This window comes from Carassius gibelio, chromosome B5 (genome assembly GCF_023724105.1).
Source record: "Carassius gibelio isolate Cgi1373 ecotype wild population from Czech Republic chromosome B5, carGib1.2-hapl.c, whole genome shotgun sequence".
NCBI lineage: Eukaryota > Metazoa > Chordata > Actinopteri > Cypriniformes > Cyprinidae > Carassius > Carassius gibelio.
This window is the reverse complement of record NC_068400.1, coordinates 41,647,371-41,791,549: the sequence shown is the minus strand read 5'-3', so window position 1 is coordinate 41,791,549 and position 144,179 is coordinate 41,647,371. Positions and strand designations below refer to the sequence as shown.

The 144,179-nt window shown below is 36.4% G+C and overlaps 1 protein-coding gene across 1 annotated transcript; it reads right to left on the bottom strand.

Annotated features, from left to right (window-relative positions):
* Window positions 1-32,036: 32,036 nt before the first annotated feature.
* On the bottom strand, window positions 32,037-108,662 carry LOC127958838 (polypeptide N-acetylgalactosaminyltransferase 9-like). The gene is made up of 11 exons (XM_052557849.1): window positions 107,847-108,662; window positions 97,240-97,420; window positions 88,139-88,305; window positions 82,158-82,332; window positions 58,695-58,892; window positions 53,990-54,107; window positions 40,486-40,671; window positions 37,840-37,977; window positions 36,716-36,811; window positions 33,775-33,942; window positions 32,037-32,955 (listed from the first exon to the last, which is right to left on the bottom strand). The coding sequence occupies exons 1-11, from the start codon at window positions 108,085-108,087 to the stop codon at window positions 32,809-32,811; spliced, it is 1,815 nt and encodes a 604-aa protein (XP_052413809.1). The 5' UTR covers window positions 108,088-108,662; the 3' UTR covers window positions 32,037-32,808.
* Between the last annotated feature and the right edge of the window lie 35,517 nt (window positions 108,663-144,179).

Below are 144,179 nucleotides of genomic sequence, written 5' to 3'. Positions count from 1 at the left end.
TTTTAAGGTGTCATTGTTACAGTGTACTTAAACTTTTAAGTACTGAGTAACTTTAATTAAAAACATGTATTAAGGATAGGATTAGAATTAGAAAACTTGCATGTAATTATGCATAATTTATTGTTTTTATAATAGTAAGTGCAACATGTAAAAAGAACAACAAAATAAAGTGTTACCCTTTTTTGTACACTTTTTTTATGAGGGTGTAATATTTATTTCACAGTGCATGCATTTTCTTGCATGCCGTTTGATTGCATGTGGTGAGATGACTTTTTTTCACTGGAGAAAGCAATATTATGTATAGAGGATTTTATTCTTCATTTATTTAACCTTGTGCTTCACATTAATTGATGAACTGGAGTAGTTTGGATTATTGTGATGTTTTTATCATCTGTTTGGACTCTCATTCCGACGGCACCCATTCACTGCATCTATTGATGAGTGAGTGATATAATGCTGCATCCGTTTAAATCTAAATTTCTAAATCACCTTGGATAGATTGAGGGTATTTTCTTCAAAATATATTTTTTAAGCAAACTATTCCTTTTAATGCTGTTTGCTGTGGGTGAGAAAAAAAAACCATGTGAAAAAGCACAAAATCCAGCTCCCATTCTCGATTTTTAATTACGACTTATATGTTTAGCCAGAAACTCTTGTCTTAGTTTTGCTGCTGGAATTTCTCCAGTGTGTCGACTCCAGTCACCTGCATTAATCAGACAATACTTGATATTCATAAGCAAGCCACTAGCCTCAACCTTTTTTAATGCAGATATCTTATGAAAACTCATTTCTGAATGATGAAGAGAAAGCATTGTCTATTAGTGCAACCGGAAACAAATTTGCTGAATAATGTTTTTGCCAGACCGATGTGCACATAGCAAACTAGTAAGTGAGCAGCCCAATCAAGAACATAATGGCGTAGCTGATTTGACTTCTCGTGCAAGAATCCGGTAATAAACATCAGATTTCCCACATGAGTTTCTATAGAGACTTATGGTAATGTCGGGAGAGGGTTATGGCTTTCATTGTGAGGGACATTTGGGTTTCGAGCGAATGTAGACCTTTTACTGAACAAATACATTCTGACTCTTTCCAGCATTTCCCCATTCGTCAGTGTGACAGTGCATGCGTGGTGGAAATGAATAGATAAATAGAGAGAACACATCTGGGTTGCAGATTATTCCTGGCACATGGAGACAACTCTGACACCCGGGTGACAGAACATGTTTGGCTGACTGTCTTTAGTAATGCATCAACTTGAACACATTAGAAAAAAAATAAATAAATAAATAAAACAAAAAAAAATTATACAAAATTATTATATATACATATATATATATATATATATATATGTAAACAAAACCAAAATAAAAAAGTTTTCAAGGACCCCCATAAATTCACCCTTGCAAGGACACCCTTCCTAAAATATGAATATTTTTTTTTCATAATTGAAAGTTAATTTAAAATTATTTTATTTATTTATTACTATCAAAATACATTAAAAAAATCAAAACTTTTGGAGAAAATCTGCGATTATTTTTGGAACTCTAAACAATACAAACTGTTTCCTAAGCACATCTTTCACAACAAACTTGAAATAATAAGAATAACATATTTTTTTATTTCCTGCTTTCCAAAAATACTTTTTCACACTGTGCCTGTTTGCCTCTTGAGCTCTGACCTGCATCTATTGCGTCATTGATTATTAAATCTCCCCTGTGCCACAACGTCAACGTTGTACATATTGATGAAAAATTAATCCGCTGAGTGTGGTGGTCTGATTTAAGGAGTCTACTCTGTGACTTCTGAAACTTCACATTCTGTTCTGTAAGACTGAAAAGCATTAAATGTGCTTGACGAACAGATGAGAACGGGGTTTCTAGGTGAAATGTATCTGCAAATTGATTCCTCACTTGAATTAATTTTCATGTCATGCTACATCTATTTCATTTCTGACTGTCCTCTTTTCCGTTCTACAAAAAGTTATTTTCATTATCTCACTGGATCCTTCATCCGAATGGCATCAATCTTGAAAAGACACTTCCATCATAAATTACATGCTTAGCATTCCCTGTCGACCGCTTTCCTCCCAGAATCCACCAGGTGGCTGAACTAACAGCAATAAGTATATCTCTCCTGCGAACAAGCAGCCATATTGATCACTGCTCATGTTTCTTCTGAATCAATCTCCATCACCCAGTGGCCATTTTCCACATCATATTTCTCTTTTCACGGGAGACTGATGTTTCTGAGGCTTTGAGAAGTGGGAAGGGTCTCAAAAAGCGAGATTCCATCAAAGTAAAGGTCCATAGTTCCCCCTCAAGGCACTACCGGCAATGCAACCCAACACATCACTGTCATACCTCCAGGTCTCTCGGGTCCAGAAAGACAACAATATCTGTAACAAATTTAAAAGATGTCAAAATAACTCAGATGCCTTTGGCAATATTCACTCTTTCATTCCTTAGAAAACTTTCCTACTTGTAGAAACTCTCAATAGACTACTTTCTATTAGTGGTGACTTACATGCATTTAGGTGTTGATATTTACAAAGCAGCTATACTTAGAAGAAAATAAAAACTCTTTCCACTGGTCAGCTGATGATATGGATAAATGTGCAGATTTAACATTGTGTGCTGAAATTTCACGGGTGAAGTCCAGTCATTACAATAGGAATCTGCACTATTGGGAGTTTTGTTTGGTTTGAAAGTAACTTAAGTGCTTCATACATCTCTACATTATTGACAATGGACATTTTTTGCCTAAGATATTTTGCATTGACACATTTTACGTATGTATGTATGGCCAAAAGAAATACTCGACTTGTAAGCTCCTACTCTAACATTTCAAGTAATGCTCTGATTTATTAATCAGTCTTTTGATTCACTAGAAAGAATTGTCTCATAAGAGTCAGTCACTCGGTATTCATACCGTCACCGGTTTTGTTGGTGTTCATGCCTATGTCCCAATATGCACACTATCCATGCAAAATTCTGTCATATTAGTCGATTTCAATACTATTTTGGGTGCACATTGGGACCCATGCATGTCTTGTGCCTTGTATTCATGCTCTTAGTTTGGTTTCCTGGTTTTTCGTGTGTTTCTTGCCCCTCATTTGGTCATGTCAGGTGCTACCCTTGTCTAAGTGTTATGTTCTGATTGGTCGTCTTAGTCATGTGTCTTGTTTCTCAGTGGTTGGATCTGTCATGTGATTTTCACTGTTTGGTATAAGTAGCTCTCATGTTCCCTTTATTGCTTGCTAAGAGTTCATAAGAAGTCCTGAGGTAATATTATGATTACTGGGCTAGAACGGTGTCTAAAATGTCATTGTAGAGAGACGTAGAGCTACATGGAGGAAAATTAAAGTGGCAGTGCAGATGCAATAAATAAACTTAAGAGCAGCACACATTCAGATGCATTCCTGATTCGAGCAATGTCCAAAAGTTTTTTTTTAGATGGAGGACAGCTGATTGTTAAGTAGTCTGATGGCTTGAAGACATAAGCTGTTCTTCAGTCTGGCTGTCTGTGATCGGATGGATCGGAAACGTCTGCCAGATGGCAGTGCGGCAAACAGGTGAAGAGCAGGGTGAGTGCGGTCCTTGATGACGCTGCGAGCCTTTCTCAAGCAGCGAGTTTGATAGATGTCCTGTAAGGCTGGGAGTTTATGTCCAATGATGAGCTCTGCTGTTCTCACCACTCGCTGAAGAGCTCTGCATTCCAAAGAAGAGCAGTTGCCGTACCATTCAGTGATCCAGCTGGTCAGAATGCTCTCAAAAGTGCAGCGATAGAAGTTTAACATGATGTTAGAGGAGATGCCAAACCTCTTCAGTCTCTCACTATGGTCTCTGAGTGTAGGCTCCAGGAAAGATCCTCAGAGATGTGAATGCAAAGGAACTTGTAGCTCTTAACATTGATGTGAATGGCAACGTGACCCTCTCTCTCAGACTTCCTGTAGTCCACAATCATCTCCTTGGTCTTGCTTACGTTTAGAGAGAGATTGTTATCAGCACACGATGCTGTGAGTGCATTAACCTCATCTCTGTAGGATGTCTCATCGCCATTAGTGATGAGTCCTAGGATAGTAGTATCGTCAGCAAATTTGATGATGATGTTGGAGATATGCTTAGCAGAGCAGTCATATGTGAACAGGGAGTACAAGAATGGACTGAGTACACATCTCTGTGGGGCACCAGTGCTGAGTGTAAGTGAGGAGGATGTGTGATTTCCAATTCTAACCACCTGGGGTCTGCCGGTCAGGAAGTCCAGGACCCCAGTTACTTAAGTAACTGTTACTTGGGTTCACTTCGCTCAATTGTTACACATACTACATTAGCCGCATTTTATGATTGACTAAGAAGAACCAACTCCTGTTTGGGAATGTAACTGCTTTACTGCTTGATTTTCATTCACTAAAAAGAACTGGCCAATTAGAGTCATTCATTCAGTTATCAGACTATACTGGTCGTGCTGTATGCTTCCCAGCATATGCTGGTTAGGTATGTTTTGATGCTGGGACGCTGGTTTATGCTGGTCCTTTGCTGGTTTGAGCTGGTTCTCTGGTGGTTTACACTGGTCCTTTTTATGCTGGTCTTTTGCTGGTTTACGCTGATCCTTTGCAGGTTTATGTTGGTCCTTTGCTAGTTTGAGCTGGTCCTTTGCTGGTATATGCTGGTCCTTTGCTGGTTTATGCTGGTCCTTTACAGGTTTATGCTGGTCCTTTGCAGGTTTATGCTGGTCCTTTGCTGGTTTACACTGGTCCTTTTTATGCTGGTCTTTTGCTGGTTTATGCTGGTCCTTTGCTGGTTTATGCTGGTCCTTTGCAGGTTTATGCTGGTCCTTTGCTGGTTTACGCTGGTCCTTTGCAGGTTTATGCTGGTCCTTTGCTGGTTTGAGCTGGTCCTTTGCTGGTTTACACTGGTCCTTTGCTGGTTTACGCTGGTCCTTTGCTGGTTTACGCTGGTCCTTTGCTGGTTTAATGCTGGTCCTTTGCAGGTTTACGCTGGTCCTTTGCTGGTTTATGCTGGTCCTTTGCTGGTTTATGCTGGTCCTTTACAGGTTTATGCTGGTCCTTTGCAGGTTTATGCTGGTCCTTTGCTGGTTTACGCTGGTCCTTTGCTGGTTTATGCTGGTCCTTTGCTGGTTTATGCTGGTCCTTTACAGGTTTATGCTGGTCCTTTGCAGGTTTATGCTGGTCCTTTGCTGGTTTACGCTGGTCCTTTTTATGCTGGTCTTTTGGTGGTTTATGCTGGTCCTTTGCAGGTTTATGCTGGTCCTTTGCTGGTTTGAGCTGGTCCTTTGCTGGTTTACGCTGGTCCTTTGCAGGTTTATGCTGGTCCTTTGCTGGTTTACGCTGGTCCTTTGCTGGTTTATGCTGGTCCTATGCAGGTTTATGCTGGTCCTTTGCTGGTTTACGCTGGTCCTTTGCTGGTTTACGCTGGTCCTTTGCAGGTTTATGCTGGTCCTTTGCTGGTTTACGCTGGTCCTTTGCTGGTTTATGCTGGTCCTATGCAGGTTTATGCTGGTCCTTTGCTGGTTTGAGCTGGTCCTTTGCTGGTTTACGCTGGTCCTTTGCTGGTTTACGCTGGTCCTTTGCTGGTTTATGTTGGTCCTTTGCTGGTTTACGTTGGTCCTTTGCTGGTTTACGCTGGTCCTTTGCAGGTTCACGCTGGTCCTTTGCTGGTTTATTCTGGTCCTTTGCTGGTTTGAGCTGGTCCTTTGCTGGTTTATGCTGGTCTTTTGCTGGTTTACGCTGGTCCTTTGCTGGTTTACGCTGGTCCTTTGCAGGTTTACGCTGGTCCTTTGCTGGTTTGAACTGGTCTTTTGGTGGTTTACGCTGGTCCTTTGCTGGTTTACGTTGGTCCTTTGCTGATTTACGCTGGTCCTTTGCTGATTTATGCTGGTCCTTTGCTGATTTGAGCTGGTCCTTTGCTGGTTTATGCTTGTCCTTTGCTGATTTATTCTGGTACTTTGCTGGTTTATGCTGGTCCTTTGCTGGTTTATGCTGGTCTTTTGCAGGTTTATGCTGGTCTTTTGCTGGTTTACGCTGGTCCTTAGCTGGTTTGGGCTGGTCCTTTGCTGATTTACGCTGGTCCTTTTGCTAGTTTACGCTGGTCATTTTGCTGGTTTACGCTGGTCCTTTGCCAGCACATGACCAGCATAAACCAGCAAAGGACCAGCATAAACCAGCATCCCAGCATCAAAACATACCTAACCATCATATGCTGGTTTTTTCAGCAGGGTTTTTTATTCACTAAAAATAACTGGCTCAAGAGTCAATCACTTGGCAATCACATGAGACTGGCCATTCTGCAGGATTCACTAAGAAAAACCAACTCACATTTGGGAATATCTGCACTGTATGTTTTTGATTCACTCAGTAATCAAACTTTATGTTTCGATTCACCAAAAATATCCCACTTATAAGAGTCAGTCATTTGGGAATGAGTTACCCGATGATCGCCAGTTCTGTTTTTTATTCACTCACAAGAACTGCCTCATAAGAGTCACTGAACTACACTGATCCTGCTGTGTAAAATAAACAGTTTATAGGGAAATCACACTAGACTGCTAGCAGCGCTGTATGTTTTAGTGTAATGCATGACCGAGAACTGGTACCAGAACCCAACTTCATGACTTTCATTTGGTTGCACTAAAAACAAAACTTAAAAATTGGAAATTTAAGAGGGTGATTTAGCCTAATCACTACTAATTACTGAAAAAAGAGTATAAGTGTTTTAGATAGCTTTACTCTAATGATCTTTAAATCTGGATAACTTGGTACCATTGCTTGCTAAAGTCCCCAGCAGGGTTGAGTTTCTATTACTTTTCTTATCTCCATTGGCCAGTCCCTCTCCAAAGCTCTTAAATGGGTTTTTGGCCCAGGGAAAATGAATATTGACTTTCTATTGACACCAGACCATTGCTGCAGGTCCTTGGTATTACACCCAAATGCATTGTTCATTTCCCAGCGAGGCTGATTCAGATGTGCAGTCCAGCTCTTCAGAGTGTGCACTGAACCAGTTACTGAACGCGATGATGAGAAATGTCTGTGCAGCTCATCTACAGATCATCGTATTCATTCAGATGGCTCCTTGACATTGAACTCTTTACTGACCATTTTAATTAAATTTTCACAGTATTATAATCTAGGCTAATTCAAGCCATTAAAAGGTCACTCAAGCTGTAAAGATTTATTGCACACGAATTGGTAGGTGATATTCAACATGAAAACGTAATTTCTCATTCTTGGCATGTTATTAGCTTTGAATGCATTTGCATTATAAGCGCACAAAGATATGTTAAATGTTTATTGACCAGTTCGTGTTGTGTCATGCTGTAAATAACATATTGTATTTGTATTTTACTAGCTGTCATTGTGAAGAAAGAAATAAAAAAATCCATGACATTATTTTGATAAGCCAGTAACTGAAAAACCTTGATTCTGCTTAATAAATATCACCGTCTCCCATTTTTGCTCTTTAAAAAAAATCTGTCAGAAAATGTCTTGCTTTTTTTCCCTCTTTTTTTTGCAGTATGTAGCCTACTCATCTTGTCTATAAAAATATCAATTTTCTATCCATTATAAAACATTGCTTGTCATCTTGAGTCAAATGGAGCTGTCAAGCAATGATTCCCTCATCTGAACAGTTTAACAGCGTGCAGTAGATGTTTGGATAAAAAGTCTTTTCATTGAACGGTGTGGCCTGAAGTGACACATTTTATCAAAGGTTTGCAAAAGCTATCTTTTTTCATAAAATAATACATATGTCTTTGGAGCCACAGGTGTAAAAACCAAAAAAAAAAAAAAAAAAATTCTGCATTACATGGAGCACAATGAGAAGTAAAAACAATTGGCTTTATGAAATGTGACTATATATTGCTGTGAGAAATGAAAGCCAGCGTTATGGTTGTGAGTTATGTTGGACAGGATAACAGGGCTCTAAATCATGCATGGGAATTCACTGACACAATTCTGCCATAGTATGACTGATATAGCCTCTGAATTCATTACATAGATTTGTCACTGACCTCACAAGAACAAAATGGATTATATACTGAATACTGTGACACCTTGGCTTGTTATATGCATTACCCAGTTTAGAACAAGTTTGAATTTAAACTATTCCAGTTAAACTATTCTGACGCTAAAATGTTAAGTATTCAGAACATTAAGGCAAGAATACTAAACATAGATGTGGCATAAATTGTGCACGTTTTAGGTTTTCCCAAACAAAGCTACCAGGTGAGACCTGGGCTAGTTGTCACTTTTTTACTGAAGTGAATATTCTAAAAGTTAATTCTTTTCTGTATAGGGACATACACTATTAAAATAAAATATATCTACTTTTACATAAAGAAAGATGCAGGTCATTTACCACATATTTACATTTCTTGACACCATGCCCCAACAAAAGCCAAACAATCACACAATAAAGTCACCTTTATTAATAAAGCAGTTGCTTCACAAGTAATAAACAAAAATAACAATCAGTGATGCAACCTTCATTAAATGTAAGACAGTTTAATACGAGATGATATTGCAAAATTTGTCAATTATAGAATGGGCTTGATTCAGCTATAAAGCATCTCAAAAGAAGACAATAGAGTAATTATTAAGTTAACTTCAGTTTGCGTTTTGTTCTCATTCGATACTGTTAGTGCACTTAAATCAATAATATTACTGAATATAAAGTCATTTATACAGAGAGTTGTCTAGATGGCTTTCGGAAAATGATTAACTGTAAAATGAATTGATTCACAAAATGTATAGATAACCTAAAGAAATAAAACTTTTTGACTCAAAAGCTTATACCGAGATCCAGCCCTTGTAACCACTAGCTTCTCTGTTTGCACTTTCAAAAGTAATACACAGGTCAGATCTAATGTAGTGTTTGACGGTCTGCTAATATGCCTCTTTGAATCAATTCCTATCACCATCTCTGTCTCACAATGAATGCACTAAAGGATCTGTAGGCCCATTCTGCTCTGATGCAAGACTTGCACATACCATAGAAATGATTCCTGCATCGTAGCTCAAAGAGATATTGTGAAGACATTTGCTGATATGAATGAGGAACTGGATGGACACCTTGCATGTCTTTCTCTCAACTTTTTCATCTCTCTTCGTCAGACTTTCACATTGCCCTATTTTTCCACTTCTCTCTCATCAAAAGCCTCTAGTCCCAGCTCTGACCCCTCTTCCTCTTTCTCAACCTCAGCCTCCTTTCTCTCCAGCTCCTGAATTCATTTTGTTACCCTTGTTCTTCCTGGACTTTTCAGAAACAGACAGCACAAAATAGTTTTTGGCTGAATTCATAATAATATACTGTAGCAATATTCTTAGTATTTCTGCCAAGTAAGGAATAATCATATAATCTAATATTGATGTAATCTGTGCATTAGTGATGATATTTTTTTTAACTAACTTGTTATGCAGGTTACATAAACACACCAGGTGTAGGTGGTCATTGACTCATTCATTCAATCAGTCCCTCCAGAAAAACGCAAATTTTTTTTGTGATTGTTGCGGGCAAAAATCCTTGATTTTGCGGCATGTTTTCTTAAAAAATGCGATGGAATATGCGGGATATTTTTGCAATTTTAATGCGTGAACTTGCAAAACCTGCGGTTTGATGAAAAAGAAAAAAAAAAGGTGATTCCCCTAACACCTTTTTCTCACTAGGCTACTACCTTAATGTAAAGAGTAATTTCTTATTACTTCCTATGATAAGCGAGCATACTAAATCACAGAATATTTAAGTTGCAATCTCTTACTGCAACGTAAATTATTTTACATACTACTAATATAATTACAACTGTAAGTTTTTGGTACTGTTCTGTAACAAAAAAGTGCAATCTTACAACTGTAAAGCTGCATCAACTTCTGAATGAAACTACAACAGTGTTAGTAGTCTAGTGAGAAAGGGGTGTTTGGGGAATAACCTTTGTTTCTCTATTTCATCAAACCGCAGTTTTCGTAAGTTCTCGCAATATAATTTGGCTCCACTGTCATGTAACAAATCGGGAAACTGCTTCGCGCATTCTTTTGCGCTTATTTTTGTTGGCAAATAAGAATGATTTGCGCGCTTCAAGTTTCACGTAATTGCGTCACTTCATGAGGTTCCCATGGCAATAGGGGGAAAATGGCTTACTTGCAAAAATACAAGGATTATGAAATCATGCTAGCCCCGCATATTTTGCTTTCTGAAATCGGCAATTTATGCAACAAAAGAGCAGCGTATTTGAAAAAATGCGACCCCGCATTAAATCAGGCGATCGCATAATCGCGTTTTTCTGGAGGGACTGATTCAATCACACTGATCCATTAAAGACATTAACAATACACCATAATCAGTTTAGACACCATATTAAATGTAACATTAATGGCACACGTTGTTTAAAGGTCCTAGATAAAAAAAAAAAAAAATGTTTTATGGAGTTTGTCTACATAATATTTTTTTTCATTTTCTTTTTAGAAAGACATTTAATCACCTGAACAATTGGTGTGTCGTTAAATAACAGTAGGTCTATTGACTGTCTAACTGATTTGTGCAAAAAATACTCAATAATGAGCGAAACGCGTGTGTTGCTCGGCTCTGCATCAGTTAGTTTGTCTGTGGCTTTATTTGGAGCTATTTTCACTGATAGAGAAAAAAAAAACGGAAAAAGCACTGGTAATTGTGTATCTAAAATAGAAGTTACTCAAAATTGACATCTCTTGTTGAACTGCTGTATAAAATCAATCGCATTTGCAATCATCTGTTTAACTCACACTGCTGTGATTACCTGTGCTGATTACAGGTTACACAATTATTTTCACGCAAAGCTGTTATTGAATTTTAATCTATGTCAGACAAACCAGCCCAGTGCACTTTAAATAAAATGAACTGTGATTTCCTGTTGATTGTGTGGCTACACCAAAACTGCATTCCCCTTTTTCATCATCTCCTCTACTCCAGTTTTCTTTCCTCTCAAACCATCTTTCGTCTTCCTTCCTGAATGCACCCTCTGATATTCTTCCTTTTGTCAGGAAAGAATGAGGTTTAGATACCCTTGCAATACTCCTTCGCACAAGGTTATGCAACCCCATAACGTCCCCACTCAGCGCTATAGTTCAGTGGGAGAATATCAGTATCAGACTGATGAATATTATATCCTGATTGCTGTCACATTTATGGGCTATGATGCACTACAAACACAGGGTTCATGGTGAGGCTAAGCAAGTTGCACAATGCGATAAACATAAATTGTCCTGCAACCTCGGACTGTAATCACGGACTATGATTCTATAGAAGTGGTTTTGATTGAGAACTTGAAGGCCTAAAACATGTCAGCAAGAGCTGATTTTTGGTACAAAATAAGTACATCCAAATCAACTAATCATTAAATATAAAGCAGTATATCTAAACGGCAATGCCAACATGAAAATGTGGGGATTTGAGATGTGATATTGTTTACTTTAGCCTTTTCCTCAAATGGTGGCTGGCGTTTTTAGCCTTAGTTCTCTCTCTCTCTCTCTCTCTCTCTCTCTCTCACACACACACACACACACGTTTGTTTTTGTGTAAAGTGTGTTCATCCCATAGGTGTAATGGTTTTTATTCTGTACAAACTGTATATTCTATGGCCCTACACCAACCCTACACCTAACCCTAACCCTCACAGGAAACTTTGTGCATTTTTACTTTCTCAAAAAAACTCATTCTGTATGATTTATAAGCATTTTGAAAAATGGGGACATGGGTTATGTGTCCTCATAAGTCACCCTCTCCTTGTAATACCTGTGTCATACCCATGTCATTATACAGAGTTGTGTCCTGATATGACACAAAAACAAGAGCACACACATACACACACACACACACACAAAACGGTATAAATACGATTACTAAAACTTCTTTTTTAGGATGTTTGGCATGTTATATCATCAGTAAAACAATGCCTTAAAATAACTAGGCATACTGGCTTATAAAAACAAAATGCAATACATATTTTAGTACAGTAAGAAGCAGATAATGAGTTGAAGAAATGCAAAGTAGTACAGTTGGAATGTTGCAGGAAAGATTAATGAGCGTATGTTGGCGTATCACTTTAAAAGTTGTGGTAGTACAAAATAATTTGACAAGCGGTAATTGATTACAAGCGTCTGGCGTCAGGTACAGAATACTGCTTTTATCTCTGAATGCAAATTGTGTGATTATGATTAATGGGCCCTGGCCTCAAGTGTTTTGACTTTTGCTTATTCTGCATCTTGGGGAAAAGCATGAAGTTGATGCTGCATTCGGAAACGGAGCGACTTAGAAAAACAAAATTGCCCTTGTGTCATTCAGCCGCCAGCGAAGCTGTCAATGCAACAGCGTTAAATTCTGCTTTTCTAAAATTAGGCTACAACAAAGGGTAGTTTAATAAAAATGCATCAGAAAGATTTAAAAGCTGAATTAATTCATCAGTATGAAGAAAAGACATGATGAAAGCTTATTCCATGAGATTAGAATGAAGTTAAAAAGGGTTAATATTTCTAAACAAACTGATTTCTCTTTACATTGTACAGCAGATCAGCAGAACTTTTGTACAGAACAAGGAGACAGCAAATGTGAGGTGAAATTTTATAAACTGAAACAAAAGAATAAAGCTACACTTTTATCTTCAGACAAAGGAAAAACAATAAATGTGAAGCAAAACCCCGAAGACAGTTCAGAGATTCTGATGTTCACTCAAAGCTGTTTTTCTAACAGAGGAAATATGACCTTATGAAGCTGGAGGGAGGGCCACTTTATCTGCATCATCAATCAAGCTCAGAAAACAATTTAATGCCTGTCAATAGAGAATGTTGCATAGCGTTCAGCACAGACGCCTCCAGAAGACATGACTAGTCAAGCAGACAACTGACGCTTTCTCCAAAAAAACCTTTTCAAGACAGAGGATCAAAATCGAGATTTTACCGCTTGTCATCCAGATACGTTTAATGTTCTGTTTGAGCTTGGCCTTCCATTTAAAATTAGCATGTACAAATAATTTCAGTTAAATGAACCAATTTATCTCCCTTCCCTTATGCATTTTCCAGACATTGGTAATGTCCAAAACAAACTGGTGGGACATACTGTAGGAAAGCATTGAAAATGTGAAAATGCATGGCTTTTAGTTCTCAAAGAGCTGGTCTACAATACATTTTCTTAGACGTTTCTACCTGACATTTCAATTTCCAGTAACAAAAGAGCGCAGGACACTAACTTGTTTGACAAATGGTTTTCAGAAGATATTCTAGGTTTTTGTTGAAAAGTCATTTCTGTATGATGGAAAAGAGCCCGTAACTCTTCCCTATTGATGTTTTCTAAGGACAAATGTGCCTTGATCTTTAGAGACAAGAGGGCTTTATGGGATAAATCGAAAAGAATGAATTCGCAGTGCTTTCCCTGGCAATAAAGCCTCACCATCAAAAGAAAACTGGCTTTGTTGAAGCCAGCACTTTTGGTTCAAGAGAATACAAATAATTTCAGCTCATTACTCCAGATGGACAGTAAATGTAGTTTTTCTCGCTTGCTTGTGTCTTTCTTTCTTATTTCTGTCTTTTACTATGGTATGCTACTATCAGTATTCCACTTTCCATTTTCAGTACCTCAGCTCTTTTTGGAAATATAACCCAATGCGACATTCGGCTATCCCATCTGCTCATATTTGACTAAAGCTATTTCTGGTAATCCAGTAGACCATGACTGATTTTATTGCATATTCTCTGTGAGTGCTTGACTATTTCTTGCCATATTAGCAAAAAATGAATTTGCCCACATTAGCCTGAAGTCCTTCTAGTGTTGAACCACTTTTTATATTGATGATAATCTTCTCCACCAAGTATTCTGGAAATGGCGATTAAATGTTGATTTTCCATCACTGGAGCGGCAGATGAGATTTTACATCGCTGTATCCCTGAAATCAGCCGAGGACTGATAAAACGAGCCATCTGAAAGCAATATCTTCCATGTTTCAAGGTTGATAAGGTCTGCATTCTGTGTAATAAATTATCTTATTGCTTTTTAACTGGATGACAAAATGGGAATTTGCGATTTTGCTTCAAGCCACATCTTCGTAATGGAGCGCTCTACTATCGCATCAGGTTTATAGTTAGTGCAGTTCTTCAGTTTCTGGAGGAGAACTGTTCTACTTATGTGCGTTCTTCAAGTCAGAAATATCATAATTATAAGTTCTGAGCACATTATTAACCAAACAACATCACATTCACAAGTGTGAAACTTGAAATTCTAGATGACACATGAGTTGCCAAATTGTAGAAAGTGCATGCTGATTAAAAACATGGCAGGTAAACATCTGCAATAATATTATATATCTATATATTTTTTATATCTTTATTTAGAGATAAGTGAGCCTGTGTGTAGGGAATAGTATTAGGCTGTTCACTTTCACTCAATGGATTGTTTTATGTAACAAAATCATTTAGCTTTGATACCATGCATTATTAAGTGATAGAAATTACTATTTTCATTATTTTGAATTCAGACGTAGTTATTATGTTGAAAAGAAATGCACGCTAGGGGGAAAAAATTTTTAAACCGAGAGTTTCCAAATTGTCTCATTGAGAAAATATGGAGGATGTGGCATCTGTATTTTTTTTTTTTTTTTTTTGTGGTCAAACTTTATTTTAAGGTCCAGTTCTCATTATTAATTAACCATTTACTATGACTTTTGCCTCAATTAACTCCTTATTTGCTGCTTATTAATAGTTTATAATGTAGTTGTTAAGTTTAGGGTATTGGGTAGGATAATGGATGTCATGCATTATATGTACTTTATAAGCACTAATAAACAGCCAATATGTTAATAATAGGCATGCTAATAAGCAACTAGTTATTAGTGAGAATTGGACCCCATATTTTTTTTTTTTTTTTACAATAATACTGTTTGCATGCACAAAATAAAATAGTATTTTACAATAATAATAACAAAAAAACTCACATATATTTAATATATTCACAGCACTTTCAGAAATTGAATTAAAACATTAAAACAAATCTGATTAGCATTTTATTATTTATATATTTTTTTATTTATTATTAATTTTGTAAAAGCATAGAGTTAAAAACCTTGTTGGATATTTGCCAAAAATGCTACATTACCATATCTTGTTCCAAACATAGTGACTTGAACAAACCTTACTGTAACACATTATTTTAAGGAGCAATTCTCACTATTAAGAAGTCACTTGCTAGCATGCAATAGCATATTGGCTGTTTATTAGTACAACACAAAGTCTAGATCCCTGCATACCTAAGCATAACAACTACCTTACTAACTATTAATCAGCAGCTAATAAGGAGTTTATTAAGGGAAAGCTCTTGGTTATTAGTGGATATGTGTTTAAAGTGTTACTGTACTTCCTCACTAGTAAATACAAACTTCCCAGAGGGGACCTGAATGCACAAGAAGGCTCGACTCAGCAGTAACAATTTTCCCAGGTGCACTGAAGACAGTAATAATGTTGAAAATACATCCTCTTTACATCCACTAATCAGAATTTACAGTTACCGTGGAATGAGGCAACATCACACTCCCATCACAGTATACTTACATATGTGTGATTTCATGCAAGAATAGGCCTACATAATGTTAAACAAGACTAAATCCTAAAAACGAATAACATTTATGCAATTGTCATGCAATATTTGCTTTGTTTGCCTTGGTACACAAAAGGCATTTTGTCCGACATGCTGTGACTAACAATAAAACCAAAAAATACACTCAACATAATTACAACAGGATCAATTTTATTTGTGCACTGTAATCCAAATATTCCAGTATCTCCATATTACAGTCTTTATTCAGCGATCTTCATCTCAATCCTGAGCAGAGACCATACTGTAAGTATCAATTCTTAATGAATTGCTTTTGGTACTGCTTTTCACATTTTTTTTTTTTCTGCAATAATTAAATGATTGTGATTGGCATTGCACTTATCTGTCTGTCATATTTTATACTGTACATACATAGAGTTAAAAGTGGAATCAGCGACAATAAAATATTTTTAATGCTACATTGTTACTAAAATGGTTACTGTATTTCCCTGCATATTTGGGTAAGTTTAGGTTTGGTTAAGGGGTATATAAAATTGCTTTTTGATGAATCTATAAAAATGCATATTCGCTATAAAATGGGTAAGTTTAGGTTTGACACTGCACAGCATTTTGTTGTGCTCAGAGCATCTTTATTGTTTAGTTTTTGTGTTGACCTGTGTGTTCATCTCTGTCATAAACAGTGGGCGGGGCTAAACAGGCAGTGCTGTAGAAGCAGGTGTTGATCTTCTTCTGTAGAGGAGTTTTGGAACATACAGTATTTATTTTAACTACAATTAACTCTTATATGCAAAAAATCAAGGGGATTTTGGTTTCTCAGTTCAGAAAACTTGATCCGCTACACATAAGATTGATAATTGTATCAGCCCACTTGTCCACTGGCCACTTTTGATAACAACTGTGCTACGGTTTCTGAACCATGAAAGTATTTTAGTGATGTCTTCTGCAGTGCCCGCTCCAAGTAGTTTCTATTCATTTATATTGTTTGATATACTTTCTGTCAATAATCCAGTATATTTATTTAGTCTTTAAGCTAAATCGTCCTCTCCAATTTCATACTTTTGTTTATTAGTCTATCATTGCGCGAGTGCCGGGTAATTTCAGACTCTGTCAGAAAAAAACATTTAATTCCACCGCTGATGTCAGGGAAGATGGAGCACTGCGCAATATATCATCGTAGAGCTTGGACGATGCCCAATGAGGGGATGCCAGCTCTGACAATTCAATTAAATCATCCAGCGGCCACACCGTGCCCAGCTGACCCGCGTGTCCGCACTGAGGCTGCAATAAAATGATGGTGTCATTTGCCGGAGTGTTAGAGAGTTAAAATCCATTTAGGCAGCTCGAGCAGCTATTCATCAGACTAACTAGAAAGGTACTAATAGAAGGCAGTGAGCTGAGAAGAAATCCATATGCACGATGCAATAAGATGCATGGTATGATGTACTCATTTAATTTTTACTAGAAATAACGGACTGTTCTTTTTTGGAAGTGCATTTTTTCGTGGCAGTGGAGCGTGTGCAGTACAGCTTGATTGTGAAATGAGGTGCCTTTCTGCTAATTGCCTCAAGTGCTACGTTAGCAGTGTATTTCTGACTTCATTAGCAAATTGTTCTACCGTTGCTGGAGGCAGGATCACCGTGCCTCTCTGCTTTTGTGTTTTGTTTTGTTTTTGTCGGCAGCTGTGCCCAGGTGCACTTCTCACCATTGTGAACGTCATTTGTTTTGCTTCCAGCATTTGTTTTGCTACAACAAATAACTTCAGATCAAGTATACAATAGCTGTTTATGTGCTTGTAAAATGTATGTGTGACTGTTGTTAATGAAGAACAAAATGTTTTCACACAAACTTTCCAGACAGTCATTAGTTGTATCTCTTTCTGCAGTTACATTTGATACACCAGTAGGTGGCAGCATGGGACTGAATTTTTTAATGAGTCCTTGAATTGTTCATTCAAATGATTAGTTCAAAATGCCAATACATTCAAGAAATAACTGTCTTGATGGCTTTATGACTGATTCATTGAAATATTTATTCAACAAATCATCCATTAGAATTATTTTAGTAAACAAACAATATAATAGGCAGTTGGCTCGGTGCACTCAACTGTTTACTTATTTTTGCTAAAATCTCAGTTATGCAAGTTTCCTATATTGCAAACTGAGGTTGCAACATCTACATTACACTATAATATAGCATTTATAAAATATAAATAAAAAAATATATACCAAAGCATAACATTTTAGTATATTAAACAATAATTTTTTAGTAATAAAGTCCAGACATTTCAAGTAGATATAGTGTGAAGGTAATTAATATTGTTTTGTCATATCATGTAATATAAGATTTAATTTTGATTTGGAGATTACGTTGCACTGAAAGTTATTTTAACCAAATGCAAAAAATGATTGTCTACGGGTTATTTTACAATGGAGGACTGTTTTATTCTATTTTATATAGAACTGTAACATTTTCCCAATTTGTAATGCATGTGTTATATTTAGTGATATTTTAATTCATATATATAGCATATGGTTTTAGATAACAGTATAATACATTTAAAATATATATTTTTCTACTTTTAGGCCAGTATGCATATCAAACATGGTCCAAAAAAGATATATCTTCCAGAGAAGGACCTCAAATGCACTTTCAAATGAAGTATGGGAAATCACATTCTCCAGGCTCACATCAGAAAGCTTTACTGTTTTTTTTTAGCCTTCTAAGAGGCTATCATTATAACTGTCACTTCTTATGATGCATAAAGGACTCTGAGCCGATTGGATGACCTTGGCAGAACTCATTTGCATAACCCTCAGCACCCCACCGCCGTGCCAGTGTGCCATTCTCAGTTAAAGCATGAAAATGCAGCTTGCTTTCTGAAAAACCCCACACCCTTTTCCCCTCTCAGACACACAAACTTTACAGACAGCATTAGCCAGTTGCTGGAGAGCTTCAGATATAATGAAATCTGTAAATAGTTCATTGTGAATAGAGTCTATACTCATGACTTTGCAGAGTGCTCGCTGATGCTGATCCCAAGCGATTAATTCATCCTTTATTGGTTTTTAAAAGTAGCAGAGATGGCGCAACGTCAGTGGCGTAGCCAGGGGAGGGGCCATGGGGGACTGGCCCCTCCTGAAAACTGATTGGCCCCCCAGTGTGCCCCCACCCTTCTACTTGTCTGTCACTCACAAATTCAAATTATAATCTTTCAGTTTAGTAAATAACTCATGATTGCGTAGCGATGCTTCTCAACGAAGACCAAGAATAGCGAGCTGCTGTTTTCCAACGAAAAAAGCACCTATTTTAAATAGCTTATGTTTTTCGATTAGCGAGTTGTTGCAGTGCAAGAAGTGTTCGGTACTAACGTTAACGTCTTTCGGTGTTAGACAGACCAGGTTCGATGACGATGTTATCTCCTAGAGCAGACCAAGATGCTATTCATTATATTTACTATGCTCCTCTGATGCTGAATGTAAAAGGGGTTTACTGCGTTACGATTTACTTATTTTTTCGGCCGAACGCGCCGACCACGCAATTTAAAGCAATGGTTTAAAAAAAAAACTATAATAGCAATTCTAATAAAGTCATTATTGAATCATGCAGTCGATTAGCGACTTTTTTCACTCAAGTGAGGTGACGAAACAAATCGTGTAATGTTTATCTAATGCTCCACACTTGACTTTTTTTTTAAAGTCTATGGGTGAGACACATGCAAAAACATCGTTTTTTTTTTACTGGTCAATTTTGAGATTTGGGGCTGTTTGTCTTCAGTAACATGTCTTCTTTCATACTTGTGGTGAAAAAAAAGTCCAAAATACACATATAGGTCTTTATTTTTCTACACCTTTAGTCTATTTGCGTCTGTAGATTCCTAATAAATTCAGTTGGCGTTCTATAATCACCATGGTGCTCCGCGATTGCTGTCTGCACCCTGGAAAGCTCTCTCTCTAGCTCTCTCTCCCTCCCTTCACAGAAGTTATTGACAAAACGTCATTTGATGACACCCAGAAACATTCTCAAAAAAATCATACATAATTATTTAATGCATGATTAAATAGCAAAATAAATAACTAATACTAAAATAACACTGGACTTATTAAGCTATTCTAAACTGTTTTATAGGATCCACATATTTTACATGTTAAATTAAAGCTACCTTTTTGAACAAGTAGCTTTCTAAAAAAGTATGGATATATGATATTTTTAAATCAATATGCTCAGGATTAATTAGCCTTGGCATAAGTTGATTTTGTTTATTCATCAATGCAAATTTACTGCAACTGCTGCTATGCAAATTGAATGGGATGTGGATAATAAACAAAAACATATAATGAAATTATATTAAATTTATATTAGTTATATTAATTAATTAATTTTGTATTTATTTCTATGAATTATTAATGTTATTATGCATTTATATAAATAAGGCTATTATATATATATATATATATATATATATATATATATATATATATATATATATATATATATATATATATATATATATATAAGGCTATTATAAATAAATTATATTATTATTATTATTTGTGAGTTGTACACTATTCATACATTGGATTATTTTATTTATTACAGTTTTTCTTTCACTTTTGTAAAGTGAAAAGTTAATACAAATTGTATTTGATTTTTTTTTTATTTAGAGCAGTGAATAACTGCTATTAAAATATAATAGGGTATCACGGTTTATTACTGATTTTAAAGGTTACTGAACTCTTGAAATGATTTGGATATACAGTTCAAACAACACAAGATTGGCCCCTCTGTATTAACCGTGGCCCCTCTTGTGCCCCCCAGTTGAAAAAATCCTAGAATCGCCCCTGCGCAACGTAATTATTTGGGTATTGTCTGCATAGCTTCATGCAAGCTAATTAATGTGTTTGTGACTGCAGACAGAGAAAGAGAGGACGACGGACAGATGATTGCATGCATTTAGATTTTTACCATGATTACTAAATAATTAAATCTGAGGCTTTTTGAAAACAGAAAAATGTAATTTACAAAATAATTGAAAATAATGATTGTGACTCAGATCTGTAGGCACACTGTGTCCTTTTTTTGTCACTGCTTGGATGAGTGTTAATATATCAAAACGTATAGGTCTGATAAATTACCAGTTTGTGATATATTCCTAGCATCAGCAAATAGTTTTGTTTTTATTCTTAACTTGCACATAAATCTCACATTCACAGAGGATCTCTAACTCTTTTTGTGATTTGGTGAAATAGTTCATTCTTTAAAGTAATTGCAGTGGCTGTTTAATTACGTTTTCAATCTTGGTCCAATCACGTCCTTTCATTCCTACAATAGAGATTTACATTTAAATTGACATTTTATCACGAGAGCCTGGGCAGAGGTGCTTTAGTACAACAGACGACGTTTCATTCTCTCAGGCCTTAAGTGAGAACTGTTCTCATGATTTTCAGTCACTGCATTTGAAGTCAATGCATCTGATATGTGAGCAGTTTAGGATATTTTTTAATTGGGCATCTAAATCTGCATTTTATGATGGCTTCTATAATTTACATTGTTTATTGAATTAAGCAAATCAGACAGGGTCAATCCGATCAAACAAACCAGTATTTACCATGCACAAAAGCTGAACAATGCAAAAGCATGAAGTAAAATGTGAGCATTTGTGAACAGAAATGTAAGTAGTATTAGAAAGTAGCTATTCAAGCTACTACCTTTCTTCTTTATTCCCTTTAAATGCTTCAATTTCTTGAGTGAATCCTTTACTTTCTTTAAATAAAAGGACCATTACATTTGTGATGGTCACCCTAACACACACACACACACAGCTTTGGCCTTGGATGTAATTGGTATTAAAAGTACACTAAACCTTTTAAAACCAACAAAACAATCTGGGCTAATTGGACTATGGAAAAAAAAAAAAAAACAGCAGACCAGCAGATATGGTTTAAAACAATATAGAACCAATTTTGAATTATTTTAAAATTGTTCCAATGACATACATTTAAGGCAGCTCTGTGTGGATCAATATAAATCAACGACAACGATTTGAAAGCCTGAAATAAAAATACAAGACCTTGCAAAGATCGTTTTAGAGAAGGAGTGCTACAGAATTATTGGAAAAATGAGGAGTGCAGAGTCTCAAAATCATATACAAGGGATCTTAAAAACACCGCAACCACTTAGAGATAACCCAGGCATGCTGCAATCCAGCTCCAATCTCTCAGTCAATAGCCGCATTTCCACTGTCGGGCCAGTGCGAGCCAGGGCTTAAAGCGGGCCGGGCGGGGCTCAGAGCCCCGGGCCAGTAGCACGAGGCCAGAATAGCGCAGGGTTTCCACAGTGGAGCTTGAAGCTCCGCTGCACGTCACTAAAACACGCCCTTTACACGCCTCTCAGAACAACGTCATGCAACCTCAAAATTTCAACATCAAAGAGAATTTATCAGAAAACTAAGAAATAAGTCACTGGAACATGTGCGATCACAAAACTAAGATGATAAAAGCGGCAGTTTGTTTGCATGCTTTGCTATATATTCAAATTCAAAAGCATCGATGTTTTAACTATAGAATACATGAAACATTGATCATATTGATTTAATTTATCAGGACTCAAAATTATTCACACATAAATACACTTATATCTATTTTATTTATTTATTTTAACGCTCATGAAAATAGCCTGCTTGTTCATTCAAGTCTGTTTCTGTTTATTAGCCACAGTAGCCGTCACATTTAGAATGAATGATAATATCTCTATTTTTGTAAGCTCCCGAACAAAAACATTATTATGCTATATTCTTTTATGATAGGCAACGTGAGAAAAACTCTCGAGACGAGGCTTGTGACAGAAAATATAAGTTACTTAATAAATACATGACTGTGATAGAGAATAAGAAGCTGATGTCTGATTTCTTCAAGCGGTCATATTTTACCATATTTACTATGGTAACATGTTTAGCGTGCATATCTTTTACATCGCTTATAAATATTTCAGCCTTGTTTAGTGATTATAATCCACATTGGATCAAGTTATTTCAAACACTCGCTACTGACTGAAAGAGAGTTTGGAGCTCGACTTATTTAAAAAAGTGTTTAATGCTGGTGTTAAAGCTGTTATCTTTCTGAAATGATCCGCAGCGCAGACTCTCTATTTTTATAAAAGCTCCCGAACAAAAATCATCATTATATTTTGATGATATGCAACGTGGAGCTAAACTCTTGAAACCAGACGACAGATAAAATGTTACTTAATAAATACACAATTGTGATAGAGAATAAGAAGCTGGCGTCTGATTTATCCAAGCAGTCATATTTACCATGTTTATATGGTAACGTTAATGTTTAGCGTGCATAGTCTTTTACATCGCTTATAAATATTTCTGCCTTGTTTAGTGATTATAATCCACATCGGATCAAGTTATTTCAAACACTTGCTGCTAACTAAGAGTGAGTTTTAAGCTCAACTTATTTTAAAACATATTTAATGCTGGTGTTAAAGCTGTTATCTTTCTGAAATGATCCGCGCTGACGCTCTCCAGACGCTGAGAAACTCCGCCTTTGTTCGTAACCCCTCCTCTAGCCCCAGCTGGCCCGCTTTGGCCCAAGGTTTTCGTCGGGCCGAAAAACCCTGGCCGTTGGCCCCGAGGAAGCCCCGGCGAGGCACGATCAAGCCCCGGAAGTGACAGTGGAAACGCGACTGGCCCTGGCACGCACTAGCACGCCCGGTCCTAGCTCGATAGTGGAAACACGGCTAATGACCTTGACATCTCAGCCAAAGAGAGTCCCTGAAAAAACAAACAGATGTGAAAGCAGTGGCCTGCTGTGACCGGCAGGAGGGAGGCAGCATCAGCCAATCAGATGTAAGGACACACTAAAACGAACACACAAGTGGTTGTGCTAATGAATATTTTGCACACTCTAAATCAAAAGCTGCAATAAGACCGGTCAGTTACAGTGCATTGCTGGAAGTCAACTGTAACATCATTCATTTAATTTATTCAGAAATCAATATGAGGGTGATGATATGTTAGCTTTTTCAGGCGTTAAAAATCAAACAATTATTAAACATGAGATGCATCCTCCATCCTCAGTGTAATACACCGCACACTGAAAGCTGTAGCTGTTAGTATAAGATAGCAAGTACCAAATACATGTGTTTCAAATAAATGAATTTAAAGGGTATACAGTAAATGAAATGCCACACAAACTTTCAATAATAAAGCTTTGTTTTAATCAAAAGTAAATCATGAAACTACATAAAAAGGTGTAACAATTTATCCAGTTTAATAACATAAATGAACACTAATAAAATAAAGTAACAAACATGAAAAAGATTTTCGGTCCACATTGTCTTTAAGGTGTCTAATATTAACGTATGAATTCACGATTATTAAGTTTTATTCAGTGTTGTCATATAGAAACGAGTAAACTTTAACAGTAAATTTAGGTATGCATATAAATCCAACTGCAGTTGTTAGTGAAGACTGCACTAAAATGTTGCAATGATACAATATTGCACTATATTAAAAGTTCAAATGTTACAAATAAGTTACATTACTAATATATTGGTAGTACTAATATAACGATTTTATGATACAGTATATGTTACAATAAAGTAACAATTGTGAAACAAATGAGTTATTAAGGGTTTTTTTTATGTGTAAAAGTAACCCAGAATGTGATCAAACAGTTTAAAATAAGGGACTGAGATAATATACACATTTTGATGACTGCAGAAATATGTTAATTCAGGATACACATTATCCCACTGGTTACAATCATGACACAATTGTTGAGCATAAAACATCAAAAAAATATTTAATGATTTAATATTTCAAAGGGTTATTAATGACACATCATCTGGATATTTTCATGTCTGGAATTTTTATTTTGGATCAAACAGGTTAATTTCTACATACAGTATATAGGTATCTGTGGTAGCTGAGGAGTGTTTTTCCACATCAACAGGTAAATGAGAAGTGAATGCTGGGTGACCGTTCACATCTGAGCAAAGGGAGTCCAGCTGATATGACCAGGTCAATCACCAAAGACCACAAAGTGTCTTGAAATGAATCCTGGCAGCTGCACGAAGCCATGCAGAGACTTGAGCAAAGATGTGATGTGTGGAAATACATCAGTGTTCAATGCACATCAAGCAGTTCTATTCTCAATGCTGATGCAGTCAAATCAAAAAGGAATAAGTTACAATAGTTTGATGCACTGTATAAACCTTACATTGTGAGAGCTGGTAGTGAAATGTGACCACTGAAGGTCAGTTGGTTGTCTTGACTCTTCAGCTTTGTACACTCCATGGTAAAGAATATTAGTCTTGAATAAACGGATATGTCACTGGGTGAAGTAGATAAAAGCAACCTCATTCTGTCACAGATTTTTTTTTTCTCCAAACATATGACTTTTAATCTGTACTTTAAATGCATGCAATTTCTTCTCCCCTGATGTCACCAAACACAACTGCCAAAATTATTATTATTATTATTTTTTTACTGAAGGGTTCCTACGCTGGCCAGTGAAACTGATAGCCACGCTTCAAATGCACAACATTGTTTGAGCCATTGATAGGAGAAACTGAACAAAATTAATATAATTTGTGTCAGTCAAAAATTAGGAGTAATTAAAATATTTTAATGCTTTATGAAAGTCTCTTATGCACACCTACAGGCAACTATGTTGCATGCTTTCAGATTAAAATACAGTAACTTTAATATTGTAAAATATTGTTGCAATTTTAAAGGATTCCAATTCATAAATGATGAATATATAATAATTTATTCCTGTGATGCAAAGCTGAATTTTCTGCAGTCATTACTCCAATCTTAAGTGTCGCATGACCCTACTATGCTGATTTGGCGCTTAAGAAACACTTTGTAACATTATTATTAATATTATAAACAGTTGTGCTGCTTACTATTTTTGTGAAAACTGTTAAACCCTAAATTTCAAAGGCTTATAGCTAAGTATTTAACAGGGAAATTGAAATAGTATTTGTGCCCCTGCAGCACAAAAGCAATCTTAAGTTGCTGGGATATATTTGTAGCAATAGCCAAAAAAGCGTTGTATGGGTCAAAATTATAGATTTTTCTTTTATGCCCAAAAACATTCGGATATTAAGCAAAGATCATGATCCATGAAGATATTTTGTAAATTTCCTACCATAAAAAAGGTATTTAGATTCCAGATATCCAAATATTGTCAGATCCTAATAAACCATCCATCAATGGAAAGATGATTTATCAGCTTAAACCTGGTTTTGAGGTCCTTGGTCACATTTTACTGTTTCTGGTTTTACTGTATATTTGATCAAATAAATGCAGCTCTGGGGAGCATAAGATACATGTTTCAATAACGTAATATACTTCAAACTCTCTGTCAGTAGTTTACAGTTTTAACCTCATTAATCTCTTGTATATGAGATTCTTAATACTTTGTAATATATCCAATGCAGTAAACAGCTTTAAAAACAAATGATTGCTGTCGCCACTTTTATTATAATTGTCAATGTTTTTTTAGGTGTATTTGCATACAAATCCAGTCATGCAGGGTCTGGTTTCAACAGTGTCTTGGAGCAGCGTCTTTCTCTCTCTCCTCTGGAGATCTCATTATGGTTTCTGCAAGCTGTTCGGCCTCAGCAGTTATCACACATGCTCATCATTATAACACGGCTTTGCTCACTGATCTGAGAACAGTTGTGGTGGACCACCTACAGTGTCTAAAATTATGTTGAAAGTCAAGATCAGTGCAGAGAGGCACATCTTCACATATATTGTTTAGATTACTCTTATTATAGTCACATCAAATGAGTGACAACTATGTAGCTACAGCCAGTAAAGTGTACTGATCTTGATCCACTTCCTATTTTGCCAACAATAGCATCATCTCACTTTTTATTTATTCCCAGCAGTTCCACAGGACTCTAAAGCCAACACTTACAAAAACGTATACAATGGTAATGTGATGTTCAAGATGATACTAACACAAAAGGTATAATCAAACACAGTGGTGCTAAATGATTACCATATTCATGTACTTTAGCATTTACATTCACAAGTACTTTAAAGGGGTCATATGATGCAATTTCAAATTTTCCTTTCTCTTTTGGAGAGTAACAAACTCTTGGTGCATAAAGAAGATCTGTAAAGTTGCGAAGACTAATATCTGAAAGCCAAAAGTCAACCACGTCCCCCTAAAATGCATCATTTAAACACGCCCCCACATGTCTACGTCACTCACAGTCTGTAAGTACGTTTTCATGTGTAAAGGATTTGCCACTGACGGTTCAAATGCGAGTGGTTTTATGTTTACGTAGCGCAATATGCAGCGCGATATGCAACACAACACGTAAAAAGTCTTTATAATCAGTAATTATGTCCCCACTGGATGCAACAAATACCTTGATTGTAATGGGTGTTATAGTTTTTGTCTGGTTGTGCCATGAGACGGGATTACTTTATGGTAAGGGGCGCAATATTTCCATCACGCGCTTGAGGCATTCGTCCAATCACAAAGCACTGGATAGCTGGCCAAACAGAGCACACCTTGCTTTTCAGAATGATGAGCTTTGTAAAAATCTAAACGTTTCAGAAAGGTGGGGAATAGAGGAGAAACAATAATGTACAGAATGTGGAAAATAATGTGTTCTTTGAACCTTAAACTGCATAAACAGATTGCATTACACCAAATACAAAAAATAATGTCCTTTTAAGCAACATCGTATGACCATTTCAAAGAATACCATAATAATAATATAGTGCAATATGTCGAAAAAGTGTAAATTTGTCGAAATTGAGATTCATACATCATCTGAAAGCTGAATAAATAATCTTTCCATTAATGTATGGTTTGTTAGGTGGACAATATTTGGCCGAGATAAAACTATTTGAAAATCTGGAATCTGAGGATGCAAAAAAAAAAATATTGAGAAAATCACGAAATATTGAGAAAATCACCTTTAAAGTTGTCCAAATTAAGTTCTTAGCAATGCATATTACAAATAAAAAAATAGGTTATGACATATTTACAGTAGAACATTTATAAAATATATTCATGGAACATGATCTTTACTTAAAATACAATGTTTTTTGGGAGACTATGAGATATACCCCAGCGACTTAAGTGTATGTAAACACACACACACACACACACACACACACAAAATAATTAATAGGTTAATTTAACAAGGATATATTTATTAAATTAATTCAAAAAAAAAATCATGGTTTCCACAAAAAATATAACATTTAAATAAAATATATTACAACCATAATTAATAATGTAGCACTAATAATATTCAAGCACCAAATCAGCATATTGGAATGATTTCTGAAGGATATATGTGACGCCATCACTATTCCTTATAACACACCACATATCGCTGCCCTAGCAACAACCGACTATAGAGAAAAACACATTGAAAAAAACAAAAAGCACATTCTTTCTATCTCGACCAGACTTTTTGCCGTCAGTAGCTCAATAAAAGTATTCTCTGGAAGGTGTCCTAGTGACCTGCTTCTCTCCTTCTTCTCATTCCCATCCTGCCTTTCCCTTCAAATCTCCCCATTACTCTGTCCTGCCATCCATCCTGAGCGTCGGAGGAAAGAATGGAAGGGATAATGTGAGTCATACATCAGTTTCCACTCTCCTGTTTCGTGAGGAGGGCTGCCCTTGTCAAAGGCGTGAACCTGTAACTGTCCTCTTTGGCTACATTGAAAGCTGTCTCTCTCCTCTTGTGTCCTCTGGGTGTTTAACAACTCTAGGAGTGAAAACATTAACATTTTACAACTTCTACTTTTATCTCGCAAGGCCAGACTAAACAACACAATTGTTTTTTTCTCGCTTTCATTTTAACATGAAAGAGATGTTGTTATGGAGACACTAGCTGTCTGAAGACATTCACAATCATACGGTACACATATCTCGTCTGACAGAGTCAAGATAAAAGCAGAGGCATTTATTTTGCTTTGTTTTAGACACAACAAGACATTTTTTTTTAATTTGATTAATGAAACATTGTTATCGCAATTTAGCAGACTTGTTGGTCCCTTGAGAGCTTATTATAAAGCATGGTCTTTCAGAGCAACCTTGGTTTAAAGTTGGCATTCACACTATGCATTAAATTATTTTTAAATAAATAAATAAATTAATGATTGATTAATTGTAACATGAATTATAAACAAACAAACAAACAAATAAAACACAAACCAAAAAACATTATATCTACTATTATATATTAATATTTGTGATTTATATATAAAAGTGCATTTTAGTCAGAATAAAAACTATAAATAGAACACATAATCCTGAATTATAATGAGTGGAGATGACGTTTTATTTTATTTAAATAGTTTTTTTAAAACATTTTGTTAATTATTTTTAACAAACAAATAAATGACTGATCATTGGTGAAACCTCTATTAAATCTTCTACAATATAATACAATTTTTGTAAATAAATAAATAAATATGTAGTATAGATAATAGGATGATTATTGGTAAAATGTCTATTATATCTACTACTATAACATTTATATAAAATAAATACATATTTTTAGAATAAATGATAAAATGTCTATTAACAAATCATTGATTATATCTACTTCAATAATAACAGATTTGTGACATCTAAATACTGTTCTAGACAGAATAAATGCATATTGCTAATAATAAGCATCTACAGTATGAAGAAATATGCTTTTTGAAGCCAAATGATGTAGTTACTCCCACCAACTAAACCCTGCTCTCTTTGTGGTTTGGAGCCAAACTCCTCATACAAACCTGAATGCAGAAATGGAAAAGAGTGTCTTCTGTTTTGCTGAGTTTTTAATTGGTGAGGTGAAAAAAGACCAACACTTTCTTTGTTGTTTACAGAGACTAAGGCTGTCACAGAGACTTGGGGGAATTCTCAAGACACCTATTTCAGTGACATCCGTCAGGTAGCAGGAAAATGTTATGCATGATATAAAAAAAAGCAGCTATTAAATAGCTTGTCCTATCAGAGTTTAAGTCTAAATAAGCCTTATTTCCCCAAAGACTGTGAACACTGTGACTGTGTGAACACATTACTGTGGAAAGGGCAGTAGGAATGTTTTGGAAACCTGTTTGAAAACAATAATTGATTCAGTGATAGAGGTATTCCATCAGTGAATTTATCAGTCTATGGATTCATAACTGAAATAACCAAATTTCATTGATATAGAATGACAAATAAAATCAACTTAACATGAAATAAAGCAAGGGTGTAACTTAAACCGCAAAATACTTAAAATACCTTCTGAATGTTTTATATTTACACTACCATTTAAAAAAAAAAAAAAACTACATCATTTTATTTGATCAAAAATAATGCAATTTAATTTTGAAAAAGATCGTAGAGCTTAATTTCGTGGTGATTCTTTTTTCAGGATTCTTTGATGAATGGAAAGTTCAAAAGAAAAAAAATAAATGTTATATATAAATGCAACATTGCAACAGTCAATAAAGCTTGCAAATTACAAAATTATATAAACCATATTCATTTGAAATGGTCAAATCTGTGAATAAATATGTAAATATTACAAGGTCTTTTGGACCAATACTTGATAAAATACAAAAAATAAATAAATAAATAAAACACACATCACCAGCTCTCCCACTACTGGTCTACTGAATTAGTTAGTTGTCTTGGAGGAAGCAGATTGTGATTCATAGATGCGTGCTCGCAGTGCATTTGCTTCTATGACTTTATCGCTGAACCACATCTTGGGTAAAAAGCATAAGCAAAAACAAAAGCACCACAGCCAGCTGATATATTTCTCCTATTTGTTTCATTGCACCACATGCCTGCTACGGGTGAATTTGCAGCGACAGCGCTTGTTGAGTCTCCAGTGTGGTTTTAAATAAGATCTTCCCCTTGTAGATGAGTGGAGGGAGAAGATGCTTGTTTATGAATCTATTGGAGCTGAACAGCTAAAGCCTGGCTGAGCAGGTTTCTGCAGTCTCTCTTAGTAAACACACTAGAAAACAAATTAAAAAATGCCTTGAGATCACACAGGTGGTCATTTAAGAAGTGCTTACAGTTGGATGACTTCTTACAAACGTTTCTGCCTCTGTCAGGCGTTGTGCTCTCTCTCTCTCTCTCTCTCTCTCTCTCTCTCTCTCAGGACTACATGAGCACTAAACACTTGAGAGGAAAGAAATGGAGTGGCTTTCACTGCAGTTGAGAGAGGAAAAAATGAGTGAATACATCAATGAAAAGCAGTAACATTTATTTTCAAGAGTTGTGAGCTTTTGAGTTTGCTTCAAAGAAGAAGAGGAGCAGCAAGCTGAGTTTGACCGCTGTGAGAAGCATTCAGTGCTCTAGTGCTGAGTTGTGTGTTTTGTATCTTGCGGCGACAGTATTTAGAAATGCAAAGCTTAACAAAGGTTGTCCTTTCTTTTTCTCAACTAGTTTCTCAAGACTCCAGACATAGAGCTTCAGACAATATCTAGTGGAGGTAAAAAGTTAACAGGAAATAAAACTTTTTTTTTTTTCAACACATTCATGGTCTTCATTTGAACAATTTATCGATGCAAAGCCCAATCTTTCATAAACTTAAATTATGTCATTCTTTTAGCTTAGTCACTCTCTTACACACCGATCTGTCAAACACTCTTAAAAATAAAAAGTTATTTATTGGAACTGATTTGGAGAAATATAGCATTGCATCACATGCTCACCTATGGATGCTCTGGAGTGAATGGGTGCCGTCAGAATGAGAGTCCAAACAGCTGATAAAAACATCACAATAATCCAGAAGTAATCCACACTACTCCAGTGAAAAAACAACAACTAGAAGATATTATATTTTAAATATGCACAGACCAAGCACCATTTATTAGCTATATCTATCCTGATTCAAATGAGATTACTTAATTTTTTTATTTTTGGGGAGATTGATATGTTATGGATAGAGGACTGCCAAATGAACAGTTTAAAATTAAAGACCTATTAATGTTAGATTTGTTTATTACAGACAACCATCTTTTCACTTTTCAAGATGTTAATTGATTCACTGGAATCATGTGAATCACATGTGGATTATTGTGATGTTTTTATCAGCTGTTTGTACTCTTGTTCTGACGGCACCCATTCACTGCAAAGCATCAGTTGGTAAATTTTTAGGCTGAACTATTCAAATAAAATAATCTTCACACTAAGAAAGTGGATATTTTAAGAACTGTGCATAGAAAGGCTCACAAAATTGTTACTCTGTGGCATTTCTACAAAACTCCTTTTGTAACCTTTGTTTTTTACAGTGAACTTTTTTCCTTTTCCAATGCATAATTTATAATGGGTTTCGAAAGTTGTCTCACCTCGACTTTGCTAAATAAATGTCACCTTTCATAATTATTGCTTGTGATGTCATCGATCCTACAACATAAATCAACACAGATACTGAGTTTCACATCAGTTAAATCATACAACACTGTACAAAAGAAAAGAAAACTTGTTTTTATTGTTTCGATCTTCCTGGATTATCATATTCTGAGTATTTTACAACGTGTTTCTACAACAAGACCTTAACATTATATCCATATCTTAATTTATTTAAAATCAAATATTTTGTACATGCTTAGGGAGGAACATTCCCTGGTCTGACGGCATAAGGATGGAGAAAGGCACATGAGTTCTTGAGTGAACACATGGTTTTGTTGTGCATTAGCAATTAAGTCTGTAAATCAAGAAAAGATAAAGAGCTGAAACTATTGTGTCAGATTAAAGTCTATACTACTTTTTGTAGCACTTGGGATACCCAAGTTTCAACATGGATCTTCAATTATCCAAAGCAATTCACAGCCTGAAGAAATAAGTGTTGAAATGGCAATTGATAAGAAGTAAAACTCAAGACATTGCTCAGAGGGGTTTGCAACTTTTCGCTTTCTCTCTTCTTTGTTTATCCGCAACTCTTTTGAATATTTCTCTTGATATTTCACCGAGACAGCTCATCCGAATTCCACTCGGGAACACAAGTACGCTGCAGTAAACCGCGAGTCTGTACAGTCCCGTGATGACGGCATTCAGCTTCATCCGCTCACTCAACAGTAAAAGCGTCCAAAGATAATATTTCACCTGTAGACGTCTATATCGAAAACTTTTCACCCTGAAAGAAGTTCTTCTGGTCTGTCTCAACCCCAGACTCTGGGTTTGTGTCTATGGCTGCTCTCCAGCTCAGGAAGGTTGTTTTTCGGGTTGGATGTTCCTCAGTGTCTGGGGTGTTTTATCCAGTTCCGAATCATCCATTTCTGTCCTGAGCAGCGCTGGACGACCAACCGCAGGCCAAAGTTGGCATCTTTTGACATTTCGACCTCCAAACAGCGCCCCGTGTCTCGACTTATGATGGGTCCATTCTAAGAAATAATTAAGATCAATTATAAATACACTTGGCATCACACACTACCTAGAAATGTTTGGGGCCTATAAGTACTGAGTAATATTAATTAAATGCATGTACTTACTTAGGGTTATGTTTAGGATGGGTGTTTGGTTTAGGGTTAGTTGCATGTAATTATGCATAAATTACTGTTATTATAATACTGAGTACATGGCAAGGCAAGGTAAGTTTATTTATATAGCACATTTCTTTCACAATGGTATTTCAAAGTGCTTTACATAAAAATCATGAAGAAAAATAATTTAAAAAAATAAAACAATATAAAAACTTTGAAAATGATTTAAAAAATGCTTATTTAAAATGAATTTAAAACATTTAAAAATATAAAATGACATTTAAAAATATAACGTTTTTTTTTACTAATTCAATTATTCAATATGTATTAGTTTATGCATTAAGTGATAGTAAAACATACAAAATTTTACAAAACATTTATATTTTCTATCAAATAAATCTGATTCTTGGAACTTTATATATAAGAATCTCCCAAAAATATGCATTGTATCACAGTATCTTTGTTTTGATCAAATAACAGTAGCCTTGCTAAGCAAAAAAAAAAAAAAAAAAAAAAAAATCACAAATCTTACAGACCCAAATACTGTTGTACATACATAAAATATATCTTAAGGGTGCTTTTTTTTAAAGAAAAGAATCCAATTGAAAATATCTGATGTTTATTTTAAAGTAATAGTATCTCAAGTGGAGGATCAAATATTAATATGAAGCATTTAGCGATCTAATAAATAAATTGTTTAGCTTGAGTACATTCACTTACCTGAGTAAAATCCCAGAGCCTCTGGGAGGACCTGGTGACAGCATCACATTTTTTCAAGCTTGGAGTCCTTCCTCTTCCATCATCCACCAGGCATTTTGTGTCAGGCAGAAACGTAGTCGACCCCAGGGGTCCTAACTGCAATAAGCCCTCAGTGGTGTACCTCGCCAGCTGAAATAAAACACCAAGTTACAATGTGAGAAAAAGAAATGTGTGATATATAAAATGAAATGGAAGGTCCTAGAAATGCAGCTTAAAGGCATAGTCCTGCCATAGATGAAAATGCCATTATGATTTTCACACCCTCATAATGTTGTTCCACCTTTATGACTTTCTTTCTTCTGTGGAACACAAAGAATGTATTTAGAAAAATGCTTTTAAAATACTTTGAAGAGTGTCTTTTCGTTCATATAATAAATGTCAGTGCATTCCAATGTTGTTTTGGATGCCAGTGGCTTTAATTAAATGGACAAAAACAGGCGTTTTTTTTTTTTTAAAGGGGTGCTTCTGAGCAAAATCCAGTTCATAATCCATAATAACAGTAAAATAAATAAATAAATAAATATTAATAATGCCCTATTGTCCTTTCATATCGCAATCCAACAACAACTTGGTTAAGAACTGTTCTGAATGGTTTTCACTTGTAAAAGTTCTTTGGTCTGTGCATATTTCTCTCCCGATTCAGACAACTTTTTCACTGGAGAAATCTTTATTATGGATATAGAGAAGTTGCCATTACTTAAACTATGAATTTGTATATTATACAATGTTAATTGATTGGGATAGGGGTGCTGTGGATTACTAGTGGAAGTTTTTATCAGCTGTTTATCAGCCTCATTCTGACGGCACCCATTCACTGCAGAGCATCCATTGCTGAGCGAGTGATGTAATGCTACATTTCTCCAAATCTGATGAAGAAACAAACTCATCCACATCTTTGATATCCTAAATTTCCAGTAAATTTTATTTGATAAAAAAAAAATGGTGAACTATTCCTTTAAGAACACTCCAACAGATAAAAGCAGTATTTAGCTGTATGATTAAGAGCACCACGACACTGTACATAAACTATCGAGAGAGATGCAAGTCTAGATAGCAGCTATCGATTACAGTAAGTACATGGCACTGAATAACACAGGTCAATAATTCAGCTGAAAGTCAATCTCTTAGATATCAGATCCCAAGGTCGGCACATCACAATGAAGTACAAGCTGACATTCAATGAAAATCCAGCTCTCTCTATTGAGTAAAGTTAATCTATAGAACAGAGGGTAATTGCCCAGGCACCAAGGTGAAAACAGCCGGAGGACAATAGCATGAGCTCATCTTCATGTGTACTGTAACGTGATTCCTGAGCTTTCATAGGACCATGCATTCAGTAAGATGACGTACCACACAGACACGCTCACAGAGGACAAAGAAAGGATTTTTCAGTAAAACAACGACAAGTAGGAACACTGTTTCAATGCATTGCAATCAAACGGAATAAAAACTGATTTTTTTTTAATATTCATGCATATTATAAGAGTTCTTCAACCTTGCACAGCAATTAACACAAAACACTGTGCATTGAATTTGCAAGGCTATAACCAGTTTTTGTAATATTAATTTAAATAAATAAATATATGAAAATAAATCAATGTAATGGAAATGACACAGTGGCCATGAATTATTCCTGTTTTAAATTTTTAGTTAAAATAAAAAAGCGGGGAAAAAATGAAGCTTAGCTGTATCATGTAAAACCAGCTTTTACTATAATTTGACGATACAGTGGGAATATACTTCAATTGCTTTATTTCCCTTAGGCCTGGATTATAGACTAAGACTGTCATTCCCCTACAAGATTTAGGAGGGAGGACGAGAGACTGTATTTTAAATTGTTCAAAGGATCATGCCTCTATTGTGTATGAATGACAAGGAAAAGGTCAAATCACGCTGTCAAAGGTCACAGGAGAACTGTTTGATAAATCCACATCCATTTAATCCGAAGGAATAAGAATGTCAGATGCCAAAGTCACATAAACTAATGACTAATAACAACTGTATTGCAAGGGAGACAGTTATGAAAGGACAGGACACAGAAACTTAGATACAATCTACAAGTAATTTCAACCAGAGCTGCTCTCTGTCTCCAGGCAATGATGCAATGCACCACCGATGTGAAATAAGTGTACACTGAGGTTGACAACATGTGCTTCAATAACAAATCTAATTTAATTCTCACAATTCACATCAATATGCACATGTGATTTTATTTTATTTTTTCCCCAGACCGCTGCATATGTCAATCTTGATAGGGTCATTTATCTTTGCGAACGTGGCATACTCCTGGCTCCCAGTCCTTGCATTTGCAAGTAACAAGATTTCTGCTGTCTGCTCGGGATACAAATTTAATGTAAATGCAATGATGTAACCACAAGAAGATTGAGAACAAGATTGAGGGGCGTTTTATCTATGTGTGTGTGTGTGTGTGTGTGTGTTTCTATTGAAATACTGAAATATATTTGTTTTTTCTTGTAATGCTGAAGTTTAATTTTCAGCATCATTACTCCATCCTTCAGGAATAACCCTTATCTATTGATTTGGTGATCATTAAATATGTATTATTATTAATATATTTGTAGATACAGTGGCACATTTTTTTCAATATTCTTTGGTAAATAGAAAGTTAAAATTTATGTATTATGTAAAATGTATTATTCTCGCTGTAGTATTGTTGTCGTGGAGATGCTCTGTGTTTCCAAATATGGTAAGGGGCGTAACCTTTCCATCACACACTTGAGGATTTCAGCCAATCAGAATGCACTGGATAGCTGGCCAATCAAAGCACTCCGTGCTTTTCAGAACAATGAGCTTTGTTAAAATTCAGAAAGGAAGGGGAGAGAGGAACATCAATAATGTATGGTATGTTGAAAATAATTATTTTTATAAAACACACACTAACCTGAGATGACATGCCATGACATGGGTAGAGAATAGCCCTGTCATCCTCCTCTGACCCCTGATCAAGGCAATATCCACTGGCTTTACTGTTTCGCACCTAAAAAATAGGTAAACATGAGTAAACACAGGCAGGCAAATCACGACGCATGAAGAGTGAGCACACTGTGTACTTTCAAGTTGCCCAGTTTAGCTTATAGCATTAGTGCTGCTCTGAATGTCGAACATAAATGCATGCACACATGCTTCGTCAAATCCATTTGAGAGATGACAACATTGACCATCCATAAAACCTAATACAGGACAGAGGATGAGATATGTGGAATCTGTGGTCTAGCAGGCATATTTTCAGAGACAAACTACTCCAACATAGCTATAGATTTTCCGCCCGTGCAGTTAAAGAGATCAATGTAGAAATGCAGGTCTCTTTTTTTTTCCTTCAACAAATACAAAATACTGTAAAATTCCTCTTCTACTGAGATTAAGGCATGTTAAATCCTAACACACACTCACACAAGAGTGCACAAACACACACACACACACACGCACACACACACACACACACACACACATTCATCCCTCCTACCTACACGCTCCAAAGTTAATAAGGGCCTCATTAAATCTCATTATGAGGAAATTGGAGATAATCCCAATGCTTGCTACACTGTTGCTATGGAAACCAATTATCTTTACCTTTCTCCTGTAACTGCAGTTTTTACCATTCGGTACAAAAATACAAACTGCAGTGCTTAAATAATGAAATCACACGGAAATTACTATATACTCAAGAAAAAAGTTTTCCTTGGTGACCTTAGCAAGAATCAGAAAATAAATTCACCTTCAATTTAGCACTTGAAGTTTTATTAAATTAACCATTATATACATGCACACACACACACACACACACACACACACATAGAAAGTAGATATATGCAATGCACTTAAGATCTTTAGAAAGCTGTTAAAGTGAATGATTACTTTAATATCTGCCAAAAACCTGTAACAGAATGATAGATTCTTCACAGCATTATAGAGACATTAAACTAACAGCGTGTGAAAGTACATGCCTTTCTATGAAAGGTTTTGTTGGTTTAAAAGGTGCATAAGGGATTGGTTTGTCTTTATTACCTCTCCGTAAGTGATGGTATTGTTGTAAATTCTCATCTCGGGATAGACATGCTCAAGGTACCAGCGAAAGTTCCTGCAGTTCATTTTCTTCCTCAGTGCTACACGCTCTGACACGTCTCCAAAATCCACTCCTGGGTTCTGTAACGACAGAAACAGACTGTTAGTTGTCATTTGGCAGACACCGTTTTATGCAAAACAATTCAAATACATTAATTACAGGAGCAGCTCTTCTAGGATTCTGGATTAACAAAATACCACAAACCACTTTCTAATAGTTGAATTTTTCTACGTTACTTTGATACAATATTAATATCCATCCCTCCATCCATTCATCAATCTATCCATCTATCTATCTATCTATCTATACTAACTAGATAATAATGAGAATATATGAATAGTTCAGATGCAAAACCCTCTAAATGCCATCTGAAATTTTCATCTTAAATTTGAATTTTTATTATGCTCCTATGTTTAGGTTCAGAATTTCAATCTAATTGCAATGTATAGGCCCTTTTCTATGCAATTAAAGTGAAATAACTGAGCTTAAATATAGTGGCCTGATAAAAATGCTTATTTTATAAGACAATTTCAGACGGCATTTAGAGGCTTTTGCATCTGAACTCTTCATATATACATATAAATATGAAATTTAAAGTTAAATCAACTACCCTGAATGTTGTTGGGACTTATAGCCACATTAATAATAAAGGGTGTTACGAATGTAGCCTGCTAGAACTGTTCATTTAGTAATTTAGTGGGATTACATTCCCACAACTTCTTGTTAACTTAACAGACCGTTCAAGCTATTTATATACAGTTATGTAGCTTAGGACAGTTTGTACTTCGTATTAGTTATTTTGAATTCCATATTCACCATGTTCTGTCATCAGACCATCGCTCATAAACAAAATAACTCTAATCCGTCTCAAATTTGTGAGTGAGAGCTGTGTGCTTGCATTTATGTCAGTCATGGGAGACTGCAATTGTTCTTTCATTAGGAGCCGCTAACATGCTAATCATCTGTTTAATTACCAATGCTAGCGAGTGGGCTCAAGTAAGCATGGAGAAGTGCTCAGTGGATTGAAGCAAAGAACTTCTGATGGTATTCAGAAACTCTCTGCTAACACGCTCAGAATCTAAAAGGCAGTGTCTGATGCTCAGCGCTAGTGCTAATAGGAGTTGGGTTGCCAACCATCCTAATATACAAAAACATGTCTTTCAGGGAACAGAATTATGTTCAGTGAATACAGAATGCAGTTTGTAGAGACTTACGCCCAAACAGTTGAGAACACTTCAGTATTTATCCATATTTTTCATTGGGGTTGATAAAATGTCTAAACAAAGCATTTCCAATGAGAGCTTGTTCAACTTGAAATATTTATATACAGCCACAGTCTCTAATGTTTTATTTTGTCTGTGTAGAAGCTAAACTGATTTGTGTTTAATGATGTTTAGCAATTTATTATGGCATTAAAATGAATGTGCAATGAAGTCATGTCAGCAAGCAAAAAATTAAAATAATTATAATAACTGTCATTGTATTTCACATTTACTGTAGCACTTAATTCAGTCATTTTATAAACATTTATAGCTGCACGTATACTGGGAGTATGTAAACTGAAACAATTTTAACTTATTAATTGCTATTGATAAAAAAAAAAACTGAATATACTCCAATATTATTTGAAAAATCATTTTTACAGTGCACAGCATCCCAGTTGCTTAAATAAAATAAAGTAAAATAAAATATGTTATCGTTATTATCAATACCTTTTATTAATAAGATGACTAATATAACTATTGACAAATAATGTGTTGTATTTAAGGACATATTGATGTAGAATAGATTTGAAGTGTAGTAGAATTAACTTAATTTTCTGCATAAATCTACCTTTTTGATATGCAACCGTAATATTGTCAGTCTAAAGCATTACTTTTGCAGTTATGTCAGTGTTTTGCTTCATAAGTAAACATCACTATCATTACTGAGCACTGCAAGACCAGTAACAAGCACAGTGAATGGTGCATTTGTAATAGCACATGTGTAATTGAACACTACTGCTTTATGAATAACTATTAATAATGTATACTTGGCCATTATGAACTTGTTTTGCATTTTAAAACTGCGTGGAGATATATTTTTCAAGTGGTGAAGTATCTCATTCCATTTATTGACCAAGGCCATTCTGGAAACACTTCAGTGCAATTAAGTCTTTTAATAACTTAAGTGCTGGCTTTGGATGAATTATCCTTTCAATGCGCTGCAATTCATTTTAGATAGAAAATAAGCTTCATGTTTACATACCAAGATTTTTAAAATGAAATGCATATTTTATTAATAATAATGCTCGATAAGGCAAGATACAAGAGTTCCCTTTATATATAAAAAAAATCGAACTAATGTAAAGCATAACGCATTTGCAGCATATCTTCTGTAAAGACTATGACTGCGGGAATTGTTCGGTGATGGTGACATTAATACTCGTTCTGACATTAATACTCGTCCTCGTTCTGTGTATTGTGCCTCGCACAGAAGACACGCAAGTAAATTAATCTGGACAAAATTGATCACAGCAATCATTTTCCATTAACTATTGGCTGTGTAGACTCAAATGAGGTTTGGTGATGGCTAAAACTTGGACTCACATTCATGGGGATATTCCAGGCCATGTAGACGTGGGACTTAAACTCATCCATCCAAACTTCTGCTGCCCGCAGCGCGTTCCTCTTGGCATAGTAGTCAATGTCGTTGTTGTACGGTTTCTTTGTGCGTTCGATGTGAGCTACTCGTGCACATGGGAGAACCTCCATACTGCCACCACACTGCCACACCTGCACACAGAGACGGTAAATAACAGTTAAATCTAAAACAGTAAAAAAAAATTTTTTTACATATTTTATGAACAACAACTTCTTATGAAAGCACATTTACAACAGCAAATTACAAATAAATAATTTACAATTGTGATTGTTTTTTCCTCACGGTTCTAGAAAAAGATTTGCGAGATCTGAAGTCAGAATAGCTAAATATTGAAGCCTGTTTCCGTCACTGAACAAAAAATTGAATATATAACTGCGACTTTGTATCTAAAAAATTCTGACTTTTCTTCTCATAATTTCGTGATATAAACTCGCAATACTGAGAAATAAAGTCAGAACCACGAGATATAACCTTACAATTCTGACTTTTTTTTCTTTTTCACAAAATTGCGATCTTTAGAAATTCTGAGAACATCGTATTTTTCCCTTCCTCAAAATTTGATTTTAACTCACAATTGCGAGTTTATATAATGCAATTCTGACTTTATAACTCGCAAGTTTTGCATCTAACAATTCTGACTTTTCTTCTCGTAATAGCAATAAACAAACGTGCAATTCTGATTTTTTTTCACAAAATTGCGAGTTTACATCTCACCATTTTGACTCTTTTTCTTGCAAATGCGAGTTTATATTACACAATTCTCAAATTTTTTTCTTGCAGTTCTGACTTTGACATGCAATTGTGAGTTTATATCACACGTTTTTTTTAAAGTCATAATTGTGAGATATAAACTCGTAATTCTGAGAACATTCTTTTTCTCCCTTCCTCAAAATTCAACTTTATATCACACAATTCTGACTTTATATCTTGCAATTCTGACTTTATAACTCACACTTGTGATTTTATATCTTACAATTCTATGGAAAAAAAGTCTGAATTGTGAGTTAAAAGGCACAATAAATGTTTTTTTTTTTTTTTTTTTTTTTTGGCCTATTCATATCAAGGTGCTCATTTGCTATTCGGAGAAAAAAGTCTGGATAGTGATTGAGCACAAACCTCCCGCTCTCTCTCGTGAAGCCAACAAGGAAGTGACTAAAACTGTAATTCATCGACTGGCCACTTGAGGCTGGCTGCAAAAGGAAGACAATCCCATAGACTCCCATGCTTACAGCCTGGTGCAAAAAATGATTTTGGTCTGTATAGCTAATTTTACCCTTCATGACAACTGTGAGGGGGGTGTTTTTTGATAACTCATCCGTTTAAATTATATTACGCCTTACATTTCTGCATAATTAAGGGCGTGGCCACTTGGGTGACAGGATTGCTGTTGTTGACATTGCAGTCACGCCAGGTGGGCGTGGCTTCAGCAACCAACTCCCGCCTTTTTTTTTCCCATTTTCGATTGTCCAGGAGAGTCACGCGGTGATGGCTTGCCAAGAAGGCGAAGACCTGCTCTGCACACTTTGAGCTTCAAAAATCCTCTTCAGGAGTCCATGATTTTATACAGTCTATGATTGTGACCTTTTTTATTTTTTTATTCTTCAGCAGACTTTTTTCTCACAAATGCGACTTTATCTCTCACAATTCAGACTTTTCTGCTTAGAGTTACGAGGTATAAACTTAGAATTGTGAGAAACACGTCAGAATCGTGATATGAAAATAGCAGTTACCATTATTATTTTTATTAAATTCTTTATCCTGCGCTGGAAACAAGCTTCCATAGGTTCTAGTGTGTGCAAAAGCGATGCTAAGGTGTCCATCATTAAATAATACAGGTAGTTAAATATAATTTATCGCTATGCTGACTGTCCTGACAGTGAGAGTAAGCATTTAACTATAACAAAATGATGTGTAATTTACAACATATTGAAAAAAATTACAAAGTCAAATGTTTTGCCATCTAAATATTCTCAGAGCTCAAAAAATGAACTGCTTTTTATTTAGGGCGGCTCATCTCGCCTGTTGAGGTTTGCCCCCTTCATAATAGAAAGTGTGTGAGCGTGCCTGATAAAGCAATTAAGTGTTAAGGGCCATTAGTTTGTGCTGAGATGAGAGAAACAGGGGATGATGAATGAATGTGTGGAAGAACGAGTGCAAATATAAAACATCTACCCCTGAGACCCACCACCAGTCACACTATTATGCTGACTCTGTGTGTCTGCCTCCACATCATAGAAATATGAAAAAACAGACAGTGAATGTATTTATGCCATTATGAGGCAGAGCCAGCCTGCTGCTGATGACAGGGGCACAGGAAAGTTCACCGAAACTGCTGGAGAACAGATACAGAAGGTCTACTGACCTGAAAGGCCAGAGACTAACAAATGAACATATGTATATTAATAATCGGCTATTAACATTACAGGTGGATAGCTTTGAAAAGATAATGTATGTAACTGGATATGACATACTTGAAAGAACCACTACTAGATTCGCGAGGAGTACATTTTAGCACTAAACTGAAGATTCTTGCACCAAGAAGTGATCATTTAGTTTTACATGATCATTTTTTACCCTCTCTTTTAACAGCTTTGAGAGTTACATATGTACTATAAATTTCGTCTCATTAAAAAAACAAATGCTTTTATTTAGCAAGGATGCATTACAGTACAATGATCAAAAGTGACAGTAAAGACTTTTTTAAAGCATTATTACAAAACATTTCTATTTGCAAATTTTTGGAACTTTCTATTAAATGCACACACACACACAAACCTTAGCAGCATAACTTTTGTTTTCAACACTTATAGTAATGATGTTTTTAAATGTTATGCCAAATCATATTAGAATGATTTCTGAAGGATCACATGACACGTTTTAATCGTTAAAACCATTATAGTAATAATTGCAATTTAAAATATGTTAAAACAGAAAACAGTTATTTTAGATTGCAATAATATTTTTTTATATAATTTGATCAAACAAATCCAGCCTTGGTGAGCGAAAGTGACTTTTATCATAAAAATTAAATTACAGAACCCAAACTTCTGAACGGTGACAAGTGACAAACATCTTCTATTAATATAAATAAAATATCCGTGATTCAGTCTAATTCTGAATACTCTGCTTTTTGAAACCAGATGGTGTTGAAAACAGGGACACCAAATTAATATTTTACATTAAAAGAAGCTAATACAAGGAGAACTCAGAAGCACAAACACACGTAGGAAATAACGAAAAACGTGGGACACCTAGAATGAATCAAGACAGGAAATAGGAGTAAAATAATAAAGACGATCTTCAAGTGCATTGTGCATCCTTGGTGGCTTTGTACCCGAGAGCAACGAGCAGATTTGCATACTTCTTCGCTTTGAGAGCTAGCGGTCCTCTGTCCTCCACTAACCGTGACATTAATGGAACTAGCTATGCATTCACTGACTTTCATTAGCTGTGAAAATACTTTCAACTTCAGCACCACTGATCCATAGAGCAACCTTGGTGTACAGAATCAATCTCAGAGCAGTAGAGTTCTGCTATGGCCTCACATGCTGCAGGTCTGCTTTTCTCTGCTCTCTCACTCTACAGTGAATACTCCATTGTGTGCTTTGTTCAAGCTCAATAAAAGCCTACTTTCAGTCACAGAACAGACAAAAGACAACAAATTAACTTGTCAGCCCTCTGTGTTTGGATTAGAGTTGAGTAAAGAGACTGCCCACTCTCTGAGAAAGAAACGGTGTTAAACACCACAGAGCTAGTGTTACAAAGACAATAAAAACCCAGAACCTATTGCACACTATCGCTAAGTTCAGAGTTTGCATTGCTTTTGGCTGTATAAAATCTGTAAAGTGAGGTTTTATAGGCCTTTATAGACAAAAAGCCACTGCAACTTCCTGTTTCAGCAGGAAATACATTAATACAGGAAATTAATTACACATTATGCATTGTTTATCTTGCCAACAGCATGATCAAATATTTAATATTCAGCTTGACATGTAAAAAAAAAATAATAATAAATAATTAATTAAATATTATTGAAGTATGTTTTACAAGAAAATACTTTTACATGTTTAATTCTTTGTTATTTGCCATTCCTTTGTAGCTATTTGGATAATTTATTAGCAATTTCTATGTGAATAGAGTTTCAAAGGAGTTTTCAATGAGTTTAAAGAGAGTAATTGTAATGCTTTTCAGTGGACTCATTAATATCCTGCAGTTACCTGTGCTTTTACGCTTTTTTCTGAATGTCTGCATATCACAGAATAAATCTGAATGCATTGAGACAAAATGTATTTCATAGGCCCTTATTTCCATATATGTAGGATGTCCTCTATAAAAATAGTCTCTGTCACTGTTAAGATGTGACCTTCTTTGCGTGGAAGCAGGGAGTGAGATGTTTCTGCACATCTTTCAGCAGGTTTCTTTCATAACATTATTAAAACAAATCATTCTCTCTCCGGACTCTGGAGCCGTGTTGATGAAATGATGATTGTTGAAGAGCACTGACAGAAACACATTTACCTCACGCTAAGAGGGAGGTCATTACTGACTTTTTTCCACCTTTTTTTCCTCCCTGACGTAATTAAGCGGTCTGGAGGAGAGCCATCAAGGTCAAAAACTCTTGGTGAACAACTTCAAGGAGCACACTCTGACTCAAACTTTTCTGATCATTTTTGGGCATAATCAATAAATCCTGTCAGAATCAAACACAGTGCTGTCCAAAGCCCTCAGATGAATTTTGTACAGTGTGTCATAAAATATGTTGCAAAGTCTGTTTTGACTTTTACTCAAGATGTCATGGGTGTCATATCAAACAATTTAGCAAGCAACAATGAATTTTCTCCTTTGAGAGACAATATCTTTATTTATCATGGATTTTTTTTTGATTAACAGCTTTGAAGATTTTTTATTGGAGGATAGCTATGTTATAAGCTGCAAATTAGATATATAAAAAAAAAAAAAAAAAAAAAAACATAAGACCTGCTCTTTAAAGACATTATTTTAAATTATTATTATTATTATTTGTATCAATGATTGTATGGCTCTTTATATCTTTACTTCCGTACTTTTCATAAATTTAATCCATGCTGGATTACAGTATTCATTTATTTGATTAATTGCAGTGTGTTAGAATGCAAGGGGAAAAATACTAAACCTGAAAACTTAATTAAATCATTGCACCATTGTTGTTTGTTATATTTCTTGTTTACAAACCATCTGCAATCTAGTGTAATCAGGCTTCTCCACAGTCTGCAGTAGCTATCAGATCCGACCTCCAAGACTCGCAATTGTGGTGAGCAAAATTCGCTCAGTACAGATTTTGTGGGTGCGTTTACTGTTACACGATTTGCATAATTCCTTTAGTGAACTGGGTGCTAAAACAATGCAAACAGTGCATGCAAATGAATGGTGCTATCAGCGTGTGCAATTCATTCACTCCTCCCTCTCTTACTCTTAATCAAGCATGTTTGGCCAGTGTTAGACTGACGTACTTTCATTTGTTTTTAAAAAGTTACATCATCTCATCCTCTGAGTCACTCTGAGAAAACTCCTCTCCTCCTCTCTCGCTCCCTGAGCATTATATTCTCTCTCTCACTCTCGTTCCCATTCTTCCTATGACAGGGAACAGACAAAGCTTTGCCATCTATTATTTTAATCACGTTAATTATACCAGACGGTTTTATGTGATGTACGGTTCAGATCAAGCGCTGGCTAATTTAATTGGACCCTCTTGCCAGCCTGTGCTCTCCGAGTCATATTTCAATGATCAGACGCTATTGATGATCATTGCAATGATAAAAATAGCAGTAAAAGGCCATGACTTAATGCTGTCACACTGGCGGGTAGATAAAAGTGCCACGGTAATTCATACTGAGATTTAAAAAAACTACTAAAAACGAATCTTACATCCCGTCTCATTAATGCTCATTAAGTTTCACCTGTAGAAACGCTGCCGAAGGTTCAGTGCTGAATCCTCTAACAAACATTAACACGGTGACTTGCTGCCAATATATTATAGCAATTATTACAGTAAAACTGTGGGAACTGGAAAAAAAATAATTAGTGTCGTCCAAAAAGCAGTAAACTTTTGTAAACTTATGTTATATTACTTAGATGAACAAGTACACACACACACATGGACACATGCATGAACACACACACACACACACACACACACACACACACACACAGGTTTAGATGTTTTATGAAGACGTGCCAATGGCTCAACATGTCAACATGCCAATACCAATGGTGCAATGGCTTTTATTCTGTACAAATTTAATTGTATATATATATTATATTATAAAAAAATGACTAAAGCACAAGCACATAGCAAAATTGATTAAAAAACTGAAAATATTAAAATAAAAATGAATTAAAATATTGATAAATACTATAATAGTATAGAAATAAACTACAATTAAAATTTCTACATATCATTACACAGCATTCAAATGAGATGCTTGAGTTTATACTATTATAGACAGGATAAAACATGTCTAGCTTTGGCTATTGGACTATGAAAAATAACCCTTGAGCCTGAAAGCATCTGTGAGCCACTCGAATAGCGATAATCGACTTTTCCATTGTGGCCTTTGGGGACATTCTAAATAATAATAATAATAATAATAATTTTTAGATTTCTAATTACATATTCAGTATCCCTCCCAGGATAAGATGCATGGGCCGCATTTCTGCCAGTGAGCTTTACTAAATGAATTATAATTTCCCCTCAGCTGTCGCTAACTGTGTTTGCTGAGGATCTTTAAACTGTTTGGACTGAGTTGCATGGTAACACTAGTTTTTGCAAAGACATGAAGAAGATGAAAATGACTTAGGAAATGGAATCGGATGATGGCACGTACTTATGATAATATTGCATGTTAAAAAAAGCGTACACACATCGGCATTCAAATATGAGTTAATGAGAATCCTTTGAGGTAAATAAAGGTTTATAATCTTTGTTTAAGTGTTCACTTCTATTCACATTACTTGTCTATATGGACAGTAATTCTAAGCCACTAGTAAGAAGGTGGCATGCTGTGGAGTACTTGGAGTGTAGCAGGAAAAATAATCTTCTCACGCAGAGCATGGGACGTGATGATATATAATGCAATGATGTTTGAAGGTTAATGTAAAGTTTAGGCTCAGGGATGTTAGATCTCATAAATCAAGGCTTGGCTTTAACCTGTCAGGGAAATGCAAGCACGCTAAGGCCCAAACTGCAATATTTAATACTTCACAATATTACTGGATTCACTGTATTATTGATTAAATAAATGCAGCCTTTGTGAGCACATGAAATTTTCAACTCATTAGAAAAAACAAAACAAGATTTTGAACGATATATCGTACATTTGAAGTTTCCTTTAATGCCCCTTTGAGTTCTGAAGATTGTTACCACCACAATAACGAAGCTTTAAAGTATTCATGGCACACTAAAATATAGTCTATGACTATAAAATGTACTATATCTGAAGTATGTATGTGTTCGTAGTGTATATGATTGATTGAACAGTGGCATCCGTTCCAGAAGAAAATGTTTCAAATTCAGCTCATGCTCTTTTCTTTACTTTACAAGCACTTACTTCAAATTCTGACGTTCTTGACATTTGCTCTTTTCCTTTAATATGTGTTTGATAAGCTGGGGTCTCTCCCCCGCCGGTGTCAGATGCAAGGCTAGAGTAGTCAGGCCGTCCCAAGCCTGAAGAACAGCCATCCATTCCTTCCATTTTAACAAATTGTCAAAAATACTGTAGGTGCGTCAACTGAAGCACAAAATTAGTATTTCTCTAGGTGCACGTGCACAACGATGGCTAGGTAGTAGAGTACAGCAAGAAGATGTACCAGCACACACACACACACACACACACACACACACACACACATACACACACACACACACACTTAACAGCATGATCTGTGGGATGTATCAAAAACCTCATATGAGCCATAACAGAGCCTCCCAGAGCGCCTGCATCTCTCATGTCCTCTCTTCACTAAACACAGAACAGGAGAGGTAAAATGAGTTTGTTCCAGATCCGCTGGTTGAGCTAAGCCTAATGGAAATTATAAAATTCAATTTTGTCTCAGAGGAGAAAATAAATTCAGAGAGTACAGTGAGGGAAAGATTGGATTTCTGTGCTGTATTATTAATTTTGTCAGCTGTCAAGCAATATCTTCATTATATGACTTTTTGCTAATTTTTCTGTTGTACACCTAAACTTAATTTATTTAACTTTACTTAACTTTTTAAAGTAATGCATGCAAAGAAAACACACAGGCATTCACAGAGAGAAAAAAAACAAAACTTTTTGCTGCTATAATCTTGATATTTCTTTATTTTTAATGAGGAAAACAGTTCTGTAGACTACAATATATAAAATACTCTTCTTTCATTAAGAAATGAGTGGCTTCTCTTACTAATGGTTTGTGAGTTTACGGTCGAGTCCAATATAGTTTGCAGTTCCCCATCCTCCTTGAAAAGCTGATTTACTGTATGTTGTGAGAAAATAGGTCTAAAAGGTGCTGCAAAAAGGGTAAAAATCCACAGTGTGCTGAGGAATCTTGTAAAAAATATCGAAAAAGTATCGATAAATCGATGCTCTTTTCAAGATGACCCAAGCTCAAAATTAGCCTTTTTTGCAGCTTCATTTTTTACATTATTTTTTTTTTTAAATGATTTTTGTGTTCAAAAGATTCAGAAAAATTAATCCCACTGAAAACAAATTAGACTAGTTCCAGCTATCTTTATCCTCCCCAGATGGTTACATCCAATCGGATGTGATGTTAACTTAAAATGCATGAGAAACATTTCAGAGTTTGCTGATCTTCTTGAATATGATCCACGCAGACAGGGGAATGAGCTCTCAAAATATTTTCCATCTCAGTGTTTCGATTTTCTAAAGCAACTAATAAATGTATTCCCCGGATAACCCAATTAAAGAGAAAAGCTGCACTGATCCATGTGGGTAGACACTAGTTAGTTATGCAAATTAATTCTATCTATCTACATAAAGCAAAGAGAGTCAGATACTCAGTAATCGTGCAGCTTCCCATAGTGCATATCAACATGACAAAATACATGCCTTTGAGTCCATTAAAGCTGCATTCGATTGACCAGAGGGCAAACCAATTGTGAATGTACAATACAACCTCAAGCAAAGATGCTGCTCAGAAAGATTTAAAAGCTTTACAATTCGCCAACATGATCCAAAGGTCATCTTCCTTCTCTCCCTTCACTGGTTTGTTTTGTATTCGCCTTTCAGCATCCATGCGGTATGTGTGCATGTGGGTGAGAAGAGACCACAGATAAAATAAAAAAGACCCGCTCGACTGTCTTCATAATGAAAAATTGCTCCCTTTTGGAAGGTTTGAAGCAAGGACAAAAGTCACTGGAGATCTGACGTGCTGCTTTAACCTCGGTTAGGGTTTTGCTTTACATCTGATTCTACATGAAATCCATCTCATTAAGTCTTATGAATCATTAGAAAAGGTTCTGCAGAACTGGGTCTGTCTTGAGATCTGATGAAATAGTTTGGCACCATTAATTTAAAGCAGGGGAAAAAATTGCTATGAAAAGCCCATTTTATTAAAGTACAGTATTCCTTTTTAGTTCTATATCTTTGTAATTGTATATTTAAAAACATGTATGTATTTGATTGAAATGTTAAATTTCATCAATACTAAATATTAAAAAATGTAGGGCCAGTTTTACTAAACAAGACAAATTAGTGCAAGAGCGCAATTCCAAAACAGATGGGAGGGGAAACTTCTGTAGGTGATTTACTAACAACCGTGTAAATTAAAGAACACACATGCAATATCTAATTTACATACTGACCAAAGTTATATACCATGCACAGCGCAAATTAGTGTAGTCACAAATAAAGAATAAGAAATAAAGAAACCACTGTACATTGAAAAGATAGAGATGGAGCTGGTATTGCGTTACTCATAGTGAAGGGTTTCAAGTCATCTTTTATTTCTTTAGCAAATTGAAAAATAACATTTGCAAATGATACGTTCGAATAATTTGTTCTTCAGGTATTCCAAATAAAATGAATACATGTGAAAAAAATCATATCCATTCTACCATGCAACATTTTTTGCGCAGCCATTTCAAATGCAAAATTGTTTATAACATGTTTTAAAATAACAACACAAATACCTGTAATTTGACAAACGCCAATGTTAGTCAAATGCATTGCGTTTTGCATTTTAATACTCTCCTCCCATAGCTTTTGCATCTGAAAGGGAAACTCCTACAAATTCATATTCAATAAGGTCAGGCCCAAAAATAACTGTCCACGCCTTTTCAGAGCTAAATCATCGCTGTGCATCTTTAGTCAAACCTGGCCGTACAATTTTAACATCAAAAGATGGTTTGCACTGGCACAGGCTGTTAGTAAAACTGGCCCAGAGTAGGTGTATTTAGTTGTATCAAGTTTAAGGCCTTAAAAAGTCTTAAATGTTTTAAATGGTACAAAAAAAGCCTTTATTATTATTTCAAAAGGTCTTAAAAGATTCTGAAATCCTGGAGATCTCCTCAGAGGCTGAGAATACATGAAAACAAAGGAAAAAGAAAAGACTCAACAAAATGTGGATGCCAGCTTGTGAATGGTTGGTTGATTAGTGTGTATTGTTTCACAAAGATTTTTTTATTTGCTACAGTATTTGTTTTTGTACACTTAAACTTACACTTAAAGTTGTTGCCAGTGAAAAGGCTGTGTGGCTAATAACTATAATAATTAATTAATAAATGTGTATCTATGTTTATTAGTGCTGTCACTAGACTCAATGGAAAAACTGTATAAATATATATATATATATATATATATATATATATATATATATATATATATATATAGAGAGAGAGAGAGAGAGAGAGAGAGAGAGAGAGAGAGAGAGAGAGAGAGAGAGATCAAACAATATTAAAACACTGTTACAATTTTTGTGTGTTAATTAATGGATCTCATGCAGTAATTTTGAGAGATTCAATGTTTATGTAACTAGAATACAACATCATTTATTACAGCTATTTGTTAAGCATTGCATCTTCATACACTTCAAGTCCAACACTGTTAAAAAACAAAACACTGTATCTACAAAACTGCAAAAAATCAGCAATTGGAAAAATGCTATAAAAGGCTGCTCACACAAAAAAGTACCCTTGTGAATCATCCTCTCCCAGCCTGAGTTCCTGCTTGCATTGGTAAAACAAAATGTCACTTCAGGATAAAATTTAACTGATATACACTAAATGCAATTAGTTTGGGCGGTAAGTGTCAAATCAGCTCTTTCTGAGCCACTTTACCGCAGTTTTAATTTCCCTTGTGGGCATTTGGTACAACCTCACACAAATTAATCTCCCATCATACCGCTGCACATTTCTTCTAATGTTTTTAAGTCTTCATATAACCTATTCAATCTGAGCCTATTGCTCCACAACGTCCTCTGCTCGACTCCCCGCTTCTGAATATCTTTACAGAGTGAACTAAGGTTGTCTATTTGGTGTGGCATAAGGTTAATTATTAAATATGTAGCTGTCAGTCAAAGTTATCCCTCCTGAATGAGCTGCATCAGCTTTGGAGGATTAACCAGAGGATGAGATGGATCACATCTGCACCAATAAGCATTTGGTTTATTTCAAAGCTGGGACTTTGACACAATTGTTAAATTCTATATATATATATATATATATATATATATATATATATATATATATATATATTATATATATATATATATATATATATATATTTTTTTTTTTTTTTTCTTTTTTTTCTGTTACAAGAAACCTTCTGCGGCATGTAATGAAGGAACAAATGGAATGCACAACACAGTGACACTTTATTCACTTAGTTTAACCCAAAAAATGTATCTAATTTAACATGAGTGTGAGCGAATGTTTACATGGTTTTGACTTTTTGGCTAAACTATCCCTGTATGTTTTCTTTAAAGGAATAGTTTAACCCTAAAACAAAAAAGCTATATTATATAGCTATATTAATTAATGTCTTGTGACACTTTTTACTTCACGAGCAAGGTGATGGACTGGAGTGGTGTGCATTACTTGATGATTGCTGTGATGCTTTAGACTCATTATGACGGCACCCATTCACTATAGAGGATCCAAATGATGTAATGCTGTTCTCCAACTCTGTTTTAATGGAGAGACAAAGTCATCTTTATCTTGGATGGCTTGAGGGTGAATACATTTTCTGTCAATTTTCATTTTCGGGTGAACTATTCCTTTAAATCCACTAGAGCAGGCAATTTCAAACCGAGGTCGGAAAAAAAAATGTGTTCAGATGCAAAACAGTAAGAATCTTCTCAGAAGTGGTCTGTGAAATATTGGTGGGTATGTGAACTATTTACATTTCAAACAAAAAGTCTTATTGAATGTATGAATCATCCAGGATATATGGCGAACACAGACAATGGCATTGTTATTTGTTGTAGAAAAACAAACAAAATGTCCTTACAATCAAGTACCAGGATGTAAAATAGAAGAACATGATGATATCGGGGTGCAAACAGTCACTGTGCATTTTCAATCTATACCGATCCAGTATAAAATGCCTCTGAGGTTTCAGCAATTCTGTTGATTCTGAATTTAAGTAAAAAAAAAAACATTCCAGGAAACTATTTTCAACAAAAATCACAAATGATTCTGTCTACTTTTGTATCAGCTGTCAGCGAGACATAACAAACAGACAATTGAAACCGTCTTTACCCAGACGTTTCAAACAGCACGAATCATCTCCATAGTTCAATCTATCATCAGACTGAAAACACATTTCTGTCAACCAACACTCGCAATGAATCTTTAAAATGAATTAAAGGATTTTTATCCAAATTATGCAAATCTTCTAAGGATATTTGACGCCCCACAGAAAGAACAGCTTCTGAATTTAAGCAAGTTCAATTCTCCGTTGGCTCACAGACCATGTGAGCCTTGAAATTTCTCTCAGGGTTGCAGCTCCAGGAATCTACTTTCTTTCTACCCTACTGCCTTTAAAGCATTCGAGCTTGTGTAATTTGGCACAGAGTACTTTCCCTTCCTTTGGGCAATGCATCTACTCTTTGATGGAGGGGGGAGTCTGCACACTTACCAAACACTCTCTAGTATGATGCCTTGGGCATGAAAGCATGAAGAAATGTAATTAAACGTATGTCAAATGCTGAAGCTTTGTAGATAGAGTTAATTACATTGTCACCTGTGAATTTACAGAGAGGGTGGCAACAATCCCAAATTGTAATTTCTGAGAGGGTCTCATATGCTAAAAAAAAATGCTCAATGAATACCAATGGACAGTGAATGTCTCAGCTGAACAAAATGAACAAGGCATGTTTTTATGCACATATGTTTACATCGCCATACTTCACTTATCTAAGGCAAATAATGGCATCAGTGCACAAATACGGTTTAGGAAGGATCTCACTTACCCTCATACCAAGTTCAATGTTTTCTCCTCCGTACACCTCCATGCCTGGGTCGAGCAGTCCGATTTCTCCAAAATACTCACGATCTACCACAAAGGAGCAGCCGATCATTGCAGGTGTCCTGTGCACAAGAAATATACATGAGCATTCATATTCAGAGAGATTGGACGGATGGACAGATACACTCTCACTTCAATTTTGTGAATCAGAAAGGTTCTTCAGATGTTAAAAGTTCTTTATGGAACCATTTAGACAAAAAAGGTTCTTCTATGGCATCGTGAAGCACCTTTATTTTTTTAAGATAGATATACAGAGAGACAGACAGATGATGGATGATAGATAAAGAAATAGAGAAATGTGTTTATTTGGTTTTTGTTGGTGCTACTCTTTCTTCACCCTTTGCTTATATTCCCTCTTGGTTTCTTGCTCTTCAGCGTGTAATATTAAAACAACTCCACATATGAGAGTTTGCTGAGATGGCGGTTGTCCCTGGTTTTTCAGGTCAGAGACACGCTCAATTCAAAACCCTTTCCAAGAATTTGCAAGTACCGTATTTTTCGGACTATAAGTCGCACCTGTGTATAAGTCGCATCACTCCAAAAATACGTCATGATGAGGAAAAAAACATATAAGTCAAACTGGACTATAAGTCCCATTTATTTAGAACTAAGAACCAAGAGAAAACATTACCGTCTCCAGCCACGAGAGGGCGCTCTATGTCTTCAGTGTAGACTACTGGAGCAGTGAGCAGCATAGAGCGCCCTCTCGTGGCTGGAGACGGTAATGTTTTCTCTTGGTTCATGTCTCTTAGTTCATTTCTCTTGGTTCATGTCAAATTAATTTTGCAGGACCAGCCAAACAATGAGGCCAAAAGTAAAAAAAACAAAAAAAACAAAACAAAACAAAAAAAAAAAAAAGTTTTATTTAGCTACTGTATTTTCCGGACAGTAAGTCGCACTTTTTTTCAGTTTATTGGGGTCATACAAAAACCAGTATATGAAGTTTTGTAAAAGTTTTCTTAGCAAGTTTACTTTCCACTTGTTCTAAAACTCTTGCCTTGGTTAAAAACTTTTGGGTCAGATCTGAGGTTTGTTGTGAACACAGCAAGGAGGCAAGACGATTTCGAGCCGCCTCTACGAACCTGTCAGCTCTCCACAGACAAAACAAGTGTTGTGTTACAGAAACTCAAGATGAGTTTGTCACTGAATGTCATTTTTGGTTTGGTGCTTTGCTGTTGGGTTGAAAGTGAATTGTTTGTTAGCTGATAATGAATGCTAGATGTACAAACAGTTCTACAGCGATCCATTATATAGATCATAAAGAAAATAACAATTCTTCGAGTCCAGGTCTTTGTGCAAACAGTGCTTTCTTAAGAAAAATATTTCACTCGTTCCGGTATTGATTTAATTGTGATTTAGTAGACCACAATTACCACGTATACTTTCACCGGGAGTTTGGAAAAGAAATGTTTTATTTGTATGAATAGTCTTTGTGGAATGCAGTGTTCTTTTTGCCAATACTGACAAACACTTACATTTTTTTCTGTTTTCTTTGCTCCTGTAGTCAAGTACAGTACAAGTACAAACATTCACACCCTTGGAATGCTTTATATTTTATTTTCTAACAACACTAAACCACAAAGGAATTCATTTGGCTCTTTTTGTAAGAATATTCTTTTGTTAGACAAACTCCCCCTGATGCATAAATATCTATTGTTGTTTAATATTATATTCAAAATAATAAAAAAAATTTCACATAACAACAAGTCTTTAATTATTATTCTGAATAGATTAATAAAACACTCAAGGCAGTATAAAATGTTGAATAGATAGTAGTTATCATTAAAAAAATAAAAAATAAATAAAGGTGCATAAAGATTGTATAATGTACTTTCCTATACTTTTTATAGGTGCTGTATGTCAGGGTGGTCTTTCTGGAAAGCATTCATGTGGAATATCTCCCCTTGGAGTGACTAATTGCTTATTCACAGACATTTGAACCTGGCTGTCCTTCATTTAACAGTAAACATGCATCATTTAAATAAACGCTGCTGCAGTGTGCTATGAGCATTGGGATCCTCCGTGCTGGATAGCCACAGGCTAGTTGAGCTGCAGTGGATACACAGAGAGCTTGAGAGAAGCGGAGCTGGAATGATTTCCAATAGCGCAGCTCACAGACACACTGCAGGCCTGCGGGCGGTCGTTTTAACCTGTCAATATCAGCACTTGAGAAAAGGCTTGCATGGACAATGCATGCTGCCTTTCTCTGTAATGAGATTTTGTTCAAACGTTTAACACATGTTGCTACCTAAGGTCACATATATGCAAAAAAAAAAAAAAAAAAAAGGTACAGTAGAAATCGATCTGGAGAGATTCATCGTATTAGTCGATGAACACTCATGTTGTGTTCTGGTCGTTTTGACCTGTAGAGGATTTATTTGCCAAAATGATGCCCAAATAAAGTACTCATAAACTGAAGTGTGATCAATGAGGCTCTTCCAAAATGAAATATACAACTTGTGCTAATTGATGAAAGCAAGATTTAATAACAATACAGAATAATTAGAGGTTTATAAGCAAAAGAAAAAAAGTTCACTAGGAAAATCTAATTAGGTAGAGGATTTTAAGAAAAGTGCAAAGGCTAAATTAGTTTGGAAAGATTCACTAAAAAAGATTGTAAAGCTGTAGCAACACACAGGTCCTGAGTTCAGTTCCCAAGGAACACATTTGCTGATAAAATATTTATACCTTGAATGCACTTTGGATAAAAGCATCTGCCAACGTAAAAAAACATACTTTACTTTGACTTTAAAAGATGTTTTAGTACATAGATTACAGTATATGTGTGCAATATATGCCTAACATAAAAAAAAAAAAAAAAATCTGAACTTCGTGATAGTGCACACACATCTAAAATGAAACATTTTTCTAAAATTGCATGCTTTTTGAGCATTTTTGACAATTAAATTCTGCTATACAAACTTTAATTAGTGCATTTCAGCTGTGATGATATTTGATTTGTGTTTCTAAAGATAAAAATATACTTTACACAAGAAATGTTTATGCTTTAGATGCTACATGCTACATACATAAATATATGTGTACATTTTAGGTATGAATTGCTATGAAAAGGAATGAGATCGCACTGGCTCCGCACATCTAAAGCTCTTAGGGTATTAGATATCACTGAAAAAAAAGGAAAAAAAGAAAAGAATAATAATAATAAAAAAACTTTTCAGTAGCCAATATGAGACATCACAGGGATCAGCTCCAGTAATATTGGGCTACAGGCCTAGTTTCTCTCTCCAAATAGCTATGAGTCAGAGGCATGAATAATGAATGGGATTTCTGCTGTCCTGATACTCTCACACAATAGTGACCTTGACCAGATTTCAGACGAAATGAAAAAGTCCACTCTCCTCCGGCGAGGTATATCCACCGCTCTCAGGGGTTTAGGACTGAGCTGTAACAAAGCTCATTTCACCAAGCTGGTTCTAAGCATACAATTAGTATTTAACTGTAAGGTTCATGATTTGAGAATTGAGGTGTTGTAGAGCTGGACAGCTTTAAAACGCCTCTGCACCATGGTTTGGATTCTAAACCAATATCTTCCAATAATGTCCAATGTATCTCTTTGTTATTGTTGTTGTTGATAATGCTAACTTATCTGTTATAACTTTCCTTGCATTTAAGTAGTAGTGCACTTCAAACAAATAATCTACAAACAAATAATGCTAGACACTATACTGATTTATATTTCTATACTGATTTATCATGTTCCACAATGTTTGACAGCTAGACAATATCTCAATGTTTGTCTTCATTTTGAACAATATACTTACTGTAAATCTACTGTTTCATATTTTGAAACCTAACACATTTCATCTTGTTTAGACTGAAAACCATGCAACATACAGTAAATATGCCAATTAGTCTGATATTTAATGAATGTGTCACTTATTTTGCACTTATGTTGTAGTAACATTTATACCTTTTAAAATGTAGTTTATATGTGTTTTACAGTGTTCCTGTAGCTCAGGTGGTAACTAGCAAGTGCAAGGTTGGGGATTCGAATCCCAGGGAACACATGTTAGGAGAAAATTGTTAGCATTGAATGCAATGTAAGTTGCTTTGGATAAAAGCATCTGCTAAATGCATAAATTGTATGGTAATCTTTTTTGGCATGCAAGTAATATTTGAACAAAAATATGATATTTCATACTTGTAAACGTGAAACTGAAGACACAGACAAACAGAAGTGCTATTAAACATTATATTACTACTGTTTCAGTTTTGGCTTGCACTGAGTGACTATATATATTTTATTAATTCATCCATTCCCTATAGGGATCAAACCTTACCCATGATCATCTTGTTTGAACTAGAGTAGCAGCACACTGCCGTCTAGGTCAGAAAACTAAAATATCCAAAATAATGATGTCAAACTGTTGTAATCCATGGTATTTTTTAATTTCCTTTTTAGTACTGGCCATGCAACCCTGAAATGTGGACTGAAACGTTTTTCTGCACTGTATGAAATAACACCGACAAATCTTTCAAGGAAGCAAAAACATGAATGCATTTAGTGCACATCCAAGAAACTAACGCAACCGTATCACTTCTGAAATATTAATCTCTTATATCCCTGGTCATTTATATTTCAGACAATGTCCTCATGCATTATGGAGTGGACCGCTGGATGCCCTTACCTGATGGGGGCAGTCTCATCGCCTCTGTCCAGCCAATCCTGTGGTGGGATGATGTACATGCACCAGAGGCCCCAGTTGTAGCCATGAGCTGCATTAGCGTACTGCTGCACCTCGAAGGTGTTGTACTTGATATTATCTATAGCAGGGAGGATTATCCTAGTGTGATCTTCTTTCACTCTGGTGAGGATAGGCTCAGCCCTGAATAAATGATAGAGATCAGAAAGAGAAAGAGATCGGGAGGTGAGACATACTGAGCCTGTCTTACTTTTTCTGTTTTTTTTTAACTCAAATTATAAAAGAGCAACAGGGGTAAAATGAGTGTTAGATTTAGATAACGTACAATATTTGATTAAAACAGTCTCCAAAATGCCTAAACCAGAGGTTGCAGCTACATAATTCTACAATGGGAAATTTTTTTGTATGATAGCACTCTTCTCAGATTTCATCCGTGATACCCAACTAAACCAAATGTTTAATGAGATATCATTTTCAATGCTTTATTTTGCTTTTGATGAATAATTAAAGATGTTGACAAGGTGTTGCATTCACATTTTTCCCTGCGTCCTTTGGATTTGTGAAAGGTAATACAATTTGTACATCAGACAGTCCACAAACTTGATTGTAATGCGCAGATGTCTCTTGCAAGCTGAGATTGTAAATAACCAAAACAAATTAAATGCTACTTTCTCATTCGATTCATTCACCTTTTACTTTAAAATCCACGCGGCTGTTTCCAAGAACGATCTTGGGTAGAAAATTGATTCTGTCATTTTTGGAAATAAGCTTGTATTCCATTATCAAAACCGGTGTTGGTTTAAAAGGAGAACAATCAAGCCTGACAGCGTAATCATCACATATTGACATCAGCAGCAGAAGCACATACAAGACTAACAACTATCAGCCCCTCTTTTTCACAACCTCACAAATCATTTTTCTCTAGCATCATTATTTGACTCTTTACTTTTTCTTCCTATGTCTCTTCCTTTGGTGTCCTTCATCTTTTTCGAGGTCATCCTTAAAAAGCTCAAACACATTAAGGTAATAATCAAGACGGAGATATGACTTTTAATAGGGCTTTTAGAAAGTGGGGCCTTTAGAAAAAATATAGCCTGCTGAGAGGCTTCTTAATGTAAGTGTCCAATTAACAAGAAAAAGTGTGTTTTCAAAAAGGCTGTATATTGGTATCATCGAGGACAGAGGTCTTTTTGTTTTTTAGGGAATGCAGAAGGATTTATTATGGGACATCTTTAAGGCTACACAATAATGTGCAAACATCTGGGTCGGTAAGACTTTCAATGTTTTTAAAAGTGTCTTATGCTTACCAAGGTCATTTATCTTATTAGAAAAAATTGTAAATAGAGTAATTTTGTGAAATAGTATTACACTTCGAATAACGTTTTATATTTAAACATATTTTAAAATGTAATTTATTCTTGTGATGCAAAGCTCTCAACAGTCTTCAGTGATCTTTCAGAAATCATTTGAATTGTACGATGTGGCATTTGTATTATTAATGCTAAAAACAGTTTACTGTATTTTCCAGGCTATAAGTCACACTTTTTTTCATAGTTTGGCTGGTCCTGTGACTTAGTCAGGCGCGACTTATTTATCAAAATTAATTTGACATGAACCAAGAAAAATGAACCAAGAGAAAACATTACCGTCTCCAGCCACGAGAGGGCGCTCTATGCTGCTCATTTTCCTGTAGTCTACCAGTGAGAAGCATAGAGCGCCCTCTGGTGGCTGTAGACGGTAATGTTTTCTCTTGGTTCTTGGTTCTAAATGAACTTATAGTCCGGTGCGACTTATATATGTTTTTTTCCTCGCAAATGACGTATTTTTGGACTGATGCGACTTATACTCAGGCACGACTTATAGTCCGAAAAATACGTAATATTTTAGTGGAAACTGTGATTCTTTAATGAATAGAAAGTTCAAATGAACAACATTTAAAAAAAAATCTAAACTTTTGTAAACTTTATGTTAAAGGTCACCACCCGCATGAATTCACAAACAGGGGGCGTGGCCTTGTTGCGCTCCGACAGAGAAGAAGGAAAAGCTGTTTGTTTTTGTCGCCATGTCGTTGAAACACTGTTTTTTTCATCTCTGAGTCCAATCATCTTTGTTTGGGCTTCCCAGGAACGCTGTACTTTGAGATTAATGGTTACAATTTATGTTTAACTCGGTCTCCGAAAATTATAATGCACATGTACAACTATGTGCAGCTCATTTTGCTGAGGACAGCTGGCTGAGGACAACTTTCTCAATCTCAATCAGTTTAATGCTGGATTTGCACAAAGATTATTCTTAAAAGATGGAGCAGTTCCCTCTTTGTCTGGAGAAGGCGTTGTTTATGGACCTGTGTGAAAAATACTGTGTTTTTTTACACGCGAAACATGAACACATGTTATATTGCACATTGTATACACAATCAAAGCTTCAAAAAAGCGCGTAAAACGGGACCTTTAACTTTTCGGAATTGTTGTCCTTTTATTAAGATGTTTCCACATATGGACATGATTGAGTAGAAGAATAAATATGGAATTTAAACATTTCACAAACCAGAATGTCACTTGTGCAACATATCAAATTCTGGGTAAACCTGGGTAAAAAAATATTCAATCTACATTATATAAAGATAAAAACAACAGAAACTAAGCCCTGTCACATCAAATTGACATCTAACATTCTACTACAGAAGTCTCAATAAGAGAAGATGCTCTTTCATGAATAGCTGGTCCTGAATTAGCACGACACAGCACATGTGAGGATGTACTGATATGCTAACCTTGCAAGAGAAACCATCCCTCGTGTGGATCCTCTATTCATCTTCTCTGTCCTTGGGCCACTGGCTTCATAACCTGGACTAGCTACATGTAAGATCCCAAAGGAGCTCATTCATGGGCTATAATAAACCAGCGCTGTGCAGATAAGACTCAGTACGTGCAGCCCACTCTATTGGGTGCCCTTTCTTGTGATGGTGAAAAACTATTCTAATCTGATCATGTGATAAGTAGAGCAACCACATAGAGAGAACTCAGATGCTATAGTGAAAACGGTTTAACTGAGAGAGAAAATAATGCATTAAAATATGGAAGTTTGTTTTTTGTCACATAATAAAAAAATAGTAATTTTGAATTTGCGTTTGAATTGAAATGTTTAGAACTCCAAGAACGTTTTCTCTGAATTCTAAGTTTACACTTCACAATTATTATTATTATTTTTTTAAGGCTATCTCACAATTCAGCCTTGTTTTCTAGTGATTGTTATATATCACACAGAGTATTTTTTTTTTGCCACAAACACAACATTTGAGTTTATATCCAAAGTCGCAAAAATTGTGTGATATAAACTAACTGTGCAATATAAAAAAGTTAAAAGATAATTGTTTAATCCTGTGGCAGAAACAATCTTCCATATTAAAATGGAAATTAAAACTATTAAAAATTGTTTACAAGTTTAAATACATTTTCCAAAGTGAATAGCAACACATTAAATATGGTAATGAGGAAATACAGCAAACAAATTAACCAACCACATGAGCAGCACAGAAGTATTTTTAATAAAATACACTGATAGTGCATTCACTGTATCTTTCTTGGGCCTTTCACTGATTTTATCATCCTAATTTATAATAATATTAGGACACAGTGATAACGTCAGCTTATAAAATAGTATATCTATCTAAATAGTATAATGTATACCTGCTGACTTCAAGCAGGAATACATCTGTCAAACTAGTGCAATGAAAGGAAAGTTACAGCCCACGCTTGTCTTCCTCTTGGAAGTCACAAAAGAGAAAAAAAAAAAAAAAAGAAAGAGGGAGGGAGTATCACAGTGTCACGGCACGAACTGGAGAGCTACATAAGAATCAGCTCAAAACACACATATCAAGTGCCACAGTAGACAGTGTGAAGGGAGCAAACAGAAGGAGGAAATAAGAAAAACATCTAACAAACAAACTTTGAGAATATAGACAGGAAAAAGGAAATGCTGCATTGCCTCCTCAAAGCTGAATGTCCAATGTTTAAAACCCTGTCTCATTACTAACAGAGCTGCCAGTGATTGCTGGGATTAATTACAAAAGGGACTCTCTTTGGTATATGAGACAGGGTGTGTGGAAGGGCAACAGTGATCAGCTCTTTCATTACCCACAGGATTCGTCTTGATCTTTTAAAACAGATGAAAGTGCCAGACATAACATCAGAAATGCTAAACTTATTACTGTTGTATAACAGCCTTAGACTGACAGCCATATACAATAAAGCAGCATCAATGCCACATTAAAAATGTCAGGTGTGACAATGTTAAATTACATTTAAGACCTATTTGACAATATTAATACATTATATAATAAATAATACCAAAATAAAACACTGATCATAGAGATGCACAATCTGTTCAATGATGAAGCACTGAAAACAAATTTAGATGCAAGACAGTAAAGTCCCACAACCCATATGTCTATCCCTCACAACCACGTTTTCATTCATGTCAAATTAAATATGGCACTTACCACGACTAAAGTCTACGGGGTACATCATAAATCACTTATACTCTTAGTAGAAACAATAAAGCGCTGCACCGCGTGCACAGTCGAGTAAACGGATCTGGATCAGCCACTGTGCTTGACTTGGCATGTCATTTTATGGAGGTAAGTCCTACTATCCTCCCTGTCTTCCTCCCTTTACAGATAGCCAAGAAACACAGTCCTTAGAGATTAGCCCACCATTCTCCACAGCTGATGAAACCCCTGTGTGACATATCTCGAATTAGGAAACTTTCTCTCATGTACCTCTATCAGAAAATGAAATCTCGCCTCGTTCACTGTGAAGATCCCATGAACTGTTTGTGTCTGCTTGGGAACAGTGCCTGGTTAGACTGGGGCAAGATGTTCCCCGAAGCTTTTTTCTTTCTCTCCTGTAGCACGATGAAGGATAAAACATTTTACATGTTGTTTTTAAACACATTATGGATCTGTTGAGCAGCTTAGAAGCTGGGATAGATTTATCGCCTTTGGACATGTTGCAGCCTGTCACGGTGAAGCTGTGTTAGCCTCATCCTGTTAAAAGGCTTGCGTTTTTCATATTACATATTTACAAAATGCTCCCAAGAGCATTATATCATGGTTTCTTACTCCACAAAATTATATTCTTAAAAATGCATGAGCTCATATTAGATAGTAAACTCATTAAATTAGGTTGAAGCCTGCCCACTTGCAGTGCCACTCATGTGATCACTCTATGGATTTGTCTCGAGTGTCAAGCAGGTGCATCCCGGCATCAAAACAATGCACTGAGTAATTCACAGGGAGGCTTTAACTTTAAAACAACTTAGCCTGAAATTAAACAAAGTCCTTAATGAAAATAAAATCATTAATTTAATCAAACCCAGAGCTCTGAATTCCAGGCTGCTTAAAAAACTGTGCACCGAGCACCATCAATTACTGCTGCATACTGACGTATGCTGGCTCTCGAAAGGAAAAACACTTCAGAGACTGTTTGAATTACAGGAGCAAGTTGGCGATTTTCTCTCTGAGCACTTGCATCCACTTGCATCCACTTGCTGAAAGATTTCAACTGGCTGGCACACTTAGCTTACCTGGTGGATATTTTCAGCAGGCTGATTGATTTGAACTTGGAACTGCAAGGTACAGATACAGTACATCTGTCTTACACATGTATGATCGAGTTTCTGTTTTCATGAAGAAAATGGACCACTTGGAGAAGGAAATGTCAGGATGGGATTTAATCATTTAGTTAAATTTAATTCCGAAAACTGCCATTAAAATGTGTTAAAAGTACTCTATCTATTGTAATATGTTTGTGTTATTGTGTTTGATGACTGTGTAATCTTAATGCAATTTATTTTAAAGTACAGTATTATAGTTTGTGATAAACAAGTGCAAATTTCACATTGAAAATAAAATACATTATTTTACATTTAGATGGACCTTTATTAAAGTAAATAAATGAATGTACAATTAAATGTCAAAGCATTTAGGTATTACTGTTCATGTTATTAAAACACTGACCACAAACAAAAGCAACACAATGGTATTTAAATGTAAATCCTTTTTGAAAAGTTAAATTCAGCAACGACAAATGGTAATAAAATGTGTAAATAATGTTCTATACACTGAAATATGTTTCACAAGTCAACGTTATTGTGTTTGACGACTGTGTAATTTTAATGCAAATTAAAAAAAAAGGTTATTTTAGTTGAAAAGTATACAATTATTTGGACTCAAATAAATACTAATGTTGAAAATGTGATTGAAATATAGTGGTGACAGTGGGGTGGGGTTGGACAGGGGTCCACTAGGGTGGTTTGATATATGATAGGGGTACGGTCCTCAAAATTTTTTTGGAATCACTGGTGTACATCATATATTAAAGCAAAAAGCCATATCAAATATGTCTAACAGAGTTACTGATTCTGTACAGGTTTGCTGTATTTGTGCATGCCAGAGGCGAGGATGCTGCTCCAGCATCTTCTTTCGTTGTAGTTAAGAGAGCCAGAAAGATTGCAGGGACCATTCACATTCACGCCCCATCACTGACATGATTTCTCTCACCGCTAGGCCGGCATTAGAGAGTTTTTGTACAGTTGTGCTTGGCATGCAGTGGCTGCTGTAGATTGTCTCAGTGCCAGATGCTTTACAAATCAGTGGCAACACAGAGCTAAGAAAACTCACCCCAAGCTACACTGCTTACAATGGATGACAGAAAGGTGAGCATAATATGCAGCAAAATAAAACTATACAAAATAAAACTATATAAAGTTAAATTGTTAAGTTACAATTCATCCTTTGTGTACATTTCTCCACTTTGGATTGAGATAAAAGGCCAGAGGAATGGGTTGCAGCAAGGACCGTTTTTTCTCCAGTGAAGCGACTTCGAACATGGCTCAACCAATCAGAATCAAGGACTATTTTATTTTACACAATGTAAACAAACGTGCAATATGTGTATAGGGATCAAATAAATTACTGGCTTTGCCATGTATTCAGTTCAATTCAATTAAAGTTTATTTGTATAGCGCTTTTTACGATACAAATCGTTGCAAAACAACGTTACAGAAAAATGTAGTTTCTACAATATTTAGTAGTAGCTTATCAGTGGTGACTGTCAGTTTATGTGCATATTGCAGAAATGTACAGAAAAAACTATTAAAGACATAATCAAACAGAATAAACAATAAACACTATTAACAGCAATTATCATATGATGCAATCAAATTATAGCAACATTTGATAGTTCTGTATGTTGTTTCAGGGTTAGTGACAACTGAGGTCCTAAGCTTTTATTTATTATTATTATTTATATTTTTTTTTGTGTGTGTGTGTGTGTTTGGAGGCCTGGCAGTGAACCTCTCGCTGTGAACATGTAGCTGTGTTTTGCAAGTAGACTACTGTGTTTGTACTTCCAACTGACTGACTTCAGAAATGCTCATCCCTCATACTTCATTAGCTCTAATCACTTCAAATATTTCATCTGCAATTCTTCATCAGGTTCCAGTAGATTAGTGTGGTAAAAGGTGAATCAACAATTATGTAAAGCAGCTCCATAAAGTCTTCAACGGTGCATGCAAACTAATATAAAACTGTGCAGGTCTTTAGTTCTGACAATATCACACCAAAGGCTCTAAAAAAGCCACCAACAAAAGCATATTGAGATATTTTACCAACATCACAAATCTAATTTCTTCTTAGCTTTCACTTGATTTCTTATCTTGGTCCTTTAAAACAAATTAGTGTATGCCTGCACAAAAAATACTGACCCACATTCCCAGACATCTGGCTCCAGATACAAATAATTAAACCATTTACTGAACAACAGTTTTAAATTGATATTTAAACGGTTAGTGATGTAGCCTAGTGGTTAAAGATTCAATCTCATCTGACCCTGTACAGAGGGAAATCTATAAACTATAAACCATGTGCCCTTCAGCAAGACACGTAACCTCTCATTGTTCATGTAATAACTGTACTGTGAGTTGTTTGGGATAAAAGTGTCAGCCGGATGAAAAACTGTAAATCATTTTTATCCTGAGATTGACTTCCTGAGCTAATGTAAACATCTGAAAAACTACTGATTAAGCAATCAAAAGCTGATTCCAGTAGTGTAACTGAATGGTATACGGATATACAGGAAGGCCTTCATAGGGAGGAACGAGGTCATGAATCCTTGGAGGTTTGCTTGAAATGTTCATTAGAGCTCATCCCAGTGAAAGCTGTGTATTGATTAATGTTTTCATTGAGACACTGAGGTCAGAGCGAATAGAAGTCAGTCTTTAAGTGACGACCCATCTATCTGTCTGTCCGTCGATCCATTATAAACTTGCAGAAATGTGTTTAAAATGAATGTGATCCAAAGAGATTTTATTTGTGTTTATTTGTGTTATGATTGTGTTTTATTGATTTTGAGAGTGCTTTTTCTGATCAATAAGTAACTGTGTGGTACATGTAGAATATAGGGCCGGGACTTTACCGCGTTAATTGAGATTAATTAATTACACAAAAAATAACGCGTTAACTCAGATTAATTAATTACAGAAAAAAAAATCCTGCATTTTTAATAACTTATTTTTGCACCGCGGAACGTTTCTCACTGGATGAGTTTCGGCGGACCGATTATACTGAAGCACCAACTACCGTTCGCAACTTCGCATATCACCGCAGCACATCGAGTCTCAAGTATCACCTCAACGCAAAACATACAGCAGCTAGCGTGGACTTTACACTTTATGTTGAACTATGTATTATTTTGTTGGTGCAACAGTTTATGTTGAACTCTTTATTGTTTTGGCCAAGGTTATTGAGAGTTGGACTTAGTATGTTATGGCCTCTGAAGCAACAGAGAGATGTTTTCTAATAGTCAGTGTTTCCAATGTTCTGAATGTAATTGACAGTATTGTGTTTTACTTAAAAAACACTTTACAGAAGGTTCCAGCACCTATAAGCTTCCTGAATTTCGGAAATGTACTATTTCTAAATTGTTTCTAAATATGCTATTGCTACACTTAATAGCAAAAATTGCACTGGTCTGCTAGACTTGGTTGAACAAAAATAAACAATATTTTGTAGCTTAAGCTTATGTATTCAGTCATTATTCAATGGTATACTATAAATCCATGTGAAAAAAAAAAATACTTCTCATTGTTCTCAGGTCAAATATTTATATGCGATTAAAATGCGATTAATTAATTACAAAGCCTCTAATTAATTAGAATAATTTTTTTAATCGAGTCCCGGCCCTAGTAAAATATTATCTCATGGACATCACTCATTCACATCATCACCATGGTAAACACCATTAATGCATTGCATTGTATTGAAATAATTAAATGTAGATTTAAACTGATCTGTGTTTCTCTGCATAATGTTTAAGGGTGAATCCCATTTCACAAACTATTCATTCTGTATAGTATTCAAGACAAGGATCACTGAATCCCAAACCAGAATACACTGAAATCTGTATGCTAAAGGTTCCCAGATTTTAAACCATTGCAAGTTATTTTTGTTTGTTTGTCTGTTTTTTGTAGTTTGTAATATAGCATGCTATCAAGTCTCTACTTTTAGTGTGCAGCATAAGTATGAGAACTGGGATTCAGCCACAACCATTAGACAAACCAATCGTAACTAAACTGAAACTACACTGAAAAAAAAAATGTTTAAGTAAAATTTACTTTTCTTTTGCAAGATTTGAAAGTAAAATTAACTCTGAATTTTGTAAATAAGTACATCATTTTCAGCTTTCAAATTTTTTTTATAAGGCATGTGCTTAAACTAATCTTAATTTTAGAAATACATCTGTAGTTTGTCAATGCACAATCATTACCCCCATTTTTTAAATAGGCTTTCAAGTGCACTATCCAAACTTAAATGCTGTAATTTATAAACACTTGGGAATATAAACCTAAGGTTGGTCTCTTTTTAAAACAGAAAATTAGCAGATTTTGGCAAAAGTGGAATTTTGTCCAAAAATGATGCGCTATATTTATTTTATTTTATTTATTATAAATATTTTTCTCTAAAATTTGTATAAAATTAAAGCCTTGTGTCTAAATAAGTTATGTTACAAATTTGAAGTTGATATGAAAAAAAATGAAGGTTCCTGTGAGATTTTATTTAGGGCGTCATACCACACACAGCCACTGGGAGTCATCAAAACTATTTAGAATTTTGCTTAATTCATTTTTTTCTAGATTTCTCTGTGAATTTTACTTCTCAAATTAACCACCAAATGTGAAAGCCTGAGACTCAGACCTTTCCAATGATATGTTTGTTGCCAAGATTATAAAAAGTTTTGGTTCTAGAAGACCGTAATGCATTATGTTTTATGACACTTGACCCTGCCCACTAAGGGGGAGGTGACGTTTTCACAGGATGAATATTGGGCTTCTAATCTTTCAAATGATATATGATTTATGATGATTACTAAAAGATTTTAAAGAGAAAAAGACAACAATAAAAAAGAGTGCCAAGCGTCCAGTTATATTAAATGTCCAACATAACTGAATATAAGTCTAGTCTCAGTTATACAATTCAATTGAACAAAAAGGATTCATCCAGTCCCAACATGAATTAAGTGAACTTCAATTTTACATTGTAGCTCTGCAACACACATCTAACAGTCAGCTAAAACATGTTTTCTGGCTCTGTAACACACACACACACACACACACACACACACACACACACACACACACTACTTTTCACCCACTGTGAACAAGAGCAGCCAAGTCCAGCTTCAACAAGGTCACATTCTGGCCCACATAATCCATCTCAGTTATCAGTCTCTGCCATCCTATATTGGCTTAATATGAAGAATAGAATATTTTGGCACATTTCTTTATGAATATATTTATGGCTTCAGTTATCACATCCACTGAAGCAAAGGTGAAAGCATACAAATGGCCTGTTGTTCACAATTTACATCCAATTCAGCAATAATCTCTGGGAGCTTTTGGTTGCTTTTGTACATGAAAGGACAGTAAATCGTTATTATGTATTTGAAAGATTTCCTAAATTGCCATAACTCCTGTGTACATGCACACACACTCATTTGTTTTACTATATTAGTGAAGAACTGGTGATATTTACTGTCCCCTAAAACTTGTCTGGTTCCTATAATACAGACGATTTCAGGTTTTATATTCGTCTTGGGGATGTTTGGTCTTCACAATGTAGGCAAAACCTTCTACACACACAGCAAAAGACAAAATCGATAAAGCAGAAGTGTGTAATATGTGAGCCATTTATGGGACCAAAGAGAAGAGCAAACATAATGATTTTCAGGATTTTTTGCAGTTCTTCCAAACACTCCAACCTCCCCATTTCCATTGTTTGGTCCCGCTTCCAACTCTAAACTCAAAATCATAGGGAAAAGAGCTGTGTGACAATCCAAACAATCACAGACAGTGTTTACAGTCTTCAAGAAGTCAACCTTAGAATGGCTTACTTACAGTTCAGCACAGCACACTAAACTGGGACATAAAGTATTTTTAAACCTGAAAAAATTACACACTTCAGCTCTTAAAACATATCAAAAGATCAAAGTGTTCCACTCACAGAGGAAGCTGATAAACAACTACTGCACGCTTGTTCATATTGTTGTGGGACATAGACCAACAGGACTTTATGATGTTTTTGTTGTTGCTATAAATTTTTCAGAGTCAATCTAGAACCATATTTATAATGAGTTTCAGACTGTGTCTAAATCAAACAGGGCTCTGCAGAATCCTGAGGCGGAGAGGAAATTGAAGGAGAGAGAAAAGGTGTGAGAGATAGAGATCAAGAGAAGCAGGCGTAGAGATGAGAGATCAGAGAATGAGCGTGTCAAACACAACGGTGAACGTCTCGGTTACGTACGTAACCCTCGTTCCCTGATGGAGGGAACGGAGACGTTATGTCGACCGACAAATGGGGTCTCACTTGGGAGGCCAATCATCTCTGATTTTAAGAGAAAACGCCAATGAAATTGGCAAGTGGATTAACACACCTGAGCCACTCCCCGTGCCAGCGGGTATAAATAGGGCGACAGGTGCATCCACTCATTAGGTTTTACGCTGAGGAGCCGAGAACGTGTCCCGGCAACAGCGAATGGTTCAAGGTTGTGGCATGGGGACATAACGTCTCCGTTCCCTCCATCAGGGAACGAGGGTTACGTACGTAACCGAGACGTTCCCTATCTGTCGGTCACTACGAGTTATGTCGACCGACAAATGGGGTCCTATGGAAAACGCCATAACCTGAACCTCGTCACAACCCTGAGGCGCTGCAATTGTTGACAAGCCTTGGCGTGCCACAAAAGCTACGCTTAAGGTCGTAACCTTCCCAAAGCCCCAGCGCAAATTCACTGACCTTGGTACCGAAGGGGCCAAAGGGTGAGTACATCGCTGCTGGAGAAGGCCATGCTGCTGTTCCGCCCACATAAAGTAAATGGAAGGGATTTCAACCTTCAGTGAAAGATTGCTTCAAATCTTCCCTATTTGTTCTTTCAGCTGGCAAGACAATGGGGAAGCGAGCCTTTAGGAAAGGTCGCTACGGAGACCACATCCTACCCGTAGGGAGGTGACATGTGGATATACCGACATGGACTGACCCAGGGGGCAGTACTACATATGGAAGGGGTCTCTGAGGCAGGTCCTACCTTGGAGTAGGGATGGAACGGCTGCCAGAAGAGACTGACAGAGAGATCTGTCAAGGGAAGACACGGGTTTGCCAAGAGGGAAACCTTACCGTGGAAGAATACACATATGGGATTACCCGTAGGGAACCCAGCCATATGGACACCTAGCCCAGTACAGGGGCTGACCGGCTCCGGGCATGCTAACGCCAGTACTGGGCCTGGCGACAGACTGCTCCGCCAAGTCTGACGCCGAGGGTGCTGGAGGATGCTCGACCAGGGTACGCCAACCGGGGAACTCTACTGGGAGAAGAAGGCGCTCACATCCCCGTGTTAGGGGGAATGGCGCAGCAAGCGAGACACCCAGCCAGCCCTTCCCGCCAATTACCTGTTACCCAACACACGGGAGGAAACTGGCTCTACACGGAGGTTGTAAAACCTCGCAAAGGTGTTAGGTGTCGCCCAGCCCGCAGCTCGACAAATGTCTGCCAGAGAGGCGCCGTGCGCCAACGCATAGGAGGAGGCCACACTCCTTGTGGAGTGGGCCCTCACCCCCAGGGGGCACGGCTCGCCTTGGGAATGGTAAGCCAAGGCGATGGCGTCCACTATCCAGTGGGCCAACCTCTGCTTAGAGACAGCCTTCCCCTTCTGCTGACCTCCAAAGCAGACCAGGAGCTGCTCAGAGCTTGTGAAGCTCTGGGTGCGGTCCACGTATATGCGAAGCGCTCTTACGGGACACAGCAACGACAAGGCTGGATCTGCCTCCTCCAGGGGCAGCGCTTGCAGGTTCACCACCTGGTCTCGGAAGGGAGTGGTGGGAACCTTGGGCACGTATCCAGGCCGGGGTCTCAGGACAACGTGAGAGTAGGCCGGCCCGAACACAAGGCACTCTTCACTTACCGAAAATGCTTGGAGGTCCCCGACCCTCTTGATGGAAGTGAGCGCGATCAGGAGCGCTGTCTTGAGAGACAGGAACTTCAGCTCAACCGAATCCAGCGGCTCAAAGGGACCCCTCTGAAGTCCCGCCAGGGCAATAGAGAGGTCCCAGGAGGGAATCAGGGGTGTCCTAGGAGGACGTAACCTTCTGGCACCCCTCAGGAACCTAACGATCAGGTCATGCCTCCCCAGGGACCGGCCGTCCACTGCATCGTGATGTGCTGCAATGGCAGCCACATACACCTTCAGGGTGGAGGGTGACAGCCCACGCTCCAGCCTACCTTGCAGGAAAGAAAGCACGACTCTGACCGGGCATCTCCGGGGGTCTTCCCGGTGAGAAGAACCCCAATTCGTGAACAGACTCCACTTCAGAGCATAGGCCTGCCTCATAGAAGGGGCTCTAGCCTGAGTGATAGTGTCTACCACCGCTGGGGGCAGATCACTTAGGTCTGCCGCGTCCCGTCTAGAAGCCACACATGGAGGTTCCAGAGCTCTGGGCGCGGGTGCCAAATGGTGCCAGGCCCCTGAGAGAGAAGGTCTCTCCTCAGGGGGATGCGCCAGGGAGGGGCTGTCACGAGGAGCATGAGTTCCAAAAACCAGGTCCGGGTGGGCCAGTAAGGCGCAACCAACAGGACCTGTTCCTCGTCCTCCCTGACCTTGCACAGTGTCTGTGCGAGCAGGCTCACTGGGGGAACGCATACTTGCGTAAAGCCAGAGGCCAGCTGTGTGCCAGTGCATCTGTGCCCAGGGGAGCCTGGGACAGGGAATAGTACAGCTGGCAGTGGGAGGACTCGTGGGAAGCAAACAGGTCTACCTGGGCTTCCCCGAATCGACTCCAGATCAGCTGGACCGTCTGGGGATGGAGTCGCCATTCCCCGGGGAAAGTGAGCTGTCGTGAGAGCACGCTGGCTGCACGATTGAGCTCCCCCGGGATGTGGACAGCACGCAGCGACTTGAGCCACGTCTGACTCCAGAGGAGGAGATGACGGGCGAGTTGAGACATGCGACGTGATCGTAAACCGCCCTGTCGGTTGATGTACGAAACAGCCGCAGTGTTGTCCGTGCGGACCAACACGTGCTTGTCCAGCACTAGCGGACGAAACCGTCGCAAAGCTAGATGCACTGCCAGCAACTCCAGGCAGTTGATGTGCCACAGCAGTCGAGGTCCTGTCCAGGACCCTGAAGCTGCCTGCCCGTTGCATGTCGCGCCCCAGCCCGAGTTGGAGGCATCTGTTGTGACAACAACGTGCCGGGACACTTGTTCTAAGGGCACGCCGGCCCGTAGAAAAGCAAGGTCCGACCAAGGACTGAATAGGCGGCGACACATCAGTGTGATGGTGACACGATGTGTACCGCGGCGCCATGCCCATCTCGGGACTCGGGAGTGTAACTAGTGCTGAAGTGGTCTCATATGAAGCAACCCGAGCGGTGTGACTGCGGCTGCGGATGCCATATGCCCCAGGAGCCTCTGAAAGTGTTTCAGCGGTACCACTGTCCTGCCTCTGAAGGAACTCAGGCAGTTCAGCACTGAGTGGGCACGCTCGCTGGTGAGACGTGCCATCATACTCACCGAGTCTAACTCCATACCGAGATAAGAGATTCTCTGCACAGGGGAGAGCTTGCTCTTCTCCCGGCTGACCTGAAGCCCCAACTGACTGAGGTGCCGAAGCACGAAGTCCCTGTGATCGCACAGCTCTTCTCGGGACCGGGCCATAATGAGCCAGTCGTCGAGATAGTTGAGGATCCTGATGCCCACTTCCCAAAGTGGGGCAAGGGCGCCCTCCGCGACCTTCATGAAGACACGGGGGGACAGGGAGAGCCCGAAGGGGAGGACCTTGTACTGCCATGCCTGACCCTCGGAAGCAAAGCGCAGGAACGGTCTGTGACGAGGGAGGATAGAGACATGAAAGTACGCGTCTTTCAGGTCGATCGCTGCAAACCAGTCCTGGGGCTGGACGCATTTGATAACGCGTTTCTGCGTCAACATCCTGAACGGGAGCTTGTGTAGGGCCCGATTCAAGACTCGCAGAACCAGGATAGGTCGAAGGCCACCGCTTTTCTTGGGCACGATGAAGTAAGGGCAGTAAAGCCCCGTCCTCATCTCGGCTGGAGGGACCGGCTCGATTGCATCCCTCGCCAGGAGGACAGCAATCTCCTCGCGCAAGACAGGGGCGTCCTGGACTGCCACCGAAGTCTCGAGCATGCCATTGAACTTGGGGGGGGTCGCCGGGCGAACTGAATCGCATAGCCGAGTCGAACCGTCCGGATGAGCCAGCGTGACGGGTTGGGCAGCGCAAGCCACGCTCCCAGATACCGTACAAGTGGCACCAAAGGGACAGTCGACATACCCGCAGTGGTGCAGCGATGGGGAGTCGTGCCGGAAGGCCCAGAAGGCACTGCGTCCTGGGCCATCGCAACCACACTCCCCGTGTTCCCGGAGGAACTGGCCAGAGACGCGTGGAGAGGCGTTGCGTCTCCGAACCGCGACCTCTTGGCCGCTGGCGAAAGGGGGCGTCGTGGGTGAGAATGAGGAAGCTGTGCGTCGCTCATTGTCAGCCCACAAGCCTTGCAACTCGGAGGAAGGAGAAATTGCTCTTCCAATGAAAATGTGGGTGCCACTGGCCGTTCGACCAGCGGCGGAACAGAACCAGAAGATTCTCCACCCGGCCCTCCTCCGGGGGAGGGAGTGGCGCTCTCTCCGCCATCTCCTGAAGAGCAGTTCTCCGCATCTCCGAGTTGCCCGTGTCAGGGCCGCTTAGTCGACTTCCTCGAGGACTTTGCAGCCGGGAGTGACACGGGGGGCGCCGCTCTCCTGCGCGGGGCTCGACGCGCCGGCCTCGAAGAACTCTCAGCACGGGGCGGAGCTGGTGTGGAGGACGCAGGGGGGCGCCCTCGGCGACGAGCAGGCTGAGGCACTGCCTGCGACGGAATGGTGGCAACCAGAGGATCACGTCGTGGCAAGATGTGCTGTATGGCCTCAGTCTGCTGTTGTTCTGTCAGGAACTACTGGGCACAGCCCCTGACAGCGTCGCCACACAGGACAGCCTGGGACATGGGAGCATCGAGAAAATGCACTTTGTCAATGTCTCTCATACAGACCAGGCTGAACCTGAAACGGCACTACTGGACCACCAGAGTGGACATCGCTTACCCGAGGGACTGCGTTGTGACTTCCGTCACCCAGAAGGGGGAGGTCAGTCGCCATGCGCAGCTCCTGCATCAACCTCGGGTTGGACCTACCCTCGTGCATTTGTTAAAGCCTTGGCTTGTTGGGTTTGCAGGATAGCCATGGCATGCAAAGCAGAGACAGCTTGGCCCGCAGCACTGTAAGCCTTGGTAGCGAGCGCGGCCGACAGCTTACAGGCCTTGGGTGAGGGGCGCGGACTATCCCTCCCAGTGGCGGCGTTTTGCGGACACAAGTGCACCGCAATCGCACTCTCCTGCTGGGGAATGTCAACACACCCCTAGCTGCCTCGCCATCGAGGGTAGTGAGGACGGAGGAACGAAATGAGCTGCTTCCGGCCGTAAAAGGGGCCATCCACGACTACATCACTTCCCCATGCACATCCGGGAAGAAAGGAACCAGAGTAAAACGCGGTTGTGAGTCGCGCTCCACACCGAGAACCAATCAAACAGCCATGAGCACTCAGGGCTGGCGGTGCATTCACCTCCATCCTGATGCTCACAGCTGCCCGGGCAAGCACGGCTGTCGACTCTGGGTCCAATTCGGCAGTGGCGACAACACCCGAGGGGGGCAGCCCCGCCGAATCTTCATCCACAGAGGTCGATAACCCATCCCCCGATGCTGCAATCGACATCTGATCTCCGGCGGCAAACTGAATGACCCGCTGGGACTGCCATAAGACAGCCCAGCAAAATCACCCAGCAGCTGCACAGGACAAACACTGCGGAAGGGGTAAGAGGTCCGTGGGGCGTGGCCCGGCGGAGAAGCTCTCACGGTCACCTTCAAATCTCCCAGAGCACTAGCCGGCGGTCCTCTGCTCGAGACAGAGAAACCAGAACGGGTAGTGACAGAGGGGTCTGCTCCCTTCCCTTTAAGAAAGGGGAGACGCGATCACAGCGTTGCCATGGTCACACACGCAGTGCGTGCATGAACCATCCACGAACGCGCCTTCAGCGTGCTGAATGCCCAGACACGGAAGAGAGCGAACGTGGCCGTTGTCAGAGAACAGGAAACGACCGCATCCAGAAGGACGCGGACGAAACGGCGTCTTGAAAAAGACGCGAATCGTCCGCGATTTGCTCTTTTAGGAAATCTGCTCTCTTAGTTGAAGCGCCCAGGGGAATCGCTGAAAGGGACACCGCTGTTTGCGCCGTACCGCCAACCAGAACAGCTTCCCGACACAGCAGATGAATGGCTTTGTGGAGTATAACGGCTTTCATACAACCACTCGGCTCCGAAGCAAAAATCTAATGAGTGGAAGCACCTGTCGCCCTATTTATACCCGCTGGCACGGGGAGTGGCTCAGGTGTGTTAATCCACTTGCCAATTTCATTGGCGTTTTCTCTTAAAATCAGAGATGATTGGCCTCCCAAGTGAGACCCCATTTGTCGGTCGACATAACTCGTAGTGACCGACAGATAGGGAACTGGGAGAACAGGACACAGGGCAAAAGGTTACAGCGGTGGAAGGTTGGACATACTTTCGGAAAAATAAAAAACAAAAGCTGGCCTTCAGATGAGGGCTCAAGAGTTATCAGTCAAGCATCTAATGACACACACACACACAAAGCATTTTAGAATTCATCAGCAGATGATAAAAGACCTAAGTCATGAATAATCAATAATGCTCACCCGAGGCCTTCTCCTTGTATTCATACAATCACAGCTAATCCTGCCAGTCCACAGAACACTGTGCTGGGCCACTCTATAAAGGTCAAACTTGTTTTATTAATAATGAAATTCTGTCAGGAACCTGATACTATACAATATAGGCATATATTTACAATGCAGACTGAAAACACAGCGATTGTGACTATGCAAAAGTAGATCTTGTTCATTTCAGGCAGCTGAAAAATTCTAAAAAGAAACACGAGATGCAAATAAAATGCACAGAATGTGTATAAATCAAGGTGGTATGACATTGCAAATTAAATAGCTGAATTTTAATTGAAGCAAAAAATAAGATTCAGAACGGCAATTAATACTGCAAGGAAGTTCAATTAAAATTAATAAAAAAAAGAAAACATAAAAAAAATTTTTTAAAGAAAAGAGAAGATGGCATGAAAATGTTGAGAAAAAAATATATAAATAATTATAACACATTATAACACATATATATACACACACATATATATATATATATATATATATATATATATATATATATATATATATATATATATAATATTATTTTTTCTCAATTTTATTTGAACTCCTACCCCCCCCCCCCATACAAAAATTAAATTACAAAGGTACAGAAGTTATTATGCAAATTACACATCCACATATTTTTGAAATACAAAAGCACACCATACATATACATATCAATCAGTAGAGTAAGAGATATCTAACACTGTCTGTGCCAATGTTTGCCTATTTTCCAGAAACGGAATAAACAGATTCCAATTTTTATGGTAGTTCTTCAGTTTGCCCTTTATACTGTAGCTTAATCTTTCCAATGCAATATATTGTAATGTGACGGATCTTTCAACCAGTGATCAATGGATGGGCCTTTGCAAAATGCTATAAACGGTCATTTTAGCTAGAAAAGCTCATTTGGCAAGGCAAACTTTGAATACTGGCTTGACAAAGTCTTTTTTGAAAAGTTTTATTTCTGTCATTCCAATTCAACTTTGCCTCAACACGTCATGAATAATGAATGAGTTTAGAGCACTGTGCTCTGTGCTGAAGAAAAGGTTTTGTGTAAGGCACAGTGGGTGCAATTTATGACCAACTGGACTGGCTGTACTGTAACGTCATGCCAAACACACACACACACACACACACACACCATACATATTGAATCAGACAGGCCAACCAGCTGAAATGAGGGTGGAATTACAGGCTGTGGTATAATTTGTTATGTGCTGTTCACAAGTGTCACTCACACTGAAGACTGAAACACCTTTAGAAAATTACATAATTCACAAGCTAGCGCATACAGACGACAAACTAAATTACACATTTGCAACAGCAGCTATGTGGACCAAAGTGACTGCAAAATTCACCCATGCCAAAATCTGTTATAATAAAAACTTATTTTACTTGTCCATGACATATAACACAGAACAAGCAGAATTAAAAGATGATGCACACACTTGCATTCAAAAGTTTGCAGTCTGTAAAAAAGAGAGTGAAAGAAGTATTTGCATTTATTTGACAAAATATACAATAAAAACACTTATATCCCTTGGCCATTGCAGTATCATGCACAACGTGTCTACCACAAAACGACTGCCTAAAATATTGCCGATCCCCTCTGTGCATAAAAGGTGGCAACAGTGATTTGAGTTGAAAAGATTTGCCAAACCTGTCAGGAGGTAGACATGAGGTTGAAAGATAACTCACCAGGCCATAATACCTTTTCCATTGCCCAGGGATCCTGGTTTTATGCTCAATACACCAGGTTATGTCTTTGTGTGTTGGTCTCGGAAACAAGAGGATTCGGAACAGCAGCCCTGCCATAAATATGAGCTTTGTGAAGCTCATGACATACAGTGGTTTTTTTTTCTTCTCTCTAGTGAAGAGGATTGAGGTTTGTGGTCATTTTTGAGAAGCTACTTTTGTGCCACTTAGCAACTGTCCTGTAAAACATCTCCTCTTGGGAAAAGCAAAAACTAGCGCTTACTGACAGCACTGCTTATCTGCACACTCTGTTTGGGTTGTTTCAGTTCCTGCTTTAATAATGAAATTACTAATTAACAGTAAAACACAGCCACAAAATCTGAGCTGAGCACAGTCTGCATGCCATTTAAAGGTTTAGTTCACCAAAAAATAAAGAAATAGCCCGTAAATTACTCTCTCTCTCAAGTCATCCTAGGTCAGATCCCATTTCGTTTTGGAAAATTGGGGGAGGGGGGGATTCCTCTAGGCTCTTGTGGGTTGTTGGGGTGGGGGGGCTATTTTTTAGACATATTTTTAAACTACAATCATCCAACCTAAATGTTTTGTCACCCAGTGTATTTGTGTTTTACAATTTATAATGTTGTTGATTTGTATTTATATAGTGAGGAAGATACTTAAAAAATATATAATGTATTAAAATAGTAATAAAATATGTATAGATTAATGACAAGCAATGGCACAAACAAACAAAATTACAAGATACAACTAAAATTAACCATGCATTTCGTAATATTAATAACAGTAATATTCAGGTACAGAAATAATATATTTAACTTTACTGGTTAGTCTTCAATGTATGTAAATAAACATTAATGAAAGACCAGCAGGTTTATTTAGGTTGCTGTCTCTTTAAGAACTCATGCATGGATCAAACTGTTACACATAAGTTTTGTTTTTCAACTGTTAACATTAACGTAATAGCCTGTATACCGACAATGTCTCGTAAAAATCGACTGTTTACATGAATACTCATCAAGACGGGTACTTTGACTTACTTTTGTACTGTATGTATTTGGTCGTTTACGCACAAAAAGGCGCATGCTCTCAGATGCATCTCCATGTGTGCACGCTTTGGGTGTGGGACGGCTCACAGAAATGGTCTCACAGTCACAGAGCGTGCAAGTACTGAATTGAGCACATGAATGTTTAAAATTGTAAGACTCAAAAGCATGTGCAAATGACACATTCTGTCTGTCGCAAGCGTCTTTCACATTGAAATATTTGAGGAAATATTTGTGGGAAACTGTGGGAATCAGTAGAATTATACACAATCCCACGCCGAAATTCAAGCCCTGCTAGGTGTATATGACTTTCTTCTTTCAAACGAATCCAGTCCAGAGTTATATAAAATATCGTCTTTGATCTTTCAAGCTGTTTCATGGCAGTCAGCGGGAGTTGCACTGCTTCAATCCAAAAGAAGTTAAATAAAAAGTGCCTATCCATAAAAAAGTGTCTCATACAGCTCCGGGGGGTGAACAAAGACGTCCTCTAGTGAATCGATGTAAAACATAATAATTTAATCTAGCTTTTGCTCACTGTTGTAAACTAAGCATTCTGGGGGAATGACGCATGAGGTTAGCTTTGCGCATGTGCTGCTCAGAATTGACGAATGCAGAAGCGTAGCGAAGAGATCGAAACAAAACAACGCTCATGAATTAGAAGTACAAACGAAGAATTTGTAAAGAAGAATGTCGTAGGATTTTGATATTAGCCAAGAGGAGAATCCTGTTACCAAACGTTGGATTTTACGAGGTTCACCGTCACATGCACAACCTCATACATCATCCTCCCAGAGCTGCTAAAAAAAACTACGTTTGAAAAACTGCTGTCCTTAACACATGAAATACTTTCAGTGTTTCTGTGACCAATGCTCTCGCGGTTCATATATTGACTAATTGGCCTCTTTGGAATTCTGTTAGTTGCCTCCATTTGCTTTGAAACTAATATATCAAAGTGCTAATTGTCAAACCTCCAGCACAGTGTGCTGCCAATATGAAATCAACTTTTCTTTGAAGCTGTGCTTGTAAGTGTGGTTATGTCAAGTTACTTCAAAGTTTAAAATTTGATGTTTCTATAAATAGAAAAAAGTTCTCAACTATGCATCAAATATAAATGTGTGTGTGCATGTGTGTTTTAACAAAATAAACTAGAATAAAATGGGGGAACAACATGTACATAGGAATATAGTGCAAATGTGAATTTAAAAGAGTTCATCATGGTTCAGAAGAGATTTTATTTGTGAGCTAACGGTATGTTAAAAAGGGGATGAGGAATCATATTTTCCTTGATCTTTTTGACATACAAGACATCGGTGTGCTGTGAAAACATATGCTAATTTCAAAACTTCTGCTTGTTTTACATGTTAATGAGGGTGTTTCTTAAAAGCAGAATTCTAAGCCAGAAAGAAGGTGGAAAATCGGCACGAAAAACAAAATTATGATGCTTAAGGGGGTATGCAATAAATTATGATATAACATCTCTTAAATACAAAATTAAAATGCATTTAATTTTCGACTGTTTCATTCCACACCTTGAAATTTGAAGATTAGACAGAAGGAAAACACATTTAAATGAAATAGTTTTGCACGAGGGAAGTGATAATAAAACTCTAATTTAATTTTGGCTCCAAAATGAGGTATGCATCTCTCGTCTTTCCGACCGCAGATCTGGCATCATGCACCTGAGAAGGTGGCTCCATTCAGTGATAATCTCTCCATTAAATGTTTATGTTGTGGAACAAAGAGGAAAAGCTCATTAATGGTTAATCCATAATTCCCAAATGGAGGTCATACTACTCTAATGGGAGGCTTTAATGAGAACTCATTGCTGTCGAGCGGATGGAGGTGACAGATGAAGGATGCTTGAGTTCATTTAAGGATTGTGAGAGCAGTGGGTACAACAACTCTCATTAGAGTCATTTTGTGTTTTTGGAGGCAACAAATAATGACTTTATTCTTCTACCTGGACTGTGGTTTGAACACCGGTTCTAATTAAACCAGAACTAAACAGAATATACCAGACTTCTCAGCAGGGAAGCCCATTACACATCAGAGAGGAAAAAGGTTATTTAATATGGGGCACATCTCATTCATCCATTTCTGAGATCATTAATCTATCAGTTCATTTTTGACGGATGCTTTAGATAAAAAACCATCAGGCTGCCTTCCTCACTGAAGTCTAAGCTTCCATTGATGTCATGATGAATATTCTCCACTAAATCAAGCCTTTGTCATGTGAAGCACAACAGTGATATTCTGAGTGGCGAGACAATGCCTTATTAAATAATAAAAGAGTGAATCCCACTTACCAGCCTGTGTTGAACTCCACGTGGGCGTCAAAGAAGCCCACAACAGGCGCAGTGGCTGCGTTCCAGCCGTGGATCCTGGCCCGTATCAGTCCCTCTCTCTTACTGTTCCTCACGATCTTCACCAGGCCGGGATATCGCTTGTTCACGTACTGATCCAGATTAAACTTCAGCTCCACTACGAGAGAAAAACAGAGCATGTGAAGGAAGGAAATCCAAACCTCCTACATCAATAACAGGGACTTCGACATTTGTCTTTTTATTACATGAAGGTCACATTGTCTTGGAAACCCTTTTTTTTCATGCCATATTGTGCTTCTTTTATTTATTTTCCTTTTATGCACAGGTTTTATTGTGAAGGCATTGATTATTCATGTTTTTTGATCTTATAAATTCATCAAAAACTATTGCAAAAATTTGTGCATTTGCAAAAAAAAAAGAAGAGTTATATGAACCAAAATTTGAATAGTTGTGTTGCTTTTATCTGTTTTTACGGTAGTCCCTCAGCTGTGCTGTAATTTATTTATAAAAAAACAATTCTGAATGCTAATGTACTGGTATACCAAAGACAGTCCTAACGGAGCATGCTTCACAACTTCTTGTCCAAGCTCTTGTTATTTCTAGACTGAACTACTGCAATGCTCTGCTTCCATCATGTGCATTCAAACCTCTACAAATGATTCAGAATGCAGTGGCACAACTGGTCTTCAAAGAACCCAAAAGGACCCAGGTCAAACCTGTTTTTATCACCAATCGGAGCTCACATCAAGTTCAAGTTGTGTATAGAAGAGCCACAGGCTCAGGACCCTCCTACTGTACTTCCACTCACTCTTAGGAATCTATTTTCCCTCCAGAAGCCTGAGATCTACAAGTGAGCAATGCATCGTGGTATCATCACAGAGAGGCACAAAACCACCTTCCAGAACATCGTTTTCATTCACTGTTCCTGGCTGGTGGAATAATCCTCCCACCCCCATCTGGAATAATGCTCTCTGACAATTTTCAAGCGACAGCTGAAAACAAATCTCTTTCATCATCCTAAAATAAAAATAAATAAATCATTGCTTTCTCTTAATCTAGGTCTCTCCTTAACCTGTCTAGCTTGTTCTAATAAAAACAATTGGCCTCATTCATGAAACATGCATGAGTAAATTATGAGCAATTTGCGCGTAAAACAGACCTTCCCGAAACTTTCTTCCAGATTCACAAACGTTCATAAATATCAGATTTGATAGTTAAACGTATGTTAATGAACTCCAATCACTCTTATGTTTTTATATAAAATTACAGCTATGCAAATTGCGTGTCCAGGAACGCAGAGGAATATTCTAGTCTACGTTCTCTGGTTTGGCTCTGGTATATTGCATAAATGCAAAAAAAGACTAATAAGCCATATGCCAATAAACATATAAACATTATATAAAACATATAACAATAAACATTAAATAATGTGAGTTCAGCAGAGAGAGTTTTACCTGCTGAGAATATGTCAGGCACTCCTCTTAAAATTCTGTATGATAAACTTAGCATAAATAGCATAACAGAAAAAGAGAAGGTTTTCGTGGCACTATAGATGACATGGTAAATAAATCTGCTGAATCCCCCCACTCCTTTAGTCTCTCAGCGTTAGCTACTGTATCTGTCCTCATTCAATAAGAACTCTGGGAGGTAAACAAATGGAGTGCAAGGAGAACACACACACACACACTCAGAGAGACAAACACACACATACACACACTCAAGGAAGACAGATGAGTGTTTGGGCTCTCTCCTGCAGGTTTCTGAGTGCTCGAGTTTCTATGGGGAGAGGAATAAGGAGGAACAGAGCACTCTTTAAGGCACTGATGCACACAACTACCTCCCCTCTCATTCATCAGCTTAGAAGAACGATTAACATTTCAGTGTTTCGGTGCAAAGGAAAACTCTGGCACTGGATTTAATCACCCAAGAATATGATTTAAATTTATTTTACATAAAAGGTGAGATGCTTTTTATGTTTGCCTCATAGGACACGTACACATCTGCTTTTAAATACTAAACCAATATCAACAGAGATGTCATGTTTATGTTTATATGCTTGAAGGGTTGCCATGCACTTATTATAAAAGCAATGCTTATCATGCTCTTTTGGGCTTGTTATTTGGGTTCCAGTTCATGGAGGTAATAAAGTAGGCAGATGTAGTTCACTATATTTTGGTATGTGGCTCATTTCCAAAATAACGTATTTGGATTTAAGTTTATTATGGGCTTATATTTATTCGTTGTTGGTGTATTCCAAGCAAGATCTGGCAATACTATTTCATGCACCACACATACAGAAAAGATACAACTCTGATACATGTCTAAATACATCATTAACAACTAGTTCAGACTGGTTCTGTACACACTGCATGGTTGTACTAAATTGATTTTTGTTGTTGTAGAATGCAGTTGTCCCTCACTGTGTGTGCAGAACAGGATTAAGTGAAAAACTATGAACTGAGAACCTAATTTAGTTGTGATTTGTATGTGGCCATATCATAGGCAACATTATAGACCATAGAACAAGTATAACCATTTATTTTAAGACTATATCTTTTTTTTTTTAAGACTTTCCCCCCTAAATTTCAATTGTGTTGTGAAAAAAAATCTCATTCTCATTACTTTTATAAGCAAATATTATAAATATATGATTTATACTGATATACAAATGCAATACTGTCTCCTAACAGGCTTTCATCAGCGTACACAAACACACACACACACATTTTTATTATTATTATTTTTTTTACTCAACTTAAATTTGTATCTTGTTTTTAATTTTGGGGGTGAAATGCAATTTTTTGGAAAAAATAAAAGTAAGCATTTTCGTGAAATTCACCCAAGTGCAATAAAAGTGTCTGCTAAATGAATAAATATAATGTGAAAGTACATTACATAAAAATGTTCATAAATTATATTCACGCTGACACTGCCATATTAGGGCGGGCACAAAACTTAATTCAGTGTGTGTCGAACAGTGCGTACACATGCACACACACACACACACACACACACACACACTCACACACACGTGCTGTTAGAACAGAAGTTGGGATTCCCTCTGGTGCATTCTGAATGAGATTGAAATTAAGAATCATGAGGCAGAAATATTTTATAAGCATTCACCAATCAATGAAGAACAAATATCCATCCATCATACTGTGAATAGAAAAGCAGAAATAAGTTCTGGAACACTGCAGATCGAAATTGAGCTTTATGAAACTATTTGACGTGCATGCTGATCTTGATAGATCAGCTATGGCAAAGGGATTGCTTTGCTTTATTTAATCAACAAAGAGGACTTATCATTTTTCATCTGCATATATCAAGAGCTCTGGCTTGATATACAACCATATGCAATAACTAGTGAAGGATGCATATAGCACGGGAACAGCATTTAATGCACTTAAAGAAAGTGATTTCCCTCATGGATGCATGTGTATGTGTGTGCCAATGGGCTTTAGTAAACCAGGGATCAACCACAAGAAATAAATAAATGTGTGTCCCATAGAATTAAAGGAAGAAAGTGTCACATGAAGTTGAGTATATGATGACAACATTATATTTTTTGGACGAATGCTAATTAAATCCACAAATTTTGGCCTAACGTATGAAGCTTAATTGTGTAGTTTGCTTTTAGGGATCAAGCCAGAAATCATTTACTAGCTGGAGTCTCAAATAAAAGAACGTCCTCGAAAAGTATTAAACAAACTCCTCATCTAAAGGGCCGAAATTCCTTTTCATTTGGACTGAAACCCATTATTATCTGTTTACAAGTGACGTCTAAATGAATAGAATTTCAAGGGCACAATACCACTCGGTGTTTAATGAGATGAGAAAAATAGATGCAATGTCCCTTAATATTATTCACAAGGTGAGAATGAATGCTACCCTGCGTAACAGGATTCAGCTGAGACTAATCCAAACAGACAGGGATGATGGAGGGACAGAAAAGGAGACAGAAACCTTACTGGCTTCAGTGAATAGTGTCACACGAGAATGGGACTCTATTAAACGTCTTGATAATGGACTGAAGACTTCGAGAGACAGAGACACGCTCGCTAAGGTCAATTCATTATTCAAGTGGTGAAGGCCTGTACCTCCAGCCGTTTTTTGGGTGCGAGCACTAAACCGGAGACGACAAGCTACAGCGCAGAGAAAAGGTCAAGTAGGCAACCTTTGCATGCTAATAGTTTAATGTCAGCTGGAAGAAGCTGAAGCATCAGCAGGAAATTAGCATATGAAATTAGAAACGCCACATCCAGAGAAGCTGAGCGTGTGAGATAACAGCAAATTGGGAAGATAGCAGTACTGTCAGTCATCTGCTCCTGCTCTCTGTGTATCTCTTTATATATATATATATATATATATATATATATATATATATATATATATATATATATATATATATATATATATATATTGCAAACGTATATTTTTATTTTCTTTTTCTTTTTTTTGCTTGTTATTTAATTACTTTTTGAAATAATCCTGCATTTAGGCTGCATTTACTTGATCAAACATACAGTAAAAACTTTTATACTGTAAAATATTATTATGATTCAAAATATCTTTTTTTCAGTGTTCAATGTCAAATTATCTTCATAAATTATTCTAATATGCTAATATGGTATTCAAATACTAATAATGTTTTGTTTTTTATTATCAATGTTAAAAACAATTTTTGCAGCTTAATATATTTGTATAAACTATGATACAGTAATATTCATAGATTGCTCTGATAAATAGAAAGTTTAAAAGAACACCATTTATTAAAAAAAAATAATAATAATAATTAATACAAATAATAATAATAATAATAATAATAATAATAATAATAATAATAATAATAATAATAATAATAATATTTAGCAATAAATAAAAATATTAAATTAAGAGTTCGGTTGCAAAAACAGATAATTCTCAAAAATAATTATTTATTTTTTTCATTGTGCATTCCAATTAATCTCAATTTAAACTACAGTTGGGTTATTTTGATTAGGTTACAAAATACAGCTAACTAACACAATAACACACAATAAAAACATGATTACATAATGAAAAACAGGATAAAAAAATGGGTTATCTGTTTTTGCAAATAAACTCTTCAAATGTACTTATAAACATCTTGTTTTCGACTGTAATGGTATTTTTGATTGTATAATTTATTTGGTAAAGGCTACAAACAGAATGCAACTATTTCCAGAATCTCTATTCAACTGAGAACTCAGAGAACTACTGAAAATCTGAATCTTAAATCTTAAAGTTTGATTGTGATCAGAATAAGAACCATCATTAAAGTGAATACACTACAGGTCCACGAGCCTGTATCCCATTTATCATTTTATGATACAGAAGAGCACCTTCTTTGCAGCCATAAACCCAAGCCTCACATGAACAAAACCCAACAGTGATGAAGAGGGTTCTAGAAGAGAGAATGGTTCATTATTGCTCCACCTTGCTTGGTTTCAGGGTTGTATGCAATAAACAACATGACACAGAAAACATATTTTTATGTGACACCAAAAATAAAAAAAAGCTCAACTATTTTGAGAACAGCTGAGCTGCTGCTGTCACAGTAATGAAACATGTTCAGTTAGAAGCATCACTACTTTTAGTCAGTCCGATACTTCATTTAGAAAAAATCATGTATAAACCTTGAGCTGTGTGCAAGACTACACACCTAAAGGATTACTCTTGCGGTGCTTGTCTCTTGCTGTTTGTTTTCAATCTTTTTGTTAGTCTTTAAGCGCAGTCTCTTAACCAAGCAACAGAAATATTTGTTTGCTCAGACAAAACATAGACAGTTACAGCATACCAAAACAGGTTAGTCATAGTTTAACCGAGGATGCCTACTGTGTTTATTCACGTTACACAAGGCTCTTATGTCTGGAGCAACAAGAGAAACCGGTTAAAATGAAACAGCTTTATTTGTTTCAGTACATAAAGCGATGCGTCCTCACCGCTGTCACTGTTGTCGTCCACCAGTATGATTTCTTTGAGCATGTGAGCCGGGGTATGGTTGACCACGCTGTGTACAGAGCGCAGGATGACAGACAGAGCTTCATTCACAAAGATGAAGACGACAGAGATCTGGGGAAGGTCATCAGAGTAGGTCAGCTGCTTACACCTGGACAGAAAACAGACACAGTGGCTCAGCTTGCAGCTTTATGGTCAGAACATTTAATAATAGGAAAATCATAGCTGACCATAATCATTTTTGTTGTATATTATGGAGGTGTTATTGTGTATGTCTCTAGATTCTTATTTGTATTAAATAATAGTACTATTTTATTGTTTAAATAATATTTAAAAAGAAAGTCTAAAGCTCTAGATATTCTGTTTCACATAACACTTTCCCCACCATGTTTTTTTTTTATAGTTGCCATTCATTTTTAATAATTTTCAGAAATGTCTGAGCATGCAATACATCAAAAGAAAGAAGAGAGTTTTATTCCAGCTTAATGCATTTTTATCTACACGTGCATTTAGGCATGTTTCATACATTTTGGCTAAAAAGCTGTGAAAGGTTTTTTTTTGTCAAAGACTACATCCAGACCAGATTGAGATGACCAAAACACATCTCTCGACACCCCAAAGATTCACAGTCCTATACAGATTCCTAGGTTAACAATTAATTTGGTAATGTCCAACAGTTTTGATTTATATTCTGATTAAATTTGATGAGCATGAAAACATGGAAAGCCAGACAATTCCATCAATGGCAAAGAAACAGTTCAAAATTAAATGCAATGCATATGAATGATTTAGGACTCAGTTTTAGGGAGTTCTTATATTTGCACAAGACAACTAAAATCTTGCCATTAATAAATGTGTAAATATTTAATGTGTTTCTACATTCTGGGTAAAGACAAAACCTGACAAGCCACTATAAAGCCTATATCCATTCCCACATTTACCCGTCTTCTTATGGGGAAAATTGAAGCATGCCAACATTGCCTTTATTGCACATTGTAAATGTGGACTGGTTAAATATGGAAGCCATAAGTTCTTGATCAACATCTCACTGTGAAATCCTTCCCTCGGCCGGTCTCAGCTCCTGCTCGTATGGACTTACTCTCAGCTCTTTTAATATGGCTGAGGATTACAGGGCTCAGGAATAGGTTATATTTCATAAAATACGATTACAGAGACTAGGTTTGGCATTTAGCAGATTAAAATTCTCTAGGCAATCACATTATTGAGTCGTCTGCTCACAAAAAAAGGTATACTCAACAAATCAGATTATATACAACCAAGAGAATAAAAGTATGTATGTGCATCAATATGCTGTGTGCAAAAACAGACACGATTGAAATATAAGTCACTAACTTCTAGTTTCTTAAACTACTCTCTAAAAGCAGTATCACATTTTCAATGGAGCTGATATTCAGGGAATATGGCAATTGTTCTGGTTTAATAATGCTTTAACTAAAGGAAAATATAAAAATCCGAAACCTATTATTGGATATTTTTGCCCCATAGCTTGAATTTTTAGGACATTTATGTCATTTTATGGTCATTTTTGCCTCAATATCCCATTTATATCGGACCCAGCATGCTGTGCTTCAATCAAGATCCAAAAAAAAGAAAAAAATTATAATAAATAAATAAATACAAATGTAAAATTGCAATGTAAAATTAAAACACTTGCAAAAAGAATAGGGTGCTACAGCCCTGTTGCAAAAAAATAAATAAATAAATAAAATAACTCTTGAATGCAATAGATACAAATAGCATGTTTATTTTATAAACAAAAATACAAAATAAAAGCGTACATACAAATATTTATGACCCCTTTATATATTTATATTAGGGGTCAAATGAATCCATAGTCGATCCATGTTATTCACGGATTACCTGCAACATGTAACCATCATAAATTGAACATTTATTGTATTTATTTATGTATTAGCCAAACTTTCTGTATATGTAAAGCATTCACTACACTGATAGCATTCAGCCTTACCCAATAATGAGGACCTTTTTTCAGTCACACTGCAAAACAACAATTACTGATCACAGACGACTAATGGTCCACTAAAATAATGACTGTGGCAATTTATGCATGGACATTTCCTTCATCATAATCTCCATAAATTATTTTATATAACAATTTGAGGAGAAAAGGTAATTGTGCCTAGTCTAACACAGTCATGCTATGATGCTACCACAAATATTATTTTTTATCCCGAATCCTGAATTTGGTAATGTCTTATTTTGGAATAACAAGTATAAAATCCCTATCAGATAGATATCACTGAAACACTAGGAAACACTAGGTCTCTGTTTTAGCCCAAGGCTCTGTAAACAGCAAAAAGGATCTGATTGTGGTGTGTTACAGCCCATCAGAAATCCTAGAGCCATACCTTTACCTGTCAGTCATAGATAGTGCACACTGGGGTTTGCTGCAAAATATAGGACAGAGATTGGGAGAGCACGGTTGAAGAGATGAGAGGAAGTCTAATTCAATGACATAGTCTAAAATAGAGAAGTTAGCAAGATTCCTATTAGGCTAACATTGTTTACAGCAGCTATAAATTGTCCTTTATAGTTGGGTAACATAACATCTAAAGACCTTAATCAGCAGAATAAGTCCAGTGTAAATCGATGTAAGACAAAAACATCCTTACATAAAATGCTAGCTTCAGTGCAACAGTCTATGCAAGAATGGGTTTAAAAGTTTCATCATAAGGCCATCAAAAATGTTTGTAATATATAAAAATATACAGACAATCTAGCCTAAAAAATGTATTTATTAAGCTAAGTCATTTCTCAAGCCTCTTGGACATGGATAATGTTGATTGAGACTCCTGCTACCAGTCAGAATATTTAATGGCTCAGTGAAAAGCCCCTCATCCAATCTGGAGCAAGAGCTTTCCTTATGTGTACAGTACACACTCGCACCCACACACTCACATGCGTGAGAGAGCCACGTACCGTAGTCTCTGTGAGTCATAATGGTGATGTTTAGTGTTTTAACTGCAGGTGGAGAACAGTCAGCCTGAAACGACGCAACACTACCAAAACACAATTCACAGTAGGTGTAAAAAAACATTTTCAAATCCCAGCTAGATCTTTAAAAGTACATGCAAACTATGAGTGCACTAAGTAAAATGAACAAAAATAAAAAACCTGAAAAAAAAAAAAACACTATAGCAATATCTCAGCTATATTAAACTAAAATATTTCACTTTAAGTTACATTTCCTAATTTAGCAGGCACTTTATCTAAACTACAGTCTAAAGAAAAGTCTAAATATATCCAAATGATCAATTCTAGGACAAAATCGTGTGCAACAGGCCATAAGGAAGCACAAAATGAAAGCAAGCCTATTTATGGAATATAACTTACATCAGCTAGACTGTGCTAAAGCAAGCATACAGCTATGGCTAACACCCATTGCATAAAAACAAAATATTATGATAGTTTCAACAGTAACAGCTGTGCAAATATCATTCAAAGCTATTTAGAACAGTCTTCGGTTCTGCAGCCATTAGGAAGGTTTGATTGATCAGGCCATTAAAGCATTTTTTCTTTGCTTCCCAGCAGGTTGCTGTTTTTCCAATCCCCCCCCTTTTTTTTCTCAACTGCTCATGCAAAGCACCATGAATACAAAACTGATGTCACCAGCAGTATTTTTCCACCAAATGTGCATGAAAACATCAAATAAATCCTAGTAAATCCTGTTATCACAGGAGTGAAGCACTGTCGCGTTCAGGCGAAACAGCCAAAACAACAATGCTACGTCACGTCAACACTGAAAAACAAGACGATGTCTGAGTAATATTCATAAACATTCAAAAACATAATTTTATATAAGAAGCATTACCCTATAAAAAAAAATTAATAAATAAAATGACTGAATTTAACAAATATTTATTTCATGCTAAGTAAAGTTAAAATCTATCTTGGAGTATTACTTCAGCACAATGCATTAATAAATTACATTTTAAAATATATTCAAATAGAAAACAGTTTTTTTTTTTAATTGCAGTAATATTTTATATTAAATGTGGTCTGAGAGACCACCTCATATGATTGTAACCGCTTTGGTGTACAGTAGTAAAGCACTATACTGCATAAATACCTAATTCATTCATTCAATCATGCATTCAGACTTACTGTATTTGATTAAATAACTCTAGTCCAGAGCATAAGAGACTTCTGTAAGTATTTTTCCATAAAATGAATTTCTACTACGATACAAAATGTGACCCTGGACCACAAAACCAGTCATAAGGGCCTATTTTTCAAGATTTATACATCATCTGAAAGCTGAATAAATAAGATTTGGCTGAGATACAACTACCGTATTTTCCGGACTATAAGTGGCACTTTTTTTCATAGTTTGGCTGGTCCTGCGACTTATAGTCAGGTGCGACTTATTTATCCAAATTAATTTGACATGAACCGAGAGAAATGAACTAAAAGAAAACATTACCATCTACAGCCGCAAGAGGGCGCTCTATGCTGCTCAGTGCTCCTGTAGTCTACACTGAAGACATAGAGCGCCCTCTCGTGGCTGGAGACGGTAATGTTTTCTCTTGGTTCTTGGTTCTAAATAAATGCGACTTATAGTCCAGTGCGACTTATATATGTTTTTTTTCCTCGTCATGACGTATTTTTGGACTGATGCGACTCAGGTGCGACTTATAGTCCGAAAAATACGGTATACGTTATAAAACTGGAATCTGAGGGAGAAAAAAAAAATCTAAATATTGAGAAAATCATCTTTAAGGTTGTCCAAATGAAGTTCTTAGCAATGCACATTAACAATAAAAAATTAAGTTTTAATATATTTACGGTAGGAAATTCACTAAATATCTTTATGGAACATGATCTTTACTTAATATCATTTAGTAAGTTAGTTTTAGTTTAGTTTTTTGTCTATTGCAAAAAATATACCCCAGCGCCTTCAGACTGGTTAGGTGGTCCAGGGTCACAAATGATTATTATAAGTCCTCTAACAGCTATTAATTTAATTTAATATCCATGTACATTTACAGCTGACTTATTAAATCAAAAGAATCTGTACGTGCATTTCAAATGTCAGAGATGCTTTTCCCACACAGCTATTCATTTAGATTCAGGACCATAAGTAATGCTACACTTCCATTGCTCTAGTTACTTCCTGAAATCTAGGCCATTGTTCAAGTCTGAATGTGTACGGCTGTAGCAGGATGAGAGATGGACTCATCCGTGTGAAATAGAGCCAAAGCTGGCTGTCCAGTTATCATAATTTGACCTGGAACAAAGCATGACAGAAACAGACACTTAGATAAAGATGTATTCCTATCTCTCTCTTGCTCTTCGGTCTCTGCCTCTCCATGAATCATTTCTCTGTGTAAGACTTCTCATTAACCTCTAACACTGCCTCTGCGTTCTGCTTGCACTCTTGAAGCAACTTGCTGATTGCGATCATATACCTCTGCTAAAAAAATCATAACTTGGCTTGTCACTACACCATGTTTCCACTGAAAACATCTCATCGCTTCAAGAAGGAGTGTTGATGGATCTCAACACCCTTTTGATCTCATTCCCACTACATAAAGGCTCACAAAAAACAATCCATCTATTGTTTTATACTCCGACTCGAAACACCTGACTGATGCCGATTCATTCACTCATCTCCTTGCATACAGTTTCCTCCTCCATCCTTTCCTGGGTCAATAATAAAATGGCTCCTTGATGTAGTTTTATCGATTTGTTTTCTCCGCCTGGTGGTAAATTAATTTGCGTCAAGTATTTTGAGCTAAGGTTAGCTTGACCTTTTTAAGAGACTTCTTTTCTTGTGGCTGCATTAAAATATGCTGCCTTTGTTTGAGAAAGCACATCAATTAGGCCTTCGAGCAGAGAGAGTGAAGAAGCAGGTATTACGGAGATCTGCAATTAAATGTGCATTAAATAGAAACGGCCATCAAAGCGCTGCCCCTTCTGGACATCAAAGACCTTTGGAGAATGACTCCTCAATTAGCCAAGAAACACATCAGCAACTGCTTCCAGTGCATCAGCGTCAGAAGTGACTGCTGAGATTGTATCAAAAACATGATTTATCCCAAAAAACAACAACAACAATGAGTTGTTATAAGTCTTGCAATATCCGTGCATGCACAATCCTCTTGTTCGATATTATTGTGGTCTGAATCCAGCTTCAGTTGAAATGGCAATATTGATGCTAATACTTAATTATACCAGAGCATGCATCATTCTAATATGTTTATTAGTATTATTAATATTGAAAACAGTTTTTGCTACCGAATGTTTGTATGGAAATACCTTTTTATTAACAATTGAAAATATCTACTATCATTTGTTATGGTGCAGTAACATCTAAAAGCAATTTATAATTTTATGTTAGAGATTGTTGCATCCTGTTCAGGAAATATGTGGAATTCAACACAGATGAAAAATGTATTTCCATTTTTCTATTCTTTTTTCAATCTTTTTGTGGCGAGTAAGTGCTTTGATTCAGATAGGAATCATTCAATTGATAATAAAGTGACAGTAAAGACATTTGAATTGTTACAAATGATTTCAATTTAAAAAAATAGTGTGCATTCTATTCTAAACATTCTATTCATCAGCAAATCTAGAAACAACAACAACCACACACACACACACACACACACACACACACACACACACAAAAAGGCACAAAGAATATTCTGCATTAATTTCATTAAAAAAATATATTAAAAAAAGAAAACGGTATATTAAACAGTTGATCATGTGACACTGAAGACTGCAGTATAATGATGCTGAAAATTCAGCTTTGCATCACAGAAATAAATTACATTTAAAATGATTAAACCATAAAGCAGTTAAGAACATTTCACATTAAAGTTTTACTGTATTTCTGATCAAATAAATGCAACCATAAGAGATGTCTTTTTAAAATCTTTTAAAAAAATCCTACCAACTATAATATAAGTATTTTAGCACCACACAAGTGAGGACTGTGAGCAGACATGTTTATTTAAATTTTTCATGTTTCTTACCAAACAAGGAGTCCATGAATTATTTACCATGATTCTACCCAGTTATACCTACGTATTAAAGAAATCATTGCAATTATCTTTCCATATAATAGTTGCATAACAGGACCTTCCACCTCATGCAGCGTGAGGGTCAGATTTGTGATGCCTTGGATTGTGCAAGTTACATGGAGATATCTTCGACAACACATGTTTGTGTGCAGGAGCGTGAATGATTGTGTTTATCAGGGATGCAAGCGGAAACATTACTGCCAAGATGAATGCACACAGTGAATCGTGATTTACACACAGTCTGAATCACAACAACTTCAAGAGGCTTCAGAATAGCAACAGCAAGACAACCTCCATCATCTACAATGGCCTAAAATTAAACCCATCAGTGTTAAAAAAAAAGTCCAGGATACTAACAAAATGTCACAGCTTTAGTTTTTGGGCAGTTGACCAATATTAATCACAACAAACCATGCGTAGTTTCAAAAGAAAAGCTGGATGATGTTATCTCGTCCAGTCACTGGATCTGTGCTTTGGGTTGTGTTTTAAATATATAACTTCTTACGAATGACCATTAATATTCCAGTGCTGTTTCTAAGGTTGATTCCCGCCATATAAAACACCCCTGCACTGTTCCTGCATTATTACCATTAACACTATCCTAGTGGGCTAATATTTTCTTTGTCTAATGCAATGCTTTTTCACTGCTGGCTATTGACTCTAATAATGTGATTCTCCCCTGAAGGGCGTTGTAATGCTAAAATGTGGGAAATGATTCAGCCACTGGGCTATTTATAAACCCCTTTTCTTTGTATAACGCCGTCTGAAAATCAACCCTGCAGTGTAGTTAGTTTTAAAGGGCCATGACATTTATGGCACGACGAATCAAAGTAGCAAATAAGGACACAGCGTGTTACGAACCATCACAAATGTTATTTTTCCTCCAGAAAATATCAAAGAACTGCATGAATATTTTCAAATATCTTGTTAATATTTTCCTGTAAATAATTATTGGAATTGTTCACCCCAAAATTAAAATTCAGTCATGATTCACATTCATTTTGTTTCTATTTTCTGTTGAACATGGTAAAAATCTCGTTTTTGTATCGATAAAATCTTTAAACGTTCATTGTAGAACACACTTATATTTAACTAAAACAAAAGTTGTTACTTGAAATAAAAAAGGGAGTTTATTAAAATTAAAAATATTTAAATTGTATATATATAATACTAACATATTAACATTTTGTCTAACTTGATGCATAAAACTTGAAACTGAAATAAAAAGAATATAAAAAATTGGATAATAATAAATAATAATCAATAACAAAAATAATCTATATAAACATAAAAACAAAACTTAATAAAAATGACAACAATTCAAAATGACTAACACTTTAACAAAAAATTACATTAAAACAGAAAATATAATATAATTACATATATTATAGAAAATAAAACAACAACTTAACATAAAGCATAGATTAATAATTAATAAACCCTATATAAAATTATTAAAAAAACACATAATCAACTTAATAAAAATGATGACAGCATGCAACAAAATTATTAAAACTTTAACAAAAATTAAACTGCATATGATTATGCATGCATAATATAATATAATATAATATAATATAATATAATATAATATAATATAATATAATATAATATAGAAAACAAAACAACAACTTAACATTAAGCATTGCTTAATAATTAATAAACCCTATATAAAATTATAAAAAAACATATTATCAACTTCATAAAAATGATGACATCATGCAACAAAATTATTCAAACTTTAACAAAAATTAAACTGCATATGATCATGCATGCATAATATAATATAATATAATATAATATAATATAATATAATATAATATAATATAATATAATATAATATAATGACAGAATTCATCAGACAGAAGCTAAATTGCATATTTATTTGATTTAATTTCACGTAGTAGTGTGAGACAGACTAGAACAAACCCCTTTAGCTCACTGTGGCTCAGTGTCTATTCTTATCTCACCTCCAAGGGCATGTTCTTTGTTTAAAGGCACTGCAGCACACTCACTTTTTCGGCCTGTAGTCCGGAATGTTCCTGTCCAAGGAGATGCGGTCACTCAGCTGGGCGTTGTAGCCGTACTCCTCATACCTTCCTTCACTCTCTCGGCTGTCCACCCCCAGCGTGGCCGCAGCACCGCCCTCTCCCAAACCTCCAGGACCCTCCACCAGACCCATGGGCTTGGCTAGACCTGCCAAGCAATGTGGGGAAAAACAGGTTTGACTTCAAAGGTCAGGACATCCCATAAGAACGGTTGAACAACTGCTGAACAAGAGTACAGAGCGATAATTGGATGTTGGACACCGAGACACCACGTTCGCCTTTTGTCACCTCTTTGATACAGACCTCCCGGGGGGAGAGGTGGAAAGCAAGTGAACTATGTTTAAAGGGTTGTCAGTACAGAGTAAGACTTCTTTCCCTTTGGAAATACACCTAAAACGTCTCATCTGTTCTCTATGCTAATTAGAATGGGACTGATGCGGGGGTTGTTTCCGGCACATCAAACGCTGTACAGTTTGACACCCCAAAGAATATGACAAAAACTAATAAATCCATTATATCTGATAGTGAGCGCCATATGGCTGTTCTTAATTACAATAATCATTCTTTCTGCTGAATATTTTTGGTCGGAATAATTGACATGTTATTTGAAAGCCAGGATTTCAGCCTTTGCTGTGCTCTTTAAAAGAGATGAAACAAGTGTAACGGACTTATTAAAGATGCCGTTTCATTTTGACATTTAAAAGAGCAAAATGATGTGTTTCACTGCATTATTAATGACTACATAAAATTTCTAGCACGTTTCTGAAATAAGTGCATGATCCAAGGATGTTCATTTTAAAGCCTTGAATTACAAAAAACATTTATCACGTTTCTACGACAGAAATAGCTTGCAGTTTATTTTATTTTACTTGCTCTTTTTGATAAACAAAATATCAATCTGCATTAAAAATTATTAACAATAATTAAAATGTGGCATGTTTGAAGATGTCAAGCAAAGCATGTGCACGACTGTAAAATACATTCTATATTATACAGTTATCTAATACTTGGGAGATATTTTTTAGCTAATCAATATTGTTATTAGACATTTATATAATAACATCTGAGTCACATCATTAATCTTTTTTTTTTGTCATATTTTAAAATCAATAAGTAATAAATGTATTCTCAATATAATACATACAGTATGCAGTTTAGAACTAACCAAAATAATGCATTAAAAATATAATATATGATCAGTTTTAGTAGAAATCAAAACTAATAAAAGTCACTTTCGTCACATAACATATTACAAAAATGCTGTTTTATAACAAATAACATTAGATCATTTTTTATTAGCATTTTTATTTGACTAGATAAAAACTAGAAATGTTTTCTTGGCAAGCAAGTTAGTTTAAATACTAAAATTACTTTATTTTAAAAAAAAAATCAAAATGAGTTAAATAAACATTTTGAAAAATTTAGAATAATATTTTAAATGATACTAAAACATTTAATTTTTCTAATGATATTTCATGAATTCCTCTCATCATTACTCCGAATGTCCATGTTTCTACATGACATTTATATAATAACATCTATCATTATGCTTTTTTTTTTGTCATATTTTAAAATCAATAAGTAATACATGTATTCTCAATATAATACATACAGTAAATGCAGTTTAGAACGAACCAAAATAATGCATTAAAAATATATAATATGTGATCAGTGAAGTGAAATATTCAGAAAAGTTTTAGTAGCAATCAAAACTAATAAAAGTCACTTTCGTCACATAACATATTACAAAAATGCTGTTTTATTACAAATGCATTAGATCATTTTTTATTTTTTATTTTTAAACTAGATGAAAATTTGAAATGTTTTCTTGGCAAGCAAATAAGTTTAAATGCTAAAATTACTTTATTTAAAATTAAATCAAAATTAGTTAAATATACATTTTGAAAAATATAGTAATAATAGTTTAAATTGATACAAAAACATTTAATTTTTCTAATGATATTTCATGAACTCCTCTCATCATTACTCCGAATGTCCATGTTTCTAAAGGCTACACAGTTGAAATCCAGTCCTCCATGCAAAGAGCTTCTTTGATTGCTAGGTTATCATTTCACAAACATCATTCAAATTTATATGAATCCTTACAGAGTGTTTTTTGAGAGGGTCTGCTTGGATAGTTTGGCTCTGGTGGCTTGGGTAACCATGCTTTGCAACCAAACGCAGAAATTGTGTCACTTCTACAAACAGCAGTTGGTGCAACATTAAAGCCAATCCCACCCTCAACCCTAGAAACCAGACTTGCACCACCACCGGCTCCGTCCCAGCTGATCTACATAAAGCATCTCTCCTCCTGGCAGCGGTGACCTCCCAGAGTGCAGACTTGTCTTGGAGACTGAGTTCTTGGATCATGAGGTTTTCTCGCAAGCTGGAGCTGAAATGGTAATGTCTCTCTGTAAGCGTCTGAGGGTTTGTGCCATTGTCTCGAAGGCTGCCTCTGTTGGCTGTTTGGAGGGAATTCTATTACATAGCGGCCTGGCATTTTGACACTAATCCCTAAGAGCCAGCTGTCTATGGCAGAGAGAACCTGACTTAATGCAGCGTACTGCTAATACAACACAAAATATCGAGGGGCAACATCATCATTTTCATGAATATAAAGTTCGAGAATTTATTAAATAACGTTTTTGCCAATGATCGCATGATGTAACTAAAAAACAAGACTGGTTTAGAGGGTTTTTGGACAGTTGTCAAAAGCTGGCCAGCCAACTAAGCCAGCTGAAAACCAACTTGGCTGGGTTTTCTAAACAAAAGATGTCCAATCTTTCTTCTTGATGCAGAGTTTAACTCCAACCAGCTTGCATTGAAGTTTGTGGTTGCTGTGTCTCATTTTGAGGTTGCATTTTTTATTAATATCAAAAGTGTATGTACTCTCTCTATATATATTATAAAAAATGTGAAATCAAACTAAAATATTACAAGAGCCAAATTACAAATTGCGATAATGATTCTCTATTAAAGCATTAAGTGTTTTTATTCAGCAATCACAATCGCAAACAATGTACTGTAGTCTAGATCTTATGAAAGAACACAGATTCAACAAATTTCAGTTTAATTGTTTGTCTTTGTTTTCAGATCATTGTCGCATCTTCCTTCATGAAATGCGAGCATCTGCGCAAAAAAAAAAAACAAAACAAAAAAAAACACTGGGCAGAAAATGAATCGTTTAAACAGAGAAGCTCTGATTTTGGGATTTGAATTCTTGATATCTGGCAACCGCACACAAAAAAGCTGGCATAGTAGAGGTGAGTACAACAGTCCACAATAATATTTTGTCTCCTTTTTTTTCGCGAAAATAAAAAGAGATTTTTATAAAGTTTTTAAAAGTTTATAATACATTTTAGTTTTGTCTTTTATCGTCAATGATATTGCATGTTAATAAAGTCACAGTTATCATCCATCGACCTTATTTTCGTCACATAATTTTCTCATTTTAGTCAAGGGGAAAAAAGCTCATCACTATACTGTATATTTTTCATCATAGTTTTCGTTAACAAAATGAACACTAAATAACAATAATTTATGCATAACAGCACGTTTTATATTGGCTTCTTTTCAGAAATGAGAGGTACACGGCGAGTATAATGCAACCTCCAGAGGACGCAGAATACGAAATTAAGCAGCTACTACAAACTTCCTGGCAAGTGCATTCGAGCTGGAGCTAAACTCTGGTTCAGGTGGGTTTAATTGGGGTTCACGTCATGTCATAATTACATTAATTTGGAGATAACACGTGACTCTAATTGGAGCCATCCTTCGACTCAGAATTCTGCGTTTCTGGACCATTGATGCCTTGGAAGCACCTATGAATCTGCAGCTTTTCCAACCTTTATTTTTAAGAGTATACGAAAGTAGATTTAGGGATTTTCAACCTCCAAACTAACTAGCTAACTGACTTCCTCAGATTATTTTAGTGGCTGCTAATAAATTTGGTAAAGGAGATTATTTATCCCCCTTCTGTTCAGCTCAAAGTCACTACTTAATCTCTGTCTATGTAAATGTGCGTGTGCATGCATGTGTATGCTGATAATAATATGCTTTGAAGGCTGTAAAGAGACAGCAGTGATTACAGTGAGCTGAAGAAATTAAGTTACAAAGACCAAAGGAAACAGACTCTGTTTGTGGACAAGCAATTACTCTGTTTTCTTCCCTTTAAAAGAAAATCTACAGTTCTCTTGCCATTATTTCATCCTCCAAATGAAAAGAGCATAATAGAGACTGGTGATCTGGAAGCTTCTAGTTAACAAATCCCCAGAAATGAGATAAACATGTAGTCTAGAAATGAATCATTAACTGCTTCTAAACCATTAGCACTTTTCTATATTTTCTGCTCCACATGAAGATTGACATCAGTACATCAAATCATGAAATGCAATTCACTCATTAAAAAAAGCAACAACCAAATATCATTGTTTAACGATGTCGCAGATCTGCACACAATCACAATTCAAAGTGTCCACTTGAACTACAGATAAGAACACCTCTTAAAGATCCCATGATATAATATTAAAATATCTGTTAGCTTTAAGGTCATCTGCATACTACTCCTAAGAGAAATACAATAGTATAATAAAATAAAATAAAAAATTATAGTAATTTAAAATAATGAAAAAAATTATAATTATTAATTTTAGGACATATATAAAATGTATAGCCTTCTTATGTGTTAAAAAAAAAATAAATAGAGTAAAAAAAATGATAATTTGGTTTGCCCTTAGAAATATAGTATATATATAAAAAAATATTAATCCATGCATCATATGTTAATTAAAGAAACCCCTGACCCAATTTTCTGTTTCAATAATAATAATAATAATAATAATAATAATAATAATAATAATAATAATAATAATAATAATAATAATAATGATAATAATAATAATAATAATAATAATAATAATAATAATAATACGTCAGCACTGGAGTTGCAATTTTGTTCCCTTCCTTTCTGTGTCATGCAGTCAATAAAAACACATTTGCTCATATTATTAAAGTAAAAAATAAAGAAAATTGACTTTTACACTTTGGTCAAAAAATTTGTACTTTGTCAGCTAAAAATATAGAAAAAAAAATTTCTGAAAAAGTGAAGGTTGTGTGTCTAAAATTCATGATCTCTGATTAGAGGAACAGAGTAACTCTCTCTGTGACATTCTCTCTCTTACAGTAATAGACTGGCCTTTCCAGACTCATTATTTTAACAGGCAGCTCGGCAGTCTGTCTTTGAGAAATGGCTTATGAACACATCCTGTTACACTACTTTTGGCAAAAGCTTTGAATTTCCTGACAGATAGCTTCAATTCAGATAGCTCACTTTCTTTTCGAAGCACATTCCATGCATTTGTTCTTAAACATGAATACTTCACTCATGATAAGCTATTACCGTCCTGAAAGCCGAAGTACAGATCCAAGCCCAGAGGAACTTAGAGGTCACTGTTTTACAGCTCATAAGACTACTCTAAGTCGAGAGTTTAACTTTAAATCTGGGAACTAGGAAACATTGGAAAAATGAACCATGCACATTGTTTGTGAACAGTGCACTATAAACAACCGACAGAGGTCACGACCCCTTCAGCCACTGCCTCGACCGATGCGGTTTAATCCTCTCTGTGTTTGTGAAGGTCTTTCAGTCATCCGTTTCTGATCTAGCCGTGATCCTACTAGTCATGTTTACCCCCTACTTTCTCGTAAAGTGCTCTGCCTCACTTCACTCAGGACTGCTTTAAATTATGTAACATGATTTGAAAATAAAATAAATGTTCTTACTGACCCTCTGTGAATCGTGGGGTAAGAGATACTCCTTCCTGAGGTGATTTAGGGGCTGAATGAATATAAAAATGCGTGTCAAAACTGATGCTAGTGCAGCATAAATATTCATGAGGAAAATGCGGTTAAGGGGAATGAATGACAGGATTGGACAGTCCCCTTAGAGTCCACTGTGAATGCATCAGACACTAAAATGTACTGGGCCATAAAGCATCAATGGTAGTGAAATACCTACTCGAAGCCAGATTTATAACCATAAAGTAAGACATAGAGTTGGAACATACAAATATTTTTTTTTCATGTATTTCAGTACAGTACCAAATTATGTGTTACATTGGGAGCAATTATAGATATTTTCATTTCTTCCACTGAATCTCATTTATTCCTCTAAATGACTAGAGCCAGAGAAATTACATTATCTATAGCACCAGCACACTATATCAGAACAATGTCGGGGCGGTTGTACTTTTTATAGATGCATGACAAACAGGACACCTACACAGCCTCAACCCTACAGGGGGTTCCTGCATGGTGTGATAAACCACATATATACTGCCTAAACTTGTCTTTGAACACTACATTGAAGCTTCATCTAACGGCCTTTCCATCTAAGGTTGTTTTTTTTAGTTAAACCAAAGTTAAACCGAAATGGCAATTATGTCATAATTTAGTCACCTCATGTCATTTCCTGTTTTATGAAGAACATAAGACATGTTAGGAACAATATTGGACCCAATTGATGTTCATAAAATCTTTTTTTTAAACCTTTATGGCACATTTTCATTCTTGAAACCATACAGTGTTAAAATGCAAGTGAGTAAATTAAACATAATTTTCAAACCTTTTTTTTTTTTTTATTTAAACTCTTTTAAACTCAGTTATGTAATTTAGCAAACAATGTGCTGTCTTCATAATGTCACATTTATGCATTTATCATATTTGGGAATTTTTGGCATCAAAAGATTTGGAAACCATTCAATTTTGGATAATTTTTTAAATAAATAAATACTTTTATTCAGCGAGGATACATGTGAAACAGCTTTTGCATTGTCACATTCTTATTTACAAAAATATGTAAATACTTATATTGTCAAATAAATGCTGTTCGAAAAATAGATAGTTCAAAAGAAAAAGTTTGCACAAAATTAAGCAGCACAACTGTTTTCAACATTGATAATAATAAGAAATATTTCTTAGGCACCAAATCAACTATTACAATGATTTCTGAAGAATGCTGTGACTCTGAAGACTGGAGGAACTGTATTAAAGGAAAATGTGTTAAAGGAAGAAGAAAAAAACATTTTTACGTTAATAATGTTTCACAATATTACTGTTTTTACTTTATTTTTGATCAAAGAAATGCAGTCTTGGTGAGCAGAAGAGACTTCATTTTAAAAATCGTATCCTAACCCAAAGTTTGATTGGTAATATAGTCTTCTCTGTTAACTTAACTTTCCAGGTAGGAATCTGTTCAGTCGACTGTAACTGTGTTTGTGCAGATAAACCGAACTACAGCTGTAGAAATTAAGCACACTTTAGCGGTAATGCTCACGGTAGATCTGCTGCCTAATCAGGGGGCTAATTGCATATTCTCATATCTCTGCATTTTTAATAGCATTCAGATAAAGGGTCTTTCCACAATAATCTAGCATTTCTAAACAACTGTGTGAGAGTTGACACACTATCTGTCCCTGAATGGCTCTTTGCACTTTGCTTTTTACTGTTAAATGCACTTGTTAAGTTTGTCCAAATGGTAAATGGCATTACACTTCCTGCACTGATTACCTTAATCTATGCTGTTGTAGTTTACTCTACTGTGTAGCTTTGTACATTGGAAATAAATTTGACTCCTGTGACTCAAGGTAACCAATTTTGCATGCATTATTTAAGTAATTGCCAAACTACTCAGGTTTTATAGTAACATTTCCACTTCCCTCAGACACTTTAGCTACACAACTTTAGTTGGGTGAAGCAATCCAACAGAACAATCAACCATCACTTTTCATTAAACAATGAAGAATGTCACAATACAACTTTATAGTTTATCCAAAATGAAAATATGTTGAAAATATACTCAACCTCTGGCCGTCCAAGATGTAAATTAATTTATTTCGTCATTGGGACAGATTTGAAGAAACTTGCTCACCAACTGATGCTCTGCAGTGAATGGGTACCGTCAGAATGAGAGTCCAAAGAGCTGATAAAAACATCACAATCCTTCAAAACACTATTAACTTCAAATTGTTGCTTCCGGCTAAGAAATATGCACAGATAAGAGTTGTGTGGATTATTGTGATGTTTTTATCAACTGTTAGGTCTCTCTTTCTGATGGCACCCATTCAGTGCAGATGATCCACTGGTAACCTACATTTATTCAAATCTGTTCCAGTGAAGAAATAAACTCATCTTACATTTTGGATGGCATGAGGGTGAGTACATTTTCAACAAATTTTCAACTATACTCAAACTCATCACATATTCAAACTGGCCATGAACTTGTCTGTAAATCCACAGTAAATACTTATTCTACTGATATGTACATATATATATATATATATATATATATATATATATATATATATATATATATATATTTTTTTTTTTTTTTTAAATGACTCAGAATATATATATTTTTTTTAATTGCGTGTATACACAGACATCATGCCCATGCCCAAAGGTGGAATGTGCTTGTAATTTAAAAAAATATATATATTTTTTTTATTTAATTTATTGATTACTGTAGGTTACTTTTTGTGTGTAAAACAATGTGGTAAAGATCATCCACTCATGTCTAAATATTGTCCATTCAGTCAGGTCACACCTTCTTGTATATACTGCATGCAATACAATGCATAGTGATCACTGACTGTCAAGTTAAACTGCTATTTCACCAGGCCCACCACTGATGCCCCCTCGAAAATAAAGAAAATTGGTGCATGATCACGCTGTGAACTACAATTCTCATTTAATGAATGTTGGGGGTAGGAAACGATGACACATCTGTACATCTCCAACCAGAATCATTGTGTGTGATAATGTTTTATATGTTCTCTGGGAAATTATTCATCAAAGTAATGGTCACATAAATATTCACAGCATATTTGCTATGATCTTTCTATGCACGAGGGCACCATCAACAACCAAACAATTACTGATTTCTTGTAAAACTTGCTGTGTCCTAGAAATGCTATTGGACCTTGGCATAATCATAATCATTCTCAGGACAATAAACAACTGAAAAAATACCTCAAATCACCATTCGAAGCAAAAATTAAAACACAAATTTGAAAACCTCATGGGAAAACCAATTCCACATACAATTGGTGAGTGCCTCGCACTATTGCACAAGTTTTATGCACATCAGATAAATATGTGTCAAAATAAAATGTATAACGGCCCCAACATCAAGAAGATTTGTGACATACTGATGAATTCTACAGAGTGGAAAAGCCTCCGGGGGAAATATGTGGTGGCACTTGTGCAGAATGAAAGCCCTCTCAATCAGTAGGGCACATTAGAGAGCTTTTTGTGAAGCAGTGCCTCTTGGCTTTCTTCCAAATGCAAGAAGGATAATTCAAACTGACAGAGTGACCCCCTTCATACACAAATGGTGCCGGTCTTACAGAATAACAATCAGATCAAACAGATGCACTAAGAAAAGCTAACAGGTCTTCTAACAGACTTTTAAAGGAAAGAGAGCACATCACGTGATCTATGACCTTCACATGTTTTCCAGATGAAACTGTTCTATGATCCAGGAACATAATGATTGAAGAAATGGGATCTAATATTCTAAGAAAAGAACTCAGGAGAGAGAGAGAGAGAGAGAGAGAGAGAGAGAGAGAGAGAGAGAGAGAGAGAGAGAGAGAGCACATGTGTGGTGAAGGCAAGGACGAGTGCATGGGATGCAAGATCACATTTTAAGGCCCGGAGAAAAGCGTCTGGTTATTCACTGCACTTATTTTGAGGTAAAATCATTGGGATTATAAGGAATGGATTTAAAAATTGTAAAACATACTAAACAAATCTGACTTTCATATTGGCAGCCGAAAACTTGATAAAATTAGCTAAAAATATGACAATTTGTTGAATGACAAGACGCAAAATTTCCATTTTCCATGTTAAATCCATGCGCTTCCTAAGGTCTCTCAAACATTTCAGGAAATGTAGAACCATTGCAACATTTAGTTACTTTAATTATGATTCACTGCTGCAATTTCTTGCATTATATTTTGCTTGTAAAAAAACAGCCTAGATAAAAAAAAACAATTCTTCTACTTATTAAATGACGTCTACAAGTTTATAAGGATTCAAACAAGCATGCAGAATTGCACATTAATTTGATATTAATTCACATGACTCTAAGAATTAATACATATGTGGAACTGTATGACAATGCATACTTTGTATTTATGATGTAACAAAACTTTCAGAACAAAATCCTCATATTAGAAACCCAGGACAAATGCATTACTGTTACAATCAGGCATTGCTATTATACTGCCCTTTCTCTAATTTCTCTGACAGCACTTTATATTTAATCAATAACGTTTAACAATCATTACATTTAATCTGTTTGATTGATATATTCTGATCAGATTAGGATTACACGCACCTAATCTTGCTTTTCTTCACATTTATTGCTTGTCATGTGTTAAAGCATTAGGATGACAATCCCAGTAAAATCCAAATTGTAAATCTAGATGAAATTATATCTAAATGTCCATAAAACACTGATCTGTCATGCATTATGTAATGCATGTGAACGTCAAAGATGATTAAAGCCTACATACCATTTAACTGGTTATAGACCACATCTTCTAGTCGCTCGAGCCTTTTGAGAATGGACTGTCTGTCCATGGAGTTCGTAACTTTGGCATTCCTGCCTCGCAGTCGCTGATCCGAGAGCCTCCCGATCTGCACGAGCTCTTCGGATCGGTCCTGGATCCTGCAGTAGACGGAGAACAAGATGATCCCGACGAACACCAGAATGTTGACCGTCAGCAATGTTTTGATCTTGCGTGCCACAGCCATTAAAGCCCGCGAGCGACACTGTCAGACCGCTAATATTGATCCATATGATCGGCTGTGGAGGGAGCTGTCCTTTCAGCACCACGCACAACAACCCGCGCGCGCCGCAGTTTCACAAGCCTAACAGCTGATCAGCGAGCATAAACGATGATGCATATGCGATATATAAGCGAAAACACGTTATAGAGGTTGCAATCAAATCCCACCGCCTCGGTTTCCTGCGTTGACCCCCATAACAAACGTTTAGAAATGTGTCAGAGTAGCCTACGGAGATTCCGCTCCGATTAAAAGCACGCGTTTAATCACGCTGTGCACTCAGGAGTCGAAGAGCACGAGATGTGCACAGTTCAGAAGGCTCATTTTAAATGTCAGTGCATGTCAAACAACGATTCTTCGTGTGCAGCATCCTTCGCGGGACTCCGTCTATCTGTTAAAGCAAAGATGCATCGAAGTAGAACGCGATTTTAGATTAAATCCACAATCCTTAAGAGATGAACGCAGGTGGAAGTCAAAAAGACGCTGTCAAACGACGCTTTGCATGGCAGCGTTCTTCTCTCGCGCTCCCCGCATGCTCCCTCCCTCACATCCCGCTTTTCACGCGCTGCTCAGCGCTCCGGTGACGTCGCGAAAACTCATAAATATTCAACAGACCGCGTGAGGGGATGAAAGGCTGGAATATGATAGATGATGAGGAAAGCTGCTGGATTACATTCTAATGTTTTCACGGAGATTGGCCAATTGAATTACAACTCTGAGAGTTTGTAGAAGAATAATGTCTTGCAATTTTACCCTCAAGTGCAAATGTGGCTTTTCAAATGGATAGTGAGCAATCAGTGGGTCCTTAACAAATTAATAAACACAGGAGCTGTCACTTTGAGCTGAAATTACTTCTCTTAATTTTAAATTACCTAGAGCTTTAGATAGACCCTGATAATATAGCCTACCATTCTTCTTCTTCAAGACAAGTTACTTCATTCGTAGCAGTTAGAGATTCAGCCTTGTAACTCAAAGGTCGCTGGTTCTAGTCTCGGTAGGGACTGTAGGTGTTCTCTTCCACCTTCTATGCAAGGCACCGGCCAATGGCTGCTCACTGCTCTGTGTGTGTGTGTGTGTGTGTGTGTGTGTTTGTTCACTATTTACTGCTGTGTGTGTGCACCTGGATGGGTAAAAGCAGAGCACAAATTCCAAGTATGGGTCAGCATTCTTGTCCACATGCTACGTCATTTCCTTTCCTCGTCCTTTTTTAGTTTGTTCTTTGTGTCTCTTGCTGTTGTTTCTGTTTTCGCCTAGCCAGAAGTTTTGTTTACCATGAAGGAATGGCCTCCGAGAAGCATTTTTACTGTTTTTGTAACCGCAAAAGTAAGATTGCAATAAGTCATTCTACAAAATGTGCTAAACGTGTATGCACGCAAAATGCCATTCATTTGAGAACATTATCCACCTTATTTTTAAGGTAAGCGCAGGTGCAGCCATTTCTAACTTCAATGTTTGTGGCAAAAAAAAAACACGGTCTTGCTGCTTTATATTGCAGGCCGGTGTTTATTTTCATATTATTTTAATTTTTATCATAAATATAAACATGCTGGTTTGTAACACTAATATTTTTAACCTTAAAGGCACAATATGTAAGATTTTTTTTTTTTTGTTAAAATATCCAAAAACCACTGGAATGTTATATATTTTGTGGACTTGTGTACTTGCATTATCCCAAATGTTTTGAGGAATGCTTGACATAGTGTCACTGTGTTGCCTGCTGATGATGTCATAACCCCTCGATTTCCGAAACACCAAAGAAGCTTTATTGTGTTGTCCGTCTTAATAGACCGGTGATGACCGGACATAGTAGCATTATAGCAGAACTCTCAAACGTATCTTGTATGATAAAACAGTGCTGCCCCCTGCCCCCCACATACTCACGACCGCAAGGAGCAGAAGCAGTCGACTGTGGCATAATAAAAGCTCAGTTGCATTTTCATCATCAAACTATGCTACCTGGTCTTTGTTTATTTTTAGTACATCCTTCTAGAGGCAAAAAATTGCACATTGTGCCTTTAAAGTTCACCTTTTATTAAGGGCACGCTTTTTACAAGTAAATAATACAAGTAATACAAGTCTGCAATATTTCCCAGAAGGTGTCTGTGAGGTATCAGCTGAAAATACTCCATACATTTCATTTTGAAAATGCCCATTTTGAGTGGAAGCAGAAACATGCTGTTTTTGTGCATGGATACATATGAGCTGCTGTTTCCTGCCCCGTTTTCCAAAATAGAGCTGTGCCTTTACAGCTCTAATCTTAGTTACTCGGCCAAAAAAAATCTGTTGGATTTTGATTATCTTGTCTATTGTGCTGCAATCATGTGTTCATTTTAAACTTATGATATAGGGTTTTCTAAGCCACACATTCTAAGGCACACAGAATGTAGCTGTCACACAACATGTCACAAGTCTTAAAATAAGTTATCTTTCATATCGTATTGCACTTAAACGGTCCAATACTCACAAGTTTATGTCGGAAACACACATAAGCTACAAAAACACAGTCGTTTATGTCTGATGACAACAGTGTAATATGCTGTCTAAGCTGTTAAAATGACTCAAACAATAAAATAAAACAGAAAATCACTCACTGCTCTTGAATGAATAATTCCCATAGCTCTAATAAGAATACATTTGTTACTTTTTAAATGCTCTAGCATGAAGATAAACATGACGTATTGTGGCTAGAAGGGATACAGCTAAAACGGAAGCTAAGAATAAATTAAATTTTCAAACTGTAGTAATGGTGTTCTTCATTCAAAGCTTTCCAATGACTTCAGAAGACCTGGGATATAGGGCAAGTTGCATAGACCTCCTTTACAAATGTTTATTGGACATAAAAGTCTATTGTCAATATTGAAGTAACTAGAAATATAGGAAGCACCCCAACCAAGCAGCTTTCTGGTGGTCTACATGGTTGAGCATTGGGCAAGCTAACATTTTACACATAGTGAGCAATCTCATCCACATGAGCAGACCGGACACGTGTATACAGCAGCGGGCAATTTTAGCACTATGCTAACTTGAATGCCTGCCATGTGAAGTGCCTGACCAGTGATTCAATCTAAATAATGAATCCGGAAAGTTGCAGCGGGAACAGATGGAGACAGTGAAGGAAAAAAAAGAGACTGGAGAAGAGAATGGCAATGTCAGCTATTATAGCGTACTAACCTACAATGCATGCTATTTTTGCACTATAAATACTGCATGCATACATTTTTCTCTGTATTCATAGATACACAGATGAGATAACTTACCACATTAACAACAATAATGCAGTATTCAACAAAAGCACATACATTAAATATCCTGTTACGTAATATGGCCTTCCATTTCAGTGTGAAAAGTGAACCAGAAATTATAAAATGTGACTGGTGCATGCATTATTATGGGATTAGTGACAAAAGTCAAACACACACACACACACACACACACACGCACGTCTTACACACATGCACACACACAAAATAGCATTAAAAAACATAACCACTTTGTGAAACCTAAATGCCACTGTGTAGCATATCATATAAAATGTTGGATAAGTTTGAGATATCATACTATTTTTTATTAATTATAATTATATATATATATATTTATATAATTTTTTTTTTTTTTTTTTTTTTTTTTGCCAAGGCATAATTTAATTTTAAATTAAATTAATTAAAATGTTATTTAACTTGGTGTACTAAAATAACAAAAACTGAAATAGAAATGAATGAAAAGTGTATAAACTTAAAAATATGAAATGACCAAAACACAATAAAATGACTAAAGCTATAACTAAACCTACAATAAAAATATAAAGTATAAAATTGGAACCGAATACAAATATTAATAAAAACAAAAATAGTATCTTTATGATGCTAAAATAACAGAAAAAATAAAAATAAAGTAAAGTGTATGCTAATATTTAATTCTAAACATTTCCAATATGTGCATGAGCACCATAAAATGGGCCACCAAATTAATTTCCACAGATGTAGTGCATTCGAGCATTTGAAATGATCCTGGTTAACTGTATTAAAATCCATGCAGATTGTAATAGATTCAATGCATGCAGAGAAGCGTACACTCTTTTAAGTACAGAGCAAGTAAGAAAGGGAACTGACGAAGACACATTTTATTGTCTTGTAAGTATTTTCACACTTCAAATTGCTGTTAAGACAGCACAGCATCAACAAATAAAGTGCACATGGGCAACATCTGTATAGCTAGACTAAACAAATAAGCCATAAATCAAGAAGGTGAACAGGTATCTCACAGTATGAATCCTAAAGAATCGTTAAAAAGACACAGTTGAACCCTGTTTGTGTTAAACTCAGATTTGTTCAGCCAGTCTGGCTGCGAAACGGAAACTGCAAACGCTCACACAAATTGTATGATGAGCAAACCTCGCCTGGAGGTGTTGGAGATTAATCCTCTCAAAGAAGCCCATGCAGCCTCTGTTACATGGCATCCTCAAAATAAAATAATAAATAAAGAATAAAGATAGGAAAACTCAGGAGAATTCACTCAGAAACATCCTAATGCATGCACATTCTGTTAGAGAGAGAGAGAGAGAGAGTTGGCCGGGAGTTGACTTCAAAAGCCAAACGGAAACAATGGTTCCCATGATACTTAAAAAAAAAGATATATCCTGTAGTTCCCCCAATTCTTTTATTTTTATTTCCATTTCACTTTCCTCAAAGCTACCATAGTCCTCCAACTACAAATAATGGAGTTGGACATGAAATACAGGAGGAATGTGTTTATCTAATCCTGTCAATCATAATTCAACTTGTGGATGTAGAAACCTATTTGCATAGGTTTTAGTAAGTATGTGAGTTGTGCTTTGGCTATGTTATTTATTTTAGTGTTATATAAAAATATGCACTCTTAAATTAAGTTGTATAGCCTATGTCTTCTTCGTACTGTAGCTTACAACACGTATGCAATTTGTTCTCATATGCATAATGACAAGAACTGGCTGTCTTTGCAGAATTTAATTAGTTTTCCTGCCTAATGTGAATTGCATTAGAGAAGATGCTGATTGGGTTTGTTAAGACGTCTGCTAAAACAGATGGGACGGGGAAATGCTTGCATTTTCTCCAAAACAATAGAAAAGAACATGATTGCTGCTGATCGACTTTAGCTACTGTAGTAATGATAATGTTAACAACAGTACTCAGTTCCTGAACAAAATCGATAGATGCTAGGTAAAATATTAAACCTTTTGAAACAGTACAGTTCATCTGTTTTCTTTTTAAGCCACAGTTTTGTTCACAGGTACACGACAAAGTCCAACATTTTAATGGAAACTATGAGTGTCATCTCTAAATCGGAGTAAAACAGCTTCTGGAATGAGAAAAATGTGCAGGACTTGATTTTTATCCATTGGATCACTGTTGTTTGCAACCTGCTGCAATCGAGAGACAGTTTTCTGAAAGATGTATTCCTTTAATCAAGATTAGAAGAGCACATCACTTGAAAATTAACAATGTCCACAAATCCTTTATAATAATCAGTGCAATATTCCATAATAATATATGAAATTAAAAGTAAATAATCAATTAAAAGCATTTGGCAAAATTTCTTGAATAATTTATTTTCTTGCTTAATTTGCTGAACTTCGAATCCACCAAGATAAAAAAAAAATGGAAATATAGCTGCACCAAGCTAATCCTCGGTGACGTGCTTTATTTGTGCTTTTACTCCACACAGAAGCGAAGATTCGATGCCACTTGCCTTTCATAGCTTTTAGTAGTATTAGCTCAAGGGGAAGCCAGTCTTTCCTTGCACACCTAGTTGTCAGACACCAATCTCACCAGACCTGAAAAGAAGAGAGTGAGTGAGTGAGAGAGAAGGAGTAAGAGGACTTAAGGGAGAGCTGAAGTAATGTGTCTTTACCCAGCAGCTTGGCTGTAATTCATTCTCGCTAGCCTCTCCAACCCACAGCCGTTCCCAATTAACAAGCATATCATTAATCAGCAAACTGAGTAAGTGCTACTTATCAGTTACTTAAAGTGCTTAACCAGCGAACCACTTTATTATTTAATTTATTGGTTTGTTTCTGCTTCTGTGTCAGACGATGCCTTTCACATGAACTGAAGTGAAATGATGCGACTAAACCAAACATGCTGTATTCAGAATTCAATCTGCAACTTGAAAACATGAGGTTTTGTTTATAAGAAATGCATATTCCCTCAAAGGGTTTATGAATTGTACTTGGATAATATCATGATTTCTTGGACATTTAACATACATATTGTTTGATGGATATAAAATGATTTATAGGTTTATTTCCATTTACAAGACCCTTCTAGCCAACAGACAGACAGACAGAAAGAAAGAATGATACAATGATAGACAGACAGAGGCAATAACAGACAGACAGAGAGACAGACAGACAGAACTGTAAAATGCCAGAGAGATTAGATAGATTAGCAGCCTCGAAAAACCTTTTATTATGAACTTTTTAGTGTAATATATAATGACACTAATCCACTGGAGTCTGCCAGAGTTGTACATTATCACTTCCAGCAAGCCTGCAGCTACCAATTCAGCCCCAACCCCTGCCTGCTCACATCACTGTGCTTATTAAACATGCAAGAAGCATTATATCCGAACCCTAAAATCAAGATTTTGTTTATCGACTTAATCAGATAATCTGGTAGTATCATATTGATTGAGGGCAGCTCCAATGGACACAGCATCACACCTTCACACTCACCTTCCTCTCAAGACAGCTTCATTAATGATCAGTTTTAAAATATAAAGGCCTGACTCAACTAAGGAGCACAGGGCAAAGCTTAACTCTATGCAAATTATCCTCAAGCAACTGTCCTTTCTGCTGCAGTCTGCTATCTAGAATGGAATAATTAACATTAGTGCCTTTAGATTTACATGCAAGCTGTTGCATCGCATTAAAGATCTGAATCCTTGACCAAAAAATCGAATTATGCTTTTGACATAAGTAGAATGCTGTCTATATAATGTCCTGTTGTGCAATGGCAAGATTCAGGATTAAAATGATGTGCATGGTAACTTGAAATGGCGATGTGAATGTAAAATAAAATGCTTTGCTAGATTTCGTTTTGCATCCTGAATAAAGAATTGAAGATAGATAGATAGATAGATAGATAGATAGATAGATAGATAGATAGATAGATAGATAGATAGATAGATAGATAGAGTGTCCTACATGCAGGTTATCCACTAGCCACCGGACACAAGTCCTTTAATGAGATATAGGGAGATAATGAAGATTATGATGGTGATTATTATGGTTATTTTTTAATTAGAGGCTTAAGATGGACCACTAACCGAGAAGGACCAGTAGCGTCTGGCTGTGAGTTTGGCAAAAAAAAAGGAATTCAGCTGCAATTCACGGCAAAAGTTTAAAACTGGCAGAAGCTGCACCTGCCTGCTAGTCACCAGGGAAACAGGCCAATATGTGTGTGTGTTTGTATGTGTGTGTGTGTTTGGGGGGGATGTGCATGCTCTCTGTCCATCTGTGGTCATCTACAGACCAGCTGTTATTGTCTTGGTGGTTATGATGTGTTACATACACATCACGTTACTAGATACAGCAGAACAGACACATAACACCCATGCTTACAAACATGCACATATGGTCAAATCCTCTTCAACATTCCTTTAGCAGACAGTTATGCACACACACAAGCACACGCTCACACGAATCCCTCCACACACCCTCAGCCGAGAGAACAGTTGGGAGCTAGATATCAAGCAGCGGGACTGAAATGCAGGATATTAGAGAACAACAGAGCAGCCAGCCAAGAGCCACACCCATCAGATCACCACACAACACAATCGCTGCAGTATAGAACCGCTACACCACACCATTTAAACGCATAATTGCATTCACTAAACACCTAGCATCACACAATCACAACAACATATAATCACATTGCAGTATTGCTTATTCCCATCACACAAGCATAGCTTGTTACAATGATGAAGTTCAAGCAAGAACAATAAAAAAATACTTAATGCAGACAATTACACAACAGCATCCCGAAAATAACACCACACCGCTACACACGATAGCATCACACAATCACAACATTATACTATCACATGCCTGAGTCATGCAAGCAACATTCAAATACCACATAATAACTATCACTACTATCATTTTAACTTTGAATGAACACAATCACATTACAATTAGTTACAATATCACAACATTATATGGATGCAGTTCACTCAGTCAGTTATTTAATTCCAACTTTTACTCCTGACCAGATGCTTCCATAAACATTTAGTTTATAAGTAGATTTATGCTTCAACTAAGTATGTAATGGTGCAAAGCAAGAAAAAATGTAGTGGTGCATATGTTGTAGCTTGAAGCTTAGTGCACAATTATGTAAAAACTAGGCTAAGTTGTAACTAGTGTACAGCTGGTGTAACTGAGACCAGAACATCAACATCAGACAAATATAATACTCAGAATCACAACATATTAAAATCACATGCAAGGCACCCCAGTAACAACATTACAATATCACTCAATCACAGCAACCGTCACTTATCCCAATCATACTGTATAATCACAGCAACACAACATTACAGAGGAGTACTATCATGGACCCAGCTCCAGTAACAGGGTAACATTTTCTATAGTTTATATACAGAAACACAGCTTTGAGCAACCACTAATCTATTCTTTTTTTTTTATTTCCAAGAGACGAGGCAATACAGAACAAAAAGGAAAGATCAAAGTAGTGTATAGCTCCTCTTTCACTTGCTCTGCCTTATCCTCCTCCACCCCGTCTTCATGTGTGATTGTAATTAAAGATAGAGGCGTTGCATGGCAGTCGACGGAAAAACAATTAAGTAAAGCGACAGAGGGTGTTGTGGCTTAAAAGGACAAAAGTTAGAGAAACCGTTAAGGTTATTGAGGTCACGTGGAGAAAAGAAGAATGAAGATGAACCAGGAGAGGACCTGCAGGTCACTAATTGAGAGCAGCTGCACACTTTTATTTTTTGCAGTTTTTGTAGTTGCTTCCAAGTTCTTCTCAATCATGTTCTCCATTGGAATAAAAAAAGACATACGAGTATCTATCTGTCTATCTACCTATCTATCTATCTATAGAATACGCAGAAGAAAGGGAAGATCAAGTATGGTATAGTGTATAGCAAAATATTTGAATATTTTATATAATATCAATATATATATATATATAATTGCAAAATATTAATATATGAATATGCACAGTAAGACGTTTTAGAGCATAAGGAGACTTGATTACGTTGCTTCATGGGAGTTTGAAGTCATCAAGCTCTTTTCCGGCAATTTCTGTTTCTATAGTAACAGTTCTCTGATTGGTAGATCTTCATGATTCATAATTAGTGTGGTCCTTCACGTCCTTCACCAGTAATTGAACTGTTAACCCTGATTTTACCTTTCTTTTCTTTTCTTTTTATTTTCGAAATCTCATTGTCTGTCCTGAATAGCTTATACATTCTTGTTAAAAAAACTATTTATCAGTTGAGAAAATTAATAGAACCTTTATATTATTCATCAAATGCAAAACACAGTCGTGTTAACTGAAGAAAAAAAAAATCTTCTGAAATGTACTATTTGAAAACTTGAATACAAGCTCTCACAATTCATCAACATGGGTTCAATTGAAATTGAAAGGTAATTTCAATACACTTGTTTTTGGAACATGGCCTCTTTTAATTGTTCGATTGTTTCATCAGAGGGCCACAGACCATTTCTCTGCAAAGGAATACATTATTCTCATAAACCACGAGTGCATTGACATAAAGCTGATTTCAAGAACGTTCCTGGTTCTGTGTTAAATCTGCAATCAGGCACAAATCATCTATTTATTCTCTAGGATGTTTCATAAACATCAGGACTGTATTAATCCTACATTGCTTTTATGGCATTTTAAAAGCTTATAGCATTTAACTGGCACAACTTAATGTAAGAAATTAATGATTAGAATTTTAAAAACAAACTCCAACTGCTGGTGATTGCTAGTTCCTAATGCAATAGCAAAAACACAGAAGTTTCTGAATCCTGAAAAAAGAAACAGCACAGTGAATGCAATGAGTATTTTGGAATATAAATAGTTCCATTATATGCAAATGGCAAACAAGGCATTTGCAGTAATACTGCTCAAAAATTCCTCTGCCTGTGATGAATGTGCACTTTAAAAGCATGAGTCTAGAATATTCTTTGATGTTTTTGCATGCAATTTGCATGATACATATTTCTAAACAATGAATGGTGTTCTTTGAAAAGCAGTAAGGTAATGCCACTTCCATTCTTCTCATCTAGGCATCTCGTGTATTGCTATTCAAATATGAGATTTCTAGAAAATTAACCATTTAAAGGTGCTACAGAAAAAAAAAAAAACACAAGGTTCTTTTTGCCAATCTCTTAATTTCCTCACTAGGGAATTCACCAAGTCACTAAGGAGCTGCACTCTTTTGCTACCATGCTGACCTCCTTTTCAGCAGTTTTGGATTCGATATCTCCCTCTGTTTTTAAGCCAGAGGGGTGCCCGATCCTGTTCCAGCAGATCTACTGCAAAGTTCAGCTGCAACCCTAATCAAACACACTTAAACCAGATTTAAAGGCTTTTACAAATGCTGCCACCATGGGCAGCACAGAGAGGGAGGAAGCCAGCAAGGCATGTCTTAATTTAATGATCATGTCACATCCTGTCGACTAAGATGCCTTCATCTGATCAATTTTAAAAGCAACACTGCCTGATAGAGCAGCAAAGCAAGTCAAATATATTTTGAAGTCTCACAGCTCTATTGTCATGGAAGCCCTGTTGTGTGAACAGAACCGTACTGAAAAATCATCTGATCTGCAGTGCACATATACATCTTGCAAGTTTTATATGTGTAAGACTTACAAGGATGCATATATGGGCCTTGTTTCATCTAAAGGGTTAAATCCAGTCACTCTATTCCACCAGAACTGCTCCATACAGTTTTGTGGTCTGCGTGTGACTCAAATGCTTTGCTCTTTACGGAGGTATAAAGGCTGCCGTTCTTAATTAGATCTTGATGGATAAACCCGCGTCTCAATGTCAAATGCTATAAGACTTCAAAGTTTCGAACATAGCCATCTTTGTTTTCTTTAGTCACTGTCGCTAGTTACAGGTGAAAGTCACAAACAGAAGATGACTTCAGTTGCATGTTCAAACAGATGATATCCAAGCCTCTGTTGAAAGCTGTGAATGTAGCCTTGATTTAGATCCTTAAACAACTAGACTCATGTTGACTGGATTGCACTACTGGATCCCTATCTCTCCCATCCATCAAACTCTTCCTGCTTTCCATCAATTTTTATATATGCACCTAATAAATCTTAAGTATTAAATACATGCTATTTAGTGCATCCCTGGGAAACAAACCTCTAGCCTTGGCCTTGCAGATGCCATGCTCTACAGGAACCTTCTTTAATAAAGCAATTGGAGCTCAACGCCTCCAGCTGTTCTTAGCTGACTCGCTCCCCGTGCTGGTTAATTAACTCTTCATGAGTTTAAGGTTAATGACTTACTGGTCTCCGAGGCCAAGCATAAGACGACATGTCAATCTCAAGCTGAACTTAGCTGGAGATTTCTTTCTGGTTTTTCACTCGTTCCTTATGACATCAAACTGGACATTATTTCTTAAAATCACCATCTCCAATCAAATGCAACAGTGCAATGCAACACCACTAAATATATGCTTTGCAATGTTTTGCATCTTGAAAAAGCCCTATACCAATAAATGTGAAACGTGGACATCCAGCAGTTTAAAAGGCACTGGGTAAGCCTCTGGTTTGAGGCAAACTATTCACAAACAGAACTGCATATAATACTTTTTAATAATAATAATAATAATAATCAGCACTGATTACTGTTGGACGGTTTTTGTTCACAAAACTACACACATTGCTAGACTATAAAAACAGCAGTTTTCTATTCCCTCTCTGACTTTTTCTTTTTCTCCAGCTGATTGGGTAAAGCTTGTTATCTGCAGCTGTCATTGCGAATCTCCCTCAGTGACTTGGCAGCGTGAATATTAACTGTCTGAATCTCATCTCGTAGATTCTTCACACTCTTAACCAGATTAACTCCCTGTCATCAATCCTGTCCTGTCACAGCAGACCAGGTGAGGTCTGACTCTGATCTGACCATTCAGAGCATATGATGAGGTCTGACGAATAGCACTAGTTTCAAACTGAGAATTGATCCCACAGTGTGTGCTTTTATATCGTTACTGTATGACACTGAACTGTTTGCTGAATCTAGCTGTAAGATTAAATGGAAGGAAAATGAGACTGGGGTTAGTTTTCACACTTTGTACTACAGGAAATATCTGTCAGGGTTTTATTAGTCTCTTGAAACCGTTAAGTTACTGAGGCAAAGACCCTGCAGCCGCTTCCCAGTGTGACAACTAGCCCCGGTCTCCCTGAAGCACTACCTTTCCCAGCAGGTATTTCATATGCAGCAGGACTGGGTCCAAAGCAATTCACAGTCAAGGAGCATTTCACATTCTTCCCTTCCTGGGTTGCACCACCCATCTCTGATCTAATAAATCACTGTGTCACATCGACTGATAGGGCAGTCGAGCGGGACGAAACAGGAACTTGTTTGAAAGGGTATATCTGCAAAAAAAAAAAGAGAGAAAATTCACATTTTACATTTCGGTTTAGGATCGTCTATGGTGATGATGATCCAGATTATCAATTGCTATAGCACTACTTCATGACTAACAAGTAGGGATGTAACAATTCACTCAATTCACGATTTGATTTGATTCACGATTTGGATTTAACAATTCGATTTTCTTAAAATTTTCTGTGAGAAAATGTGACTGAAGACATTATACAGTAACTTTCATTACCCATAATAGGGGCGCTTTAATATGCATTGTTCAGAGGCAGGATGAAAACAAAATACCACATACATTTTCTAAAGATAAACAGTTCCCCTCAGCGATACATTAATATAAACTCCTACTCCAGTTGTATTGCAACTTATTTGGCACCAATTTGAATCGTCACGTATTTGAATACCTTTTTTTTCGACCGGCTCTCAGTTAATTGTTACATCCTTAATTAACAAGCATCCTATTTGAGGGTTCTCAAGTCCAGACATGGCGTGCACACATTTGAGTCTTTTAAGTTTGAGAACAAGTTGTGCAAATGTAAGATGATGCACAAGTGCAAGGTTTCTGTAATTAGTAAAGAGAATACGTGCGGAATCAATAACCAAGCAACTGCAATATTTGCATTATCTGTCTCTCTACACACACACAAACACAAAAATGTTCTGCAGTTCAGTTTTTCAAAAAAGATAAAAAAAAAATGTGTTTGTTTAAGCTTACTTCCTCATGGGGACCACAAAATAAATAAATAAATAAATAAAATATATAAAAATGAAAACATATATAAAATGCTTTTTTTTTTAACTTTCTTTTAGTCAGTCCTGAAAAAAATGTCTCCTTTTTATCTCTTTTATCTGTTTTCTATAAATTGTTATTATATTTCACAATATAATTTTTTCTTTATTTTTAATAAAATTGATGTTCTTAATTTCTTTTTAAAGTAAATAAAATAAACAAATACCCCCAAACTAATGACAACAATGTATACTAACACATATTTAGCAGAAAATTATAAGACAACATATTATACATACATGACACACATACTGTATACATTTTATATATATACAATTTTCAGTTATTACACAAAATCCAGAGAAATAATAGGTTCTAGCACCTGTGCATCTTTCAACCAGACATCCTCCACATGCACAACAGATCAGATCAGTCTTCTCAGACAAAAATCTAACTAAAATCAGGGTGCAGAGACATGCCACTGATAGTTAGAGGAAACATCTCTTAATGACAGGCATCGTCTCCTGCTGGGTCTTCAATTGACTGTGAGGGTCTTATTCTGCTCTCATACTTGGTGAAAATATGTTAATTTTCTTGCAAATAGAAATCCACGGTGGAGTTGCTGTGACAAGTCACCATGTCCTCAACTGTTCAAATTTGCTGTTATCACATGAACTCATTCAAGGGCTAAGTGCTTATGGCCCAGATTGCTTGTTTAACCCCTGCAGTGCAGTTTATTTATTTTTTCTTTGTTCAAAAACACCCTTCTCAATCTTGAGCAGTTGCATCATGCTGGCGCACGAGATTGTTTTGTGCCTTAAAAGCTTAATCTGTGTGTAATGGCACAGTCCACCTCTAATTAGTGTGCAATTTAGGCTACGTCAGTTAAAATGGAAAGAGATTTGGATCATGATTTCTGTGCAATTGTAGATGCCCAATGAATAAATGTATAGACTCTAAATAAGGATGCACGCCTGCGGATCAATATTGCACAAAAGACACTGCTGAAGCATGAGGTGTGCATGTGTGTGCATATCAGAAAGAGAGGGGGTGGGGAAGTGAAAACAGAGCCGGGGAAGCCAGGCTTTTGATTGGTAGGGTCCAATGGAAGTTGGAAGCAGTTGGCCTTGGAGTTTCTGAAAATCCCAGATTATCCATACAGCATAAATTGATGCCACTCACCATGATAAGACTCATGTATGAGCTATCACAGCTGCTCATTTGAAGGAAGAACATTAGAGGATGTTAACTGCATTGGGTTAAAATGCTGAAGGCAAGAAACATGCACGATGCTTTTCCCATACGGGGAATGAAACCCATCAATATAAGATGATACCAGATGAATGGGGACATGGGAGAAAAAAAATAAAGCTAAATTAAATAAAAAAAATTTTTTAGATTTTGCTCCAATATCAGTGATTTAGGACTGTAAATCTGTATTAAAATGTATGCACCCCAAAACAAAAATGCAAAAATAATAACTGTTATAATAACACTCCCACAGTCTGCCATTGGTCAAACATACAGACAGCCTCGCTGCAATTTCACAATGTTGCTGTGCTGCTTAATGGCTTATCCTTCAAATTTGTCTCTGCATATTAAGCTTGGAAAGAAGAAACATTATACAAATCAGTAGGGCTTAGTGTGATTATCAAATCGCAAAAACTGCGATTTCATTAAAATTAATATATGTGAAGGGCTCTGAAGCGCTGCACTGGGTTCATTTACAATTATGCAGGTTGTGATCCAGTGCTTGTAATGACAAATGTATATTTTTTGCAACTGTAATATTGCAAAATCTGTTAAACATTTTATTTAACCTAAACACATATAATAATAATAATAACTTTAAAATAAAACTGATTTAAAATCACAAGATCCTCAGCACAAAATCTTTCAAAAAGGAATAAAACATTTTCCCCAAGTTGCAATGCACAAATTAGCTTTAAATATCCAGACAAAAAAAAAAAATTCAAATAAAAAATGGTAATTTATATAACCTCATGTTGTTCCATACCTTTTTCTGTGGAATGCAAAATAAGTTATTTTAGTCAATGTACCTGTTTTTGCCCATTCAATAAAATCATGGGGGTCCAAAACAACATTGGAACCATTTGTCTTTCACTGGACAAAAATACACTAAAGATGACCATCTTTATTTTTAGGTGAACTATACCTTTTAGCATTTAATTAAGAATCTATCATGCCTACAATTAATCAGACATCTGATAAATGATGAGACATTCCTCACCTTGTTGCTATGAAGTCCTAACCGTTTACACTTCAGCATGTAATAGAGGTATGATGGTTCTTTTACAGAAGCTGACGCTAATGTTTTTAGCATCCTTAGCCTAGGGCTTTCTCTGAGCTTTCACAATTTCCCCTCAGTTTATAGCTCCATTACTGCAGGCAGCAACTGTGGCATTGCGGTGTTAATTCACTGGCTGTAAATTCAGCGATGACAGTAAATGGTTCAGCACCTCTGGACAGCACCAGGTACTGTATATGTGCGGACACTAGCAGATTAGAGTCCAGCTGAAATACTGCTAGCACATCCGTACCACTCAGAGACATAACAATGGATGTGATATTAGAGGTTGCCCAGGGTGTAATTTCAAGCTTATTTCCCATAATTCCACATTGGTTATCATTTTACAGCTTGTTTGAACTTTGGAAGCTCCAAAGTTCAAACAAAGGATCCCCAAAATAAAATCGTCAATATCAAACATGTTTTATTTGTATGCTTAAAAAATATAAAAAAAATTAATCTTACAAAATATCAAACATGTTTGATTTTTTTGTCAGAGCCAGCTGACAACGTCGATTGTTCTCCATTTGTTTTTTTTTGTTTTTTCTCTTGTAAAAAAATGACTATAGAAACTAGTTCGCTAATGCATCCTTGCAGCAAAGCCGAGAATTCAATGCATGCTTCTGTTTAATTCTGAACTGCAACTTCAACTCTCTGTACATTCCCTTATTATTCCTTTCTGATTTCATCGTTTTCACCTCTTAGCTGCTCTTTTGTGTTCTCATGCCCATTTTCTTTATCAGCTTTCTGTTACTCTCTAGAGGAAGGGAGGAGAGTATTTGTCAGTGTCAGTCAGATATGCTCCACTGAGTTCTGGAGTGGACAGACCTCAAACTGAACTCAAACTTAGAAACCAGAGCATATTCACACACGCCTGACCCTCCCTCATGCACCGAACACACATACACTCACACTGAAGGACAGAAAACGGAGAATATCAGCAGAAGGGAATCACAGTGAGTAGGCCAGAAAGAAAATCCAATGATGAGTCGCCGTACAAACATTCACGTACTTCCGGGTCAAAATGTTCTGTACATGTTATCTGAGAGCACTCAGGGTGTGAGGATTATGTCTTTACTTCATCTTATTACTTTACCCCTCAACCCACCTCAGCCCACATTCCCGCAGCATTACCGCCTGGAAAGGAAATTACTTGTGTGAAGTTATTTTAATTGTCACTAAAAGAAAACATAGACAAAAAACAGGTTAATCTCTAACATACATAACATGATTCTCTCGAGAGACTTCCCACAAAACTGTAAAGCTGGTTCTACTGTGATGAATTCAGTTTAGTTTACATGTTCTAACTTCCATCTGATGTGTTTCTGATGTGCATGTTTTCCTCCTATGTGATTTGCTAACATTTCTTGTATTTCTTTGTGACACAGCTTCTTCAGTATACATGTGATGTAATTTCTTAATCTTATAAAAATATATATATTCCTGTATAAGTACAAATAATTAAAGCTCTATTGACAGCACTTGTGGCATTAATTAACAATAATGCATTCAATTGATCAAAAGATGCAAAGACTTTCACATTGTTAAAATTATATCTCAAATAAATGTTCTTTTGTTTTTTGTTTTCCTTTGTAAGATAAAAAAATGAACTCTTTTGAAAACTAGTAAAATTTTTCAAAATATCAGTTTTTGTGTTCGACAGAAAAACAATTTTAAAGCCATTGTCACAGATATGAACTCTCTTGCGTGTTTCGTTTAGTTTCTGTCTTCTGTTCTGGTTTAGGTTTGCCCATATTTGGTTCTGTTCCTGTTGTCATTAGTGCATTACCTCATTAGTCAATTATCAGTTAACCCTTCAGCCTTATTTAAGATCTCTCCTTGGTTGTTTCAGTTGCTGTTCATTATTGTTGTGAATAATTGTGTTCCCTTCTGTCTTGGATGAACCTTTATCATCTTGAGATCTTATTAAAAGTCTATATTGTGTTATCTTCGTGTTCATGCTCTTGACGTAAGGGTGACAGCCATACAGGTTGAGATCAACACAATTTTAAGTTTTGAAAATTTTAATAATATTGTTTTTACTGTACAGTATTTTGAAGAAATAAGAGCAGCCTCATTGAGCTTAAAGATGATCCAAGTGCAATGACTTAGTCCACAGACTTCCATTTACTGTAAACAAGACTTTTTACCTGTTTTTACAAACAGAAGGGATGAAATAACATCCTTTAGTAACCAGCAGCATGTCACTGATGAAAACAATAGAGGTGGACTTGTAATGAATCCGGACCATTCCTTTTGCATCCTGAATGCATACAGATTAATTTCATCAAACAGACATCTTACTGACATTTTGAAGCTAAGGCCTTATGTCACATATAGTATGCCATGCTGTTTGACAACATTAAACGGGGACATGTGATGTGAGCTGGCAAGACATGGTGCATGTGTGACAACCCTGGTTCCATCCGTGTGCCAGAAAGACTGAGAGAGTTATCAGGAATCATCACACTTCTCCACGGGATGCTCATGTCATCATAACATGACCAAATCTAAGGTGGCAGATTTGTTGTGATGAGACTATTAATGCCAGATAAGTATGTGTACAGGCAGTTCTTAAATTACAATGTGTTACTTTGTAGAATTTATGTAAAATTAGCACTTAAAAGGGGTTCAAAATAGGGCATGAAACACCAAATAAAGTAATTAACTTCATTTTTAATCAAAAGTTCAGTGAACTCTTTATCAGAACATTTTGATTGTGGATCTCAGGAGGTCAAACTAAATTTGCAACACTATTTTGGACATGTGTACATACAGTTTACAATCTGATTAAAATACAATACATTAAAGAAATGTCAACTAGTAACAAGCACTTTAGTCTATATTAGTATGAGCTGGCAAATGTGGAACCAAGTACTTGTTTGTAGTCGTGAGAGTCCAAACCATAGCATACTATTCATGGAGTGGCCATTATTTTTTTTAGTTCAGTGGCTTTACTTATTCCTCAGTTCCACTAACCAGTTACCATTCATTTTGTGGTTTAAAATAAGCTACACCGTCACTTTTAATTGAAACTGTAATTTATTATGTGCCATTTCGCCTATGTTTGTGTGCAATATGAGAGTGAGCTTTAATTTGTCTGTAATCCGTAGATAAAACTGGGCCAGGTGTAGAGGGAAAAGCAAAAGGAAAGCCTCAGCACTTTGAAAGTAATGTTCTCTACTGCAATACTGACAGGAATCAAGAGTCAACCTTTTGTAGTATTCTAGAACTACAATCTCCCAGTTTCCTGTAAGTACTTTTGAAACTCTTCAGACACCCAAATAAAGAAGTTCAAATTAAATAACCCATGCATGACTCTATTTTCATGCTTATACTGCACTAGGCTGAGTCACAAATGTGAACACAAAAATGTCTGTAAGAAATAAACCCGTCATTAACCACAACTTCTGGCCAAAAATGATACCATAATCCATAACGATGCTTTCTTCAGTGAAAGTCCATCCTGTTCTGTCCTCTCACACTGATACATTTGTTTAGAACTGTTTCGGACTGTTGGCACTTGTAACTTAATTTAATTTCTGGTAATATTGTTGACCTGACTGCACAGATACTATTTGAACTGAGCTGGATGATAACATCACCAATTGATAATGAACTAACATTAAGTGGAAAATGTAGTGTTTGCTATTGTGCCCTTTCATTATCGACACACTATTTTCTCAAGACATAATTCACCCCAAAAAGATGTGATGTGGTTGAGGATTTGAGATTTGGATTTCCTCAGAAAAAAAAAGAATCAAGCACTTTATTCAACAGAGATCATAAACATGGATAAGTCTCTTTTTATTTATTTATATACTTGTGTACACGTTATGTGAAAACTAGTACTAGTACATAATACATATTGGAGACGCGAACGGTTTCAAACGATTCAGTTCGATTTGGTGAACTGGTTCAAGAAGATCCGGTTACATCGAGTGATTCATTCGCGAATCGGATATCACTAAACTGTTGTGTTTTGAACTCGCTCACAACAGACACGGAAGAGAAGACAATGCTGAATAAAGTCATAGTTTTTGCTATTTTTGGACCAAAATGTATTTTCAATGCTTCAAAAAATTCTAACTGACCCTCTGATGTCACATGGACTACTTCAAAGATGTTTCTATTACCTTTCTGGACATCGACAATGGAGGGACAGAAAGCTCTCGGACTAAATCTAAAATATCTTCAACTGTGTTCCGAAGATGAACAGAGGTCTTACGGGTTTGGAACAACATGAGGGTCATTAATAACATAATTTTTATTTTTGGGTGAACTATCCCTTTAATGATGGATTTGTATATTACAAACATGCAGCTTTTCGCTTAAGGCATTAATAGTCTTGAATCATGTGAATTAATTGAGGATAATTAGGGGCCATGCACCGAAAGTGCTTAGGCACCTATTTTATCCGTTAGCATGAATTTCATCTTCCAAATGCATGTGAGGCTATATCTCCACAATGGTTTGGCATATTGAGACGAAACTTGGTGTGTGTTATAACAAGCATGACTTGAGACTACCTGCAGCGTTTCGGAGCTGTGCCACTCAGTGGTCAGGAGATATGAAAAATACATATTTTTGCTTTAACTTCTGAATGGTTGGGCCAAAAATGACAAAACTGGTCTCTTAAGATTTGATGCATAATGCCAAATCAAATAATATCAAATTTTCCCAATGTCAGACATTCTGGGCATTTTCCATTTTGAATCTTGTCATAAAATGCTATAATTTACCAACACATTTTAGAAATCTCTGGAAATATTTAACATATTGACACCAAACTTTGTGTGTGGCATTGTCACCTCACATTGACCATGCCACATTCATTTGTTAACAGCGCTGCCTATTGGTCAAAAGTGATAAGCCAAGAAATCATATTACTAGTGGTTGTATTTATGATTTTTCAGCCATTTAGACTAAAATAATCTTAAAATATGGTTTTAATTACTCATTCCTGGTGTTGGTCTGAGACTTGCTCCTGTAGTGCTTGTCCCCATAATTGCTGCTTGCAGCTATATTTGTGATGGTTTTTATCAGCAGTTTCAGCTCTCATTCTGACGGCACCCATTCACTGCAGAGGATGCATTGTTGAACAAGTTATGTGATGCAGGTTTTCTCCAGATCTGTTTATTTTCCAAATCTGTGAAAATTTCCAACTATTTTTTTTAAAGTATCAGCATACTTCTCCTCAACAAACCACGTGTTATCATTGAGGTCTGTATTTGATTTGAACACATACTCCTGCATTTACACTTCTGAAACCCTTGCTGTTTTTCTGCTATGAAAGACTGTAATTGTAACTGGCAAAACATCAATGTCTTTTAGCAGACGGTTTCCTCTATCCAAAATGTCAGACTGCGATAGTGATCTTTTATTATTCAATACGACATATCTCACAAGTGAGCCAGGTTAAGGAATCAATTTGTTTAAGGGTTCAGCACGGAATTTGATTTTAAATCCCAAGGTTGCACCACCTGATTCTCTAACAGGGATCTCTTCCTATTACCCAGAATGCATCAGCATATCGTTACAGTCCCTGTCAAGAGAGAGGAGGGTCAGAGTCATTATGTAACCATGGTGACTGTGACTGTAAATCCAACCTCGTCCAGATTCAATCATCATGCAGCCAAAAAAGGGGGAAAATACATAAAGTCACATTTGGAGATGCTGGAGTGCTGTTTCTTGTTTGGTGCATTTAATCTAAGAAAAGTTAGATACAGTTAGATGTAATATGATAGTAAAAGAAAACTAAACTTGACTAAGTATCTATGATTCTTTGTGTTCAGGGAATGTGCATTAGCTCAGCACTGATTTCCAGGGTCCTACATGTGATCGAACAAGGATGCAAAAGGTTATGAGACTACCTATAGCTCAGAGTCACATGGAACTTGACAGGAACAACAAAAAAAAGTAGGTAAAGAGTTCTGCATGCTCATACCATCAAAGTTTCTGGTGCATTTTTACTCCCAGACAAAAAGAAAGGATTTTAGCCCTAGTTCAACAAAGAAAATCAATATATGCACATATAAATGTTTTCTGGCAAGGTTTATCATTCACTGCTGTATCTTTCATTATCAGTACATAAAAACCCTTCAAATTGAATTGTACAGTCAGTATGTTAACATAACAGTAATAATGTGAAATATTACATTTTAAAATGACAGTTTTCTATTCTATGTTGAAAACCGTCGTGTTTATTATTTTTGTGGAAACGGTGATATATATATTTTTTTTTCAAGAATTCTTTTTTTTTTTTTTTTTTTGCAACATTGTACAAGCCTTCACTTTGATCATTTATTGTTCTTTTTTTTCTTTCTTTTTTTTACTCAATCTTTTGAGCAGCAAGTTACAAAACTTGGTCACGCCAATTTAAAAAATGGCTACACTTTGAATAATAAACATACTTGGTCATCCATATGATTGCTAATTTTAGATAATTATGAGGCTGCTGCATGCTAAAGGTGTTTGATTGTCTAGACATTTTAGAGGATCTCAACCCTCTTAATTGTCTTCTTTATGTTTATTTCCTGCATCCATCAAATCTCCTGTAGGCATGAAACACATCTGGAGTACTGCTGGGCCTCGAGACCTTTTAATTCACACCTAGTGGTAATTCTTAATTAACGTTGTTCCACAATTGATATCATGAGGATCAATAAACGACAACCATGGCATTAAAGTAGTATTAGCCCATTTATAAAGATTAAGTACATTGTTCATTAACACTCACCTTCATATGTTCCATATGCACTTGAGAAACACATTGATATACAGAAAGGCAAATACACACGATTACATCATGCTGTCAATATCCATTTGCACATAAACTGCAGTGCACAATGTCAATGCAGGAACCTGTACAAAGTAAATGGGCATACACTGTGCACCACAGACATGTAAAAATAACATACGACAAGCACAGCCTTGACACAGTAGAGATGTGCCACATGGAAAGCCACACATATGCACACACACAGTACCCAGAAATGGAAGCTTTGACATCTTGACACACACATTCTGCAAGGATGCTGACAGCACATGACAGTCAGTGTCTTTCTCCTGATGCAAACTGAGCTGACTCATTCAGTCAGTCACCCATTGGGGGTCTTGTCAACCCTGTCTGAGACAGGGCTCAAGTGAATGCCACTCTTGGCTGTGGCTGAAGTACAGAAAGTGATGCAGAGGTGAAAAACACCTGCCTCCGACTGGAGGAAAAGAAACAAGATAATTTCTGGTGTAACCTCATCAATTGCACATCCTGGTTTTAGAATATGCTCATTTGCACTACTCACACACACACACGTGCACACATCTATTTAAAATAAATCATGTTCTATTCATTAATAAATCCTGAAATAAAGTGTCATGATTCCACAAAAATATCATTTAACAAAAAACTGTTCAACTTTGATAATTGAGTACCAAATCAGCATATTAGATTGATTTCTGAGAGGTGAAAATACAGCTTTACACAAATAAACTATATTTTACAATAAAATGTTAAATGATTATCGCATCTAAAATAAAAGATTTGTTTACATAATATATGTATGTGTACCTTATATTTATTATGTATATATAACGCACAAATTCAGTCTAAATTTTGAAATATTATTACATATATATACATTTCTATGTTTTATTATTTTATATTATATATAAATATATTTATTATCTAAAAATATCATAGTTTTCCTAAATATATACAGTGCATGCATGTGTTTGCATTTTTATATACATAATATATATACACAGTAAACACTTATATTATGTAAACAAAAACTTTAAAAGCGATTAATCATTTGAAAGCACAAGTTTTTACTGAATTTGAATCAAATAAATGCAGCCTTGTTGAGCATATAAGACATTAAAAATCTTAATTATGTCTTAACTCCTCGTCTACCATTAATACATATTAAATATTATTTGTGACCCTTTACCACAAAACCAGTCTTAAGTCTCTGCGCTATACTTTTAGCAACAGCCAAAAAAACATTGTATGGGTCAAAACTTTTTTTAATGCCAAAAATCATTAGGATATTATGTAAAGATCATGTTCCATGAAGATATTTTGTAAATTTCCTACCCTAGATTTATCGAAACATAATTTTTGTTTAGTAATATGCATTGCTAAGAACTTCATTTGGACAACTTTAAAGGTGTTTTTCTCAATTATTATTGTTTTTGCTCCCTCAGATTCCAGATTTTCAAATAGTTGTATTTCAGCCAAATATTTTCCTCTTAATAAACCACACATCAATGGAAAGATGATTTATTCAGCTTTCAGATGATGCACAAATCTCAATTTCAATAATTGTATACTTAAGACTTTAGGTTTTGTGGTCCAGGGTCACATTTATGTATCATTTGCAAATGATTATTTAATATTATTCTTTCTATAGTAATAAAGAGTGACTTTACTTGAAATTCCAAACCTCAATGTGATGAATTTAACATGCACACTTGTGATAATGTGTGATATTCATATACTTTGTGTGTGTGTGTGTGTGTGTGTGTGTGTGTGTGTGTGTGTGTGTGTGTGTGTGTGTGTGTGTGTGTGTGTGTGTGTGTGTGTGTGTGTGTGTGTGTGTGTGTGTGTGTGTTTTACCATAAGGCTGACAGTTAACTCAGGATGGTGGATGTATCATATTAATTCTGGCATGAGTGAAAAAATATTCAAAACGTCTGCCATAAGATCAGCAGATATCTGATTTTCCACAACGCCCATGCAATTCAATAAACCCCAGGTTGGTTCCAGGGGACCATAAGTTACTTTGAATCTTCTAAATGACTAGCGAAACCATACGGCTTCATGTAATATGATCCGGGGTGAAGTCAGTGCATCTCACAGCAGAGAGGTTTGGGATGACCAGTCGAGATGCTAAAGAAGAGATTAATTTTACCAACACATGCACACTCACTCGTCTTCAGGCATATTTCACAGCTTGGAGTAAGAGTCTCTGCTTTGATGAGATTCTCTTAAAGGAAAGTCATCTTGTCAGGAGACCATCAGCAGCAGAATAAAGAATAAAAAGAGAAAAAAAAAGCTTATGTTTTCCTCATTTTAATGAAAAAAGGGCTTATAGAGGCCAGGGAGTGTTTAAGATGGAGAGTGAGCCTTTGCTGCCCTCTGCTGTTCAGTTTTATGAGGAACGGCACGTTTAATACAGTTCAAAAACAACGACGACAACGCGTTTTGCAAGCAGAACCTATAAGAATAACAAAATAATAACATATAAATAAAATAATAAATAGGCCTAAATAAGTTCAATAGTAATAATAATAACAACGCTATAAAATCTTACATCCACTTCTAGGATTATTTTCACAAGACAGTCTCATGTATAGATACAGTATATCAAAGTCTTATCAAAGATTTACAATTATCCCTTAAAGGGACTTTGGTTTACGTTTACAACGACTTATCTACTAAAATGCTGAAAGACCAGATAGTCATTTTACAACTGCTGGTCAAATCCTGTATACAATCTAAAATCTAAACCTGAAATCAAATCAAAGCAAAATAAATAAATAAATAAATAAATAAATAACAGGTGTGTCCTAAAAATGCGCATGCGCTTTCGAGAATGAACAAACAAGCAGCGCATGGAAGATTACTTGTCATTTAATTTATTTTTCTTCCTACATATTTTAAAAGAGTGAACATGACCTCCTGCCAAATTATGTCTACGAGTTTTATCAGTCAATCCCTTGCATTATCTGACAAGGTTTTATTCTTTATTTTTTTATTTATTTGTTTTTTCATTTATTTATTGCAAAACTTGTACAAACACACAAAAACAGGGAAGCGAGACATAAATACACTCCAAAAGGAAGCAATCATAAAATAAAAACAAACATTCTGGATTTGCATATCAAATTATAGTATTATGGAAACATAATTGTGCACAAATGAACTTACATTCTTTTAGAAAAGTTGTCATAATACATAAAAACTTACTACTTTTTTGTTATTTGTAAGTCTAAGAGATGAAACAAGAGAGTTCAATTCCACAAGAAAAAGGGGGAAAGACAAAGGAGGAACTTAAGCCATTTTTGTTTATGAATGAAGAATTTAGCATTCAATATAAGAAAATTAACAACATATTCAACAGATAATAGTTTTGGACTTTCATAATAAAAGATAACACCTTTGAGAACAAAGGTATGGGACACATTTGTAAGGTTAGAATCATAGGTGCTTAAGTCAACCCATAATTTGTTGGTAACACCGCAATAAAAACAAAAACAAATGGGCAGCTGTTTCCTCAACAAAACCACAAAATGAGCAAGACTCATCCACATTATCCACAAAACGGCTCATAATTCCCTTTGGTTCCTTCGATCAGGTGATTATGTATATACTTAGGCTATTCTTTTAGAGGTTATTGACAATGAAATGGCCAAACCGGTCTGAATCGGTCTACAATAATACTGAATCAGTTCACAATTCAATCCGAATCATTAGGACAGCTGTCTCATGAGTTAAATCAACCGAATCAGTTTTCTAACACAGGACTGGGATACTTAAAAAAAACACAAAACATAAAAAGTGATGTATGAAGTGAAAATGTACCTGCAATCGGTTGAAACAAATCCTGAAAATGTACCAGCGAGTGAAGCTTGTAAGCCACTTTCATATCAAAAGAATATCAAAATACAATCAAAGCAGCACAGATACAACCGTGTTACAATGTTTCTGTGCTGTGTCATGAGATGATACTTTGTAGGCCATAGTTGCATTAACGCTACACCATTGTATTGAGTTCACTCTCTGTCAAACAGTACATGCTACACTTATGATTAGATTAATTATGGAAGGTGAGGTCTGCATACATTTAAATAGCATGAATTTTAAAACCCCTCCTGTGCCACTGTAATTGCCATGACTTTTGTCATGAATATGTAAATTTTTGCTTGTGTTTATGAAACATTCAACATCTAAACAATATTTTTGACTCCAGCCATCAGTCCTCCCATTGCAATATAAAGAAATGGGTTGCGTATTGCTTGCATAAACAATTCTGTGGTCAGCACAGAACATTGCAGAGACATTGTATATCAGAAATCTGACAATGCTGGCAACAGCATTTTTGTTTAAAATTAGTTTGTGATGCAGTGCATTCATAAGTGTTGCATTTCAATCACTATGTGTTTAACTTGCAGGAAAATAGGCTATTTCACATTTGATTTACCATGCTGCAAGGTGAGTGTATAATTCATTCCGTTATTTGGAGTCTATTAAAGATAGATTGTATGTTATATTATGTTTTTTGTTGATGTTGACTGTTTCTAAAGGAAAATGGCTCATGTCAGCATTAAGTTGATAATAATAACCTTTTCCCTCATGTTTTGCTTTCCATCCCTGGCTTTTCACAGTGATTCACAGCCAAACCGGAAAAATAGATTATAACGGGATCTACAACAGTATAAATGTTTTTGCCCTTCAATGAAGACTTTATATAAAGTTGCATGACACTACAAGCTCTCCATTAAAGATCTGAAATGAAGAACTGAATAAAACAGCACAAGAAAATTGAATTTTAAGTGAAGGTCTACAGAGCAGGTGTAGGTCATGCTACTGTATACTAATTGAAGATTATATTAGCATTTTTATAATTTATTTAAAAAAAATCCCACTGTGCTGCTTTTTAATTGGTTTTTGCTACAAATTTGCATTAGGTCTTTGAAAGTTGTCGCACTTTAATTTTTAAGATTTGGATTGGGCATATCTGAATTTTCAGCAGCTTTTCCTCCAGTCTTTATTCTAAAGAATTTATTCCACTTATTTGAATTTTATTCTAATATTTGCTCAAGTAATTATAATGTTCAAACAGTTGTGTTGCTTTATATATATATATATATATATATATAATAAAAAAAATTTTAAACCATAGTACATTTTTGTGATGAAAAAGGACAGCGTTTATTTAAAATTTAATTTAATGCAATTTAATGCAGCTTTGCTGAATTAAAATATATTAGTTAAAAAAAAAAAAAAAAAACGGTAGTGTATAAGAAACCTGCAATGAAATATCCAAAAGCGCAAGATGTGAGTTTAAAGGTATAATGGAGAAAATTCAGGGACAACATGCATTTGGAGCTTCATGGCGCGCTTTAAAGGTGTTTTTGGACCTTGTAAACCTTAATTTAATTTTTTTTTTTTTTTACATTTTTGTGTTCCGAAAAAGTAAAGAAAGCTTAATGGATTTAAATCAACATGAGGTTGATTAAATGGCAACATTTTTATTTTTGGCTGAAATAATGTTTAAGAAATATAATCTTGAACAATTCTAGCAGATGCTTTTATTTGCAGGACTTGTGAAACACTAGGCAAGGCAGGTTTTATTTATATAGCACATTTCATACACAAAGGGAATTCAAAGTGCTTTACATAAAAATAAGTAAAATAATAATAATAATTAAAACACTAATTGCTGTTACTCTCCCTGTGAAGTGACCTAGGGTTAAGTTTTTAACAATGACAAGGCATGACAACAAAGCTAATTTCTATGGATAAACTCAACCCTGTGACCTTTGTGCTAGCCACCCATAGACTGAATCCACCAAAACATTTATTTTTAATACGCATAAGCCCCATGTGCTTCAATCTATGCTTGTGGTCCAAAGGTCTGAACTCCCCTTTTCTCTTCAAATATCCATCTGGTGCTCGTACTAAAACGGGGAAAGATTATTCTCCATATGGACAATTAGAGAAGCTGTTAGTTATTATGGAGGGCTGCTAGTGCAGATCACACACATTACAGGAAGCACTCCTGCGGTGAACGCTCAAACGGCGGGCGCAAACCGCAAAATCACATATTCACCCCTGTATGTTATGATGTTTAGCTGAACATCTGTGCAATCTCAGGTTGTGTCTTCAGGGAAGACGCCGAGACGGGAAAAAAGCATGTATCTTGGACCCTGCTTTCAGAGGTCTGATCTATAGGCAATTAAAACTCTTTACTTTTTTTTCTTCCTGACTGGAGTCGCTCCAGCATTTGTTGTTCAAAATGTTGCATGAAATAGGTAGCGGCATAATCAAAAGGATATCTCATCTCTAGGTGTGCAAACATTGCTATCTCTCTGTTGTTGTACTAGCAGCTATATTGTGGCTCCGGGGCCCCATAGCAACTTATCCTCAGAGAAAACCAACCTCCCCCGAGGAAGGAGAAATGAAACCGTTGTGGTAATCTCTTTATTGTAGTTAAGGGAGGAAGTGGCATAGACTCGTCTGTGGGCTGCTGTGCAAGCAGTCAAAGAGGATGTTGATAGAGAAATCCTGTTATTCATAAACTAGCACAAGCATGCACTGCGCTTACTGTTAGTTCTCAATGCCGAGGCTTTACCTGTTTACTGAAAATTGGAATAAGGAGATTTTAGAGAGGTTTCAAAACAGAGGCACAAATTGTTAAAGCTAAAAGAAACGTTTCGATTTGTAATGCAGTATAATAATACATGCAAGAGAAAAGCTACAGGATGCATTCTTTGAAGCAGGAGATATAGCCTTTAAGAAAAAAAGTGCCTTTGTCTATTTTGAAGCCAGCTTAACTCTTCAGAGCTCGACGAGTCAAATGTGGTTTTGCCTCTTGGCAGCAAAAAAGGTCTCCTGCAAAACAAGAGACCTGCACAAAACGAATGAGCTGAGACAGATATGCGTTCTTCCACGTGAAGATTCACAGCAAATAGGATTAAAGCTAATGGTGTTTGACACTCCTGGCCTTGCTCGTCTAGAACCGTGCAGCTTTAACTTGTTGACATTTCCAAAGGTTGTTTTTGTCAGGCTGCTCCGTGAAGCCAAAGCAGGAGTGAGTGACATATCGGGGACCATGGGTATCCACAGTAACGGAGCTAGGAGCGATGTGCGTTTTATAAGGCCATCTAGAAAACATTAGCTCCACCAGAGTGGACTGCAAATCAAATGACCTCAGAGCTCAGATGCTTGCTAATGTGAGGATGACTGCGGGTGAGTGGAGATGAAATATTCCAGCTGAGCTCGGTGGACCGGATGGACAGAGGGAAAAAAAACAAAAACAATTCACTTTATCTAATAAACAGGCAACAACTGTCATGATTCGGTCATGCTTTAAGATACATTAAATGGCGAGGTGCTGCGTAGTGGGATGGCAGCTTTGAAAGGTTGCAGGTTCAAGTCATGATTGTTTGATGAGCTATTAATATTGTGTCTTTGACTGAGATTGGTCCAGAAGCGATTGTCCCAGCGAATCTTATCCCTGGTGGAACATGGCCCTAAAGCAATGCCAAAGTAAGGTTTGCCATGCTTTTAGTTTTTTTTTTTTTTAGTTGAGGTTTGTAGAAAATGACGTATATTGTCTTGATGCATATTGCCATAGGAGTTAATGCACGACCTAAAGTGAGCATATATAGTACATATTAAATGAGCATTTTGGAAATTATATTGGTATTTTATAATGTTTTCATTATCTTTATTTATTTATTTAATTAATTTATTTTTTTGCAGTGTCTCACAGTTTGCAGTAAAACATGTGGATGGAAAGATGATTGAACGGATACTATACTATACTATAATAAGAAATTAGTTACATTACTTTTTTTCTCCTTGAAATTTATGAAATCCCAGCTTGCACACTCCAGATAAATATTTGTTATTAAAGCATTAAAACATCAACATTGATTGACTGCTTCACATCCAATTTAGAGGGATATTTGTGTTGTTTATTATTTATTTTTTATTTATACTGTTTATAATTTTTGTGCAATTACATGCTTGTCAGTTGAGTTTGTGGCAAAACCTTCTGCAGTGTTTACATGTTGTTTATTACTGCATAAAATTTATTAAATACATAGATGTAGATATTTAATTTCATAAAGTACAAGTTGATTTCAAAATGAATCTACATTTTTTTGCATTTTGTGTTTTTCAGTTGAATAAAATAATGTTTTTCCCTATACATTTTATCAATGAGGATTTCTCTTAAAATAAGTCTAAAAATCTTGTCTCGTCACGTTCTCGTGAACCCTGTCTTGTGTCGCATCTTGTGGAATAAGTTTTTCAACACACCCCTATTATGCTGCTTTTGTGCAATAGATAAATGTGACCCTGGACCACAAAACCTTAAAGTCTTAAAAGTCAATCTTTAAACATTTTTTGAATGTTTTTTTTATGTTTTTTTTTTTTTTTTTGTGTGTGTGTGATAAATAAGCTTCCTTTGATGTATGGTTTATTAGGATCGGACAGTATTTGGCCGAGATACAACTATGTTAAAATCTGGAATCTGAGGGTGCAAAAAAAATCTAAATACTGAAAAAATTGCCTTTGAAAATGTCCAGATGCATTCTTAGCCATACTTAGCCATGCATCTTCATGGAATATGATCTTTACTTAATAACCTAATGGTTTTTGGCATAATAGAAAAATCTATCATTTTGACCATACAGTGTTTTTTTGGCTGTTGCAAAAAATATACCCCAGCGACTCTAGAGATTATAAAACACTGCATTCTGTCAGCAATTTAATGTCGCACTAACGTATAGAGACCTCGGCTTGTAACTATAACTATATTACTATTTTGAAAATTATAAGGCAAGGCAAGGCAAGTTTATTTATATTACACATTTCGTACACAATGGTAATTGAAAGTGCTTAACATAAAAGAAAAGAAAATAGTCATGAAGGAAAGTAATACAAAAATAAAAACAAGCAATTTTAAAACTTTGGAAATGATATGAAAATTTACTTATTTAAAATGAATTTAAAACAGTTAAAAATAGAAAATGATTTTACATAAAATACAGTGAATACGTAAAATACAGTGCAATCGGTTCGGACATCGCACAGTGCTTATTCAATAAATGCACAGCTAAACACGTTAAATTACATTAAAGCTATAACAGACTATAATACTCTGTTACTAAACAAGTAATCAAATTACAGTAACGCGTTACAAAGTAATGCATTACTGTCCAACATTGGTCGTTACACACCTGTCTGAATCAATTCAGGACAGTCCTCTTAGTCCATGTAGGTTTATGCCTCAGACTGTTCTGCCCTTTCAGCTGTGGATCAAGAGCCAAAATATTTCACCTCATTGTAACCCCATCAAGGACGCCCATTTTGTGGAGTTTTGACAGAGTTACATCGCGGCTGTCACATAAATAATTTGGAGCTAATGCCAGTCTTTCTGGCTCTCAAACAGTTTTTACCTCAATTGAAGGGTTGCCATTTTACATTTACGTTAAGTCATTTTGCGGATGCTTTTATCCAAAGTGACTTACAATTGGGGGATACATAAAGCAATTCTTCTTAAAGAGGCAAACAAACACAGGAAGTGCTTGTAATACCACGTTTTAGACATTGTTCAAATAAGTACAAGCTAGACAAATTTTAACGATGAAGCCAAGAAGTTTCAAAAGAGATTAGTTTTCAGCTGTCGCTTGGAAATTGTAAGGGATTCAGCATTCCAGATAGGGGCGGGAAGATCATTCCATCAGCCAGGAATGGTGAACAAGAATGTCCTGGAAAGTGATTTTGCCCCATTTTGGCCCACTTAGAAAATGTCTTTGCTGCGGCAAGTTGGTTCTCTCCTAGCACCTTCATTCAATTCTATAGTCTGGACGTGAGGATGGCTCCTGGTTCCCGGGTCTTATCTGGGCAGATGCTTTCCCTGTTCTTCCAGCTATCTGAGTGGGCAGGCATAAATATGCAAATTTTTCATGGTGATGTCAGCTTGAAAAAGCTTAAGATTCGCTTTAAAAAAATGACTCATTTTCATGACTTGGAGTCGACTCTTTCTTTTGAAAGACAATAACTTTAGACACAGTGCACTCTTAGAGTTTTCATTCACTGTGTTAACCCAGAGCTGTGTTGCACACTGCATGAAAGGTAATTTCAAAAATGAGTGGGAGTCAGCAACCAAGATAGGAGTGTAATTAAATCTACATATGGTTCAACTCGCCACATTTCGCTTGGCATTCAAATTAAACATTGTAAATATGGAATAATAACTGGCCTGTGTACAAAATATTTTTTTCCCCCTGAGATAACAGAAGGAGGTGAGAAGGGGGGGGGGGGGGGTACATTAGCAACTCAAATGAGATCATGAACTCTCTTTGCGAGGTAATTGTGAAATCACAAGCTGTGGTAAAATATTGTTGGCAGATGAGTTTCTTTTTTTTTTTTTTATCTGCAGTCTGCACCCTGAAAGGTTGATTTGAGTGATTGCTATTTAATGTAATTAATTAGTTATGCTACATTTTCTTGTAAGAGGTGCACAGGAAGGAAGTCAAGCAGAGATATGAGTACTGTAAGTCAGTAAACAAGTGCAATGCGCTTTCATATTTTAAACAAGAAGGTCATAAGACACTGCTTTAGGAACACTATACTAGAAGGTCTTGAAGCCACAAAACCTTTAAACAATGCAATGATGCTGTGCATATATTATAAAAGCAGAGACCACAGAAAGACTAACACATTTACTTAATGCACTCCACCCTCTGATGAGTACCTCTTGGGTTCCTGAAATATTTCAGCACTGCTCCACCATTAGCATTGAATATTTGAGAGCATCTCCTGAGACTCCCCAATTAACAACAAACATAGATTCTATGGAAATGGAGGCAACAGCTTTGTCTTTGTGGAACATGTTGCCCCCACGTGGATTTGAATCATCCACTTCAAAAGAGCACTAATCCTTAATTAATGAGAGTGTGGGGTGTAACCTTCAGAGTTGACACTCACAGTGTCAGAATATAAATTACAGGCTGATGCCTCTGCTTAGGAAATACTCTCTTGAGACAACATTATTGTGTTATTTACCAACATTTAGAGACATTAGCGTAGTCCAACTGCTTGTCTTGAATACTACTTAATCTTACATATTGCATGCATTGTATGTAGATGTGTGTTTACTAATCCCCCAACATGTCATTAAACATAAAATTCGTGAAAATATCCTGGATATGCTGCAAAAGTAATGCATGATGCAATAATATTATGCAATAGTCAATGCTAAACATTTAAACCGCCAGGTGGCAGTAGAAGTCTACAGTTAGTAACTTCGGCTTTTAACCATAATGCTCCATGATATGGAATGTCACACCTAATTACATTTTACACAGTGCTTTTCCTGCAAAAGAAGCTTGAATTGTTCTGCAGTTACTAAAACTAAATTCAATATCCTGTAGTTACAATTGTCACCTTGGTCTAGTTTAGCATCCCCTGCAGAGAAACATGTTATTGCTCAGAGGATGCTCTTTCATAGATCACGTGGTGTAATGGAGTCTTTCTTCATTTGAGTATCATTTTTATCCTTTGTGGAGATAAAAGATCTGTAAAATGAATAATAGCATAGCTCAGATAATTTGGTCTTGGAAGAATTTGATGAAAAATGTTGGAGGTCATATTGAAATGTCGGACGTTGTTATCTAAATTTTAGAAGAGATGTGAGATTATGAGGGTCGATAAGTAGAAACTCAATCTTATTGCTATCAAGGAAAAGCAATTGAAATATTAAATATATCTCATTTATGGTTTTTTTCCTATTCCTTTGGGCCTTCCTGTGCTTAATGAAATTTAAGTCTGACTTTTGAGCGATAGAAGTCGTTTCTCAAACAGTATTTCTTTTGCATGTGATTCTGGCGCTGGTGCAATGAATGCATGAATGTGTTCAGATGAACAGGATCTCTAGAGCAGAATTTTCTGAAGACGAAAGCATGCACAGGAATATGGTGAAGTGGAATGTAATGCAATCACTACTCTAAAAAAAGATGATTTTCAGAGCACAAGAAGATAAAATAAGAGGAAATGAGTGTGAAACCATGCCTGTTACTCATATTCAGAGGAGCTGCACAGTTTGGGAAATGGTAGGCCTATTTTTAGTGGCATGAAATGAGATGGCCCTCTCTTACCACACAAAATCTCTATCTGGCAGTCTGCAAAATATACAATGACTTTCACAGGTGTTGATATACTTAAATGGATTTTAACTGTCAAAAAGAGGGATTTGTGTTTGTGTGTGTGTGTGTGTGTGTGTGTGTGTGTGTCCACATGTATGTGTCCACATATCATGTCATCTTTTGTCCAACACTGTTACTAACAAAAATGCACGGGCAGCATACTGTTGCTATGGTTACCTTCCTGGACGAACATTTCTTTTTGCAAGCATCTATTTAGTCGCAAGTGACACACATGCAGTCTAAGTACTGTGGTTACTGAATCATAGTTTTATAACACTGTTGAAATGCGTGCACTTATATGTAAAACAATATGCTTTAGGGACAAAAAGCAATAGGAGGATGGACCGAAGTCGAACAATTCAAAGTTGCATTGTGACATACAGTAAGTAAGTAATGTTAAACATTCAGCAGAGTTTATGCATGAGAACTGAATTGTAATTTGTTGCTACAGACCTTTGTGCTTATGTGCTGACAGCAAATGTTGGTGACATTTCCAAGATATATTTCTTTGTCAAAATGCATCAGGCTGCTTGCATCCGTTAACTCTGTTTACAGTAATAATCAGCCCAAGGGCTTCACAAAGACGTGAATGATTAGTGAAGGTATTCGCACTTTTCTGACATCTCCGTCTGTTTCTCTTCTCTGTAGGTTTTTTGTGAAATCTCTAATCACAGGATGCAATTAAGAAGGAGACATTTTATGTTTATCAGAGCCTGAGACTGTGAGTCTACCTGCGCTCGTGTGTAATCAAATGTGTGTCAGTGTGCAAGCATGCATGAGCATGGAAGATCTGAGACTGCCATTGCTACCCAGCAAAGGTTGACAAGTTTAAGCACAGTTTAAGTTGAGCTCATTAGACGAGAGGTGGTTGTGTTGAACTCCGAAATCTGCATTAAAGCCATTTAAAAGCTTACTGTAATTAAAAATACACATATTAGTTATGCGTATATACAAAACGAGGCCTATTTATTGTTAGAATGCAATGGCATTATTCTGATTTTGTTAAATGCTTAAACATATATGCACCATATACACACACACACATACATATTGCATTGCAGTAATGAGAATTTGTGGTAATTATTTAATGACAATAATGCAAAAACTATGAATAGTCCAGAAATCTACTTGATTTCTTGTTTTGTTTTTATTTTGTGGTAAAATATGATCCAGGCATTTTTTGTCTTATGTCTCCATCTAAGTCTGTCCTCATATGGTGTTCTTTTAATTGCTCCTTTAGAGTGTCGTTCACAAGATAAAAGGGATTTTTACCTGCTTTTTGATCTTTCAACCCACTCTAGCAAGTTCTCTGGGACCTCAGGGAGAGACATCACACTAAGCAGAGATCTGAATACATGTGAAATTAGTCTTTATTTTATGTGGGAGTTTGGCAGTTAAGTATTGCATTTCTATTCTTGTGCAATAATTTTAGATTTTTATCTATGCT

Bases quoted from the DNA above. Each gene is read 5' to 3' on its own strand.
- LOC127958838 (XM_052557849.1), bottom strand. From the start codon at position 108,087: ATGGCTGTGGCACGCAAGATCAAAACATTGCTGACGGTCAACATTCTG. The intron at 40,672-53,989 runs GTAAGTGAGATC...CTCTGTGTGCAG, and splicing joins ACATTGAACTTGGTATGAGG to GTGTGGCAGTGTGGTGGCAG. The intron at 36,812-37,839 runs GTAATAAAGACA...CCTATTTTTTAG, and splicing joins ATACCATCACTTACGGAGAG to GTGCGAAACAGTAAAGCCAG.